This window comes from Acinonyx jubatus, chromosome C1 (genome assembly GCF_027475565.1).
Source record: "Acinonyx jubatus isolate Ajub_Pintada_27869175 chromosome C1, VMU_Ajub_asm_v1.0, whole genome shotgun sequence".
NCBI classification, from domain to species: domain Eukaryota; kingdom Metazoa; phylum Chordata; class Mammalia; order Carnivora; family Felidae; genus Acinonyx; species Acinonyx jubatus.
The window spans coordinates 215,181,413-215,323,002 of record NC_069381.1 but is presented as its reverse complement, the minus strand read 5'-3'; the positions used below and the strand labels follow the sequence as shown (position 1 = coordinate 215,323,002).

The 141,590-nt window shown below is 51.4% G+C and overlaps 3 protein-coding genes across 13 annotated transcripts in view; all 3 read right to left on the bottom strand.

The window, feature by feature from the left end:
• Nucleotides 1-20,259, bottom strand: part of ESPNL (espin like) — a 29,801-nt gene extending 9,542 nt beyond the window's left edge. The window contains exons 1-5 of the mRNA XM_053203856.1: nt 19,010-20,259; nt 17,582-17,772; nt 15,823-16,009; nt 13,377-13,559; nt 4,078-4,209 (exon numbers count right to left, since the gene is read on the bottom strand). Coding sequence (XP_053059831.1) covers nt 4,078-4,209; nt 13,377-13,559; nt 15,823-16,009; nt 17,582-17,772; nt 19,010-19,303 — 987 coding nt within the window. The 5' untranslated portion in view covers nt 19,304-20,259. The remainder of the gene's footprint in view (nt 1-4,077; nt 4,210-13,376; nt 13,560-15,822; nt 16,010-17,581; nt 17,773-19,009) is intronic.
• Nucleotides 20,260-20,384: 125 nt separating this feature from the next.
• On the bottom strand, nt 20,385-52,952 carry SCLY (selenocysteine lyase). 5 transcript variants are annotated; one of them, XM_027046395.2, is made up of 12 exons: nt 52,772-52,952; nt 50,142-50,254; nt 44,466-44,566; nt 41,343-41,496; nt 35,681-35,808; nt 35,310-35,474; nt 34,249-34,355; nt 27,770-27,806; nt 25,302-25,430; nt 24,673-24,775; nt 23,141-23,216; nt 20,385-21,521 (listed from the first exon to the last, which is right to left on the bottom strand). In XM_027046395.2, exons 1-12 carry the CDS (start codon nt 52,858-52,860, stop codon nt 21,350-21,352), a joined length of 1,374 nt encoding a protein of 457 aa, XP_026902196.1. In that variant the 5' UTR covers nt 52,861-52,952; the 3' UTR covers nt 20,385-21,349. The 5 variants fall into 5 exon arrangements, with proteins under 5 accessions (XP_026902196.1, XP_026902202.1, XP_053071996.1 ...); XM_027046401.2 differs by having other exon boundaries at nt 25,302-25,385; nt 52,772-52,951; XM_053216021.1 differs by lacking the exon at nt 52,772-52,952 and adding an exon at nt 48,132-48,282 and having other exon boundaries at nt 44,466-44,561; nt 50,142-50,256.
• A 12,103-nt stretch (nt 52,953-65,055) lies between these two features.
• UBE2F (ubiquitin conjugating enzyme E2 F (putative)) lies at nt 65,056-118,307 on the bottom strand. Of its 7 annotated transcripts, XR_003416238.2 has the most exons (11): nt 118,136-118,305; nt 113,453-113,586; nt 103,581-103,610; nt 98,951-99,016; nt 83,998-84,065; nt 82,543-82,582; nt 77,758-77,828; nt 73,937-73,994; nt 71,758-71,790; nt 69,155-69,217; nt 65,056-65,728 (listed from the first exon to the last, which is right to left on the bottom strand). XR_003416238.2 is itself a non-coding variant. In XM_027046425.2 (10 exons), the coding sequence occupies exons 2-10, from the start codon at nt 113,568-113,570 to the stop codon at nt 65,678-65,680; spliced, it is 558 nt and encodes a 185-aa protein (XP_026902226.1). In that variant the 5' UTR covers nt 113,571-113,586; nt 118,136-118,305; the 3' UTR covers nt 65,056-65,677. The 7 variants fall into 7 exon arrangements, 6 of the variants coding, with proteins under 6 accessions (XP_026902226.1, XP_053071993.1, XP_026902233.1 ...); XM_027046425.2 differs by lacking the exon at nt 82,543-82,582; XM_053216018.1 differs by lacking the exons at nt 82,543-82,582; nt 118,136-118,305 and adding an exon at nt 117,725-117,880.
• Between the last annotated feature and the right edge of the window lie 23,283 nt (nt 118,308-141,590).

Sequence of the window (141,590 nt, the reverse complement as noted above, 5' to 3'; positions counted from 1 at the left end):
AGTCCTTGCTCCGGGAGGCCCTCGGATCACTGCTCCTTTGGTCCAGGGGCATCAGCAGTAGAGGAGGAGGCAGATGGGTGGGCCTCGGGGGGCGGGGTGGGGGGGCTGGCACCGGCTGGGTCTCTCGCACTCCTTCCACGGATGCAAGTTCTGGCTGCATTTCTAGGGACAGACCCAGAGGAACCTTGTTGCCCCCAAATAAAATGGGGGTCCCCCAGGCTCCACCATCCTTCCCCCACCTCCTGTGTGCCCGGTAGCCATCTGGGCCCATATCACATCACGCTGGGACCCAATAAAACATGATGCTTGCTCTCTGCAAGGTGCATTGGACCCGGGACTCTTGTGCCGTCTTCCAGCATCCACGACACAGACATTTGCTGGCTCACGACCTTCAGGCAGGGTTGAGTCAGACCCCAGACCCTGTGGCACAGCTAGAGAGCCTGGCCCTGTGGTCTGACGGAGGACGGCTGAACCCCGGGGGCGCCCGCACCACAGGGTCCCCCTGCTGCCCCGCCAGGACTCCCCCTGCTTCCTGCCCCTGCCTGGGAGCCCTCGGCCCCTCCGCTCTCAGGGGTGGGGGGCACAAATCTCCCCACCCCCTGGAGGACTGCGGACTCAGCTCGGGCCACAGTGGCCTCTCAGGCAGGGGGAGACGAAAGAGGCCGGCAGTTGGTTTGAGGCCCAGGGAAATGGACTTGGGCCCCAGAGTGGCACCTACAGCCTGGGAGACCTCGGGGCTGAATCCTGCTCTACCCCTCACCAATGAGAAGCGCTGGGGAGCCACTCCCTGGGCCTCGGTTTCCTCGCCTGTAAGTCAGGAAGATGAGGAGTTTACGGGGGGCGCCTGGCAGGACCCGGCACCGGTAGGGCTTGGACCTGATCCCCGTGGTTACCCTGGAGAGGCGCTCACCCGGAGTTCTAACCGGGTCCGCTGTGCAGCTTCCCAGGTGGCGGGAAAACCGGCATCCTGACTGACCGAAGCTGCCCGGAGCCGAAGGAGCACAGATACTGGGTCCCGACCTCTGTGTCCTGCTGGCAGGACAAGACTGTCCCCGAACCGGGCAACTGGCCGGAGGCCGGCAGACATCTGGGCCTGGGCTGGCGCCCTTCCCGCAGCCTGCTGTCTTTTCCTGTTTTCGGTGAGATTTGAGCAATGCTGTGCCTGCCATGCATTATACATAGAGGACAGCTGTGGCGAGCAGGGTTACAGGCCTGTAATGCCACCCGGGCGGAGAAAATCATGACCCACAGATGGGTGCCGGACACCGGTCACCATGGCTGAGATTCGGTTACTGGCCGCACAGCCAGGCCCCACCTCTCCCTGGAGAGGAGGCTGTCCGAGGGAGTCCCTTGCCCTCTCTGGGCCTCAGTTTCCCCAGCTGAAAGGAGAGGGTCCTAGAGTCCTTCTAGACCTAGGGGAGGGACTTAGCCCCCACCGTGCATCTCCTCTGCCTTCACAAGGCTCTTCAACCCTGTTTTACAGATGGGAAAACTGAGGCTCAGAGATGCTCAGAACTCACCAGTGCTACCCAGCCAGAAGGAGCCACCCCAACCCCGGAGGGAGGGAGTACAAGGCTGGGGGTGAACAGGACAGTCCGGATGCTCTGGAAGGTGCTAGGGGGCTCACCCCTCCCCTCCTGGAGGGCCGTGCTCGCCACCTGAGGCCGATGTTCATCAGTGCCACCACCTGACCAGGACTTCACTCACACCCGGCCCTGCAGCTGCTGCCCCTGGAGCCCCTGCCCCACCCAGGTCAGAGAGGCCCAACCCCTCACTGTGCAGAGCGGTGCCTGAGAGCCAGGGGGCAGACAGACCTAGCCCAGGCTGAGGTGGGGCCTGGCCTCCCTGAGCCGTGGGCAGGGCCTGCCTCGCCCCCACCAGCCTGGTCTTGTCCCCCGGGCCACGTCTCTGGAGACCCACGACCTCCCCGGGGCCAGCGCAGGCTGTCCTGTGGTGCGGAAGACGACAGCTTTTGCCTCTCCTGAGCCCAGCACAGGAAGAGGCCGGCACGGCCACCTGTGGATATTGCGTTTCCATCAATATTGCATTAGGCGCACAGCCCCCACTCCCGGGCCCTGGGGCCCACAGCTGATACCCTGCCCTCCCGTGGGGCCAAGCCTGCGAGTGCGAGGCAGGCGGCCTGGGAAGGGGGACATGCCAGCCACAGGCGAGGGACTGGCCTGCTGCCCTGGGCGCTCAGCGAGGCAGAAGGGAGGCTCTGGTCCCCCCGAGTCCCACACAGGCTCCCCCAGCTCCCCGCAGACACAGCAGTGAGCCCGGGGTGGGGGGGCCACACAGTCGGCCCAGGCTGGTTGGGGGAGCCCCCAGAGACCAGAATTCTGTCTCGAATCCTATGGTGATACCTGGGAGATGGCCAGGGCAGCAAAACACCCCCAGCAGCTTGGGACGGGCTGGTTCTCCACGGCCCGGGGAGTCAGGAGACACCAGAACCCCCGGCCCCCAAAAGAGCTGAGCAAAGAGGCCAGGGGTCCTGGCAGGTGTGCTGGCACCTGGGGATGGAAAGCTGAGGTCAGGGTCGCTGCCCCGACAGGCTGGGGACGGGCCGGGGACCCCACCCTGAGGCCAGGCGGGACCTGCTCCCCGGCAGCCGAGCAGCGCCCACCCCACCTCCTGATCTCACCTTCCAGGTTGGCCCCAGGAACCACACAGGGACCACACAGGGGCTACGAGGGTCCCTGAGGGCCGGGACACTCCTGGCTTGTGGCCTGGGAAGCTCCGCCCACTACACCGGGAACCTGCCGAGCCCAACCAACTCCTCGAACCCGAGCCCAAAGGCAACATACATACATCATTCCGCAAGTAAATTACTTCAAGCAGTAAGTTCTCGTTTCTCAAACCACAACAGCAGGGCACTGACATGTGCCCCAGGGCACCCGAACCGCTGCCCCGAACCGCAGCGAGCCTGGGTGTGGGTTTCAGGTGGCGGTGACAAGAGGCTCCTGGCAGGGGCCGGGTGAGGACTGTCCCACGGGCCCAGGGCCAGGGAGGCCTGCAGCTCTGCCTCAGTTGGTCCCGGATGCTCCTGAGGGAAAAAGAGGCACAGCAGCAGTGCCACAGGGAGACCTGGCCTTGGGGGGTGGGGGCAGCTTCCCCGGTGGACCTCGGGCTCTCACCCAGAAATGGGGCCAGGTGGTCCCAGGGACACCTTCCGAAAGGGTGGCTGCTAAAGGAAAGTGGCAAAAGCTGTGGCAGCTGGGGACTAATCTGTCATAGCAACTGCCTTGGGCCTGGAAGGCGGGAGGGATGGGCGGGAGGGACCCGGGGTACCAGGCTCCGTGCGGACCACACCGCTGACTCCAAGCCACCTGTGTGCCCGGCCCCACCCACCCTTCATTCAGCGCGCGCTTGTGGTGGCCTGCCGTGTGCGGGGGGCTGGCCCAGCAGGATGCGTGGGATCCTTGTCCCACGGATGGGGAAATGGCTCGGCAGGGTGTGGAGCCAGGAGGGCCACGCCGAGATGGGGGCACGGGGCTGGAACCTGCTGCCTTCTGCCTTCAGGACGGCCACGGGGCTAGCACCTCACCAAGGACCCAGGGCCCTGCTCCTGCCCCCAGTCTGACAACGTCACCCCACAGGAGTCTCGGCCAAGGTCCAGCCACAAGCCCAGCCCTGGTCTCGGCCATAGCCCTGGCCCCTGTCCCGGCCCATCACAGCCCCGGTGGGAGCCCCAGTCATGGCCCCTGTCACAGCCCTGTCATGGCCTTTATCACGGCTCCTGTCACGGCCCCAGTCACAGCCCTGTCATGACCCCAGTCATGGTCCTTATCACAGCTCCTGTCACAGGCCCAGTCCCAGTCCCAGTCCCAACCTCTCTCGCGGCCCCTGCCATGATCCCTGCCATGGCCCATCACGGCCCCGTCACAGCCCTTGTGGCTGCCCGGCCCCGGCCCTGGCCCCCGGCCAGCTGACTTGCGGCGCTGGCTCGGTCCCAGCCAGGCCCCTTCTCCTGGGAACAGCATGGCGTCCGCAATGAGCTTTGTCTCTAACTCGGCCATCAGGGCGGCAGGAGTCCCGTCACCCCGGCCCCCGGGGACGGACGGGGACCGTGGAGCTTACCGGCCGGGCGGCCTCCTGCAGGAAGCGGGCGCAGTCCCGGTGTCCGTGGTAGTCGGCCAGGTCGGCTGCCGTGCACCCATCTTTGTCCCGCAGGGAGGGGTCCACGTGGTGGGAGACCAGCGTCTGGCAGCACTGCAGGGAGGGGGCACACGAGCCACCGCTGGGCTACCCGCCTGCGCCCACGGCGCTCACCAGGGGCGACGGAGAGAGGGCGCCGTGCCCGCCCCATCTCACAGGTGGGAAACCGAGGCCGCCGACAGCCGAGGGACTCGCCCAAGGCCCTGCCGCCATTCACTGCAAGGACAGGGCTTGAACCCCTGCACCCCACCAGGCAGTAGCACGCCCTCATCCCGGACAGAAACCGAGGCACCCGCAGTAAGGAACTGGCCAAGGGCTCAGCCGGTGAGCAGGCGGTACGGCCAGCATGGGGGCTCGGCCCTGCCCTCGTAGTCCGTGCCCCGGGCTCTAAATGCAGACCGATGTCTGTTTCCACAGCAGCGCTCAGAGGTGTGTATCATTCTCATGCTTAGAAACAGGAAAATGGAATGATGGCCGATTACTGCCAGATTCGTGAACAGGGGTGGGTGATTCCAGAATGACCGAGGTTTAAGTCTGCAAATCTGTGAGGTGGCTGTGCCAGCAGCGGAACAGGCGGGTGGATGGATCCCATCAGGGAGCAGAGAAACAAGTCCCCAAGGACAATGTAAAACATGGACTAAATGTAGAAGCCGCCTTCCTAAAGCATCACGTGGGTAACTAGGAACCAGGCAGGCTCAGGAGCCAGGGAATATCCGGAGGGATGAACCCACCACTCAGAGCTGTCTTTGCCCCTGGGCGCCTGGGGGGGCTCAGTCAGTTAAGCACGGACTCTTGTTTTGGCTCAGGTCATGATCTCACGGTCCGTGAGTTTGAGCCCTGCACTGGGCTCCATGCTGTCAGTGTGGAGCCTGCTTGGGATTCTCTCTCTCTCCCTCTCCCTCTGGCCCTCCTCCACTTGTACTCTCTCTCTCAAAACAAATAAGTAAACTTTAAAAATGAAAAAAGAAGAACTGTTTTTGCCCTAAGAGCATGCTGACACAGGAGAAACAGTTATCTTTGGCAGCCTCGTGGGACTAGGGAGACCAGCCAAAGCTCACAGTCTTCCAAAGATGAGGGCTTGACCCTCATAGAAGAGGTAAACCAGAAGTCAGCCAGCCCTCTGCTTCCCATCACTTGGTGGTCCAAGGAACCTTGAGCCTGGAATGTGGCCTGAGATCCTGGGCTTACAATTCCCATGTGTGTCCAACAGGCAGAGGGAAGTAAGATATCACCCAAGGCCTCACATGACTCCTACGAATTATTTTTCAAATATAAGTTCCAGCATACAGTCAGACAAGATCAGGAGCACAAAGAAATAAGACACCAGAACCAGAACTAGAAGATCCAACCAGCAAGGAGACCCACAAAGACCTGGGAACCCAATAGATAGAACACAACTGTGCTTCCTAATTTCAAGGGAATAAAAATCAAGCTTGAAAATGTAGGCATGGAATTATAAACTATGAAAAGTGACGTGGTAGATTTGAGAAATGAGTATCAGTAGGTCAGGAACATGGAAACAATAACCAAGTTAAAAATCAAAGCTGTAGGCTTAGTAAATAGAAAATTGGGCAGACACAGCACAGACAGACAAAAAGATGTGAACAAAAACACCAGCAGACATAAGAAGGCCTAAAATATGTGTGGGGCACCTGAGTGGCTCAGTTGGTCGAGCGTCTGACTCTTGGTTTTGGCTCAAGTCATGATCTCACAGTTTGTGACTTTGATCCCTGCAATGGCCTTCATGCTGACGGCATGAAGCCTGCTTGGGATTCTCTCCCCCCTCTCTCTGCCCTTCCCCTGCTCTCTCTCTCTCTCTCAAAATAAATAAATAAACCTTAAAATTTTTTAAACAAATAAAATATGTGTAATAATAATCCCAGAAAGAGATGAGAAAGAGAATGGGTGCACAAGTCACTGAAGCGATAATGGCTGGGAATTTTACAGGACTTCTGGAAGCACCAAAGCACAAATTCAAGATGCTCAAGCAATCCCAAGTGAGAGAAATAAAAAGCATTCCAACTCTGGTCATACTGAAATTGCAGAAAACCAAAGACAAAGTGAAAAACCTTAAAAGCGACAAGAGAAAGAATGATTATCTTCAAAACCATGGCCCCTCTCAGCTGACTTCTTTGTAGAAACCACAGGCAATGAATGAATGACATTTTCAAAGCAGTGAAAGAAATAAGCTGAAAAGATGAAGCTACAATTCTATACCCAGCAAAACTATTCTTCAATACTGACAATGGGATAAAGATGTTTCCAGGCAAACAAACAAAACAAAACAAAGAATTGGCCTGCAACAAACCCACACTAACAGAACATCTGAGGCATCGGCTTCAGACTGAGGGAAAGGGATCCTATATGGAAGGCTGGAGAAGCCAGAAAGAATGAAGATGACAAAATGGTAAATTTGTGGATAACTTTAAACCTTTATTCCTTGACTGAATGGAAAACAGTAACGTCAGACAGTTTTTTTTAAACTGCAGAAAGAGAACACATTAAAAATGGTGACCCCATTGCGTTCTAGCCTCATCGACACCCTGCAAACTTTCTTGCTCCCTTCCTTCTTGCTACTGGCCTCTAGGCTGTACCTTGAAAAGCTCAAGTCCATCCGTAGGGAGCTGGGGGTTGCCAGGGACCATCGTGCTCACCACATGGAGAAGGCTTTGCCCAAGAGATGGGGAGGCAAGTCCTTCCCACGTGCCTCATGGCACCAGGCACCATTCTGGAATGATATGTGGACCATTGATTCAGTCCCAATGTCATCCTGTGAAGTTTGTTACTGTGCCTGCCATTACACAAGAGGACATGAGGCACAGAGAAGGACAAGAAGCCTCCCCAAGGTCGTACAGCTGGATTCACAGTAATGGCACTAAGACCCCACGATCTTCATAGGCACCCTAGACAGAGGAGCATCACAGGACAGTGCAGGGCTGGAAGAGACCTCGAGGAGAAGTTAGCCCAGAGTCCCCCATGCCATCAGTCCCAATGCCCCCTTTTTATTACAAATATTTTCTGATACCCCATTCACTATTCTAACATGAACTCTAAATAGAATGCAATTTGCTTGCACGTGTAATAATTATTATACATTTTTGAAAATTTTTTAATGTTTATTTACTTTAGAGAGAGACAGCACAAGCAGGGAAGGGGCAGAGAGAGAGGGAGACACAGAAACTGAAGCAGGCTCCAGACTCTGAGCTGTCAGCACAGAGCCCAACGTGGGGCTGGAACCCATGAACCATGAGATCATGACCTGAGCCAAAGTTGGCTGCTCAACCGACTGAGCCACCCAGGCGCCCCTAATAATTACTATATTTATATTTTATAAGTATTTATTAATAATCATTAGTGACATTCTATTACTAATAATATATATTTAAAAAATTGCTACTACACTCTAATATACAGGAGAAAAGAAAAATAATTTATAATTTGAAAGACATGCATTTTGCTGTGTGAATGTTTGGGCACAAATGCACCAAAGACAAAGTCTGATGTCAGTATCGTGAAAAATTGAGAAAAGCATTGACATGGACAAAACAGATTACTGAGTGTCCTGCTTAGGACACTCTGGTGGTTATTTCTGCCTTTCATTCACTGCCTTAGAGCCAACTACTCTGCAAGCTGTAAAAAAAAAAAAAAAAAAAAAAAGTTCATATTATAAATGACTCTTGTCCAGAGAAAGGCAAAACACAAAATGTGTCCAGTGGAACGCAGCTGACTATTTCCCTGTCCACACTGACTGGTTTTGCATCTGTCTATTTGTAAATTCACTCCGTCATTCCTTACCTGTGAAACGTTTGTTTGTTACTGGCTGTATGATTTACTTGTTTTCTCATTAATTAACGAGTTAAGTACTCATGTTTGAAAGTCTCATTTTATAGTTGAATGAGCACCATGATTACAGGCATTTTAAAAACCATCCTCCGATGTACCCACATGTAGAATAACTGATCTTACAGTTACACTTCAAACTGCGGAGACTCAAACATCAGTGATGCCATGTTCCCAGACAGTGAGTAGTTCTTACTAAAGTGCTAAATAAGACAAAATACTATCTGCCCTCAACACACACAGTGGGACCATTCTTGGAAAGGTCTTATGTGTACTAAAACTATGAGAAATGTTGGGGTGTGTGTGTATTTAGATTCTGAGCTTAGATAATTACATATACTTGAGCTGGGTTCAAAGCCCAAGTAATTATAAACAGCTGTTCCACCTACATGCATGTCAGAGCCATTGGGGAATTGTGTGGGGCGTGAGACCTTCTGTCATTTTGTTCAGGACTGCCCAGTGAATAGCAGGTCCCCTAGTGTCCCCTCCACCACAATGCACCTCGATCACTGGACCAACCAAAACCAGCCCTGAAATTTCCAACACCCGCCACAGAGGGTGCTGCCCTGTGGTGCCCAATCAGGGAACCAAGTACTCCTTGGTCACGTGCTAAGCAGGTGCTCAATCACTATGTGTTGGATGAGCGAGTATCTGAATGAAGGAGAGCGAACGGGTACACATCAGAGGGTCTGACCAATTAGCCTCTCACAGGCGCAGGAAGTCGACCGAGGCGGTCATGCTCAGAATGCCTGTAGGGACTCCTGCAATACTCAGGAAGCTCCCTTCTTGAATTAGCAGCAACTCGACGTTAGGTAGAGAACTACCAGGGAGTTATAATCACTTTCCTAAACTTTGAGGGAACCTCATTTACACCTGTCTTCTGTGGTTTCCTGCTCAACCTTGACACCAAAGCCCCAGACCACACCCCCTCTTATGGCAACTTCCTGCAGTGTGCCCTCCTCTCGAGATCCCGATCCCGTAGCAGCCTCCTGATGCAGCGTGGAAACTGCAGAGAGGCTGCAAGGCCTGCCACGGGGACCGCTTGCTGCCAGCAGGAGCGCCTCCTCTCTGCTCCGTTCTAGCGGTCTGGCCACGTCTAGCCCTCTCCCTCGCCAGAAATCCCACTCCTTCCCATGCTCAAATCACCTCGGTGAGAAGCATCGTCTCTGTGAATTCTTCCTAGATGAGCTCAGCTAATGCTATTCGCACAGACAGTTCTTGAAATTGTGTATTAGAATCACCTGGGGTGTTTTAAAAAAGTCCTGATACTTGGAGGCTCCAACTAGAGCCAATTAAGCCGGGACGTCTGGGCGAGTGGAGCCCAGGTGTTAGGATATTCTACACCCGTCCTGGAGATTCCCAGGGTGCAGACAACTTTGAGAACCAGTGTGCCAGCACTGTACAAAATATTAGCAAATGAAATTCAGCTACATATAAGAGAGATAACGTATCATGATCAGGTGGAGTTTGCTCCAGGAATGCAAGGTTGGTTTAATATTGTTAAGGGTAATCAGAGTAGAAAGCAAGGTCTTGAAGAGCTATTTGCACACCCACTTCCGCTGCAGCATTGTTCACAATAGCCGAGAGGTAAAAGCAATCCAAGTGCCCACTGGTGGATGCACAAATAGAAGCGATGTGGTCCATCCACACACCGGACTATTAGTCTTAAAAGGGAAGGAAATTCTGTCTTGTGCTGCAACATGGGTGAAACTTGAGGACATTCTGCTGAGTCAAACAAGCCAGTCACAAAAGGATAAATACTGTATGATTCCACTCATATGACATTCCTAGAGTAGTCAGTCACGCTCCTAGGGACAGAAAGTAGCAAGGCAGGTGCCAGGGGCTGAGGGAGGGGGAGTGGAGAGACGTTCGATGTGGACGGAGTTTCAGTTTTGAGAGATCAGAACCCAGAGATCTGCCGTACAACGGTGTACATATAGTTTCCACCACCACACTTAGAGATGGTTAGGAGGGTAAGTTCTATATTTTTTACCTCAATTAAAAAAGTATGATTCGCACCATTCAAAGCATAAAGACCATGATATAGTAAGACAAAAAATATGCTAAACAATCATTGCTCTCCTTTGGAAGCTGCTAGGACACCAGCTCTTTATTCCGAGGTTTTATTTTTTGAATCGGTGGGGGTGGGGCACCTGGTTGCTCAGTCAAGTTAAGCATCCGACTCGTGATTTTAGCTCAGGTTGTGATCTCACAGGTGTGAGGTCAAGCCCCAAACTGGGCTCCTCGCTGGGAGTGGAGCCTGCTTAAGATTCTCTCCCTCTCTCTCTCTCTCTCTCTCAAAACAAACAAACAAAAAAACAGGGGAGGGGGGGACTGTCCCAGCTGAAGAACCTAAGGAGATATGAAGGCCAAATGTAGTGTGAGGGGACACCCGGGTGGCTCAGTCTGTTAAGCATCTGATTTCGGCTCAGGTCATGATCTCATGGTCCGTGGGTTCAAGCCTCAAGTTGGGCTCTGTGCTGACAGCTCGGAGCCTGGAGCCTGCTTCGGATTCTGTGTCTCCCCCGCTCATGCTCTCTCTCTTTCTCTCTCTCAAAAATAAACATTAAAAAAATTTTTTTTAATGTCGTGTGATATCTTGGAGGTAATTCTGGAGCAGAAAAAAGACATTAAGTAAAAAACTAAGGAGATCTGAATGAAGTATGGACTTTGTTTAGTAATACTGTATCAACTTTGGTTCATTAATTGTGACCAATACACCATGCGAATTAAGTTGCTAATGATAGGGGAAAACGGATGTGAGTCTGTGGGGATTCTCTGTATTCATGTTTCAATTGTTCTAGGAATCTAAAATCATTCTGAGCTATTATAAAATAAGCATTTATGGTAAAGTTTGGGGGAGATCAAGCATTATCCTAGATTTCCTGGACGGAGTATATTTCTGGCACTGTTTATGGATTAAGAGCCTCAAGAGGCAAACCTATAGTGCGTGGCCCTTGTTTAGCAATTACACTGTAGTCGGGGAAGGGGACGCGGGATGGCATCAGCAGGCTGGACGTGAGGTGACGGCAGGACCTTGCTATGAATTATTTTTAGTTGTGATGACGGTTTGAGGCTGTGATTAAAAAAACAAACAAACAAACAAAGGGAGTCCTCATCTCTTGGAGACGTTTGCTAAAGAATTTTTCTTTTTCTTTCTTTCTTTCTTTCTTTCTTTCTTTCTTTCTTTCTTTCTTTCTTTCTTTCCCTTTCCTTCCTTTTTCTTTCTTTCTTTCTTTCTTTCTTTCTTTCTTTCTTTCTTTCTTTCTTTCTTTTTCTTTCTTTCTTTCCCTTTCCTTTCCTTCCTTTTTCTTTCTTTCCTTCCTTCTTTCCCTTTCTTTCTTTCTTTCTTTCTTTCTTTCTTTCTTTCTTTCTTTCTGTCTTTCTCTTTCCTTTTCTTTATTATTTCTGAATAAAACAATGTGCTATCTCTGGTTTGTTCTTAAATAACCCAGTGGCAGGGGGAGGGGCTGAGGAAGGAACAGCGCCCAGACGGGTAAGTTTGGTTTTTTTTTTTTAATTTTTTTCTAACGTTTATTTATTTTTGAGACAGAGACAGAGCATGAACGGGGGAGGGTCAGAGAGAGAGGGAGACTCAGAATCTGAAGCAGGCTCCAGGCTCTGAGCTGTCACCACAGAGCCCGACACGGGGCTCGAACTCAAGGACCGCGAGATCATGACCTGAGCCGAAGTCAGACACTTAACTGACTGAGCCACCCAGGCGCCCCTAGACGGGCAAGTTCTGATCCCATGCTCTTTTGTGGGTTTAGAATTTCCAGAATGAAAAGATTGAAAGGAAATCTGTTCTCGGCTTTGCGGCCTGAGTTATTTTATGTTTGTATGAAGGAGGCTCGGACTCTTGGCTCATCTGGTCGACTTCTTGGGCTCGTGTAGAGCGTTTCATTTGAAGGAAGCCACCGCTGTGGCCGCCATTCTCAGCCGCACCGACTGGCTGGGCTCAGGGCTCCTCCGGTCCCTCTGAACTCGGGGTTCCCTCACCTCCTTGGACCCTTCTGTTGTCACGTAGCGGGACAAAAAGCAAGACCGACTCACCCTCTTCTCCCAGGCCTGCCGAGGACTGTCTGGCCCCACCTGAGGCTCGCCCTGCCCTCCGACCCGCTGTCGCCTCCCTGTCTAGGTAGGGGATGGAAACTGGGGGGCGAGCCTGGAGGGCCAAGTGGTGGCCTGGAGGAGGAGGGAGGGAGGATAGCTGGAGCAGAGCGAGGGGAGGAGCGGAGAGTCAGAGGAAGACAATTTCCAACGAGCGGCTGTGCGCTGGGATGGGGGCTCCTTCGCCTTCTTTGAAAGGAACGAGCGTCTTCCCGTGACTCTTGCTTGTGACGGTTGCTCTTCCTTGACGCCTCTGACACCAGGCCACCTGGGCCCCGGGGACACGTGGCTTCCAGCCGGGAGCAGCCGTCTCCAAGCATAGACCCCAAATGGGATACCTAGCTGCAGCCAATAAAGCCCTCCCTCTCGACTGGCCTGCCTGGCACCTTGCAGCAGGCTGGGCCCTGGGGGGCCGTGGGAGGCGGCCCCCCCCCCCTTTGGAGACCACTATATGGGGCTGGGGGTGGGGCAGGTGTGGTTTGCTCTTAGATATTCTCTGGTCCTGCCTTTACGTGAGGTCTCTGTGCTGGTGGTGCCCGTGCAGGGGCCAGGTGCTGAGGGCTGTGTCTGTTCTCAGTGTTGGGCCTTCCTTAAATATTTATTTTTTGATTTTTAAAGTTTATTTACTTATTTTGAGAGAGAAACACAGCATGTGAGCAGGGGAGGGGCAGAGAGAGAGGGAGACATATAGAGACAATCCCAAGCAGTGGGATTCAAACTCAGGAACCTCAAGACCATGATCTGAGCCGAGATCAAGAGCCGGACGCTTAACTGGCTGGGCCATACGGGCGTCCCTGGGCCTTAAATATTTAAACATCACCCCTTCCTACTCCAGGGTGTCTGCTTCCTGGAGACTGGGCCACGTGAGTCCCCAAGATTTACTGGATAAAGCAAAAGGGCTAATCCCGCACCCCTGCTCGGCCCGGCCCCCCAGTGCTCACAGCAGAGCGCAGCAGCCGAGGGCTGGCCTGGGAGGGCCCTCGTGGAGCCCAAACCCCGGGACGACACACACTGGGGGTCTCTGTGCAAAGCAGGAGTATGCACGGAGGGGAGAGTGTGGATTTTGCCCCCAGATAAATCAGAGTCTGGATCCTGGGCAGTGACTGCCCCTCTGAGCCTCACTTCACCATCTGTAAAAGGGAAATCAGGACACCTCTCCTACAGGGATGAATAACTTAGATAGGCAGCGTCTGGGCGTGGTGAGCTTTCTGAGGGTCCTGGGCTCTACTGCGCGGCCTCCCCCCCCCCCCCCCCCACCCGCTTCGCCTTACCTCCAACTGCCCGTTCTCTGCTGCATCGTGGAGAGGGGTCCCACCCCAGGAGTCTGTCATGACGGGGGCACCCATCAGCAGGAGCCGGTCTAGAATGGGTGTGTGGCCGCCTCGAGCTGCAAAGTGGAGGGCCGTGGCCCCCTCGTTATCCCGTGCCGCCAGGCCAATGTCGGTGAACGTGACCTGGGGGAGGTGAGGGACAGAGACCAGCTGAGCAGGTGACCACTCCCAGGCAGGGTGGTGTAGTCGGGAGGGAGCCCAGCACAGAAGAGGGAGGCCACCTTCCCCCGGAAGCCCTGGGGACAGCCATGTGACCCAGGCTGCTAGGGAAACGCGAGGGGCTCTTCTAGGCAAATTCTGCCTTCCTGGTGGAAGGGGCGGGGGGTGTGGTGTCTTTTTCTTTTCTCCCTCTTCCTGCCTTGCACGTGCCCGGCTTTCACCATAAAGGAAAGGCCAGAAGAGTAGGGATGCAGCCTGATGGGGCTGGGGGCTGATCCGAAGTCAGTGGCCTTTGCTGCTTCTATGTGGGAGGGACAGCAAGAAGGACATCTAGCCCAGCTGTGGCCTGCAGCCAAGAGCACTGCAGGAAGCCGACAGTGATCTGGGAACAGAGCCCACCCATCGGCCCCAAGGGAGGGGCTGCCCAGCCCTGGAGACAGTGAACCGGGTTAGAGGCTGCAGGCAGACGGGCCAGGAGGCCATCTGGAAAGACCTTTCTGGGCCTCAGGGCCCGTGGCCCCGGCTGCTCCTTCCCTGGGATGAGCCCCTGGTGCTCCCTGGGGCTCAGTGGACACTCTTCCCTCCTGCCCACCCTCCCCACCCCCGCTGCTGCCTCCAGCTGCTGCTTCTGCCCCAGCAAAGCCCCATGGCTCAGCTCCGTGAGCTCAGCGCCTGCTTGTGCGCGGCTCTATGGCCAGAGATGCCAGGACTCGGGTCAGGAATCCAGGTGCGGGGACAGGCACATTGGTGGCATCAGAACCGCAGGAGAGGGCATGTGAGGACAAGTCCACAGGGAGGCTAGGGCCGGGCTGCAGGGCTCTCTCCTGGGAGTGGAGCTGGCTGGAGCAGGAGTAGCTGTGGGAAGGCAGCCCCGCAGGGACACGGCCCGGGGACACGCCTGGGGATACGGCCTGCAGATGCGCCCCTGCTAGGTGCCTCGGGGGCCCAAGAGCCAGCCTAGGAGGCAGAGCGGCAAAGGGAGGCCGGAGGCAAATGCTGGCAGCCTCATAGGCCAAAGCGGGTGGCTGGACTTCATCCCGAGGCCGGGGGAAATCATTTCTTCCTCGTTCATTCATCTGCTAGATAAACATCTCCAGAGCCCTTACTATGGCCAGGAATGTGGTCCCTGCCTCCCAAAGGCAAATTTACAGTGTATCAGGTGTTGGTGCCATGGAGGAAAGACAGCAGGACAGCAGGACAGAGGGCTGCGTGGGTGGCGCCACGAACATGGGGGGACCAGGCAGACATGTGGAAGCTGCTCGGGGAGTGAGGCCAGCCTACTGGGGGAAGAGCCGGGAGCCGCGGCCCTGTGGGGAGCAAGGGCAGTTCTGAGCCAGGAAGGGCTCTGTCCTCTCCACCAGCCGCCAGCGCGACCTTCAGACCGGTCACGCCTGGCTCAGAGTCCCTCCGGGGCTCCCAGGTCCCTCAGGAAGGAGCCCCGGTCCTCTCGCTTTCCCCGCTCACTCTGCCCCACAAATCAGGCTCCCCCCAGCTTGGACTGAATGCCAGGCCCACCTCCTCCTCGCTCTGGGCGCCACCCCTTGCCCAGCCACCCCCGTTTTGGGCCTACCTCCTGCCCCTCCTCAGGGAGACCCCCCCCCGCCCCCAACACTCTGAGACTCCACTGGGCCTGTGCAATGAACCCTCGAGGATCCCAGAGACCTCTCCTGGTCTGGTTTCCTGAGGCGGGGGCACATCCTGGAAAAAGGCACCCCTGCCCCAACCTGGGCCACTCTGTTCTGGGGCTCCCGGCTTCCTTCTGGAAGCAGGCCTGAATCGCCCTTCCATGGGTCCAGAAGGGAAGAGACAGGGACTGGCCCAGGACAGTTGGGCCCAGCACACCCCAACAAGTGGCCTAACGGCAGGGCCAGGAACTGCCACCTCCTGGTGCTGGCTTCAGAGCACCTGGGTGTCCCCAACCCCGAGAGCCCCCAGGACTCCTGGGGAAGGGGCCACAGTCCTGCAGGGGACTGCCAGTCAGAGCTGGGGGCTCCAGGCGGCACTCCCTGAGTGCACACATGGGGGCCCAGAGCGATGGCCGGGCACATCTGACCCCCCAACAACCCTGTGTGTCCCCAGCTTTCCTGTGGGCAGACTGAGACCCAGAGAAGTGGAGCCCCCGGCCTGGCCAGGCCCTGCTTGCTTGGGGGTGACTCTGCGGCCAGGGAAGGAACGGGTGCCAGCCTTCGGGGACCCCCTCCCGACCACACCCCCGGCACCCCCTTACCAGCCAGACGACAAGCGAGTAGTGGCCACGGGCAGCAGCAGCGTGCAGCACGCTCATGCCGTCGAGGGCACGCAGGTGCACGTCGGCTCCGCAGTCCTTCACCAGGAACTGGGCCAGGTGCAGGTGGCCCTCCTGGCAGGCCAGGTAGAGCGGGGAGGCACCACTGCGTGTCCGCTGGTTCACGCCACTACGGGGGAAGGTGAGGTGAGAGGGTGTTTGGCGGGGCCTGCAGGAGGCAGGGGGCTGCCCCCAGCCAAAGGCCCAGATCAAGGGGAGGGGAGGCCCAGCACTTGACCAGCCTGTTTGCGCCCAGCCCCACCTTACTGGCCACCTGTAGGGTTGTACAGGCTGTGCACTGCTCAAGGACACCATGGCGCCCCTCCCCCCACCACTGGAATCCTGGAATCCAGCTGTGCGCACTCCCCATCAAGCTGTTAAGCTGTTCACGGTGCTGGGGATTGCTGGGAGGGGGGCACGTCTTAGGGGTGAATAGCCTAGTGGGGCCCGCAGCAGGCAGGTCATTGAACCTCCAGAGCCCAGGCCCTGCTCTGCAAGGCGTCCAGGGCCTGGCATCCAAATCCTGGGCCCTGGCATGGATTCTCCAATCCCACTCTGCCTCTGTGTGGCTGCAGGGCCCGATGAGTTCTTGGTCCCTAGTGAAATGCTACAGGGAGGGGCAGTCCCTTACCCAAGGCCACCCCATCCCCTGGTGACACAGACTTCACCTCTGGCTCCCGTGGCCAGTGCCAGGTGGGAATGTGGACCCTCGGGCGTGAGACATCACGTGCACACTTGTGTGTTTTGATGTGAAATCTCCAGGTTTTCAATGGTAGAAACTACTTTAAGAACGGTGAATCTAAGAGACACTGTGTGGCTGGCCAGGCCCCAGGTGCCCAGAGAGTGTCCGTAGAAGCAAGTCTCCAAGACCTTCCCCGAGGGGTTGGGATCAGAAGGCACAGATCAGCGTTCCACCGCTGAGCTGTGTCAGGCCTTGCAGTGGGACACGCGTGGGTCAGCCGAAGAGCCAGCCATCCCAACAAGAGGCCCCCGAGGAGACGGGCACGGCTGGAGGTAGGTGGCTTCTGGGGAGACAGGCTAGGTCAGGTGTGGGGTGGACATTAAGTCCCACACCCAGCCAGGACAGCAGCCCTGGAAACAGGCGGTGGGAAGGCCGTGTGCATGGGACCCCTAGATGGCCCGTCACCGTGCCCACGGCATCCTTTATGTGGGGCAAGGACTGGAGAGCACTCACAATGAGGATGGGGACTGTGCTGCCCCCTGCCACACCCAGCTCACCCACCCACCAACTCCGGGCAGCGGGCACAGGGCCACCAAGATGAGACGGGCCGTCCTGGAGGGGTTCCCAGGGTGAGAATGGGGCAATGCGGCAGGATAACCCTGACAGGGACCTCAGTACCCTCCTGAGCGCACTGTTGGGCCTCTGCTCCCTTCAGGTGAGCTGAGGGTCCCCACCTTCCCAGCTGGGGGAACCTAGGACCTGGGGTGGCCCCGAGGCAGAGCCGGGAGCCGCCTGAGCATCACAGGGAGCTTCCTGGCTGTCCCCACTGCCCCTCCACACAGCAAGAACGCGCCCCAGTCTGCCTGCCCCACCTGTCCTGGTACCTGCACTGCCCTCCGCCTGCAGGATCAACGTTCTTCCCTGCCGCCTGTCCCCCGAGCCTCCTCCGCCCCCACGGCACAGCCTCCTCAGAGGCCAGCACTCCCCAGTGGCCGCACTGGCGGCGCCCTGGGTCCTCACCTGCCGTGGGCGGCCGCCAGGAGCTTCAGGCAGGTCAGGTCCCCACTGACGGCCGCGTGGTGCAGCGGCAAGGCCCCCTCCAGAGTCTCCAGCGTGGCCGCGTGGCCCTCTCGGAGCAGCCACTGCACCAGCACGGGGTGTGCGAAGCGGGCGGCCAGGTGCAGCGGGGACACCCCCGAGTCGTCTTGGTCCTGCGGGGGCACAGAGGGGCCGTGAGCCGTGGCAGGTCCGGACCCACCCCTGCCGGGCGGCACCCTCCAGCGCCAGAGCCGGCCACTCAGCCCACACTGCCCGCCCGCCCGCCCGCCCGCCCGCAGCTCCCGCTCTCCCCCGCTGCTGGCTGGGCCAGCTGACCTGCTCGAGGGAGGAGGCAGGGTGTGGGCTCACGTCCAGGTCTCCCAGGTCCAAACCCGTGACCCCGCTGCACCCCGGCCTCTCTGTACTCGGCTCGCAGCCAGAAGGGCTTCTGCTGGCCCAACTGTGTCCATGTCAGGCTCTGCGGCCTGCTGGTCTGTCCCCTACCCCTGCCAGGCCCCCACCTGCCCCCCGGGGCCTCATGGCCAGAAGCATTCCCACCACAGGTGCCAGCACACCCGGTGTGCTGTGCCCCCTGGCACAGAAGTGGGGACCGCCCCTGCCCTGCTGCCCCTCGGGCCGTGGGGAGAGCTGATGGGGACGGCGGTACGGAGGCCGCCGCACACTCAGCTGGGACCAGTGAGACTTCCCTGCCCCAGGACCCAGCGTGACCCCCGGTAGGGTGTCCTCGTGCCCTCTCAGGGCTTGTTCACTGTCCTCCCCGTCCTCCGGCTGCACAAAGGGACACCGGGCGGGCAGGAAAAGGGAGAGGAGGCCTGGAGACCCTTCTTCTTACCATGAGGGCTCTCAGCCCACCGCCCCCCACCGCAGGGCTTCTGCTGTCACCCACCAAGGTCCCCAGTTGTACAAGCGGGTGCCCACAGCTCCTGAGCCCGTGTGCCCACCGCACTTCTCTACACACACCTTTCTAGACCCTGTGGGAAACAGGCCCCACGACCAGTCCTGAGGACACTGGCGAGCCCTCCACTGGCAAGGCCAGGCGCTCGGGTATGGAGGCCGGGTGCCCCTGTGTGGAGGCCAGGCTCGCTCATGTGGAGGCCACGTGCCCCAGGGTGGAGGCGGGCATGGGGAGAGAGTGCAGCCACTCCGTGCTGCTGGCCCCAGGGAACACGAGGTGGCTTAGGAGGTGGCCTTGGCTCACAAGGGCTTTGTGCTGGTTTGGGATGAGGCGGCCGTGGGGCAGGGACCGTGGGGATGGCACGGCGAGTCCCCGAAACAACCCAGGGCCGCGGTGCCCACGGGAGCCCAAAGCTCCAGACTCCCTGGCCCACGGCTCCCGCCTCCCCTGATCCACGCGGACACTGGCCCCAGCCCAGCCGCTGTCCCGCTCACCTGCAGGCCGCAGCCTCCGTCGCGCACCAGCCAGCGCAGCTCGGCCAGGCTGCCCGTGGCCGCAGCATCGTGCACCGGCGTGGCCCCGTTGTGGGCCCGCTGGCTGCCGGGCAGCTCGGCCTGCCGCACCAGGAACTTGACGCAGGCCAGGCGGCCGGCCCGGGCGGCGTGGTGCACCAAGCCGGCCCCCAGGGCGTCCACGATGCCCGGGCCCAGGGCACCGGCCTCCAGCAGCCGCTTCAGGGTGGCCAGGTCCCCGTCCTTGGCGGCCGCGAGCGCCCGCTGCCCCTCCATCCTCCGGCCCGGCCACCCGGTGGCTCTCGGCGGCTCGCGCACAGGCCGCGGCTTCCTGTTTCAGGCGTGGACGCAGCTCCCAGCTCCGGTTACCGATAAGCGGCACACAGGGCAGATGGGAGGCGGCAGGGGGGTGCGGGGAGGGGGGGCAGGCTGTGGGGACTACCCAAGCCACTCCCACGGTGCCCAGAGCTGCGGTGGGCGGAGGGCCCGGGGCCCAGGGGAAGGGTCCACACCGGGTCCGGGGGCTACCGTCCCACGGCTGGACGATGCCCGTTTGTCCCTTGGAACCAGCGCTAAGGAGCTGCGCACCGTCCCTCGTCCCGAGATGGACTTCCTGCGTCTGGTGTGTGTTCACAGTTACACGTGTCCCTCCAAGAAGGGGGGAGGCTCCCCAGCATCTGCTTCCTCGGGTCCGGGCAGCAGCCTGAGGCTGTGCTGGCCCAGGGGCGTGGGGGAGAGGCCGCCCGAGAGACTCCGCTCTTCACAGTGGGGCCCTCTCCGGGCCACTTACCAGCACGCGAGCTGGAGTCTGCACGTTCTGGCCACGTCTTCACCCAGGGAGCCGAGGGCGTTCAGCTGGCCTTAGACCTCGGAGGCTCCAGGAACCTCTGCGGTACAGCAGCTTTGCAGAGCCAGCAAGGGGCACAGGGCTCTGACACTGCACAGGAAGGCCTCCCAGGTGAGCAAGGGTCTCGGGGCCCCCGGCTCAGCCCAGTCCCCAGCCGCAGCGACCGAGTCTCTGGGGCTGCAGCTGGGGGTCCGCAGGGCAGTCTGAGCTGCCACGCGTCTTTCCCAGACTGCTCTCTTCACTGGGGCTGGACACCCTTCGTTTCTCGCTGGGCAAGTTGGGGTCACCGAGGCCTCTGCCCAGAGGCAGCAGGACGCTCAACTTTAGTGACCTGTTCCTAAGGGCCCCCAGACACACAACCTCAGGCTGAATTTCTTAAGCTGAAGCCTAATCATATGGTGAGAAATTGGGGTCACTGCCCAACCCTCCAACTCCGCCTCCACGGCCGGCTCAGACACGCTATGAACCCCAGAGAAAACACCTGCTAGAGAAACCACAAAACGCCTCACACAAGCACTGAAATATTTTATTAGTTCACCTAATTTCTGACAACTGTGGCCTCAATGTCATCACGTAGCTCTTTACACCTTAAAGCCACACGTGACAAGTGTTTATTCAATTAAAAAATCACTCTTGTGTTAAGTGTCTCCAGGAGCCTGAGCGCTGAGGCGTACCAGGACGCCACAGAGCACTTGTGACAATCAAAGAATCCTTCCGTGGATGAGATTACGACGTGGGCAGAGCCAGGGCCAGACTGACTCTCACTACTCAGGAATGACCCCAAGCCCAGTCGTGCCCATGTCCGAGCTGAAACCCTGAGTAATTGACCAAAAGGAAAAGACTGCGGGGCCTGAGGGCTGTGTGCAGGGAGGTGTGGGGGGGAGGTGCAGGGAGGGGCGCAGTGGCCGGAGGGCTGAGGGACAGGCGGGATGGGGAAGCAGGAGGACGCGGAGCAGGGAGTGGGGCCTGACCTTCGGGGGGCCCCCACCTGTCGAGCAAGGGCTTGCAGAGGGCCCTGGGCACGAGGGGAGGGCACACAGACGACTGCTGTGCAAACACGTAGGGGAGGCCGTGAGTGCAGCAAAAATCAGGTTTCCTATTCTCATGATACGACCGACAATCGCTTGTAGACACTAGGATCTGTCTTCTGGATAAAAACGGCTCATCCCACTTCCCACGGGGGAGCACGTGGCCGAAACGTCTCCACCTCAATCGAGGCCACTGGGCAGCAGTGACGGTGACAGTCCCGCACAGGCATCTGTGTCCTGGGCCTCTGAGCACCTGTGGCGTCTGCCTGACCCGAGGACAGGGGAGGAGGCCTGAGGCCTCACGCGCACGCATGCAGGTGCACACACACGCGCACACGCACACACACGCACGCACAGTCCAGTTGCTGTGTCAGACTCTCCGGGACAAAGTGAAGACTTGCACGGATTAAGATGGGAGCCGTCTGCATTGTGCCCACAAAGGGCTTCCTATGAGGCGCCCCTGGCGCCAGGCGGGCCCTCCAGCCGGGCCACGGCCTGCTTCAGGTCCTGCACGACGAGGTCCACCTCGGCCCTGGTGGTGCTGCGGCCCACGCTGAGCCGGAGCGCGTTCCTGGCCACGTCGAAGGGGATGCCGCAGCTCAGCAGCACTGGGGATGGCCTGGGGGTGGGGGTGGGGGTGGGGAGAGCTGGCGTCAGCCGCTGGAGGAGAGGCTCTCCTGTGCTCCTGGGGGCTCGGGGAGGGACCCTGCCTTCTGCTCCCGGCCGGCTCCCCGACTTGGGGCTGCATAGACCTGCTCCCCTCTCTGCCAAGCACCTCCAGGCCCACCGCTGGTGCTCGGGCTCCACACGGCCCATCGGCCCCAGGGTAGGCGGGCACCAAGACAGCCCAAGCACCTGGGACACAGGGCTTCTCATCCTCGAGGAGAGGGACAGGTCTCTGGGGAGACACGCGGCCGCACCGAGAGGCGAGAGCCGAGAGGCGGGGGTTGTGTTTTTCACAGCCCCCAGCGCCAGGCCCTGGCACACGGGGCCCCACCAGCGTTTTCAGAGTTTAGACACCACTTGAGGGCAGCTCCGGAGCCCTTCGCTCCGGAGGGTTCACTGTTCGGGGCCCATGGGCCTCCCACACGCACAGTCCCGGGAGTCCCTGTCACATACAGTGCCCTGAAAACCGTCCAGATGAACACCCCTCGTGCACAGGGCTATGTGGAAGGGGTGACTTCCATCGCCCCTGGTCACCAAGGGTCCATGCAGGTGAGAGGTGACACAGCTCACGGCTCTTGGCTCCTGGCCCTCCCCTGGCTGGGTGGCGTCACTTCCTGTTCCCGAAGGGCACGGCCAGGGGGCAGTGAGCAGCTGCCTCCACCCCTCCCCCTCCTACCCTCGCAGGGGCCACCCTGGACACATGTCCCTTACCTGCTGTGCTGTCGGCCCCTCCTCATCCTCCTCACTCCCCTCCCCCTCATCTTGGGGCTATCTCAGTTTCCTCATCTGGGGAATGGGCCGCTCAGATCCTTTCTTGAGGGCTGTGGGGAGCACCCTGAGCCACGACTATGGGAGCACTTGGTAAGGGGCAGCCCCCTGCGCCCCCCTTCTGCACTCCACACCGGCCGGCCTCACTGCTCCTGACATTCACTCTGGCTGCCACATGCCGGCCCCTGGCCCCACCTGCCCTCATGCAGTGCCCCCTGCAGGGCTCTGAGGCCCCCAGGAGGCCCTGTCATCCCCACGCAGCCCTCAGGAGAGCTCTGGCCTGCCGCGCTCAAGCTCACGTGCGTAGCCACAGACTCTGTGACACCCCGCTGCTGACCACGGCTCTGCTCTGTCTCTCCAGCACTGCGCCCGCCTCTGCGGCCCAACCCCCCACCCCCACTCACGGCAAGTGGGAAGCCGAACCCCTGCTCCTCCTCCACCGGGGTCCAGCCACTGCCGCCGATGCCCGGGCCCCACAGTTGTCCCCTTCTGCCTCAGCCATGCCTGCCTGGGCCTGCTGTCCTGTAATCCCCCTGCACCAGACAGGTGTCCACAGGCCTGTCTCAACCCTTCAGAAGACCCCCACTTTCTGAGGACGAAGGGAGCTCCTGCGGCCTGCCCTGCCCCTTCCCTCCCTCGCGACCTCCCTTAGGCTGCAGTTTCCCCTCCTCCCCTCGGCCCTGCGGCGTCTGGCCACTTTTTGTGTCCCCGTTGGCTGCGCAGCTCTAGAAACCCCAGGCCCAGTGGCCTGTCCTGGCTGCTGGATGCACCCTGGACACCGCGGCCCAGCACCGGAGCACTTACCGATCTACCTGGTCCGAGTGGCAGGCGGCCCCCACACTGGCCTGCAGCGTCCTGCACTGTGCCAACAGCACACGGCCTGCGGAGACATGGCACGCGGCTCTGAGGCGGATGGTGCAGGCGGGCCCCACCTGTCCACCTCTTCTCGGCCCTCCTGCCACGTTTTGAGGCCACCCCCCTCAGGCCACCTGGGGGGGCGGGGTGGTTCCAGGGCACAGGACCCTCTCATCCTAGGTGACCGGGCAGCAAAACCCAGAGAAAATGGCTCCTCTCGCACACGATGCTGCCTCATAAAACTGCCCTCGAAACGTTACTTCCGATCAAGTGCCCAGGAAGGATGCTCAGAATTCTCAGCAGCTGCCTTCCTTAATAGTAACACTTCCCGGTAGTAACACTTCAACGTAACATCTGTGTTTTCTGGAGGTGGAGCCACCCAGGGGGGTGGCTTTATTAAGGAAGGCACCTCCTTTTCTTTTGTAAGCACAGAGATTAAAATAATAAATCTACTGACTTAATTAAAAAAACAATCTCGGGCGCCTGGGGGGCTCAGTCGGTTGAGTGTCTGACTTCAGCTCAGGTCATGATCTTGCAATCTCTGAGTTTGAGCCCCGCATCAGGCTCTGCACTGACAGCTCAGAGCCTGGAGCCTGCTTCGGATTCTGTGTCTCCCCCTCTCTCTGCCCCTCCCCTGCTCATGCTCTGTCTCTCTCCGTCTCAAAAATAAACAACAACAAAAAAATCTGTCTCATTTAAATTAACATAGGTCATCACTGAATACAGTACATCTGCCCCCCAAAAATGGGGAAGGTGATAGGAACTTTCTTTCCCACAGCAAGGCGAGCCGGAGAGGCAGCCAACAGCCTAAGCTCCTTCGAAGCGAGAAAGCATCCAGCCCAGGTTCCCATCCGCTGGCTGTGCCCCCCGCCCCCCTACATAGTGCAGCCACCCCCCTACATGGTGCAGAAGGGCTGCACTCCTCCCTGCCCAGGGGGCAACCACCTCCTCCCTACACAGTCAGGACTGCTCTGCAGAGAGGCTCCCCTGTGCTGGGAAACAAGGCAGGTCAGCGCCCTGGAACTGGCCTCAGGGCACTGGGGGAGCCAGGCCTGATTTTCATCCCTGGGTTTCCAGCAGGAGAGACCTGTCATCGCAGGAACGAACGGACCCCACAGACGTGCATTTCGTCCGGACTCTGGGCCAAATTTTAAAGCTGACCCCTCTCCTCTCCCTTATCCTCCTAAGATATTGTGTCAAACCTGCTGACAGAACTGGACAAGCGGATCTAAAGCCTAGTCCCTGTCACCTCATTCCCCATCAGCTTGGGGCAGGCGCTTCGCCCGGGGTGCCACCTGCCCAGAGCAGTGAGCCCAGGCAGGGAGAGCAGGAAGCAGTGCACAGGGGCCCAGCCTCCTGGGGACAGCAAGGCTGCGCTGCTCCCGGTGCCCCGCACTGGCCGGGGCACCAAGTGCTCGGCGCAGCCCCGTCTGCTCCCACCGCCCCCACCACCCCACGCGGGACCTACAGACCCTGCTCACCTTGGAGCTGGGGTCCCCGGATGGAAAAGTTGCAGGTGTTGGGAAGTCGCTCAGTCCCTGGAAAGCGGCTGTTCAGATGGATTCTCTGCTTGTCAAATTCAGCCTGAAAAATCAACGGGGTGTTCAACGGCGGTTTCAAAGCCCCTCCCCCACCCCCATCAACGGTTTGACCTTGAGCCTTTTCTGGAAGACAAAATCCCAACCTCGTCACATAAAATAAGGATGTCATCAATAAGCAGCGACCCATAATAGTTACGGAAACTGGTAAGCAAAGTTAACAAGGTCAAAAATTCTGAATACGGTGGCTTTTCCCCGTGCAACCCCCAGATACACTAGTTCTGTGGCATTTCCCACACGCGGCGGCCGAGACCGGCCCACAGGCCTAGAGCCCATGCGGGGGGGGCGGGGGGGTGGGTTCGGACTCGGGCTTCTGTCCTCCAACCTCCCCCCGATTGTCCTCAAAGCCCCCTGACCCAGTCAACCCCTGCCCTGTCTGCTGCCTGGGTGGCACCGACCTCCACCCTCACGCTCAACCGGGGAAAGATGGGGCTGACCGCATGCCCCGCCCCCGCGGATCCCGGGCTCACAGCCCCGCCCCCCACCCCGTCCCCGCGGATCCCGGGGTTCACCAGCAGCCTCTCCTCCAGGTAGTCGCGAACGTCTCTCATGTGGGCCTCGTAAGCCTCCCAGTTCTTGGTCACCAGCTCCGCAGCCTGGGGACACAGGAACAGCAGAGGGAAAAAGTATGCTCCGTTGTCCTAGAACAAAGGAGAATAAAGCAGCCTTCAAGAGTGGAGGTGAGATTTACTGATAACAGAGAAGTGACATTTCCTCACAGTGCTCATTTTCTGCAATATCAGGAATAGATCATGTTTACTGAGTGCGACCGTGTGCCAGGGGCCAGGATACGTGCTTCGGAAGTTATCTTCACCTGTTCAACAGGAATTTACTTTATCAGGCCCTGCCTGACACCTCCCGGCACCAGAGATCCTGCGGGTTCCAGCAGCTCCGTTCCAGAGACGAGGACAGCATCATGCAGACGGGGGCAGGGGGGTGGGGGTGGTTGTGCACAGAGTGAGGGTGTTCACGGCCACGGCAGAGGGAGAGGGAGGGGCAGGTGTGTTCCCAGCACAGAGTGACGGAGGGGGACAAGGCCGGGCGCCCAGGACAGACAGGATCAGGAGCTAAGTGCAGACTACAGATGGGGATGACCCGGTCCAGACGGGTAGGCCCTGGAGACGCACAGGCCGCAGACCTCAGTATATTGTGGAGACAGGACGCAGGACTCACTGGCTGCTCATCAGGTGCAGGGGACGAGGACCAGGCAGGACAAGGCATCTCCTAGATTTCTCCAATGAGGTGCTGGATGGCGGCAGGCACCATGGAGAGGGAGGGGAGCCAGGGAGGAGACGCGTGTGCCCGCCCAGCGGGAATGCCAAGTAAGCAGTGGGGGATGTGGGTCTCTCAGGAGAAAGGTCAGGACCTGCCCTGAGATGCCACATTCAAAGCCCTGAGCACAGGCTGGTGGTGGAGCTGCAGGACAGGGGGAGAGCCCCGAGGGCGATGTTAGTTGTGGAGAGGAGGCTGGGGGGCATCAGGAGGTTGGCCGGCAGGCCGTATGGCGGTGGGAAGGCTGGGGAGGAGGCTGCAGGGCGGCCGGAAAGGCAGTCTGGAAAGCTGGGAACATTCTAGTGGAGAGGCACAGGAGGAGGTGCACGGAGGACACAGGCAGGAGGGGCGGTTCCTCGGGAAGCGCACAGTAAGGGAGGGAAGCTGGGAGGACACCCAGACCGGCCTGGGAGTCATCTCCAGGGAGTGGGGCCCGGGCCGGGAAAGGGGGGACAGTCAGAGAATGCGGGCGAAGGTGCAGCTGCAGCAGGGAGCTGAGGTGCCAGCATATGGGATCTCCTGCTGCAAACGCCACCCTGGAAGGACAACCAGGGGGGTGCCAGGGCGGCCCGGGGGCCCAGCAAACCTGTGGGCCTGACCGTTGGTCTCTGCTGTGAAGACATGACTGTATTTCTCATATCAGCAGAGGCTTGAGGAAAGAGCTTTTCGCTTTCAATGCTAAGCACGTGCAACCCACTCTACAGAACTCAAAAAGTATACTTCCGGGATGATGAATATAATTTGAGGCTTTTTCTAACATCAGTCCATTTATTGGGCTCACGAACATGATCTCTCCCAAAGTCCTGGGGAAACAGATCATGAGATGATGGAAAAAAATAGGTCTCAGTGCCTGGGTCCCGGCACAGGGCTCCTGAGACCCCTGTAATTTCCTAAGTGATAAGAGCTGGGAGCACCTCTTGTTCTAGTATTTAGACTTCGGTTCTCGACACAGTGTTCCTAAACCCCTCGGGATTTCCCAGGAGATACGAGTATCTTTTATTCTAACGTGGAGACTCCGGGTGGGCTCTGGGAGGGCACGGGTCACTGAATCATGATTAGAGGCTTGGAATTTTCACCCCGCTACCACATTCTCCGGAGGGAGTGGGGGGGGGGGGGCGCTAAACATGGAGTGAAGGACTGATCAGAGCCTCCACAAAAATCCCAACAGCGTGGGTCTAGAGAGCTTCCGGGTTGCTGAACACATGCAGGTGCTGCTGGGATAGCACCTCCCCCACACCTTGCCCTGCACGTCTCTTCCGTCCGGATGTCTGTCTCCTTTATCACATCCTTTCACACTCAACCAATAATCTAGTGAGCAAAGTGTTTCTGTAACTTCTGTGAGCCGTTCTGGCAAACTAACTGAACCCGAGGAGGGGGTCACGGGAACCTCAGATCTATAGCTGGCTGCTGGGACTGACAACTGGCGTGTGACGTGGGGCTGGTGGGGGCAGTCTTGGGGGCCTGAGCACTTGGCCTGCGGGGTCTGACGCCATCTCCAGGTGGACAGTGTTAGAGTTGAGTTAAACTGTAGGACACCCACCTGGTGCCCCAGAATTGTCCCCTGTGGAAGCCTCCCCCCCTGCACCACATCAGGTGTCGGGGTGTTGTGCATGGGGGAGTAAAGGGGACACCCCTGGAGCAAGACTCAGGTTTTCCTACACATGAGACAAAGCACCCGCTTCACCTGTCCAAGCTCAGCAAGGCTTACCTTCCCAAGGCCGGCAATCATTGGGGTGTTCTCTGTCCTGTAAGAGACAAGGGATTCATTCAATCCTATTTCCATGCAAAGCAACTAGCAAGTGTCCCAGGAAGGAATCCTGTCTGCAGAAGTCATGAATTAAAATAAAAACAAAATTACACCAACATTTTTCCTAGACATGTGCCATGTGGCTGCCTCAGTGGCAGCCGTAGGCCCCCAAACCCTCCATGTGGACACTCCCGGTCCAGTCCCAGTTGACACGGCCCATCTTGGGCAATATTATGTTGGGTGTTTGCAGTGACCATTCTGTCTGGATCCTCTTCCCACCCAGGAAAGACCCCTCCTCCAACTGCAGACCCCAGGGCCTGCCTCTTTGGGCCTCCCTGTCGAACCAGGCAGGGGTCCAAAGACCTCAGCTCAACACTGCTCCCTTCAGCTGAAGCTTCTCAACTATCATACGGGACGAATCCTTTGTTATTAGAGATTGTGTGTGTGCAGGAGAGGGACAGGAGGGCCCCTGCAGGTGGGTGGCTCTCGCTCAGATCTAACAAGCTAAAAGCAGAACTCTTCGCTCTATTTTCATTAACTTATTAATTTTCTTAATTTTAAGTTTTGGCTACACAAAGTTTTCGTAAACATTTGGGGCTGGCGGCTGCCCAAAAGATAAGGGGACAAGTGAACTCGAAGCGCAGGTAGTACAGGTAACGTGACCCTGCTGAGCTTCCTTTGACAAGTTTATTGGTCAGTCGTGTCCCCGGAGACGGGCTCTGACACCTGGGGAAGGTCCGGGACATTCCCTCTTTAGACCTCACCCCACTCACCTGTAGGGCAGCTCGTCCAGACCAAGAGCACCTCTCAGAGGCCTACCACCTGTGACTGCCTGGGCAGGGGCTGCCCACGTGGAAGAGTCAGGACCCCGTGTAGAACCTGGAGCCTTCCCTCCCTCGGGGCGTTCGGGTAGCCCTCTACCCTCCATCTAGAGCAACGCAAACCCTGCTTCCCCCTCCCTGTCCACCTACTGAGCTTCCAGAACACCTGACGTTCTGCCCTTTTTTTTTAAACTTTTTTTTTTTTTTAAGAGAATGTAGAGTCAGATGTGGTTATAAGAAATACTATAGAGGCATTCTGTCACTCAGCTTTGCCCTAATAACACTATAGCACAAGATCACAACCAGGATACAGATAAGATACAGAACGTTTCTGCCACAAAGGTCCCCCCGTTGGCCTTTTATAACCAGACCAGCCTCCCTGCAGCCCCACTGCTTCCTTAACTCCTGGCAACTGCTAATCTGTCCGCCACCTCTAATTTTGTCATTTTCAGAATGTTCTATAAATGGAATTAGAGAGCTATACCTTTGGGGCATTGGCTTTTTTCATACACCATAATTCGCCGGAGATTCTGGGCTGTCGTGTGTATCAAGAGTGAATTCTTTCTTGTTACTGGGTAGTGTCCACGGTACAGATGTGCCACAGCCTTTTAGGCCATTCACTCATTAATGGACATCTGGGCTGTTTGCACTTTGGGGCTATTATAAATAAAGCCGCTATACACACTCGTGTACAGATTTTTGTGTAAATACAAGTGTTCATTCTCTGGGATGAATGTCCAGGAGTGAAATTCCTAGGTTGTATGATGGGTGCATATTTAATTTTAAAAGAAACTGCCAGGCTGTTTTCCAGAGCGGGTGGACCACTTCAAACTCCCATCAGCCGTGTATGAGTGATGCCGTGTCTCTGTACTCTCAGCACTCGGTGTTGTCACAGGGTTTTGTTTTAGCCATGCTGATAGGTGTCGGATGATGCTCACTGAAGTTTTCTTTTGCATTTCCGTAATAGCTAACGATGCTGATTATCATTTCATGTGCTCCTTTGCTGTCTGTGTATCTTCTTTAGTGAAATGCCTGTTTATGTCTTTCGCCCATTTTTTGACTGAATTGTTTGGGATTTGGGGCTGTTGAATTTTGAGTGTTTTTTATATATACTAGATACTAATCCTTTGTTGAAGCCATCATTTGAGAACCTATTCTCCCAGTGCACAGCTTGTCTTTTCATCCTCTTAACAAAGTCTTTTGCAGGGTGAAAGTTTTAAATCTTGATGAAGTTCAGTTTATCCATTTTCCTTTTTATGGATATTTTTGGTATCAAGTCTAAGATCTCTTTGCTGAGCCCTAGAGCCTGAAGATGTTTTCCTGTTTTTGTTTTCTAAAAGTTTGATAGTTTTATGTTTCACATTAAGTTCATCATGTATCTTGAGTTAATATTTTATAAGATGTGAGACTTAGATGGAGGGTGGTTTCCTGACCAAGGATGTCTAATTGGTCTAGCACCATCTGTTGAAAGAGAATCTTTCCTCCACTGAATTACGTTTGTATCTTTGTCAAAAATCATTTCGGCATATTTCTGATTGTATCTATTCTGTTCCATTGGTTTACTTGCTGGGTTTTTGTCAGAGGCTGGACTAAACATTTACCAGTTTGGGGAGAATTGACATCTTTATATACTGAGTCTTTTGATCCAGGAACAGAGTATATCTCTCCACTTACCTAGATCTTTGCTCTCTTTTATCCACATCGTGTAGTTATTGGCTTACAAGTCCTGTACGCATTTTGTTAGCGTTCTATTTTTGAGTGATTATAAATGGTATTGTATTTTTTAATTTTGTTGTTCATATGTTCATTACCAATGTACAAAAATATAGTTGATTTTTGTATGTTTGTATTGTAACCTGTGATCTTGCTGGATTCACTTATCAGTCTTAGGCGTTTTCTTATATACTTCTTGGGATTTTCTACAGAGACTATAAATAGGGACAGTTTTACCTCTTCCTTTCCAATCTGTATCCCTCATATTTCCTTTTCTTGCCTTCTGCACTGACTAGAACTTCCAGAACTGTTGAAAAAGAGGTAAGCGTGGACATCCCCAGATTGTTCCTGATCATAGGGGTAAAACATTCAGGCTTTGACTACTGAGTATGATGTTAGCTGTAGATTTTCTTGTAAATGCCCTTTTCAAACTGAAGAAGTTCTCTGGTCATATCATTGTGAGACTTCTTAATGAATAAATGTTGAATTTTGTTAAATGCTTTTTCTACATTAAATGATGTTATTTTTCTTCTTTACTATGCTATATTGCATAGATTGATTTTTGAATACTGAACCAGCCTTGAATTCCTGGAACAAACTCCATTTTATCGTGGTGTGTGTATTATTTTTATATATTGCTGAATTCCATTTGCCAATAATTTGTTCAAGATTTCTGCATCTGAATTCATGAGGGATATCTGGTCCATAGTTTTATTTTTTTATACCACCTTTGTCTGGTTTGGGTATAAATTCATAAAACGAATTGGGGAAATGTTCCTTCCTCCACTTTTCTAGAAGAGACTGCATAGAAATGGTGTTAATTCATTAAATGTTTGGCAGAATTCTCTCATGAAACTATCTGGCCCTGGAGATTTATTTTTGGGGGGGTTTAAAGTTACAAAATGGGGGCGCCTGGGTGGCTCAGTTGGTTGAGCGTCCGACTTCAGCTCAGGTCATGATCTCACGGCTCGTGGGTTCAAGCCCCACATCAGGCTCTGCGCTGACAGCTCGAAGCCTGGAGCCTGCTTTGGATTCTGTGTCTCCCTCTCTCTCTGCCCCTAACCCACTTGCATTCTGTCTCTGTCTCTCTCAAAAATAAACATTAAAAAAAATTTTTTTTAATTACAAAATGAATCTCCTTTTCCTAATAATTATAAAGCTATTTAAATGATCTACTCTCATATTAAGTGAATTGTAGTAGTTTTTTTTTTTTAATTTTAAAAAATGTTTTATTTTTGGGAGACACAGCATGAGTGGGGGAGGGGCAGAGAGAGAGGGAGACACAGAATCCAAAGCAGGCTCCAGGCTCTGAGCCATCAGCACAGATGTGGGGCTCAAACTCAAGAACTGTGAGACCATGATCCAAGCCAAAGTCAGATGCTTAACTGACTGAACCACCAGGTGCCTCAGTTCTTCAAATTTATTGAGGTTTGTTTAATGGCACAGAACATAGTCTATCTTAGTATATATTCTATGGCACTTGTAAAGAATGTATATTTTGCTGCTGTTGGATGAAGTGTTCTAAACACTTCAATCGGTTGGTTGTTGGGTATGACTGAGTTCTTCCGTATCCTGGCTGACTTTTGTCTGGTTGTTGTATCCGTTGTTGACAGAAGGATGTTGACGTCTCCAAGTGCAATTGTGGGTTGACTATTTCTCTTTTCATTCAGTTCAATCTGTTTTTGCCTCACACTATTTTGCAGCTCTATCGTGCAGTGCATTGACATTTAGGATTGCTAGGCCTTCTTGGTGGACTAACTCTTTAATCATTATATAATGTTCCCTCTGTGTCTCTGGTAATTTTCTCTGCTCTAGAGTCTCCTTATCTAATGTTATATAGCCATTCCTGCTTTCCTTTGATTAAGGTTTGTCTGATACATATTTTTCCATTTTTTAATTTTCAGCCATCAGTATATGTGAAGTGAGTTTCTTAAAGATAGCATATATACTTGACCCTTGAACAACACAGGTTTGAACACTATGCGTCCACTTTTATGCAGGTTTTTTATAGTACTATAAATGTATTTTCTCCTCATAATTTTTGCCATATTTTCTTTTTGCTAGCATACTGTATTGTGGAGAATATACTGTATAATACGTGTGACATACAAAATATGCATTGACTGCTTATGTTGTCAGTAAGACTTCTAGTCAACAGTAGGCTATTAGCAGTTAAGTTTGGGGGGGAATTTAAAAAGTTACATGCAGATTTTCAACTGTGCAGGGGTTGGCACCACTAACCCCTGCGTTGTTTGTTCAAGGCTCAACTATAGTTAGGTCAATTTTTTAAAAAATTCACTCTGCCAAGCTCTGTCTTTTAATTGCTACATTTAGATCACTTACATTTAATGTAATTAATATGTTAGGGCTTAGGTCTGCTATTAAAATTTTTTTTCTGTTTATTCTGTTTTTTCTGTTTTCTTTTTCCTACCTCCCTGTGGGTTATTTTAACATTTTTGAGATGTTCCAGTGAGTAGAACCTTACTTCCATTTACATCCTTTTAGCCCTCCCCCATTTATAATTATCCTAAATATTTCTTCCACATATATCTTGAACCACATTAGACAGTGCTATCATTTTTGCTTCAGCCATCAAATATAATTAAGAAAACTCAAGAGGAAAGCCTATTTTATTTACCCATAACATGCTTCGTTCCCTTCCCTTCCCTTCCCTTTCCTCCCTTCCTTTCCGATGTTCCAAGTTTTCTTTTTTTTTTACTATTTCCTTTCTGTTTAAAGAACTCCCTTTTGTCATTTTTAGCACTGGTCTTGAGAGGACAAATTCCGCTAGCTTTCCTTTACTTGAGAATGTCTTGCTTTCCCCTTTGTTCCTGAAGGGTATTTCTGCGTGTATAGGATTCTGGCTTGACAGTGCTTTTGCAACATATTGCATCACTTCCTTCTGGCCCCCGGGGTTTCTGATGAGAAATACACTGCCATTTGAATTACTTTTACTCTATAGGAAAGGTGTCATTTTTTTTTCCTCTAGCTGCTTTCAAGATTTTTACTCTGGCTTTCATTTTCAGAAGTTTAACTATATGCCTTGGCATAGATTTCTTTTGGTTCATCCTGCTTGGGGTTTGTTCAGCTTCCTGAATCTGTAGGTATATGTCTCTTGCCAATTTGGGAAGTTTTCAGCCATTTTTTTTTTCCAAGTTCCTTCTCATCCCCACCCTTTCTCCTCTTGTTCTGGGACACCAATGAAATGAATGTTAGATTTTCTGTTATAGTCCCACAGGTCCTTGAGGCATGGTTTCAGTTTTTTCCAGTCTGTTGCCTCCCTGCTGTTTGGATTGGGTAACACTGTTGTTCTCTTTCGGTTCGCAGGCTCCTTCCTCTGGTGCCCCTATCCTGCTGGTGAGCCCATCCACGGAGCTTCGGACTTTGGTTGCTGTAGTTTTTAGCTCTAAAATTTCCATTTAGTTCTTCTTTACGTTTTCTTTTTCCTCGCTGACACTTCCATTGGTGTTTCTGGGTTGCAGGCTTCATCAGTTCTAAGTCAGGAGAAAGGACGCAAAAGAAAACCCAAGGAACCCACCACCATGTTCTGGTTTCTCCTTCTTATTAGCATTTCTGATAAAAGGCGTGGTCCTGGCTAAAGTACCACTGTGTGTCAGAAAGGAGCTGCCAGAAAGGAAACAAGTGCTTCTGTGCAGCCCCGCTCATCCCACGGTCATGAGAACAGCAGTACATCTCAGTAAGGAGGGCTCCCGTGTTGAATCATCCCCATAGAGACCGAAGATCTGGGAGTCCTAAGTGCAGAATCCATCAGTGGGGCAAATTCTGACTCAGTAGTGACAGAGAATGGGCTATTACAGTTCTTCCGAGAGACAAAGACAAGTTACTGCCCTACAGACCAAGAGTATCACCAGTAGGTCAGAAACTTCTATTAACCTTCTATCTTACCCTGGCCTGAAATTCCGTTCCTGTCCACCTCCAAACAGCATAGGGTGCAGAGGGGTAAGTTCACCGAGTCCGCGGACGTAAAGTGCTCCAATCCTGGGACCATAGAACTGGAAAGAAAGGTCGGTCATTTATTCAACAAGAACCTTCCGAGTTCCTACTCTGTACATATGCTGAGTGCTTAGAGGCACCCAGAGAAATCCTGTGTGCTGCGTAAGCCCCACAGCCGTGCTACCTGTCACCATTCTGGACGTGCCGGAGTCAAAATCGCCTTCGGGGTCCAGGGCGGAGCCTGCACTCCTGTTCCCAGCCCAGTGGCAACACAGCTTGACTGCACATCACAGAACAGAATTCATAAAAGGAGAGCGGCTGGAACTAGAGATTGCCAAGGGCTTTTCCTGGGTATGACTCCACGTTTTTGAATCATCATTTTGCAAAAATCAGTTAAGAGCCACGGCGTCAGGTCGGCACACATACTCCTTTGGAAACTAGCTGAGCACCATGCTTCAAAATAGAGGATTAAAACTACTTGAGGTTCCGGCCCACTGCCAGAAAGATGAGCAAAGCCTCAGAAGGGCGTTCCCTGCTCACGTTTCTCTCTTCCACCGTAAAGAGAAGAGCTGAACCTCTGCGTTCAGGAGCCGCGCTTTCAATCAAGTTAGAGAAGGCAACGTCTTGAACCCCACCTCTTCCGTCCCCGGGGCGGCGGAGGCGGGGGACACGAGGGCTGGCGAGGGGTCTGCAGGCACTCTCTGCCCACGGCAGAGAACACTCACTACCTGGCTAAAGCCACCTGCCTTATGTCTCACCTGAGCCCTCAGTACCCTCCCACAGCCCTGCCTGGCCGGCCCCTCCTGCCCCACTCTCCCCACTGTGCCACACATCAAACGGCACTCCAGCTGCTGCTGGCCCCCCTTCTTTAGCCCCCGCAGGCGGGGGCCGCAGGCTGCTGCACCATGTCCCCCGGGCGCCCTGGATGACAAACGGATGATCAGTGGCGCTGTGGGCCCTGCTCTAAGGTGAGCCTCGAGGTCACGGGGGGGAGGAGGCCTCTGTGGACGCACCTTGTGCCCCACGATGGTCAGGAAGTCCACGCCCAGAACCTCCACGTCCACGCGCCGTTTCCCCAAGGCCTGCGCGGCGTCCGTGTGCACCAGAATGACAGGCAGTCCGGAAGCTGCCCGCTTCCGGTTCAGGGCTTTGATTCGCTGACTGATTTCAGCAATGGGCTGAAGCAGGGAAAAAGAAACAGTTGAGGATGTTGCTTTGATTTCATGAAAACCCAGTGAAAGAAACACAGAGTCATGAAGGAGGACAGGCGACAAATAAGAAAAACGAGAGGAAGAGGCCCCAGGTGTGGTGCCTGAGAAAATCAAGCAGAGCGTGGGCTCCCTTCATCCCGCACTACGTTTTCTTAAAAGGATAAACAACTCACCATGATGACGCCAGTCTCATTATTGGCCAGCATGACCGTCACGAGGCACGTGGCCGGACGGACGGCGGCCAGGATGTCCTCAACCTCCACCTGCCCGCTCACCTTGGACACCGGCACAAAGGTGACCGCTGAGGAAAAGACCCAAGGACCGAGGTTAATCTTACGAAATAACCTCTGCTGAAAGTTCATTTAGATACAGCTTAACAAAAGTATTTGCACATTAAAAAGTAACCAATTGTAAAAGTTCCAAAACCAATCAAGAAGGAGTATAAGCCACCCGTTATCACAGTGCCCAGAAACAGCCAACCTGAAGCCTCCTCTCATGCCACTTCCGTCGCTGAGCATCCGTGGGACACACTCCCCATTTGGCTGTGGAGGGGCCCAAGAGGAGGTAATCTGGTCTTAGTTCATGAGAGCATCTTTTTTCTCTCCTATGTTTTTAAGTTTATGCATTTATTTTTGAGAGAGACAGAGAGGGAGAGGGAGAGAAGGTGAGAAAGAGACAGAGGAGGGACAGGGAGACAGGGAGAGAGAATCCCAAGCAGGCTCCGCACTGTCAGTGCAAAGCCTGATGTGGGGTTTCAATTCACGAACCATGACATCATGACCTGAGCAGAAGGCAACAGTCGGACGCTTAATCAACTGAGTCACCCAGGTGCCCCAAGGGCATCTTTGTTTAAAAAAAATTTATCTTAGGGGCACCTGGGTGGCTCAGTCGGTCGGTTCAGTGTCCGACTCTCAATTTCGGCTCAGGTCATGATCTCACGGTTCATGGGATTTAGCTCTGTACTGACAGAGCCTATTGGGATTCCCTCTCTCTTTCTCTCTCTGCCCCTCCCCTGCTCGCACATACATGCATGCTGTCTCTCAAAAAAAATTTTTTAAATTTTAATTCCACTATAACTAACCTACAGTGTTATACTGGTGGCAGGTGTACAATGTAGTGATTCAACAATTCTATACATTACTCCGTGCTCATGAATCCCCTTCACCTGTTTCACCCATCCCCCCACCCACCTGCCCACTGGGAACCACCAGTGTGTTCTCTATAGTTGAGAGTCTGTTTTTGGTTTGTCTTTTTGAATTTGTTTGTTTTCTTTCCTAAATTCCACGTATGAGTGAAAACATATGGTATTTGTCTTTCTCTGCGTAACTGGTTTCATTTAACATTATATTCTCTAGTTCTACCCATGTTGTTGCAAGTGGCAAGATTTCATTATTTTTTATGGCTGAGTAATATTCCATGGTGTATATATACATCTTTGCCATCCATCTATCAGTGGGCACTTGGGCTGCTTTCATATCTTGGCTATTGTAAATAACGCCATAATAAACATAGGAGTGCTTATACTTTTTCAAATTAGGGTTTGCACATTCTTTGGCTAAATACCCAGTAGTGTGATTACTGGATCATATGGTAATTCTATCTTAAATTTTTTGAGGAACCTCCATACCGTTTCCCACGGTAGCTACGCAGTTTGCATTCCCACCAACAGTGCATGAGTGTTCCTTTCTGTCCGCATCCTCGCCAACACTTGTTGCTTTTGTGATTTTTAATTTCAGCCATTCTGACAGGCGTGAGGCGACATCTCACTGAGGTTTTGATTTGCATTTCCCTGATTATTAGTGATATTGAGTATCTTTTCATGTGTCGGCCATCTGCAGATCTTGTATAGAGAAATGTCTGTCATGTCTTCTGCCCATTTTTTAATTGAATTATTTGATTTTTTGATGTTAAGTTGTATAAGTTCTTTATATGTTTTGAATACTGACCTTTTATTGGAAATATCATTTGCAAAATTTCCTCCCATTCAGCAGTTTTTCTTCTTCTTTTGTTGATTATTTCCTTCACTGTGCAGAAGTTTTTTTAATTTTGTTGTAGTCCCAGTAGTTTATTTTTGCTTTTGTTTCCCTTGCTTCAGAAACATATATTGAAAGAAGTTGCTACGGCTGGCATCAAAGAAATTACTGCCTGTGCTCTCTTCTAGGATTTTTATGGTTTCAGGTCTCACATTTAGGCCTTTAATCCGTTTTGAGTTTATTTTTGTGTTTGGTGTAAGAAAGTGGTCCAGTGTCGTTCTTTTGCATGTAGCTGTTCAGATTTCCCAACACCACTTGTTGAAGAGAATGTCTCTTTCACATGTCATGTTCTCTCCTACTTCTTCAAAGACTAATTGACCATATAATTGTGGGTTTATTTCTATTGTGGGTTTTCTATTCTAGCCCATTGACCTATGTGTCTATTTTGTACCAGCACCATACTGTTTTGATCACTACAGCTCTGTGCTATATTTTGAAAGCTGGGGTTGTATGACCTCTAGTTTTGTTCTAATTGTTCAAAACTGCTTTGGCTATTTGAGGCCTTTTTGATCCCATACAGATTTTAGGATTGTTTGTTCTAGTTCTTGAACAATGCTTTGGTATTTTGATAGGGACTGCATTAAATGTGTAGATTGCTTTGGGTAGTGTGGGCATTTTAAAAATATTTCTTTTCCCAACTCATGAGCATGGAGTATCTTTCCATCTTTGTCGTCTTTGATTTCTTTTCTCAGTGTTTTATGGTTTTCAGAGTATAGGTCTTCCATCTGTTTGCTTATTCCTAGGTATCTTACTGGTTTTGGTGCAATTGTAAATGAGACTGTTTTCTTAATTTCTCTTTCTACTACTTCATTATTAGCATATAGAAATGCTATGGGTTTCTGCATATTGGTTTTGTATCCTGTGACCTTACTGAATTCATTTATCATTTCTAGTAGGTTTTTGTGTGTGTGTGAAGTTCTTGGTGTTTTCTGTATAGAGTATTCCGTCAACTGCAAATAGTGAAAACTTTTACTTCTTCCTTACCAATTTGGATGCCTTTTATTTTTCTGATCTGAGTGCTGTGGCTAGGACTTCCAGTACTGTGTGGTGAGAGTGGATAGCCTTGTCTCATTTCTGATCTTATGGGGAAAGCTCTCAGTTTTTCACTGCTGAGTATGATGTTAGCTGCGGGTTTTTCACATTATGTTGAGGTATGTTCCCTCTGAACCTACTTTGTTGAGGTCATGTTTTATCATGAATGCATGTTGCGTTTTGTCAGATGCTTTTTCTGCATCTATTAAAATGATCATATGGTTTTTATCCTTTCTCTTGTTGAGGTGATATATCATGTTGATTTATTTGTGAATTTCAAACCACCCTTGCATCTCAGGAATAAATTCCACTTGATTGTGGTGAACGATTTTCTTAATTGTACTATTGGATTTGGTTTGCTAATATTTTGTTGAGAATTTTTGCATCTATGTTCATCGGATATATTGGCCTGTAGTTCTCTTTTTTTTGTAGTGTCTTTATCTGCTTTTGGTATCAGGGTAATCCTTCTTCTGTTTCTTGGAATAGTTTGAGAGGAATAGGTATTAACTCTTCTTTAAATGTTTGGTAGAATTCACCTGTGAAGCCATCTGGTCCTGAACTTTTGTTTGTTGGGAGTTTTTGATTACTGATTCAATTTCATTGCTGGTCACTGGTCTGTTCAAATCTTCTACTTCTTCCTGCTTCAGTTTTAGGAGGTTGTATGTTTCTGGGGACCTATCCATCTCTTTTAGGTTGTCCAATTTGTTGCCATACAATGGTTCATAATATTCTCTTATGATCTTTTGTATTTCTGTAGCGTTGGTTGTTATTTCTCCTCTTTTATTTGTGACTTTGTGCGGGGTTATTTTTTATTTTCATGAGTCTGGCTAAAGGTTTATCGATTTTGTTGATCTTTTCAAAGAACCGGCTCCTAGTTTCACTGATCTGGTTTTTGTTTTGTTTTGTTTTTAGTTTCTATTCCATTCATTTTTGCTCTAATCTTTATTATTTCCTTCCTTCTCCTGGTTATGTGTTTTGTTTTTCTTTTTCTAGCTCCTTTAGGTGTAAGGTAACATTGTTTATTTGAGATTTTTCCTTGCTTCTTGAGCTAGGCCTATATTGCTATAAATTTCCCTCTTTGAGCAGCTTTCGCTGCATCTCAAATTCTTTGGACTGTTTGTTGTGTTTCAGTTTCATTTGTCTCCATGTATTTTTTAATTTCTTTTCTGAAGTGGGTTGACCCACTCACTGGTTAGTAGCATGTTTTTTGTTCTCTTTCCAGAGTTTTCCTTGTGGTTGACTTCTAGTTTCATCGCATTGTGGCTGGAAAAGAGGCATGGTATGACTTCAGTCTTTCTTATTTGTTGAGACTTGTTTTGTGGCCTAACATGTGATCTTTTCTGAAGAATGCTCCATGTGCACTTGAAAAGAATGTGTAATCTGATGTTTCAGGATGGAATGTTCTGAATATATCTGTTAGATCTATCTGGTCCAATTTGTCATTCAAAGCCACAATTTCCTTATTGATTTTTTGTTTGGATAATCAATCCATTGATGTAAGTTGGTTGTTAGATCTCCCTACTATTATTGTATTACTATGGATTACTTCCTTTGTTGTTAGCGGCTTTAGGTATTTGGATGCTCCCACATTGTGTGCATAAATATTTACACACATTGTAAATGTGTAAATGTTGTATCTTATTAGATTGTTCCCTTTATGATTATTTAGCGTCCTTCTTTGTTTCTTGTTACAGTCTTTGTTTGAAAGTCCATTTTTTTCAGGGCACCTGGGTGGCTCATTAGGTTGAGTGTCTGACTCTTGATTTCAGCTCAGGTCATGATCCTAGGGTTGTGGGATTGAGCCCCATGTTGGGTTCTGCGCTGAGCATGAAGCCTGCTTGAGACTCTCAATCTCTCTCTCTCTCTCTCTCTCTCTCTCTCTGTCCCTCCCCCCCCCCACACACACACTCTCAAAAGTAAGTAAATAAACATTAAAAATAAAATAAAATAAAGTAGTAGTATGGTAAGACCATAAAGAGAAAAACTCTCCTACTAGTCCAACGGGAAAATCAACAAAAAGCCTTCATCGTCAAGTGGAGCTTCATGGCATTGTGTCCTTTATCATTATGACAAAAATACTTTCCCGTGGTTCACCTTCAGGTTTCCAGGCAGATGGAAGAAGGAGGCTGAGACGTCAGTCTGTTTAAAGGAAAGTGTTTACCCGGGCTGTCTTGAGGGAGCAAAAGGCTCTTAGTTTTCAAAAGTCCGCGGTCTGCACCTGGTGTCTCAAGACTTCGTATCACAGGGGAAGGGAAAGGTGCCCAGGGCTGCTGCTGGCCAAGCTCGCCCGACCCCGCGGCCTGCCTGGCTAGTCGCGCCCACTGTGTCGAGCTGACGTCGTGCAGCAGGAGCACGGTTATTCTTGTGTTTACCCCCGAAGCTGATATCTATTTGACCCTTGTTCTTCACAGAGAAAGGAGCCAAGATTTAATTAATATCCAAGTGAAGAGCCCTGCTTAGCACTGATAGGCATACGATTTCACTATGTGCATACCTGTTACGTACAAGAGTCTGAAGTATCATTCAGTAAATCAGATGACTAGTTCTACACGCTGATGACCCAGTTTGTGCCTAAGGGGGAAACTGGCAGCATTTACAGTTTACAGATTACCCCCACGTGGGAACAGGCCGTGTGGCCCCTGCACCTGAGGACCGCATGCAGGAGGGCACATGATTCCGCAGGTCCCGGGGGCGAGTTCCTCCTCTTGGAATCCGGTACTGGAGGTAAGCGGAGCTGCCCCGCAGGAATCCCGCCAGGCTGGTCACTCACCGGCCACCTGCTCTTTCGCCAGGTGCTCCAGGGGCAGGCGGATGGAGTCGTGTTCCACGGTGCAGGTGACGAGGTGGGGCACGGCCCCGTCCCCCTCTGCGCTGCGCGTGTGCTGGAAGTGCCGCACCACGGAATGGATTACTAAGTTGTTGGACTGCGGAGAGGCAGCAGAAAGAACATTTGTAAGACTTGCGCTCAGGGGAGGGCGACAGTGGCACTTTCTCTCACTTCATTGTCCTTGTGGCTAACGTTTAAAAAGGAGAAAAACAGTCCCAAAGACGTTCAACTTCTGTGCTGCACCTTTTGAATGCTCGGCGACAAAGGGTTGGGGTTTCAAACTTTCGATAACGTCAGAATTCATTTCCAGCTCGTTATGCCTGTCTGGTTAAGCAATGTTACGAATTTTTAAATTTTATAAACCTATCAAAAAAAGAATATTGGGCCCCAGTACCCACTGCTGATGGGAGTGTAATCTGACCATTTTATAACTATCAAATAAGCCCTCTGCCCCGGCACGTCTGCTTCTTGGACTTGACCCTGTTGCTATCGTTGCACAAAGCGAAATCATGTGCAGAGGTCTTTCCTGAGGGGGAACCCGGAAATAGCTCAACCTCAGAAAGGCTTCAGTGTCCACCAGTAAGAGAGCCTGGCAAATAACTCATGCAACAATGTTCACTGTGCACTGAGGCATAAACACGAAGGAAACCCTTTATGTGCAGATACCGAAGGATCTCACATACAAATACACTTGCTACGTGATAGTAATTTATGAAAAGGTCACAGACATTATATACAGTAACCTATCCAATTTCCATCAAAAGGAGGAAATACACACACATTTGTTTATATATGCAAAAATATGCTTCCAAAGGTGAAAAGAATATATAAATCCAGGGGCGCCGCCTGGGTGGCTCAGTTGGTCAAGCATCTGACTTCAGCTCAGACCATGATCTCACAGTTCGTGAGTTCGAGCCCTGCATCGGGCTCTGTGCTGAGAGCATGGAGCCCGCTTTGGATCCTCCATCTCCCTCTCCCTCTCAAAAATAAACATCTTTTTAAAAAGAATATATAGGGGCACCTGGGTGGCTCAGTCGGTTGAGCATCCGACTTCGGCTCAGATCATGATCTCGTGGCTCTTGAGTTTGAGCCCCGTGTGGGGCTCTGTGCTGATAGCTTAGAGCCTGGAGCCGGCTTCGGATTCTGTGTCTCCCTCTCTCTCTGCCCCTCCCCTGCTCGTGTGCACTCCCTCTCTCTCTCAAAAATAAATAAACATCTTTTAAAAAAGAATATATAAATCTACATACTTACTTTTAACGCACAGACTCTCCCTGGAAGACACTAGCAAACTAACAATATTGGTTTCTGTATCAAGAGAGGGTAAGTGAAGAGTTCAAAGTAGAAGACTTTAAAACCACAGAACAAAACAAAAAACTTATCTCAGAGAAATGTGTGTCAAATATAAATGTAAATGCAGGGGTGCCTGGGTGGCTCAGTCAGTTCAGTGTCCAACTCCTGATTTCAGCTCAGGTCCTGATCTCACCGGTTTGAGAGCTTGAGCCTCCCATCGGGCTCTGTGCAGACAGTGCAGAGCCTGGAGCCTGCTTGGGATTCTCTCTCCCTCTCTCTCTGCCCCTCCCCTGCTCGTGTTCTCTCTCTCTCAAAATACTTAAAAAAAAGATGTTTAAAAAAAAAGGTCTTACAAATTCTTTTTTATTAGGCTTATTTCCTAAGGATTTGCTATTTTCCATGCTCTGGTAAGCACCTGAAGCTGCTATAGAAACACAAAGATGGAAAATGAAGGTGGACACACTAATGCTCCAGCAAGGCTTGACTTTAAACTGAACCAATTTTCCTCTTCCTCATTCTTGAAGCCTCCTCCCCTCCACTTGTTTTTCTGCAGAATCCTTTATTCCAGGGACTCGGTATTGATTCTCAGTAATGAAGCTTGATAGTCGGCGCCATCGCTGGTCACAAGACCATCTTGAAGATGACGAACGCGGCTGGCATCCCGGTCCAGATTCCTACCGGCACTGCCTGGATCCTGTATTTTCCTATAAAACCCCTCAGCCTTTTACCCCGGGCCGGTCTGCAGTTTTGAAGGCACTAGCCTGCTGTGGCCTCCTTTGCCTGGCAAAATGATAAAACTATTGTCCCTCTTTGTCCCCAGACCGTCTCTGCGTGTTACATTTTGGCTCTGGAGCACAGAGGTTGATTTTCCACAACACACGTGCGTGTTGAGGGGACACAGAAACACAACCGGTTTTTGTATCTCATAACTGCTAAATGTTCTTATTAGCTCTGATAATCTAGCTGCAGATTCTCCTGGGCTTTCTTTTCTTTTGAAGTTTATTTATTTTGAAAGCGAGAGCGTGAGCAGGGGAGGGGCAGAGAGAGGGGGAGAGAGAGAATTCCAACGCTTAACCAACGCTTAACCCAGGTGGCCCTCTCCTGGGTTTTCTATGTGGACAGTCACATCACCTGTGGGAAGCAAGACAGTGACCATTACTAACTGAGAAGCCATCACACTGTCTCTGAGTTTTCCTATCAATTTAAAAGTACATGGGGCACCTGGGTCACTCAATCGGTTAAGCGTCCGACTTCGGCTCAGTCAAGACCTCACAGTTCGTGAGTTCGAGCCCCACATGGGACTCCGTGCCAACAGCTCAGAGCCTGGAGCCTGCTTCAGATTCTGTGTCTCTCTTTCTCTCTCTGCCCCTCCCCTGCTCACACTCTGTCTCTCTCTCTCTCTCTCTCTCTCAAATATCAATAAACATTTAAAAATTTTTTAAATAAAAATAAAAGTGCATCTGAAATGGCTCAAACCTCAAACTCTTAATAAGGCAACAATAAGGGATTTAAAAGACTAATTCCAGGGCAAAATAAAGGGCAAACTCTCTTCGTTGAAATGATGCAAAGCAAGTCAATGTACACACATCACAAACATCCTATCAGCCACCTGGAATTTATTTATAGGATATATATTGGCTAATTATATCAAGCTAATTTGCAAAACAGCAAGACTAAGTATCACTCTTCTTTTAAAAAAATACCAAGAGGGAATCACATTTTATTTTTTCATATGACTTACAACGAAAAGACGGTGAGCCTGTCTAGAGACTTTACCTCGGTGCCCCCGGAAGTGAAGATTATGTCCTGGGGTTTCCCACCTATCATCTTCGCAAGGTTGTCCCGAGCTGTGTCAATAATGTCCTTGGCCTTCTTACCTCGAGAGACCAAAACGGACACTCACTACCGTGGCTTTGCGGTTTCCCAACAAACACACGTTTAGAACAACAACCAGACGTGAAGGAACCGCTCTCGGTGGGCGATTCTGAGACGACCCGTGTCCCCTTGGCGTGAAAACAACAGGCCACAACCTAGGAATGAGCCAGCGCAGGGACCCTGAAGTCCCCGCAGATGTGCTCGTTGTCTCACCAGAGGCTACAGGACAGGGGAGCCGTGGCCATCTGCCCTGCCCCCCCCCCCCCATCAAGACAGGAGGGCCAAAGGATAGAATAATTTGCTTAAGATCATGCTGCACAACACCAGAAATAAGCTCAAGAGAGCTCGTGAGCCCTCAACACAAGGTCCAATGGTGCACGACACAGGCTACTGCCTCGGGGACAGATGCACGGTCACACGGAGGCCACGCAGCCAGTGTCACCGGCTGGTGGGAGAGAAGGACCCAAATTGTATGTGGTAGCGAAAGGAAGGGCAGGCAGGAGGGGAATTCTGAGGTGTCAGTGGCCCCTCTTCCTTAGTCTGTAGAGCAAAGTTGGGTGAGTATTCAGCCCTACTTGTAAAGAAAGGAGGGGGGTGGTAGCAGGCACCATGAAACCAGTCAATCATACATAAACAGAAATGTAAAATCACGTGGTAAAAATATACAAAGAAATTCACATAACCCTTAAAAGACTATTGTATAGATTTTTTTTTTCAATGTTTTATTTCTTTTTGAGAGAGAGCGTGAGCGGGGGTGGGGGGAGGGCGGAGAGAATCCCGAGCAAGAAGGCTCTGCACTGTCAGCACAGAGCTCCCTGTGGGGCTCGAACTCACGAACCGCGAGATCATGACCTGAGCTGAAGTCAGATGCTCAACCGACTGAGCCACCCGGGCGCCCAACTCTTGTATGGATTTGCCTTCTAAGTCGTGACGGTCTGTGGTGTTTGGTGGTGCTGCTGGATTGGAGCATGACCCCCCGCCTTTCCCAACGCACCTCGAGACCTTCACATAAGCGCTTCACGGCGATTTCTTTCCAAAGGTGGGTTTCCTAATTCACCTATTACTTTGCAAAAGTCGCCCTCTATTCACTTTTTGCACTTTTCCACAAGCCTCCGGGCGTTTCTGAGTAAGGGCTCCTGGGGCCACGTCCCCACCACTCTGTGGCCAGGAGAGCAGCTGAAGTGACGACTGACTGTTCCGAGTGCTCAGGAGGCCACGGAGGGACCGCCACGATGGGGACAGGACGTGCCACGGCCACGCTGGACACAGGACAGCAGTTCCTTAAGGAGCCACACGTGCCCCCGCCGTGCGATGCAGCCACCCCGTCCCTAGGCATTCACGGCAGTTACTCTTCACTGAGAGGAAAGCAAGCGACGTCCCTGGTGACGGTCCCAGCAGCGTCACTGCTGACAGCCAGAAGCTGGAAACCACTCATGTGTCCGGCAGGTGAAGGCGTGGAGACAGTGGTGCCTCCACGTGGAGGGGCGCTCTCCCCAGTGAAAGGACACGAGCCCCGGACACCCCGACAGCATGGATGCATCTGAAAACCGCTGTGCTCACTGCCACGTTCTCAGGTTTGACGACGGCACTGTGATGGGAGAAAGTCCCCTCTCTTATACACACACACAGGTGGGTCCTTGTGCCTGTAACTCAGGGGCTCATGGAAAACACATGTAAATTTAGAAAGAAAGGGATCCAGGGGACGCAGCAGCACTGCTGGGACCCAGTAGGTGGGAGACGCGTGGGTGTGCGTGTTCTCACTGTCAAACGTCAGCAACGTCTGCAGCTGTTAGTGTAGCTAAGTGTAAAGGTTGGTGCTTGTAACTGACGCCACAGGAGACTCCTCTCTGGGTGCAAGAGGGAGTAAGGGGCGTGTGGCTCCCGCGGTCCCTTAAAGCAGCCCTCCTTCACTGGGCTGCCCCTCACACCAGAGCCCCTCGACCTCCCCCAGCAATGGCCCGCTTCTTCTCTCCCTTGCCCATCTCCACCCGCCCTTCCGTTCCCTCTTGAACCCACGGCAATCAGGCTCCCAAATCTCCTCTGACCAAGGTCCCCGGGTGCCAAATCCAGGTCCTCACCTCCCCCCCACTGCCAGCAGCAGCTCGCAGGGTGGCTCCCTCCTCCAACGCGTCCCTCGCTGGGCCGGGGCTCCAATTCCAGACTCCAGATGGCCTTGCGCCCTGGCAGGTCCTCGGGTCCTCCCTCCCTGAGCAACTCAACACCGAACGCCAGCTCAGTGCCCAAGACTCTGCTCGCTCCACCGCGTTCCCGGTGGGCATCTGAAACTACACCTGCTCAAAGCTGAATGCAGCCTGTCTCCCCCCGACTTGTTCCTCGAAGCCCTTCCTAGCTCGGTAAACCCACAGCGACTCCATCCTTCCAGGGGCCAGGCCCAGTGAGCCTTCCCTCCTGCCTTTCCCTGTACGTCTCTGCCATCAAGAATAGCCGGAATCCGACCCCACGCACACACCGCCCAGCCACCGGCTGAGTCAAGGCTGCTGCTGACATACTCTCCTAGCCGACTCCCGCGTCCACGGACCCCACTGTGGCCCATTCTCCAAGCAGTGGCCACAGTAATACACTTCGTACCCTCACCAGAACGGTGCTCGGCCGCCGGTAGGTACCCAACCAATATTGCTTAAATCAGCTGTTCTCAAAGTGTGGTCTGGGGAACACAGGCTGGGGAGGGGGGGACCAGGCACTTTCAGGGGTCCACAAGGTCAAAACCGGTTTCAACTTAATACTAAGACATTATTTGTCTTTTTATTCTCATTTTCTCCAAAGCATATAGCGGAGCTTTCCAGAAGCCACATGATGTGAATATTGCAACAGACTCGATATAGAAGCAGGTACGGGAAAGCAACCTTCTCGTTTAGACAGACCCTAAAGAGGCTTTCACGGGTACAACAATGACACTCTTCTCACTAAATCTGTGCTCTTGGGAGAAGGCAGTTTCTTTTTCACGCAAAAAAGTTAACACGTAATGGATTCATCACTGTTTTGTTAGTGAACTCCTAAATATTTATTTCAGGTTCCCCAGTGTTGCTGTCTAGTGTGGCAAACATCTGTGCGTGTAGCGCACATAAACAAGAGCTCCCTGGAGTCCTGAATGCGCTCGAAGAGCATAAAGGGGCTGTGAGCCCAAAATGTTGCGAGCTGCTGGGATGGACCATGTCCCTGCTCCGCTCCGAGTCCTGCAGACACTGTGCATGACGTCAGAGGCAAGCTGGGCGCTCACAGTGGCCTCTACGGCCCTACGTGGCACTGTCCCCTGCAGCTCTTGAACCCCCGTGCCCACCCCACGAAAAGAGAAGTCCTCACAACCTCCCACAATCCCCTGCCCAAGACCAACGGTGGTACCAGCGTCAGGTGCGTGTCCTCTGGGCTCAGGCTGCTGGCTGTCCGCTCCGCCACCCTCCCTTCCTACGACCGCGACATCTCCAGCTGGCACGTGGCTGCATTACGGCCACATTTAGGTGAAGAAAATCTCAGATGAATGAAGAATGAAGACCTCATTTCCCAACTCCCACTGCAATTGGAATGCTAATGCACGGCCATGGGACCAACCTCTGGCAAGCGATTAGAAGCCAGAGCGATACATGCAACTTCCAGAAGTGTCGTTGAAGGACTCGGGCATCGCTTTCCCCTCCTCTTTCTTTCCTTCCTACGGGCTGGGCTGCGCACAAGATGGCCTGAGCAGGAGCAGCCGTCTTGACCACTGGGGGAATGAACAGGACACAAGTGGAGAGAATGGAAGGAACCGGGGTCGCTGGCCTTGGCCGTGTGACCACGTGGGCCCCGGACGGTCAGAGAAATGACCTTCCGCCTATATAAGCTGCTGTTCCTTGGGGGTTTCTGTCTCTCACAGCAAAATGATACATTTTCTACCCTGGCTCACACACAATTTTTCCTTAGGGGGTGGGTATGGGAAACAAAGAAACCTTCTTGTTTTATAACACACCCTTCCCACTTGAACAATATGCTGCTACTGTGCTTCTAGGTCATCGATATAGTCCACACCATGGCTTTGAAAGGGTCCAGAACTCCACTCGAGGGTTTCAGCATACTTTATGGAACAAGTCCTTGACTGATGGACGCTGAGGTTATCTCCAGCTTTGTACCATTATAAGCAAGGCTTTGACAAACATCTTGGGTATCTCAACTCTCCCTACGTGTCCTTAACATTTTCCCTAAAATAAATTCTCCCAAAGGAATTATTATCATTATTAAATCATAATTGTGAAACTAATCAAACCATTCTATCATAACGGTGATTTTCTTTTCTTTCCTTTCCTTCCCCCCCCACCCCATTTCTACCTGAGTATCAACAAGTGAATTGCAATGTAGACTTTAGTTATGGTTCTTAACAAAGAAACAAAGGCCATCAAAGGCAACCTGAAAGCCAGTGACAGGCTTCATCAGGTCAAGAAGGGGAATTTCTCCTTCAAGGTTGTTCTTTTTTCTTTTTTTAATGTTTATTTTTATTTTTGAGAAAGAGAGAGAGAGCGAGAGCGAGAGCAGGGGAGGGGCAGAGAGAGAGGGAAGTAGGCTCCAGGCTCTGAGCTGTCTGCAGAGCCCCACACACGGCTTGAAGTCGTGAACTGTGAGATCATGACCTGAGCCAAAGTCGGACTGTTGAACGACTGAGCTGCCCAGGAGCCCCCTTCAAGGTTACTCTTAAACTTCTTTATAATAAATGTTTTTTATTAGCATTTTATTGTCCTCCATATTCTCAAGTTTAATTCACCAGAAAATACAATTTTACTAGAGGAAAGATAAGATACAAGGCAACGTCCAAAAGATTAACTAGAATACACGTACCAAAGAAGTTAATGAATGACTAGTACCTGATTTTGAAAAAGCTTTTAGTTACCAAGCTGTGAAGCTTTTAGTAAACGAACACATGTGAAAACCCACAAAAGCCTGTAAAGTTGTATACAAATATTACTAAATCCTAGAGCTTGGCAACACTCTGTTGAAAGCTTTTAGTTCATCACAATCCATATTAAGATTATCTTAATTATCTGATAAGCATTAAATTAAAAAGGTACAACTTTAGATCACTATGTGAAAAACATAACACTCCCGACTTGAAGCAAATTATTTTCCAAACCACCAATTTAATGATCTACATTAAAACAAGAATAAATAAGAATATTTTTATTATAACAGACGTTAAGAATTTTAAAGTAAATTTCATTTAAAAAAAGGCCAGGATTATATGCAATCGTGATGATTTAAAGGTTTTGCAAATTCTGTAAGACTGAACTGAGACAGACAGATATGTGAAAGGGTTTCAATAGGTACTGTTATTACAAATAGCTCTTAATAAAACATCGTTTTCATCTGAGTAAGGGGGACGGTGTGTGTGTTCCAAATGAAAGATCATCAACCAGCTCAGTGTACAAGTTTGGACTTCTCTGGAAAAACAAACAAATAAAATCTACCAAAAATTACACCTGAGACTTGCAGTTAACAGAAAATCTCTCCACACCAAGTGACCACAAGTGGTGCACAATTTCTCTAAGAGTGCCCCGCCCTCCGTATCTCGGATCTGTGAGCACCCTCTAGGATTACCTGTGGGGTAAGGACTGCTGGGATTCCCCCAGGCTTCTCTCATGGCCTCGGTCACGACCTGGATAACCTCTGGCTCAAGCGGGGTGGTTGCGTTATAGTCCATGTAAACTTTCCTGCTGGAAAGAGAACAAAGATGTGTCTGTTAAGGAAAAGGAGACGGAACCCGGAGCACGGCTGCCCTGTGTCCGTCGCCTCCGCAGGAGCAAACAGCAAGGGCAGGGAGCTTCTCTGCATGACCACCACACAGGCTCCACCAGCTGCACTTGGCAATCCCGCAATCTTCATGAATTACGGAGAAGGTATGCCCGGTTTTCCAACAATCTAGTATTTGCTAGCGTCCTCTACAATCACTAGAAGAGCATCCATTTAGATCTGCAAAACCTCTTTCCAGCCCCTGGTAGGAGGATCAAGGGTCCTGGTTACAAGGACAGGTCTGTCTCCTGTCCTCCACGCAGAAGGAGGGGAACCAGGCACACCCAGTAGCCACACATTCCAGAAGTTTTTCTTTTTTCTCTGTAATTTCTGGTTTGGCCAGAGGCTCGGGTGATCTGGGTGCCCACTCCTCTCCACACCCTCCCCTTTGCTCCCTGACAGGAGCAGACCTGCTTCTCCTCCCTCCCCCCTTCACTTTCCTGTGCCTCCAGTGACCACGCCCCCCCACCCCACTTTCCTTTTTGGGTCTTTGCTCCATCTTGACCTTCTCGTGAAGCCCCCTACAGCAGCCAGTCCCCTTCCTCCCAGCACCCGGAGACCCCCCGCTCCTTCCTCTGTCCCCATGGCACTCGGCAGCCTCTGACACACTGCACTGGTTCCTTGTCAACTGTCTGCCTTGAGAGGCAGTAACAGAAGGTCAGGTGCAGAGGCCCATGGGCTTTGCCAGTTCTCTTCACTGCTCTGTCACCAACACTGAGAACAATGGCCAGCACACAGCAGGGGCCGGACTTGCAACAAAGTGTCACAGAAAAGCACATCCCCTGAAAGATCCCTCCTAAATAAATTTATCTGTATTTCTTTTTACCAGTATCAAAACCCTTCAGATACTTTCTTAATAGATACAATAGGTAATCCTGCCTAATACTATTATTTTACCTGATTTTAAAACCAGTAACAGTTTTTTAAATGTTTTATTCATTTTAGAGAGAGTGCACGCACTAATGGAGGAGGGGCGGGGGGGGGGGGGGGGACAGAGGATCCCAAGTGGGCTCTGTGCTGTTAGCAGTGAGCCCAATGTGGGGCTCCAACTCGGGAACAGAGACATCAAGACCCGAGCCAAAGTGGGCCCACTGACTGAGCTACCCAGGTGCCCCTAAAATCAATAACAATGTTTAATTAAACCAATCCACATGAAAATTCAAATACAATTACCAACTGTGGCTGTTAAAAGTCTGTTGTTGTTTTTTTAACCACAGTGTTTTAATGCAACATCTTGCTGTCCAAAGTCACCTGATTGGTTTGAAGCTTTGGCAAGTTTGACCCTTGGCCACTCCCACTTGGCAATGTGCTGATTCTGCTGTGACTGAAATCTGCAAGGGCCGCTAATTTTGCTGACACTTCCTACTAAGTATCCTAAGTTTCCTCAAGCTACTAGTGTCTGCTCAGCGACTGCAGCTTTTCAGTCTGCTGCTGGAGTGAGCTAATCCATGGCCTGAGTTTCAGATGAACATTTTATAGATAACTCTGCTCTATTATTGTCTTCTTCCTTAAGATGCTATCGTTATCGGATGCGAAAGCTAAACTCTGTTATGTCCATAACCAAAATGTAATAAAAAGGTACTGCGAGCCTCCTCTCCACCCGAGTCTCCCTGCAGGGCGTTCCCCTAGCCCCTTTGCTCAGTCTCCACCAAAGTAGACTGCCTAATGAAAAAGAGGGTCAGATTTCGGCCTGGACCGGAGTTTTAAAGACACAAACACTCCTCATATTCGGGTGCAGGGGCACAGTGGACCGGAAGGCCAACTGCTCAGGCCAGGGGCCCGGGAGGCACGCTCCGCAGACCCTCCTTCCTCTGCGCGGGTGCACCAGCCAGTCCTGCGGCTCCGTCTCTGAAGCCCCCCTTCGCCACCACTGCCACCACTCCGGTCCACACCACCTCCCTCTCCCAGATTTTTACAAGACTCCCAACGTTGCCCTGCTTCCTCCCCTGTCCCGCCACCCCCTCCCCCCGCGCCTGGAATACACGTCCCGAAGTCCTTCCTGAGCTCCGTGGCTCCGCTCGCTGACCGTCGCCCTGCCAAGCCCTCCGCTCCAGCCGCGCGCTCGGCTCAGCCCCGGGAGCAGCGGCTGCTCCCCCGCCCCGCGCGCTCTCCCCGGACTCGGGCGCTGACTCCCGGACGTCACTTGGCGCGGGAGCCCCGGCGCGGCGGTGCTTCCCACCTCGCACCCCGGGACGCGAGCCGCCCCGCCGACAGCGCGCCCGGCCGCAGGCCCGCGGGGACCGCCAGCTGGCGCCCCCCTCCGGGCGGGTCCCTCCCCCGGAGAGACCAGTGCCCGCCTCCGACCTCCCCAGGGAGGGGTACCCCTCCCTGGAGAGACCCCTGCCCACCGCTCCCCACCGGCCTCCCCGGGCGGGACCTCCCAACCCCGAGGGCTTCCCGGAGGAGGGAGCCGGCCGCTTCCCCCTCACGGCGCGCACCTCTCCGATGGGGTCTTCTCTCCACCGTCGCCGGGCTGACTCGCCGCGCGCCCGCGCGCATCCCCGGTGAGCGCCACGGCCGCCTCCATCGGGCCCCAGCACTACCCCAAACGGCCGACCGCGCGGGTCGCGCCCGGGAGCGTCTCCTGGAGGCCCGGCGGAGGGGGCGGGGCCGCGAGGCCCGGGCGGCGTCCGGATTGGCTGAGCTTTGCACTCCGGCCAATGTCTGGGGCCAGCACAGGTGAGATGCCGATTGGCTGAGGGAGGTCAGGTGACGGGTGTGCGTCACAGGGGGCGTGGTGACGGAGGCTAGGAGGCGGGAGTGAGCGCCTCTCTGGATTCCGCGCTGGTCCATACCCGCGGCAGCCGGGGCCGGGGCTGGCGCCGGGACCGGCCTGTCAAGGGGGCACTGTTGTCCCCATTTTATATATGGGGAAACTGAGGTACGGTATGGAAAAGCTCAGCACCTTGCCCAAGTTCACACGGGCAGTGAAGGACCCAGAATTTGAATTCGGGAATGCTTTGCCAAGAAGGTGAATTCTAACTGGCTTTTCGTAGACTTTCTCGGTTTGACCTGCTGTTGGGGTCCAGGCGTTGTCTCTTCCAGCTCTGCAAGCCTCTATATTTCTGGGTTCCTTATTTCCTTTCATTCTTGCTGGCAAAGTGAGCTCATTTCTTGCAACGTGCAGCCATAGCAAAGGACACAGCAAAATTTAAGAAGCAAGGAGACACCCAGGAGTTCAAGAACTATCAGCAGAGGGGGAAAAGAAAGGGAATTGGGAGAGCATGGTCAAGAGCAGATGAGAGTGTACAGTGCAGCGGAGAGGGCGTCCGCAAAGTGTCTACTGTATACAGTTAGGAGCACTGATGCATTTACTAAGGGAAGTTTGAGTACAGCAGTGCGGAGAGGGCAGAAAAGTGCGCAGAGTTGACGGATGAATGGGACATGAAAGAACTGAGAACGTGGCCAAGAGTTTCCTGAAGTTTGAAAGGAGAAGGAGCCACAAAAAGGGGTTACAAGATTAAGGGAAATATTTTAGAGACTGAACATGTTTATAAACTGCAGGGAGGTAGCTAACAAGAAAACTGAAGATGAGAGACAAGAGGCAGAGGCCTGGAGGAGATGGGAGGGCATGGGCTTAAGAGAGAGCAAGGGTGGGGCACCTGGGTGGCTCAGTCGGTTGAGCTCAGGTCATGATCTCACGGTCTGGTCCGTGAGTTCGAGCCCCGCTTGGGCTCTGTGCTGACAGCTCGGAGCCTGGAGCCTGCTTCGGACTCTGTGTCTGCCTTTCTTTGCCCTTCCCCCCACTCGTGCTCTGTCTCTCTCTCTCTCTCTCTCAAAAATAAACATTAAAAAAAAATTAAAAACACAAGAGATGAGCTGAATAGAATAGACACAATCAGCAAATTAGTAAGCTGAATGCCTGAGCATAGGAATTCTCTGATTATTGCCTAGAAGCATAAAGGGTTAAAAATTTTGAAACAAAAGAAAAAATCCATCCAATACGGTGATTTTCAACTGAGAGTGACTCTTCTCTCCAAGGGGTGTTTGACAATGCCCGGAGATAATTTTGGTTGTCATAATTGGGGGTAGGTCCTTCTGGGACCTAGTGAGTAGAAGCCTCTAATTTCCTACAACACGCAGGACCGCCCCCACAGCAACAAATAATCCGTCCCAAAATGGTGACAGTGCTGAGGCTGAGAAAGCCCGGTGTGGTTCCTCATTTCCATTTCGTACCATATTCCTTCTGTCTGAGGCCTTTGTTCAAAATTTTTTCTAAGGCTAGTGTGCTGATAGGACTTCTGTTTTTACATGCATGAGAAAAGTCCTTTTTTAAAGTTATTATTTATTTATTTTGGGAGAGAGAGAGAGGGAGCGAGAGAGGATTCCAAGCAGGCTTGGTGCTCAGTGCAGAGCCTGACATGGGGCTGGATCCCAAGAACCAAGAGATCAGGACGTGTGCTGAAATCAAGAGTCAGACGCTTATGCCACTGAGCCACCCGGGTGCCCCTGAGAAAAGTCTTTCTTTTGCCTCCATCTTTGATATTTTCTCTAGGTAAAGAATTTTAGCTGGAATTTTTTTCTTTTAGTACAGATGTTTCTCCACTGTTTTCTCACTTGCGTTGTTTCCAATGAGAAATCTGCTGTCACTTTGTTCCTCTACATACTATGTGTCTTTATTTCTTGCCTGCTTTTAATATTTTTGCTCTATTACTGACTTTTAAACATTTTTAGGTTTATTTGTTTTGAGAGAGAGAGTGGAGGAGGGGCAGAGAGAGAGGAGAGAGAGAAGCCCAGGAAGGCTCCGTGCCATCAGCATGGAAGGGCTGGAACTCACAAACCGTGAGATCATGACCTGAGCCAAAATGAAGAGTCGGATGTTTAACCGACCGAGCCACCCAGTGGCTCTTATTTCTTTAAATAAATTTCTCCTCCCTACTCCTCTGAAGGCCCCCCGTTACAAGTATATTGGGTGTGTGAAGTTGTCCCACAGCTCAGTGAAGTTCTTTTTTTTTTTTGCCCTAGTTCTGGTCCCACCTTTGTTTCATTCCGTATTGTTTTTACTGTCATATCTTCTTCAAGTTCATGAATATTTTCTTCTGCAGTACATCACCTGTTGTTAAGCCCATCTAGTATATTTTCTTCATCACAGGTATGTATTTTTCTTCTGGAAGTTGAATTTGTGTCTTTTGTATATTTTCCATATCTCGACATGAATGGTCTTCCCTCTACCTTCTTGAACTGTTTTAATTCTCTAGTCTACTAATTCTGTCATATTTCTCATTCTTGAGTCTGCTCCTTTTGACTGATTTTCCCCCTTGCCATGCGTCTTATTTTCTTCCTTGCATACCTGTGATTTTGTATGGGGTTGTAATTTTGTATTACAGTGGTAGGCACTGTAAATTTTACGTTGTTGGGTCCTGGAAATACGGTTTTATCTGACAATGTTGAGATCGTTGTAGATCTACATGCAGTTGTAATAAATGATAGGAGGTGCTTTTTCCAGGTTTTCACAAGTTGGTACATCTTCCAAAACTATAGTAATCCATTCTGCCAGCCTTTGGCTTCCAGTGGATTAGCTCATTTACATATATTTAATGTTGACTCTTAAAGGTACCATCTTACTGTTTTCTGTTTGTTTCATCTGGTTTTCAACACCGTTTCTCTTTACTTGCCTTCCTGTGGGTTATTCAAACATTTTTTTTAGTGTTCCTTCTTGATTTGTCAATAGCGTTTTAAAATAGTTTTAATTCACATACATTAAATTCACCCCTTTAAAGTGTACCTTTAATTTGGGGCACCTGGGTGGCTCAGTCAGTTAAGCGTCTGACTTTGGCTCAGGTCATGATCTCACGGTCTGTGAGTTTGAGCCCCACGTCGGGCTCTGTGCTGACAGTTCAGAGCCTGGAGCCTGCTTCGGGTTCCGTGTCTCCCTCTCTCTCTGCCTCTCCCCCACTAGCACTCTGTCTCTCTCTCTCTCGAAAATAAACATTAAAGAACATTTTAAGTGTACAATTTAGTATATTTACAAGGTTGTGCAGCCATCATCACTAATTCCAGAGCATTTTCGTCACCCCCCCAAAAGGAACACTGTACTCATTTAGCATTCAGTCTCCATTCCTTCCTCCCCACAGCCCCTAGCAACAACCATGCTACTTTCTGTATCTGTAGATTTGCCTTTTCTGGACATTTCATTTATGTGGAAGCATAGCTTCTTTCAGATGTGTTCATGTCTTTGAGGTCCATCCAGGTTGTAGCACGTTTCCATAATTCCTTTCTATTGATGATTACTATTCCTTTGCCTGGCTATACCACATCCTGTTTTCCAATTCATCGGTTGACAGACATTTGGGTTTCCAGCTTTAAACAATTAAGAATAATGCTTCTCTGAACATTTATGTACACATTTTTACATGGAGATATATTTTCAGTTCTCTGGGTTATATACCCAGGAGTGGAATTGCTGGGTAATATGGTAGCTTCGTGTTGTTATGTTCACTTTGTATTAACTTTTGATGAAATGTTCCGATAGGTGTTCCAAACTGGCTGCACACGGGCATCGCACCAGCAATGTAGAGGACTCCAATTTCCCAGCATCCCTAGCAACCCTCGTCACTGTCTTTTATTTTAGCCATCCTAGTAGGTGTGAAGTGGTCTTGATTTGCATTTCCCTAATGACTAATTGTGATATTGTGGAATATAATAAGAAATGTATGTCTGGTCTTTGTCCCTGTTTCCTGGCACAGAGCTCGTAAAACCCTTGGAATTTCTCGGTGAGACAGAAATACAGGTGAAAGGAACATCGTTTGTTATTTGTAGCAAGCCCTTTTCTGCCACACTCAAGCTTGGTGTCGGGGTGGGGGGGGACCAATCACTTGATTAGATAGAGGGTTGGAACTTTGAGCCCCCCTCCCACCCCCAGTCTCTGAGGAGGAGACGGGGGCTGGAGACCTAAGCATCAACGGTCAGTGATTTAATCAATCACCTCTGCATAATGAAGCCACTGTAAAAACCCCGGCTGGAGGAGTTTAGAGAGCGTCCTGGCGGGTGGACACGTGGGGTGCTGGGAGAGTGCACACGTGGAGAGGACACTCCTGGATCTGTGCGCACACAGATCTTCCGTGCCCTTCCCCCGACCTTGACTTAGGCAGCTCTTCTGTGCGACTGTTTTGAGTCGTCTCATTTTATAATGAGCCTGTAATCTAGTAGAGTTGTTGTCCTGAGGTCTGTGACATGTTCTAGCGAATTACTGAACCCATGGAGGGGGTCACCGGAAGCCTTGGTATGCAGCCAGTCAGAAGTGCCAGAGGCCAGGACTTGGGACTGGCATCTGAAGGGTGGGGGGCAGTCTTGTAGGACGGGGAGCTCTTAACCTGTGGGATCTGATGCTTCCGGCAAGTACAGGTGTCGGAACTAAACTGAATTGTAAGATACCCAGCTGGTGTCAGAGAACTGGTCTGTGCGGGGGGGAAAATCCCACACGTCTGGTGTCACAAGTGAGTAGTGAAGGGGCTCCTGGGTGGCTCGGTCCGTTAAACACCCGACTCTTGATTTTGGCTCAGGTCTTGATCTCACAGTTCATGGGACTGAGCCCCATGTCAGGCTCTGCACTGAGGGCACAGAGCCTGCTTAGGATTCTCTCTCCCCTCCTCTCTCTCTGCCCCTTCCCCCCCCCCCCAACCCACACACTCTTTCTCAAAATAAATCAACTTGAAACAAAGAATTAGGGAGTGAACGGGAAGTTTTCCTGCCACTAGTGACTTTGAGCATCTTTTCATGTGCCTGTTGGCCACCTGTATATCCTCCTTGGAGAAACGTCTATCCAGATCCTCCGTCCATTTTCATTTCAAGTAGGCTCCACGCCCCGCACTGAGCCCAATGTGGGGCTTGAACTCCTAACCCCGAGATCAAGGTCTGAGCTGAGACCAAGAGTCAGATGCTTAACTGACTGAGCCGCCCAGGCGCCCCTCCTCTGTCCGTTTTTAAGTTCGCTCATCCTGTACTTGCTCAGTTGTAAGCATTCTTTTTTTTTTTTTTTTTTTTTCCTGGATACCTTTATCAGATGTGATTAGCAAATGTTTCTTCCCGTTCTGTGGGCTGTCTTTTTACTGTCTTGGTGATTTCCTTTGAGGCATAAAGTTTCAGATTCTGACCAAATACAGATAGCGTTTAAGCGCTATCAGATTTGTTAAAGAATGACAGACTCCAGGAAGGAGGCTTTGAAGGAGTTGCAGCCCTGCTCCGCTCCCTCTGCAGTTACCAAATTACTGGTGTTCCTGGTTTTCACTGCAAATGTGGGCTGTTAGTTTTTAAGGCTACTGTGGATGGACTTAGAGTGGGAATTGGGGCCAGCGTAAGTTAACGTGGCACAAATCTGCTGTGCTTACGGAGATTTATCCTTAAGATCACTGAAGTAAATTCTGCTTACGATTACTGCCTTTGGTTATTAATTTCCAGAGTTCTGGAAAAGCTGGCTCTGAGAATTGTTGCCAATTTTCTTGTTGGTTTTATGGGGGAGAAAGTTTTCAGAAGTTCTTTGTCAATTTTGCTGATATCACTGCACTTCATACTGGTTTTTTTTGCTTTTGGCGTATTTTTCTTAGTGGCTGCTTTTTTAGTATATCCTACACGTGGGATTTATAAAGTCTACTGGAGTCAACATTTTACCATAGAGTAAGTGAGGAAACCCACCTGCATTTTGTTCCCTCGACCTTCTCTACTTTCAGATGTCATTGTCATGTATCAAACGGCATATTTTTAATGCAATCATCATATATGATTTATAAATATGCCCTTTTATCATTTCCATTTTGTTTGTAGAACTCCCCTTAGCTAACCTTCTTAAAAATCTTGTTTATTTTTGAGAGAGAGAGAGACACGTGGAGCATGGGCGGGGGAGGGGCAGAAAAGGAGGGAGACCCAGCATCTGAAGCGGGTAGAGGAGCACCCTCCGGGAGCAGGAGGGCCCGTGCGGTTATGGGGTGGGCTTGGTGCTGCCGGGGCTCCCGCTGGTGCCATCTGCGGAGAGGGCACTTGCCCAGGCTGGGCAGACCGCGCTCTCTCACGGGGGAAAGGGGAGCTCGGGTCTGCGGGGGTGAAGACGCTCGCGTGGCTGGGCCGTCGTGGTGGGGGGGGGCCCCAGTGGGCTCTGGACAGCCGCGGGCCCCCGGGGGCTGGGGGCTTCTGGGGCCGGGTGCGCATCGCGGGATTCCTTTTAAAAGCAGGTACCGCCTGGCCTCCCTGGTGCCTCTGGACCGGGGCCGGTAGTCTCGGGCTTACTGAGACAGAGGCTTCTGGGCCGGGCTGCTGGTGGCAGGCTCTGCATTTAAAACTTCCTATTTGTCTTTGTTCTGGGACACGGTTCCTTTGAAATGACTCGATCCCTCTAAGGCTCGCTCTGAAGATATCTGGCCAGGACCACGTGCAGCCTTTACTGTCGGTTTTCCTGTCACGGAGCTGGTGCCCTCCGCAGTGCACTGTGATCACAGGTGATCACACATCCACTCTGGCTCGTGGGAACGTGCACTATTCTTGTCTGGGCTCCCGGGGTCATTTTCTCTTCTTTCGGGTGGTGCTCCTCCCCACTCTCGGGGAGTTTTCTCAGGTGCGTGTGCTAGTCTGAGGGCCTGGCTGCAGGTCTCCAGAGCTCGCTCTGTGCTGCCCTCTCCCCTGGGAACCCTAGCTCCGGTGGCCTCCCCACATCCTTAGTCCCGTCTCAAGGTCAGTGCCTGCTGGATTCCACCTGCGTCTCCCCTGGCCTGGGCTGAGGCCGGGCAGGTCTCACTCAGGGAGCACCGCCCTGCTCCGCCTGCTGGCCGACGGCTGAAAACTGTAATTCTGTCTACACTGTCAGGATTTTGCTTGTTCAAATGAGACGGTTACCCCATCTTGGACTAGTGCAAGTGCCCTCTGTCCTTTCCACTATCTTCCCCATAATGCTTGTTCCCTTCTGCACTCTAGAACTGACCAAATTTGTCTCCAGATGATTGATCTGTTTTGCCAGCATCGACCCTGCCCTGTCCTGCTGCGGAGGTCTTACCGGTTATGGCTCCATCCTGTTGCCTTTTCATTTCAGCCTGTTGTCCCCTTGGGACTTGGATTCCGAGTCAAAAGTGCAATTCACTGCATTTCCCTAAACATGTGGTTTTCTCCCCTGAAAAAGTTCCTTTTAATCCTACACTCAAAGTGTCCCGTTCAGCCCGAATCTGCTCGGTATTATTTCTACTCTGCGGTATTTTCTCCAGTCCTACCTGCTCCAGCAAAGCAGACTGTTCAGACTCGGCACCGGCCAGCTCTCAGAGAAGGGTGGGTCACTCACCTGTGAGGCATCAGCCACTGCCTCCAGGCAGCACGCCGGGCTTGCAGTGAGGGGGCTGTCTTGAGCAGGCATTATGCATCTGCTGTGCTTGGACTCTGAAGGTCCTGCTAGATTTACTCAGCACCTAGTAACCCTATTGTAACAAGCGATTCCGTTTTCACGGGATGGCCAAGCCAAGGCCCCGTGCTCCACATGCTGCCTGACTCCGGACGGGCAGGAATACAAATGGAACCAGTTGTAGACCACACCCCCTGTGCTCCTGGAAGCCTGGGCAAGGTGAGGCTATCCCAGGAGCTGTCCACCTGCCTGTCAGGTAGGCCTCCCAGCAGTGGCACCATGCGAACTCAATCGAGGAAGGAGCCCCAAGAGGGAGGTGGACCTTGTCACAAGGCCTGAAGGTCATGACCCACTTTGAGGTCAGGCAGGGTCTTCAGGGCAGTGGCTGGCACCGTGGACAGGGGGCCAGTCACAATGGACTCATGTGCTAGGTGCAGGCGGGCTTCTTCTGGAGGGGATGGGAAGACTAGAAGTGCCCCCCCCCCCCCCGGCAGCAAGCTGGGGGGAATGTGGACAGGTCGTCCCACCGGTTTGTCCTGGTCTCACCGGGCTGTCAGCCAGGTCTTCCTGCATCAACTGTGGCCCTTGTCACACACCACGGGCTGGTCTGGTGAGGTGCACAGCAACCACAGTGGGATCCGTGCCCACTGGACTCCCCCCTTGCCCCGCTCCCATCGAGAACCACCCCAGGGAGTCAGGTCCTCTCAGACTCATTTGAGGCTGAACAGACAACACGGCTCTCTATGCCCGGTGCTGCGCCCACCTCAGGGTCCCTCGGCCTCACCCTGGTTGGGAGTGGGGGTGGGAGGGCAGGACATAGGTGAACAGGGCCGTTGAGGCCGCAATGCATTTTTAAAGAGACATCTGATAGGATCCACGGCTGGCGAGCACCAGGTGGGTCAATGAGGTCTGACACCGAGGTGGTAAAAGCCCAACAGGAGAAACTGCAACACAGAGGAGTCCGTTGTACGAGGCCAGAGACGGAGCAGGCTGCACACGGGCATCAGAGCAGGGAGAGCGCCGCTCGGTGGGAAGGCTCAGCAGGGAGACTGCACAAGGTGCCGTGCCGCCCGCGGCTGGTCCTTCCTGGCGCCTGGCCCCTGACAAGTATTTGCTCCATTCTGCGCAGCTGGGGCACTGTCCTGTCTCTCCTCCAGCACCAGGAACTCTTGGGCAAGCACGGTTTCTTCCAGCTGGCCCTGACATGAACTGAAAAGTGAATTTGTCAAAGAACCCTGGCTCAATGAACTGGGCAATGGAAATGAATGAGCCCTAAAATGATTTTTTTTTTTTAAAGAGTATAATTCAGTTCTTTATACAGCTTAACATGAATAGACATTCTTGACAAGGCCAGGTCCCCAAATGCCTTCATCACTGGGCTTTTGGAAGAACTTTTTTCAAACCACAGTTCTTTCACTCCATCAATTCTGGTAACCCATGGAAACCCAGGCCATGAGTGGGGACTTCAGTGGGCAACACGGACCCTTCCGGATTAGCCCCTCCAAGCTGTTGACTTGTTTGAGGCAGGACTTCAGGAGGAAAGAAGGGAGTGACAAGTGCTCTCATTTCCCAAGTTCTTTGGCAAAGTTAAAATACGTTATTTTGCTAAGACTGTCTATACATTAGCATTTTATTAGACACTTTGACGAGTAACAAACTTGTAGCAAACCTGACTTTCCAAGGTAAAACATATTTTTAAGTGAATGAAAGTGCAAACGATCCCGGGATAGCCTGCACGAGCTGAGAAGAGCCTCGTTAAAGACTGCGATTGGTGGCTCACTGTGACGTCTGGTTGGAATTTTACATTAATAAATATTCTGGTTGATTTTGATCATCCCGTCGGGAAGAAGTCTGACATAACAGGAATTTGTGATTGTCTTCACGGCGGTGGGGGGGGGGGGGGGGCGGTTACAGCAATCCCAGGAGACAGTGGGGCACATCCTCTGGGAGCACCACCACCTGGGAGTTGGAGTTTGCGCTCTGGGATTTTTGCGCGGCGCTCCAGAGCCCGGCCCAATCTCTGCTCCTGCTACCATAAGAGGCCTGCACGCCGGCTCAGCCACCAGGTGGCCTGAGACTCTGCTGGGACTGGTCCGGCTCTGGCCAAATCACGGGGACAGCGGCTGTTGCCTTCTGCACCCATGGGGGCGTTTCACAGAAGTGTGGGGGCCGGGGGACTGAGTGCAGAGGAAAATCTGCCTGGACATTTTGAAACATTTAAACTAGCAAACACTAAGGTACATGTTCCTTTTAAAGACTACACATTCAGACTATTTTAGCCACTGCAAATAGTCCGAACCAGCCCTTACAAAGCTTTCACGTGTATTTCTGTACCGCAGACTTCTCTAGCAGGTGCACAACCTGGCTTAATCTGTAGTTGGTAGAAACCATAAACAGCCCTGTAAGGCTTTTGGTGCTTATGGAGGACTGTAGATAAAGCAGGGTGTCTTGTTAACCATAACCCAAGACGCTGCTCCCTGGGCCAGCACTCTACAGCAAGCCAAATACAGAGGGCGGAAGTAACACAGCAAAGGATCAGTCCTTAACACCAGACTAACGCACTCGCCCTGGCTCCTGACAAAGACTTCAGAGGGAGTCTGTGTTTGAGAGGTGAGACACGTGAGCTTTGCCTTCCGACAGGTCTACCCTGGAACTGTTTCCTGCTGAGTGTGCTTGGGAAACGTGTTGCTGATATCCAAACGCTACGCCTCGGAGTCAGGGGGACCCCAGTGGACATCAGAGAAGCCCGGAGCTTCCTGTTCCCAGGGCCTGCTCCATGCCATCTGGCTCCAGGACTGGAAACCCTCCCCTGGCAGATCGGAAACCACCAATTATCATCCGCCTGGTGGAGCCCATGGACTGGAGTCAGAAATGTTACTTTGGCCCGAGGGGGGAGGAGACTCCCAAGAAACCAAAAGGCCTGCAAGTCAGGGTGCTGCAGCCGCCCAAAGATGCCCCGGGCCCCGCTGGCCACGTGCCCAGTGCAGTACTGTTTCCCCACCACGATGGGCTGGGCCAGGCTGGCTGTGTTCCTTACCAAGATGGGGGAAGGCAAGGCCTCGGAGGGATTTGCACGGGACAGAAAAGGATGATCTTGTCACGGGGAAAGGTCATTTCTGAGGAATTAATTGATCTCTGATAAGCAAAGTATTTTTCTATTGCGCAAATATTTTGAGGTCAGAATTAGCAGCCGTACCTTCCAGTCTCGTCCAGAAGGTACTCTTTTACTACGACGTGCAGATTTCCATTCAACCATGGGCTCTGGAGTCATTTCTTCCGCCTCCATCTGCACCACCAGCTGTGCAGCCTGGGAGCTGCTCGGACAGCCGTGAGATACGACGACTCAAGCCTGGGGTTGCCCAGGCACAGAACCATGTGGCCTGGATCACAGGGGCAGAACTCAGGCCACAGTGTGGGCAGGCCAGCTGCTGATCTGCCCTGTGTCCTGCTCCAATTAGTGTGTAAGCTTCAGTGCCTCTTCCAGGCTCCAGGATACAGGGTTACTGTTGCTCTCCTCACAGGCCCCAAGCCTCCCAGCTGCCACCATGCCCTCGATCCGGCCCCACTCTTCCTGCGCTGTGCACCAGAGGTGTGGCCGATCGGTCAGGGCCCCCTCAGTCTAACGGGCACAATTCCTGATTACAAATGGGAAGGAAGCATGGCCCACATTCCCTCCTTGCCCATCTCTAGGACACACTGATCTCATAATCAGATAGTGCATTATAAACTAGGAAAAACAAACCAGGCTGGGGAGATGGCAGAGAGGGGGGATCCAGAGGTCAGAGGAGGCTGTTAAACTTGACTATGCCAGGCAGGCAGCAGGTGAAAACCCTACAATTATTTACTTTGCATTTGATTTCACTGGGTCAGATATCTAACTGCTGGAGTAAATCCACCTGCCTCCTTGGTTTTCTTCCTCTGAAGTGCACTGGCCTGAGTCTGGCTGGATGCTGCTGCTGATTCCCAGCTCTGCAAGGCCCTAGGAGGCTCCCTGCAGATGGCCCGGAAACACAGCAAGCTCAGAAGGCCACAGGCACGGTCTCAGGGGCATGAGACATGGGTGGCTGATTCCCTCAGGACCCGAGGCCCCCTGGCACTGCTTACTGGCCCGCAACCACAAGGCCACTGTGGAGACACCAAGCCCCTGCCTGACCTGGGCTCTGGCCGGTTTCCTCGGGGCAGCAGGTGGGAAAGGGCTCCCTGCCTTTTGTTTTAAACCACCCAGATCTAGCTTCAGAAGGTTCCAAAAACTTCCTCGCCCCAACTGGACCCCAAAGAGTTGATTTTTAAAAGCCAAATTCTTGTTTCATTTGGACAGAAGGAATAACGTGTCTTTCATATTTTCTTTGTATTTCTCCCCAGCATCTTCCTGTCTGCTCTATCTATACAATGAAAATACAAACTAAATGAAGATAGAAAAAAATAATTAAAGCATTAAATTGTACAAATTACAAATCTGTTCCAAAATAGACTTACATTAAATAAAATACGCATTTCAGTAAGAGATCTACAGTGAATGACTATGCATTCTGGGAAGCTTCATGACATGTAGGCAGGACCAACGTCGGCGGGAAGGAGCTGAGAGAATCTGCATCCAATCACAGTGTGTAGCGGGCTTCTTACCGCCCACCTGCGAGCTACACTGAGCACATCACCAGCATCACGTGTGCGGGGAAGGGCTTGGGGAAAGGGGGACAAAGCAAGCGCTAGCCTCAACTCTGAGTTCATGACAACTGCTCAGGAATCTCATCCACAGCCTATACAGTACAGTTTCCAAAAAGTAAACATGTTAAGGTAAGCAGACAACTCTTTAGGACCCCAGACACATGTTCCTGCTGTATTTATGTGGGACTCTCCATCTACAATGGGCGGTCGTGCAGAGGCTCTTCCTCGGGACAGCGTGGTCACAGGATGCGGACGACCCGGGGGTCTGAGGGAGCGCGAGGGCTGGGGAGGAGGCTCCCTTTTGGTTGCGGTTGGGGACAAGCCTACAACACACAGTCCACAGCCCCACCGTCTCCTCCTCCTATCATCTGGCATAACGCTTAATGTAATCTTCCACTTTATTCCGGAAGTCCTCCTGTGGAGCGAGAGGGATCGGGGAGAAGGAACAAGAGGGAGCGAGTTAGCGAGGGAAGCACCACTTCCGGAACGCGTGGGACCCACCCGAGCCAAGGAGCCGCTGCGTGCTCTGGAGAGCGCCGGCAGGACTTGGCCCCACCGGCCCCCAGCTGCCACGGCCGCAGGACAACCAGAGGCCCGAGGAGCCGAGTGCCACTTCCCTGCTACTCCGGGTGTCCGCTGTGTGCGGGACGCCGTGCCAGGAGGGCTGGGGGTGGGGACGCAAACACAGAATCTCCGAGTGGAAGGGAGCCTAAGACCCTTGGTTTTGCAGATGGGGAGAGTGTGGCCCACAGTGTGGTCAAGGGGACAACGGAGGTCAGGACAGGGCTCCTGACCACAACTGGGGATGAGTCGCAGCTGCTGCTCTCCGAAGACCCACGTCCAGATCGGAATTCCTAGAACGACCCCCGCAGACCCTGCTGCCTACTGGAAACGTACCCACTTCTCACGGCACGAGTGCGGCCCGCCATCCGAGGGACGGCTGTGCCAAGGGGTGGGCCTGCGGCAGGGGCCCCTCCCCGGGCGCCAGGCAGAGCCCGACACGTCCGCTGAAGAGAGGCGGCGTGGCCCTCAGCACCTCCAGGCCGGCACGGGCAGGAAGCACCCCAGGTGTGTCCCTCAGGCCTGCTCTAAGCTTAGCGCCCGAGGTCCCGGGCCCGGGCGAGAGGCCCTGGGGCTACGCGCCCACCTCACAACACACGTGTTCAGCGTCTGGACGCTGTGATCGGACAGGCAGGCCTCACCGCTCTTAACTCCTACAACACAGCAAGGGGCGGCCCTGCAGCAGTGCCTTCCCGCCGCACGTCGTCGGGAGCACAGGGGCCCTGCGAGGACCGCACCCTCCCGAGGCCAGTCCCGGCCTGAGCAGCTCCTCCTCTGCCCACACTCCACTCACGTTGTGACCCTTTCAAGGTCGGCGGGTTCCTGGTTTAAGGGTCTGGAAATGGTTTGGTGACGCAAGTGGGGACCTCTGATGGCCCTCCGGGCGGCCCCGGCTGGCCATTCCCACAGCACCCAGAGGCCAGCAGTACCGTCAGCGCCTAAGGGGCCGCAACCAAAGCTCGCAGGATGTGAAGACTCCACGGGCACCCCCACCCCGTCTGGCCCTCGACACCAAACTGCCTCTGCTCTCTTAGCCCCTGTGCTCTCCCCTCACCCTGGACGAAGCGGAGCCCACGGCCTCTAGGAGGCCCTCGTGCATCCCACCTCCGCCCCTGCCTGAGGGCCCACTGAGCAAGGCCCACGTGCCTGGGTTCACATCTTGGGCTCTGCCCCTTCCCGGCAAGTCTCTTACCCCCTTGGTGGCTCTACTTCCCCAGCAGCAAATCAGGGATAACAAGAGTCCCTCCCTCCTGGAGATTAACAGGAGAGTGAACGGTCTTTGAGAAGTGTGTGGGACAGAGTCCGGAAAGGCCACTCAAGGTTGCTGCTGCTCTCTATGTCACGGCTGTCCTGCAACTCTGCTCTAAGTCTTCTCCGAACACCCCAGCACACTCCTGCCTCAGGGCCTTTGCGCTGCTGTCAACACTCCAGAATGCTCTTCCCTGATATCCATTTGGTTCACACCTGATCTCTACTCATCTTATCAGAAAGGCTTTCTCTGAGCACCCTACATACGACAGGGAACCCATCCCCGCCTCCCGCCCCACCAACGCCCACCCCCTCTGCTCACTAGCATGTGCACTCCCTGGGGACAGTGATTGTTCATCAACAGATCCTTGAGTGTTATTAGCCCCTCACCTGGCACTGAAGTGGCCACCATCAAACTTTAGAGGAACAATTGCCACAAAATAAAGTAACGAGAAAAGTTTAGTCACTGTCCTCATGACTCGGCATGAGGACGTGGGTGGGGCTGGGGCACTTCCTAGAATTCACGTGGAGGCATCACTGTTGGAGGACTTTAGGTCCAGCTCACTGGGGCTGACAGCTTATAAACGCAAGTTTTCCCCTTATTTCATCAGAAGAATGGAAAGCAACCTTCCAAGAGAAATAAACGGATAGGCCACGGGTAACAGGGCTTTCTCCACGTGGCCCTGGAAGTATTCCCTTTATCAGCCCTTTCTCCCCCTGACTAGGTTTCTATAAGACACAGTGTTGAGTGGGGAAGCCCTTGTCAGGGACAGTGACAAGTGGAATGACAATGTGAATGGGGCCCGGGGCACACCCGCAAGGGCTCGTCAGTGCAGCGGACAAACCAAGGCTTTGCCAAGCAGCACAAGCCGTGAGAGCAGCCGGGGGGTACCCCTGCCCGGGGCCTGCGCACCCCAGCTCCTCCTGAAGGCCTCTGCTGCTCCCAGCCTCCTCTGCCTGACTGGAAGCTCCCACTGGCCCCGCGGTCCCACTGCACACCTCACTGGCCCCTGCTGTGCCCGTCACATGGTCTCGTGAGCCTGTGTCAGATCCGTGCTGGGGGGCGCGGCTCTCGCGGGCACTCCTGCCCCCCTTTGGGGCCCTGCTGAGGCAGCACCTCTCTTCGCCCCTCTGCCCGAGGTTGTAGGTAACAGCACACACACGCAGCAGGCCTCACATACACAGAAGCACCCGCTCTTAAGCGCAGCATTTAGAACCTCACATGTTCAGGCTGGGTGTCGGTAACAGCGCTGGGTGGCTAACTTCTGGGGTGCGGAGGGTTCACCAGGGAGGAATCTGGTTCAGAAAATGCAACTCGAGGCTCTACGACTAAACCAAGTTAGCCCTGCAGCTGCGTCTGCTTAGGCCTTACTGGCTAGTTGGCTTGGCCCCAACTAAAGCCGATCAGTCTCTCACAGCCCCGTCTCAGTCACAGGGCCGTCACCCTGACTCCTGCTCCTACACTCTGTTCGTGTACTTTTAAGGATGTGCGTACAAGGGATATTTATTGCATCACTGTCATAGTTGGGGGGAAAAAGCATGGGAAAAACCTGAGTGCCCACAATGAAATGGTTGAAAAAAGTACAGTAGAGCCATTTTATGGACCATTAGTTCCTAAAATGAGTGAGTGATGGTTTATTCACAGACTTGGAGGAAAAAAGTTAAAAAAAAAAAAAAGGAATTGAAGATTAAGAGTAATAAACAGGATCCAATTATGCTGGAGCAAAACCAAACCGCAAAGCGAGCGTGTGAGCCTAAGTGCAACGGGAGGGCGGGCAGGGTGATGGTGATCGCTGGGCCCCACACGGTTCGTCAGGAAAACTGACAGTTACTGGCTTTAAATCCCGTGGATTGAATTCTACTCGGAAACCACATCTAATAAAAACCATTCTGTCTGACCTTGGGTCAGACATTACTTACCAACTGCTTGTCAATGGCTTTAAATTGCAGGCCAGACCCACCATTCTCAGCCTCGTGTTTATCTGCTCGAGAGACAGAAAGCCACCAACCCAGGGCGCTGCCGCGAGCTTACCTTGTCCCGCAGGTGATGTTCTGCAGCCTCAATATTCAGCGGATCATCAAAATTCAAAAGATCCTTAAAGAGAGAAAAACTCAAAGTAAACAATGGCAAGAACCTGTTCTTCCGCTGTCACGTGTGTTCACTTTATGAACCAGGAGACGGGAAGCTAATCAGCCACGGGACAAGCTAGAGAAACTCCATCACGGCTCACGGCTCTCGGGATGGAAGCGTGCCGAACGTGTGCGTGTCTTCTTCAAAATGTGGGCGAACGGCTGACTGAAGGACTGGGGATGTTTACATACAACTGTCCAAAGTTTGGTGAAAATGGAGGATGGTGACCGCATTAAGTTCTAATGCTACTTTTGATACAGAGCCACTCTCGTTAGCATTTCCGAATAAAAATCCCACTCTTTTGTCTTCAAAAACTCATTTCTTGCTTTACTTTGTGATGAACATCTCTGCCGCTGCAAGTCTGTGGCTTCCTTCCAGGCTGACCTTAACTGGATCTTCTCTTTATCCATTAACCCTCCTTCACAGCACAGCACTCATACCCAGCAGGAATGGCGTGTGGAGCCTAAGTGAGCGCCACAGTGCCAGGAGGCCCATCCCCCCAGACCTTTCTGCCTCAGAAAATCCTGGGGGGTTTCTGGGGGGGCTCAGTCAGTGGAGCACGTGACTCTTGATCTTGGGGTTGTGAGATCAGAGCCCCAGGTTGGGCGGAGACATTACTTAAAAAAAATAAAATCTTAAAAAAGAAAACTCTGGAATGGCTACTCCTCTCTCCTCGAAGATTTCAAATCAGAGGCTGTGCCTTATCTTTATATTGCCCGATACCTCTTCTTAAAAACCAAGGTAGTGACATTTGTCCTTCAGAGAAGTCACTGCTTTCCAGAGCCATCGTGGCCACTGTAAAGACGCCTGTACTTCTCTTCAGGAGAAATGTTAAGTTTGGGGACTGTATTTCTGACTTAGGAATAAATAACAGGGTATGACCAATATGTCACAAATATTGCAAGGAAAACACAGAGGCCTCTATGCTCTGTAAGAGATCAACGGTAAGTCCCAGACACTGGCAAAAATACAACGCACACACACGAGATACCTGATGCATATAAAGACCACGAAACACACAAAATTCTCTGTCTTCCTTACCATGTATCTGACCTAAAACGAGTACATTGGCTGGAATAACCATCGGGCTTCATCGGCAACTCTGGTTGGCTCCTCAGAATTGGGGAGGCCTGGAGCACTGGAGACGGGGGGCTGCACTAGATTAAGAGCTAAATCAAAGCAGCGGCAGCACGAGCAGCTGGGTGGATTTTCCCTCACGCCGCAGCCCTCACGGCTCAGAAGTAAACCATACACGGCAATGGAAAAGCCAAACCACAATCACAAGCAAATGACAGAGGCTCGGTGCCCCTGAGCGCTGCCTTCTCAGGGTTAGGTTAAGGGGGGGCCCGAAGCCAGAAGCTGCGGGGTTTGTGGCTGGTGCCGCAGGTGGTTACCGGGGACATCACAGGAGAAGGCAAAGGGAGGCGGGAGCTTGAGGGCCTAATTTCGAGGCTCCGTGGCTTTTTATTCTTGCTGAAGGCAAGAGCAGAGCACCGTGATCCCGGACGCTGCGTCACACTCCTGCCGTGGCACCAGGAAGCTGCCCCTCCAACACCCCGCCGTTCTGTGGGCTGACCAGGATGGGCTCATTTTCATGGACGTTGAGTTTAAAAGTATCACAGCTTTTTTTCCCCTCCGCAGAGACAGATCTCTGAAGCTTATCTCTTTAAAAAAATTCTTTTTAATGTTTACTTTTGAGAGCGAGAGACAGAGCCCAAGCAGGGGAGGGGCAGAGAGAGGGAGACACAGAATCTGAAGCAGGTTCCAGGTTCTGAGCTGCCAGCACAGAGCCCAACACGGGGTTTGAACCCAGGAACCGTGAGACCGTGACTTGAGCCAAAGTCGGACGCTCAACTGACTGAGCCACCCAAGCGCCCCTGAAGCTTATTTCTTTTAAAGAAAGCTCTTTTATGACCAAAATGTAAAAACTCAAAAGAATATTATATAAAAAGTTCAAATACGAGCTTTTAGCTTCTCCCCATGCCCCCTGCCTGCCCTCCAGCCCCTGCCTGTGACATGCTGTTTTCTGAGGATAGTAAACTTGGGCAGCTGGTCACTGAGGAGACAACAACTCTACGGATCTAGGTTTGTGAAAAGTCTAGAAGTCGTGTGACCACATACGCCTTCACCCAAACCAGGACACGTGGGAGGGAAGAGGGTTGCCGGTGAGGACACACATGAAGTGGGGCTGGGCCAGGTGCCCCCGTAGGAACGGCCGCCCACACAAAGCAGAATGGCACCAGCCCCCGCCCTGGCCCGAGGGCCGAGACAGCCACTCCAGCAGGGCTCCCAGGGTCCCCCCCTTCCCCATGTGCTACCCCAAAGCCCCCTCAGTTCCCATGTCACTGTTCCTCTAACTAGTAAGAATATGACAGAAACGAGGGGGTCAGCATGTTGCTCAGGGCACTGTGTTTTCAATCCCTCTGTGTGATCCTTAACTGGATGTTCAAAACCAGGAGGCAGGGTAATCAAGAAAAACTCAGGATTCTGGTCAATGTACTTACAGTAAACAAAGAGTTTAATCCCCAAACAACATCCTGGAATGAGAAAGAAAGAAGAAAACAAGTTTCAGGCTCTCGTGCACTAAGTCTTTCAAACACGCGACAAAGAGATCGGGATTGCACCATGTCAGAATTTATCCTCCGCGTGCTCCGTTTTTCCCAAGATGGAAACTTAGAAAAAAAAAAGACGACAACTTCTCTTCAGTGTGACAACAGGCTCTGGGAACGTGGAGGTGAGCAGTATGGGCAGGAAGCACAGAATCAAGGACCATGTGAAGTGCCCTCGGGTGAGGCCCAGCCCAAGACAGGTGCATCTGCTCAGGAGAAACCCACCGACACCACCTCGTCCTCGCCACCCTCTCATGTAGTCCAGACTTCTGGAGAGTCGTCTTTACAATAAAATTTGTTGTTTCTGCATCTGTGGCCTCTTGGGGACTGCAGGTAAGCTCATTACCCGTGGTCCCACGGGCCTCCTAACAATTTTGCTCTAATTATTTCAAAAATCAAGGAAGGCTAGTAACGTTTCCTAACATTCAAAGATCAGAAATGTCCATTAAAACAAAATGGAAAACCACTATGTTCGCTCTGGAGTGACTGGCCATCTGTGACTCAACCACAGATTCCCTTTCAGCCTTCCTTGCCGTCAGCTCCAGCCTTGTCTTTTTTCAGGCTGATTCTCAGCCCCAGTCGATACTCAGACCACACCTCGGGAGGATCCGCGGTCGGGCCTGTGGAAGTGCGCGGTGTCCTCCAGCCTCCGACTCCGGTACAGGGCCCCAAACTCCTTCCCTGGGCCCCTCCCCCAAAGGGCCTACTTGGTGCTGCCCCCTCCAGGTGTGGTCACGCACAGCATTAGACAGGGCCCCAGAGCCAGTGCAGTCAGTCACCTGTGGTCCACTGTGGCCCACGCACGCCTCTCTGGGCCTCAGTGTCCTCCACTAAGAGCAGGGGACGGGGGTGAGGATGGTCTCGATGAGATGAACCAGTAAGTAGGCATACAACGAATGAGGTCAGTTCATCCACAGCAGCTCTTTCCACAGGCAGGGCCCAGAGAGTTCGTGTGTGAAGGATGGTGGGGAGAGGGCCCTGCACACACGTGGCCCGGGCCTGCCCAGGGTCACCCTTGTGACCCAAGGGACAGCATCCCACGCAGCATCTCGCTTGCCAGCCATGCTTATCTTTTGTGGATTTGGCACAGACTTGGACTTACAAGTCGCTTTAGTTAGGACAGCTTTTGTAAGCCGTGCATGACTGAGCCAAAGTTAACACGTGTGGGAAAACACTGCTCTTGAGACATGGGAAGAGAAGGGGAGGGGACAGGGAGGAAGACGGCACAGTGCAACGTGCCCGCCAGTCTCAGAGCGTCCCAAGCACGCTGATGGGACGCCCACGACCCTTTCAGGTTGAGCTGGTATGACTGTCAGTGTCAGAGCAGGACACGGTCACCAAGGAAAACGGGCCTGGTCCAGATGACCGAGCCTCGGGCTGAGGGACGCGCAGGCTGGGAACCCAGCGCCAGGGCAAGGGCTCCGGCTGCGTGTTTCGTATCCCATCAGAAACGACGGCAGGAGTCAGGTGCACTACGGAGCGAACGCCGGCCGGTAGTTCTGACTGCTGCTGACGAAAAGATCAGGCGGCAAGTAAGGTGCAGGCGTCCTGCGGATGCCACGGCAGAACGGCCTCGAGGTGAAGCCACAGCCGGTGGTCTCACGGGGTGCCCATAACGCTCACCACCAGAACCAACTCAAGTCTACACCGAAGCAAGCTCCCCGTTCCCCTCCCTCAGGGCCCACCGCCTGTCCCAGCGAGCTCCCTGTAACTTGGAACAGAGGCCACATCCGTCCTTTTCCCTCCTTCCCCTCTACCCGCCCGGCTGCTCTCCTCCCCTCTCCTCTGAGAGTGAGGCACTTCACAAGACTGGGGACAGAGGAAGAGAAGAACAGTGAATGAGCTGAGGCACAAATGGTGCAGGGGAGAGGTGAGCGGAGAAAACGGGAACGCCCCACTGCCCCGGAGAGAACTGGGGGCAGAGGAACCGGCCGGGGCAGATGCTGGGCCGATCACCCCTGGCGGGCAGGCGGGCAGGGGGTGAGGAGGGAGTAGGCTGTGGACAGGACGGCAAGGAGACCGGTTCCCGGAGGGAGGGGCCTCCAGGCCCGCGGTCAAGAGCACTGCACTCTACCTTTAACGTCCTTGTGGGAGCCCAGCCGGTGCCGTCGATCGAATGTTCTCTCAGTAAACTGAAACGCAGAAGGGCGCGGTGGTCAGCGAGGGCAGCCTCCAGTCGCGTGAGCCGCCGATGTGCCGGACGCTGCCGCCACGCCCTGCCCGTGCCCCACGTCTCCCCCGTGGCCTCGCAGCCTCCGTCTCGCTGCCGAGGGCCTTCCCCACCTGTGAGGCCGTCCACCCACAAGTCCAACTCTCATGCCATCTTCGCTGCCTGTCCACGCAGGGTTCGAATCCTGGACGCACGCAGGAGCTTAAATTAAGACACCATGCGCACCTGTCAACCCAGCGGTCAGGGCCTCCTACGCGTGCGTCACAACGACCCTGACCTCACTTAATGCCTCCGCGACCCACAAGGGAGGCACGGCCACCTCTCCGTCGGATGGAGGAGAGAAGGCACAGCGCGCAGCAGCAACACGCCCAAGGGCATGGGCAATGATGGTCCTCCGCACCCGGGCAGCTCGCTGGGGGCTGCGGGTTGACCCTGACGACAGCTCCCAGCACACGTTTTCATACCCTGTTTGTTTTTGTCTTTAAAAAGCTCAAAAGGAGAAAATGAAGGATAAAGGTGGATTAACCCAAACCTCCAGATGGTCCTCGGCAGTGGGTGGGAGGACCATGTTCAGAGAAGGGGCACACGGCTCTGGAGGTACCGTGAGGCCCTATCTCTCAAGCTGGACCTCAGGGTCCTTTTCATCACGGTTCCACCAGCTATAAACGCCATTCGATACTCTCACATAAATGATTTTTCCATACTTTGAAAAACTACAATTCGTTGCCAAGTTCCTTTCTGGGGAAAACCTAGTTTGGCATTGCTGAGTTGTATCGCACCATTGCTCTGATCCGTACCTAACATTTCTTAAGGTCACATGTCGGTGTCAGGCTCTCAGTATCTGGCTGTCTGGGTCTTAACTGTTACTGTGAACAGAATTTTTGAATCGGAGTGTGTTCAAGTTCAGATAAATCAATTACAATCAGGAGAAAATATAAATATGCTGTAATCTTAATTGCCCAAGATTTGTTGGAATAAACAAAACCTTAAATTGACCACTACCACTTACTCTGAGCCTTAAAAAGAAGGCTCTGCCCTGCAGAGGCCTGTGCCTGACATGAAACCTGTACAGATCTGAGTAACTTTCTGGAAACCATCTGCCAGGTCCTGGTGTTTATACGATCCAGTGACAGATTTCTTCACTGAGGCAGGGAGAAGAATCCTTCCTGGCTGTTCTCATCCTTCTTTTATGGACCTTATCATATACTTGTTTACCTGTTTAACGCCTGTCTCCCACCAGCCGGCAAGCCCCATAAAGCAAGGACCACCACCACCAGCTGACAGGCGGAGGAAAGGAAGGAAGCCGGCTGAACTGGCTGACCAGTCAGAACCCTCGAGCTTCCCCGCCAACAGCACAGCCAGAGCAGGAGGGCTCTAAACCCGGAGGCCAGGTGCGCCCAGCAAGGGCAGTGACAGGGGCGGGAGTGGGGAGTGCCCATAATCGGGCAGGCGGCGCCCATGGTCGCAAGCCACGGGTCTGGGCAGAGTGACACTGTGGAGGGAGCACAGGATCACTGGAAGTTCTAGCCCAGCCTCGGCAGGTGGCAATCCTGCAGGAGCTCAGGTGACAGCCCATCAGCGAGGGCAGCAGCCAAGGGAGCAGACGGTGCCTCAGGGACTACGCTGGAAGCTTGGACCCCAGGACAAAAAGTCTCGAGTGCAACCACCGGAATCCAGGCCCGGGGCCCTCTAATCCCACAGACACGGCACCTCTCACCTCTGACCCTGAGCCAGGAGGAGGGCAGGGCCGCCGGTGGGAGCAGAGCAAGACTCACAGAGACAGGGAAGGACCGCTGTGTACCAGACAAGGCCCCCAGGGCAGCAGGCACCAGTCAGTGGTGCTGAGTGAGGGATCCAGGTAACTGGTGCCCGGCACTCACTATGGACCAGGAGGGCGTGGGCGCCAGGCTTGTCTTTCTCTTTATTCAGGAGACGCCACAAGTCAGCTGTGGACTAAGCCACTAGACCGCTGGACGAGGTCTAGTTTTTCACTAGATGAGGTCTTTATACTTAAATCTGGTACCTTACTTCCCACAAATAAATCCCTACAAGTGCAGCTGACGAGTCCAAGGGTAAATATAAGTTAAATGGAGACCTCAGATCTGAAGGACCAACAAAAGTACCCAGATAGAACTGCCCTCCCGTGATGGTGATGTGACAGCCTGCTCTCTCCCCCTCCCTCACATCCCACCGGATATCTGCTTTCGTACCAGACAGTCTGAGGAGTGGTGAGTGGCGCCTCGTCGTTTCCAGGCGCCTCGCTGGTTACCACGGAGACTAAACACCCCTCAGAGCCTTCCCACCCACCCACCTGCGACTCTCGTACGAGTCACTGCTTGTAGCTGGTGCTCGTTTTCCCTCGTGGCTGTGTCCACCTTTCTCGTACCGAGTGGTAAAGACCACGTCCATACGAAGGATGTAACACAGCTGACCTTTTGCCTCTCACTTCTGTGTTCTGTGTTCTTAATTTGAATGAGGCCAAATCTATCAATGATTTTCCTCTGAGGTTTCTGGAGTTTGTTGCTGGCGGCCATCTGCCGAGCTCTCCTGATACTTTGCTAGAATGTGATTTCTCAGAAGACGGCAAAAGTGACGAGAGGAATTCCCGCTCCGGCCTTAATTGCTACCGAGGAAGGGACAGGACAGAGAAGGAGTGCGCGGAGCCCCCGGAGAGCGAGCCCCTGCAAGGGCCTCGGGGGACAAGGCTGGAGTGGGTACCATGTACAACCTAACGCTGGAGAAGTCAGATTTTAGAAGTGTTGATACTCAAAGGACAGATTTGAAAAAGGGAGCCTCTTGTAAAATGCGTTTCTAACTGTCTATAAAAAAGGGGGCTGATATGCAAGAATGGGGTCACCACATGCGAGCTGACCTGGGAGCCGGTGCTGACCGTTGAGGGAGAAGGGGGACTGAATCGCAGGAGGGAAGCAGAGGAAATGCTAACGCCCCCTCTGCAGGCCGCGGCTGACGGTTACATAACCTGCCGAAGTCACACCGCGCTGTCGTGAGGCGGTCTGGCACCAGAGGCCCTGCACCGACACCGACACCGCCCCCCCCCCCCCCCGCTAGAGACTGGCAGGACGCACCAAGACAAAGCCCAAGTGCTAAACTTATTTACAAACAACAAACCACACGCCTTCCAGGTCTCTACATGAGCCTTAAGAGGTGGGGAATCGCGGATCCCTGATCATCCCCCACTGGGAGGGAGGGGCACACACAGGCCACAAGTGGCACGAAGTTCTGGGACGTCGTCCTGCTCATGCACATCAAGACTGTTTCGGTAAAGAGAGGGCATCTTAAGTACAAATGGCCAGGTCTTCTTAAACTGGACATCTACACTCCTTCCCCTCCCCTGGATTTTACTAACCACATGTTGCCTTCTTGGCTCAAATCAGCCACACGGAGGGACTGCAGCCTGTCGCTACCTCAGAAGGGGAAGAAAGGGCAAGGAGCCCCAGAGGGAGCATCCCGGACAGGCGACAGGCTGCACCGGGACCGGCAGCGGTCTTGGCCGCCAGAGGGCCCAGGAGGACGTGGGGCTGGAGGCAGAGGCAGGCTGGGGGTGGGGGGCCCTCCGGTCAGGAGAGTGCAACCCAAAGCCCTGAGGGCGGTTTCCCAAACCTCCCTGATCTTAGCCCAGCCTCAAAATCTTCTCTCAGCGGAGACAACATGTCCGAACGTCCAGTGCTCACAAACACAGAAGACGGGAAAGAAGAGAAACCCACCTTAGACATATGTCGCCCGTCTCTGTGATGTTGGGGTGCCAGATCCTGGTCAGGCATTTCACTTTGGGAGGCTGCAACACAGAGAGAAAGGAAGAGATCACGGGCTCTCCAAATCATGCCTGCTGCCACAGACCCCATCTAGCCCTCATTCCACTGTTTGCACGGCCAACCAGTCTTCAGCTCTGGACACCGGCTCGTGTCACCCGCGTGGGAGTGGTCTTCACGCCGCATCCACCCGTGCCAGTCTCCCTGACAAAGCCTGCCCGCACCCCTAACACAACCCTTCTACAAGTCCCGGGGCCCACGGGCGCGTGGTGCTGGTGGCTGGGCCTCGGCCCCCTCTCGCCCCCCCCTGCAGGAGCTGCGGACGAGCCCACGCTGTGCCACCGGCCCAGTTCACACGGGGGCCCTGCGTGCTAAGCTGCCGAGCTGTGGCTGCGGTCACCGCTCCTTCCGGTGGTAGCTAGGTCCCCGTGCAGGTGTTTCTGAAGATGCTACTGCACGTACACTGTCCCACACCCACGTCTTAGTCTGCTTTAGACTCACGGGAGGGAGAGAGAATGAAAACGAGTATGTGGGAATGAGGCACACGGACTTCGCTTATGAGGAGGCATGTTTGCAGAAAGCCGTTCTTTTAAAGTGACTCCATGATAAAAGCACTCTGGACTTGTTTGAGGAATAAAGCTACAAAAACACAGGGCAAGATCTTTCCTTTTGTGATATGTGATGATCCCACCCAGAAATAATCTGCATTCACATCTGATCTGCACCTCGAGCCTCTCTTCTAAGAGCTGTGTTCCGGCACATCCGTTTTTCTTTAGAGGCACAGGGGCTTGTGCGCTCTACTTTTTCACGTGCATCTCTCACCATTTCAGATGGTTTTGGGGTTCCTCGCCTGCCGTGGCACAGATACTTGCATTTCACGAGCCAGTTCCCGTGACTGGGCATTGACAGGCTGCCTCCCACCCGTCCCACAGGCTGGGCTCGACCAGCGCGTGTGTCCGCTCCCGTGCGTGAGACAGGTCCCCCGGGGACGGAGCTGGTCAGGCATGCAAGGGTCACCTCGCCAAGTCTCACAGACACATCATCTCACAGATACTCAAGTGGGAGCCCTTTGTCACAGGGGGCGACGTCTTCGTCTTCCCAGTGTATCACGTGCGGTTATGATGCTATTCTTTGGTAAAGTCTCCGTAATCAGATGTTTATCTGTTACTAACCTACAAAGTATTTCACCACCCAAAGGCTCTCCTGCGTTTTTCCAGTCCTTGAAGAGTTCCACCGTCTTGTCTGTACAAAACAGACATACTTTCCAGCACCCTCCTAAATCTTTCTACTGACACGAAAAATCATCACACCAAGAAACTCCCCAAGGGCTTAATCCAGGTCTGCAAATGTAGGTGTCCAAAGATTACAGGATTAGGTTCAGAGTGAGTTTCAACCAACTTAATATGCTCTAATTTGCTTTCCTGCAGGTAAACTGGAAGGCCTTTGACAGAAACTATGCCGTGGCTGTGCGTTTCCGGCGAGGCCTGCAGGCGGGGGCGGGGGCAGGCTGGCACTCCGGGCTGTATGAATCTGAGGGAACCCGAAGGCCCGCTCTCCCTCCCGTCTAGAGAGTCCCCGACACTCTTGTCACCTCGCCTAGTGTTCACTAGATCTCCAAGTATCTGACTGCAACTGCCCCCCCCCCTTTGTCCCTTTACACCCTCCACAGTTAGATGCCAGCACAGACAGACACCTCCCCTGTCCCCGTCGATGGTCGTCCTCTAAGCCTCGGTCCCCATAACAGAGAGCAAATCAGAACCCCAGACCCGGATTCTGACACACGCTTTCCAAACACAAATTGCTGCCTTGACCCCCCTAAGGCAAGACAGACAAGAAATACCCAGCTCCACCTGCTACCCGGCATTGCCCCCCCCGCCCCCGCCCCCGGTCACAGGCTGAGTTTGACATGTGACCGCTATTGCAGTGCAAACCAGTGGGGGAAAAAGGGATTCTTCTATCAGAATCCATCTGGCAAACTATCTGGAAAACCCCAGTCGGATCCCCACTTAAGACTCGTATTCCAGATGCATTAAACACAAATGACACAGAACTTTAGAAGAGTGCTGGAAGAGGGGCGCCTGGGTGGCTCAGTCAGTTGAGCGTCCAACTTCAGCTCAAGTCACGATCTCACGGTCTCTGGGTTCGAGCCCCGCATCGGGCTCTGGGGTGACAGCTAGGAGCCTGGAGCCTGCTTCGGACTCTGCGTCTCCCTCTCTCTCTGTCCCGCCCCCATTCGCACACGCGCGTGCGCGCACTTGCTCGCTCTGTCCCTCAAAAATAAACGCTAAAAACATTTTTTTTTGAGCACTGGAAGAAAAAGCTGACGAGTTACCTTGGTGAGTCTGAAGGCCTGTTTTAAGCATTTCATAACAAGAAAAACTTGTAAAACAAAAGTACATTTGAGGACAGTGGTGAAGCACAAAAACCTCAAACTTTTACAGAACAACATCAAAACACAAAGGAAAAACAAAAATCCTTACAGTACAACCAACAAAACTGGGGAAAAAAGTTTCATATAAATTCTAGCTAAGAACTCTTGTAAGAAAAACAAACATCCCAATGGAAAAAGGGGCTAAGGACATAATTACAGTTCATAAAGAACATAAAAAGCTCATAAATAGGAAAAGATATTTAGCACCCTACTTATTTGAGAAACAAAAACTCAAATGACAATTAGATACCGTTTATTTCCTCCCAAAATGGCAAAGATCAAAATAATCAAAACATTCCATCTTTGTGAGGAAAAAGGGAATTTCCAGGCAGTGACGGTGAGGAGGCTGCCGGCATGACCTCTGGGGGGGCGGATTTAATAGTGTTGACGAAGAGCTTCAAACCCGGTATCCGTTACTCCACGGTCTTAATTCTACGCCTACCGGCTTAGGCCATGGGCAGGGGCAGACGTACGGCAAGTGCTGTCTGGGACGCACGACAGAGCTGCTCACGCCAGGGGGGCAGCGAACCGCAGCCTGGTGAGCCGAGTGCAGGCGGGCCTGTCTCTGCATGGGATCTGAGTATGGTTTCTACGTTTTTAAAAGATCGTTTAAAAAAACCCCACATAGTTTGTGACGGAAAAAAAGAATGCGTGGTAGAGACCAAAAATGGTTCACAAAGCCTGAAATATTTACTATCTACAGAAAGTCTGGTTCGTACTGTCAACAACTGGTCAACTAGCGACCAACAATAAAGGACTGACTTAAAACCATGACGCGTATAGTGAAGTGTTCTAATGATGATGTAATTATGTTAATTGACATGAAAACGTACGTTAATCTTGTTATGATGGTAAAATAAAAAAAAGTTACCGCGTTAGGAGTGCCGTGTTAGGGGTGTTAGCAAAGTCCTTACAAAGAACATAAAAGCATAAGAACAAATGAGCGAGGCGGCTCCACGGGGCCCTCCCAGGCTGGCCGTCTCCTCATGCAGATGAAGCACGGGTCCCTGCTGTTTACTCTCACAATCTCTGCCCCAAATGCCCGTAACCTACGCATTTTCATATGCTGGTTTCATCTCCTGCACGCAGGTTCGTATGGGCGGAGCGCACCCCGCGGGAAAGTGCGCACCATGTGGCGGGCACTGGAAATACAGCGAAAGAAAGGTGCTCCAGACCCCGCTTCGGGGAGCCGCCAGTGTGGCCGAAAGGGACACCGAGGAGTTAGGTAAGCGAAGATTAATACAAAAAGAGTAAACACAAGTACCTCTGTATCAGCCACGCTCGGGTTCCCGGGGACGGTGTCACCTCCCCACCCCCTGCCCCAGGGACCACTGTACCATCTCAGCCTGGACGAGGCAGTGGGACAGGCAAAGGGGCCTGTGGTGGGGGAGAGGTCCTAACAGTGGCAGGGCCTGGGTCCACCCGGACAGGCTGGCCCCTCCGTGCCCCTTGCTTGAGGACACTGGTTTCATTCCTGATGAAATGAAACCAGCCGATCATTCAGAAATTTCCCAAAGGAGATAGAAACTAAATATAAAAATGTAAAATCATCATAAATCACTAATTAACATAAAAAAACACATCCTCAAGGCCCAGTGGTTTTCTATCTTGTTTATGCCGTGTCCCATTCTCTCCGTTTCTGGAAGAAGTCACACAGGGACAGGACAACATGACAAACATTTTCTCACTACAGAGTGGCCACCCGGTTTGGCGAGAAGGGCACACGCTAGGTAGCCAGGCAGCCCTGGGCAGGAATCCACTTCAGCACCTGATGGTTTATTCTGGCAAAGCTAACGAGGGAAGTTCCCAACTGTAGCCCTCTGGGCCCTAGCTTCCTGACGCATGAACATGAGCGTATTAACGTCCCCCAGGGAACTCCCGGGGAGGGACACAAGTGAGCAGGGGCACCTGGCACATGAAAGCTCTCAACAAAACTCGGTTCCTTCCTTGGCATCTTCTCATGCTCCGCCCTCTTCCGACACTCCGCTACTCAGTGGTGCCTCACGTACCCGCGACAGCGGGTCTCAGATCCTGCAAGGCTTGTTGGAAAAGTCTACCAGCTCATGCTAAGGCCCTCCCCAAGCCACCCCCCTCCCCAAACACTCACTGCCTCTCCAAAAAGACTGTCACAAACTTACCATCCTTTAATTTAACATTCTTTGGATGAGGAATCCTTAGAGTACGTCCAGATAATTGAAAAGTCTGGAATCTTAAGTACCGTATGCCTGGCTGTTTCCAGAAAACATCAAAATAGCCCCTGGAATTGTAAACATCTGTGCTGAAACCAAACCTTTCCAGCCACATCTCACCTGAGGGAGTACGGGGTTCTGTGGAGCCAGACTCCTCGGTCTGTGATTAGGGAAATATGCAAAGTCAGTAGGTAGCTGGATGGATGCGTGGACAAAGACCTGAAATGCCTATTTTCCTGTCTTTGCTTCAAAATATATTTTTTCCCTTACTGCCAACTCTACCCCATCCTCATAAGCTACGTTCAGAAAGAAATTTTAATGTCGTAGCCCCGTAAAGGTAAAGGTTTGGCTTCACACAAAAAAGTGTGACAGCCCCTGAACTGCACCCCATTGGTGGGGCCAGGGCCCAGGGCCCAGGGCTGGGGAGCCTAATCCCACTTGTCAGACAACACGGAGTCACTGCAGGTAAAGTGACTGGACACGTGGTGTCCCCAGTATCCGCAGCCTCAGGTTAACAAGGGGCTTAATTTTACCAGTGGATTTTTCTTTCCTATTTGATAAGCCTAGAGAGGGCTAGGAAGCATCAGGGGGATGTTTACACACATATATATAAATACAAAGTTGTGAAGATGTTCCCAACTGTCACTAGTTTCTCAGGCCAAAGTGAAAATGCTCAACAACCCTCAAATCTGAGTTTCTCATTCCTCCCCACTACTCCCCAACCCTGATTCTTCCTTCAGGTCGACTTGGTCAATCCACCGCACGCAGGCTGCTAATTCTCATTTCTGTACCTGTCAACACAGTTCCAGAAAGTTCGATGTCACCTCAACACCACCCTCCCCTGGTTATGGGCCAACCCAAGTCAGGACAAGTCCAATCCTGTTCCTCCTTAAAGCTCAAATGGCCCGACCACTTCCCAAAATGACCCTCTCCTTTCCTTCTCTGAATTCACGTAAATTAGTTTCCTGTCCCTGCTCAATAGCTCTGTTGTCTGCTATTCGCTGCTTTTCTCACGCTATGGTAACTTTCTACTTTGTCTCACCTTCCTAACTGATAAAGATAGAATGTGACAGTATTTGGTGTGAATATTACCTAGGGTGGGTCTTTGAGAGATTAACATGTAGCTATGGGTATAAATTATGGTTTAAACCTATAAGGCATTCTTCTTTTCTGAAATTCTTAAGTACATGTTTTCTACACTTCGAGGGTTTTGGTGCCATACCGTAAACAGAACTACGGTTTTAAATAAAATGCCTTCCTCTTCAGTGCTAGAATGTAACAGATAGGATTTACATGAACCATACAGGCAGCTCCCAGGGAAGGTGCCAGCCTAGGCAGAGCGGAGGTCCCAGTGCAGGCTGCCTGGCACACAGTAGTCCCAAGTACTTGTTGAGAAATGAATCTCCCTCCTAAGGCTCTAAATCCTGCTGACGAGTAACACCAACCAGAAATATTGGCCATTTTGTACTCAGTCCCAGGACTGGGGGGACCCAATGCAGTGGGGGTGTGCTGGGCCCCGGGACGGCCACCCAGCCACGCGAAGGGGAAACAACGGCTCAAACGCAGGCTACTCACCACCATGTTGTACGCATCAGGAACTTCAGTTTCAAACTGAAATTTTCCACCCTGGTAGTAACCCTCATCTATCAAAAACACAAAACAAAACAAAAAATCCTTTAAATTAAAAAAAAAAAAGTTAACAGAAAGCAAACACTATGTTAGGATACGGCAAAAACAGAGAATTAAGAGTTAAAAAACAAGACTGCAAGATTCCTTCCTCACGTCACCAAATCCTGCCCCTGCCCTGATGATGAACTTAAATCGGCTCCCCGCGACCCTGCCTGCTGTCCGTCTCCTCGCCGGCCATGTGCGCTCAGGGGAGGCGCTGGCATCCCTCAGTCGCCCAGAGCCGGCCCGGGTAGCCCTGTTCTCACCTCGGCCCCGTCCCACTCCGCATCACAGCACCGGTGTGCCCCCTTCAAACACATCTCATGACAGGTAACCATCCTGGGTAAGCTGCAAGGTCATCTCTTTGCGGCTGGCTGCCCCATGAGAGTGTCAGGTCCGAGGGGTGCTCCAGGCCCTGGGGACAGGCAGTGAACCACACAAGCCCCTGCCCCAGCGAGCGTGCACAGTCAACACTTGCGAGGCGACTGGCTGAGTGCTCGGTGCAGCCTTCTGAACAGAGCGTGCCCCCTGGAACGGGGCTGGAGGGCACCGGTGGGCATACAGGAGGACGTGTGGAGGCAGGGTGGCACCAGGTCACAGACCCCACAGCACAGTTGCAACTGTGCCAGCCGCCTCTGCTTCTGCTAAGAGTCCACCCACCCCAGGCGAGCCTGGCCTGCGGGTGAATTGTGGGCACTACTCGTGCTGCTGCCAGCAGAGGGCGCTCACGCCTGCGCTCCAAGCCGGAAATGCACCGGGGTTTTCAGTTACTCTGAACTTCACAATCTGGCAAAATTAACACCATCTTTAATATGAAAGTTCAACTTTCCCCTAAATATTTATCACTGTGAACAAATCAACAATACTACATATTATTGCTTCCCTCAGCTGCTTACATAAAATAAATATTTAACACAGAGTTGTTAGTGTCAAACAGATCATCACTACAACAATTTTCCGAGACTGTGTCAACATTTACAGACCCCAATGTTTTCATTCTTTGCCAGTGTGACAGAGGAGAAAGACCGTATTTCTGTTTTACATTCATCTGAAAAGCAGTGAGGCTGAAATTTATTTCATATTATGGGTCATTTTTAAAGCAAGAACCGAATGACTGATGTTCTTTAACTGTCCTTTTATCACCGAAGTATTCATCTTTTAACTACCAATATAGAAAAGCTCTTAGGAAGATCAACCTCTGCGTTTTGTATTTTTAGTGTTTCTTAGTCTGCTGGTTTATCACTGATTTTGTGGTTCAACTACTTCTCACCCTGAAGCCCGTCTTTCTGTGGTTTGTCTTTGGTCCTGTGCTTACAAAGATCTTTCCCAACCCAGATGACAGAAACATCTGATTTCCCTACTTTCTCACAGCGATCTTATGGTTTCATGTACTTTGCAGCCCACTCACTCACGGGAACGAGGCAGCATGTTCTTCCTCACTGCTAGCCTCGACCATCATACGGCCTAGATTATTCTACCCTTCCCCACTCATCTGATACGGCTATTTCTAGCCCTCCCTGGCACCCCTGGATCAGTGACTGACAGCACCGAGAGTCTTTAGAAAAGACTGTTTTGGGGGAAAAATTTTCCCTCCAGATACAAGCACTCTGCAAACAAGGGGCATCGCAGGTATGAAGTCATGAGAGTACAGCCATGCCCACCAGAGGCTCTGCAGCTGCGAGGCTCCTGTGTCACCGGGCGCCCGCCGCGGCAGGGGGATCTGGCGCTGGGCTCTGCACGCGGTGCGGCGGGCGCTGTGCGTGCTGTCGCCCCAGCTCCCGGTGCAGCGCCGCGTCTGCTCTCGTCTGTTCTCGCTCCTCCAGGCTGTGCTCCAGCCACCGCGTCCTGCCACACTGTGGTTTTTATCTAGTTGGCCTTCCACTTCACGATTATATAGTTTCAACAAGGCTGCCAACCAGTTCCAAAGAAACTGTGATTTGGTCTAATGCGGGTTTGATTTTACCATACTCCTCTGTCCTAGCCAAGCTCTCATTTAATAATTACTACAATTTATCATCTCTGAACTGGTTGAAGACACACAGGAAGCGGAGAGTTCTAATTTTTGTCTGTGTCAGGAGAATGATCTGCTGCTGAGGCAGCACTCCTTGTCTCGTCTAAGGACATACACAGCTTTGGGACCCGAGCCACTCTATTTATTTATTGAATTTGCCTAGAAACGCCATGTCCTACTTAAAAAGCAGCTGGGGAGCAAGCAGACTGTACGGAGAGGAAACACACTTAAGAGCACCTCTTATTTCCTGTGATTTTCTCAGCGAAGGCCCCAGTGAAGACTTCTTGCTGACCCACCTCGCGGGTCCGGCTCCCAAGCTGGCGCCTTGCAGGGTGGAGACTGAGAAAGGCCGCGCAGCTCTGGACCAGCAGGCACGGTGTTTGTGTACAGCGTCCGTAACCCAGCGTGTGCCACATCCAAGTCTGGGACGGCCCACTGCGTCACTGTGTTAGGCTGCCGCGACTGAAAACCTCCTGCTTCTCAGATAACTGGGACAACAGTTCGAGTACAACAGTGAAACGCAGCAGGAAAGTTCCTGGCATCCAGCTCACTGGGCCGGCCTATCCCCGCCCCTCAGGGTTACAAGGAGAGGAACCGTATGCCACTGACTTTCAGCCGGGTTAGGGGTATTCCTGGGAGGAGACTGGCCGAGGGGTATGTGGGCACAAACAGCTCCAGGAGAACCCACTTCTAGGGGCCAGTGTCCGGGTGCATTCCCTAAAAGAAAGCTGCCTGACAGTCTCACGAGGTCAGACTCCCACCGGCCACTCCTTCCCTCTCCCTTCTCATAGCTGTTCCCACTAGAAGCAGAAGGTTGACTTCTCAGCTCTCTTCTTACCATGATGCACTGCCCCAAGGCACAAACATCCCAGTGGACAAAGGTCACAGGAAATGGAGGCACGTGGCAGGATTGTGCTTTCCCCATCTGACACCCAGTTCTGTTAAGGGCAAAGTATGGTGTTATAAAGAAGACATCCCAGTTCATATTGGAATGTCTTGAATTCAGACATCTTGTGGAGTCTGATGGCAGCAAGGATTAAAATTTCACTTAGAGGCTTTGGGGCACCTGGGTGGCTCAGTCAGTTGGGTATCCAACTTCAGCTCAGGTCATGATCTCACGGTTCGTGACTTCGAGCCCCACTTCGGGCTCTGTGCTGACAGCTCAGAGCCTGGAGCCTGCTTGGGATTCTGTGTCTCCCTCTCTCTCTGCCCCTCTCCTGCTCACCCTCTGTCTCTCTCTCTCAAAAATAAATAAAAACAAAAAATTTAAAAAGTTTCATTTAGTGAATTCAATCCCTAGAGGACTGTAAAAGAACACATGATCACTGTGAGAAGCAAGCAAACAGGGAATCAATAAGCCACAGGCATATGGCACCTTCTTCTGCCCAGGTGACTGGGTCCAAGCCTCACCTAACTGCCAGCAATTAAACTCGGAAGTGAGGCGGCGGATGGCACATCCTAGAAATAAGTAACACTTCTCCCAAGAGAAAGTGAGTCTGACTGCTGACTGAGCTGACAATCAGAACTGGTTCTGCCTACTAAAGCATCGGAGAGATATTTCTTATTCATTGAATGAGCTAAACCTGCAGCTTCCAGCTTTTGAGGAAGTACAAAGCATTAAGTTTTTACATTGGTAAGGGTACAACAAAACCAATATCTCAAAGTTCTCAACTCTTCCTGAGAATCTCAGATAAAACAAGATGCTTCCAAGTGAAGACAGGTATGATTAATGGTCAGCTGACAGGTCTTGGGAAAGTGGCTTTTATGAACGCCTCAGAAACCGTGATGCTAAGGGGCTCTGATGTCTGTGTTCAGAAAGTCTTTTCCAAGTCAGACGGGTTCCAATTCTCTGCTTTCAGCGAAATGGAGGGAGGAACCTGATCTAACAGTCAGCAGAAAGATCAAGAAAATACAGGATTCTGAAGTCCAAGGATGGAATGTCACAGCTGTGACAAAACACCTCCCATGCCTCTCTCATCAGGCAGTCTTCAGTGTCTACATCTATAAAAACAAAATGAAGGAAGAAAACTGGCACTCTTTCTCTGTAGCATAAAGGGACAGTCATTTACAAATTCATCAACCAAATCAGAGAAAAATGCTAACGGTAACTCCATCATTCTCAGATCCATTTCAGATGAAACGCTGTTTTATGTTTAATAACCATCAAAGCTTATGACATCCTGTTTAAAGGCATTCATTCAGCAAATATCTGATGAGAGCTCATGATGTGCCAGACCTTGTTCTGGGCCCTGGTGACACATCAGCAAGAGACCTTCCCACCAGTACAAGCGCACATTCTGGCAGAAGAAGGTGAAGGAGCCAAGGGAGCAGGAGTTGAAATTTTACACAGGGTGGTCGGAGAGAGCAAAGGCCTGAAAACGGAGGCCATCGGGGTGAAGAACACTCCAGGCGGGGGAGCCGGGTGAGGCCCATGAAAACAGCGGGTATGTTCAGAGAGCACTCCAGCAGCCAGAGGCGAGGCAGGGGAGAGGAGGAGCGGAGGCCAAAGAGACCACAGTAAGAGTGCTGGCTTTTATGCAGAGCCAGGCGGGGAGCCCGGAGAGGGGTCTGAGCAGAGGAGGGCTAGGCTGCAGGCCCTGTGGAGGCGACCTGTTACAATAACCCTGGTGAGAGATCATGCTGGTTAGGACCTTGGAAATATTCCGATGGGAACACCACCAGGATCTGCTGACAGATGAGGGTGGGGAGTGGTGAAGAGAGGAGCTAAAGAAGAGCTAAGGTCTCTGACCCCGCAACGCAAAGGGCAGAGTTGCCATCGGGAAGATCAAAAGGCTGCAAGGGGCATCACCGCACCAAGTTCAACATCGGACACGTCGATATGAGATTTCCTGTCAACATTCAAACAGAGGCGTTGATCGCCAGCAGACGATTCTGGAGTGTGGGGGAGGTCGGGGCTGGATGAGGGCAGGGTGGGAGCCGTTCAGTATACGGAAGCACTCACATTTCATGAGCTATGAAGGTCCAAGGACGGGACAAAGCCTTAGGGGCCCCCACACCTAGAGGGGTCTGGGAGAAGAGACAGGAGGGGCAGCCAGCACCGAGGAGGAAAAGCAGGAACCAGGGGTTGGTAAAAACAATGACTAACAACCGTTCAGAACAAAATGCTTAAGACCGAAGAGTCTTCCGGTTAGAAAAACTTTTTAAATAACTTATACACATACATATAGATGTGTGTGTGTGCGCGCGCATGTATTTACAGAGTAGTAGGACAAGGTGACAAAGTACTTGGCAGAAAAAATGTTCACATTAGGATGCAATCCTATAGGACGAGTGGAAGAAAAATATGAGTGAGAGGAGAAAAGGCAGCAATGAGCATTTTCCAACCACTGAACTAGAGCTTATTCATATTTCTACAAAAATGCATGATGGTGGGCGTATCCATGCTATTTAGATTCTACTGGAAACATTTTAAAGAGCAATAAAATACTTTTATCTTTAAATGTCAATATTTACAACACACTGGAAATTATGTAAATTTCAAACTTAAAAGTCAGCAAAAACAGCGTCCTTGCCAAGATGAGCTTGTAGACTGGGGTCGGCAAACTCCTGTAAAAAGCCAGACGGTAAGTACGCTTCAGGCTTTGGGACACAGGTCTCTGTTGCATATGCTGTTTTGTTGGCTTTTTCACAGCCCTTCAAATACATAAAAGCCACTGTGAGCCGGAGGGCCGCGCGAACAGTGGCCCAGGGCGGGATCTGCCTCACGCCTTGGATGGCGCCCAGTGTGCTCAGGCCAACGCGGAAGTACCTGAAGACACATCCGCGGTCGGACCGTGAGACGCAGCGCGCGTGAAGCCGGCTCATCTCAGGGAAGGCTGCTGTGGGCTGGACTGTTCAGGGGAGGCTTGGGGGATGTGCCGTTAGGTACACCCTCAAAATCGGGATGACAACCACAACCTAAGCACACCGACACGCGGAGCACGCACCGCACACGGTCACCTGGGATCATACACGTATTCGCTCACCCTGTCTCCACCACTGCGGTGGGACAGGCACATCATCACCCCTTCAGAGAAGAAACTGAGGCCCGTGCAGTAAGAAACTGTCCTGGCCATAGCCCCACAGCTGGCGGGTGGCAGAGCCATTTCCGTCCAGGCTGTCTCCCTGGGATCTGAGGGCAGGTGGGGGCGGGGAAGACAAAGACGCAGTGTCCACGAGGAGGGCGGACTGGGCACAGAGCCGCAGCCAGGACTGCCACGAGCCCGCTGTGGGGCCAAGCCGGGGAGGTGGGCGGGTACTTGGCGGTGACATGGGGTCGGGAGCCACGCGGGAGCTGCAGACAAACACTAAGTCAGCTGCTAAAGAAGTGAGCACCCTGGGACCCGATGGAGGCTAATTTACGTGTGGAGGTAATATATATGTAAGAGATATTAATATAGACCATTGGGGTCCCAGGCAGGAGTTATAGAAAAAATATTTAAAGAAATGTTGGTCAAATTATTTGTGAGTTTGACAAAAACCAAAGCTACAGATCTAGAAAGCTCAGTAAGCCCAGGTAAGGTCAATAATCACATCAAAGAACATCACAGACAGACTGCTAAAAACGTGATAAAGAGACGGTCTTAAAAGCAACCAGAGACTAAAATGCACCCATAAAGCGGAACAAAGAATGAGCACTGACTACTTATAAGAAAGAATACAAGTCAGGAGGCAGCAGAATGAGATCTCTACAATAATGAACTCGTCACCGGGGGGCTGTACTACAGACAAATCCAGAACATCCAGGATGTTCTTCAGGCAGAAGGAAAAGTAACAGATGGAAATTCAGACCTAAGGAAGGAGTGGTGACTACGCTGGGAAACAGATAAAAGAAAACAGGATATGGAAGGCTGGTCACAGAGTACATAAAGGAGACAGGACAACTGTAAAAGGAAGGCTGGGTAGGGAAATGGAAATATCCTACTATCTGTCTAAGCCTCCACCTGAAGAACTGGGGGAAAAAAAGCCAAATTAAGCTGAAAACAAGCTGAAGGAAGGTAATAAAGATAGGATCAGAAAACAAAAAATGGTAGAGGAAAATCAATAAACCCAAAAGCTGGTTCTTTGCAGAGACTGATAAAATCGATAATCTTCTAGCTAGCCTGATCAAGAAAAAAAGAAAACACACTTTCACTAATAGGAGTTCAAGGAGACTCCACAGAACTTTATAAGACAAGATATTAAGAACAACATTATACCACTAAACCTGAAAATGTGGACAACCTTAAGAAAGACACCAATTACTCTATCTACTAGAGAAAGTGTATTCATCCTTAAAATGTTACCACAAAAACAAAACACAACCTTCCAGAGCTAGGTAGCTTCCCTGGCAGATTCTACCACTGAGTACAGAACCGATACTAACTCTTCATCCACAGTCCCAGGAAACAGAAGGGAGCACTTCCCCCTTCACTCTGGAGGGATGGCGGGGGGAGGGGAAACAAGATCCTTCTCTTGCCCCACATAAAAAAAGAACTAAGTCACAGACCAAATTGTGAAACGTAAAGCTAAAAAATACTTGGAAAAAAAAAACACGAGATCTTTGTATTTCTTCGATCTCTAGGACACAGAAAGCACAGCTATTTGTACTGGTTAGAATTGTTACTAGAATTCATCACCACGAGCTCAGTGGCTTAAACAACACAAATTTACTATCTTCGGTAGATCAGAAGTCCAAAACAGGCAGCGTGCGGCTACGATCAGACAGCGGGCAGGGCTGCTGCGTTCCTTTCTGGTGGCTCTTGCCCCATCTTCAAATTCAGTGATGGCCAGTGGAAATGATAATACACACAACCAAATGGATGCATTTCGAAAGCACTGTGCTAAATGAGAACACCCACAGACAAAATGCTCCATGCTGTTTTGGTCCATTTACATGGCATTCTGGAAAAGGCACAACGACAGGAACAATGACCGCCAGAGGCTGGGGGACCTTTTTGAGGTGACGGAAACATTCTCTATCTCGATTATACTGATGGTGACACACCGTCCAAATGCAGGGAACACCCCAGAACAGTGAACTGTCCGTCAATTAGACCTCACTAAACATGATTTCTGCAAAAGATAAAGAAAAAACCTATGCCACATAAAAGGCACTAAGCGGTGGGTCAGGAAACCAAGTGTGCCAGCAATTTTTACAATGCCAAAAAGTTCAGCACCTAAACAGCTTTATACACATTATATATGTTTTTACTACTGACCATCAGAATAGGTTTTAAGCATGGTAATGAGCAGTTTTAAAAACGGGAAATCAGATATTTAACTTCACAGTCACTCCAGCAAACTTGAGCGTCCCAGGAAGGAAATGTGCCTCGGAGTCATGTGAAAGGCAGGGGGCATAAGCTACTCTAAGAACAGAGTTTTATCAGACAAGTCCCTTACTCAGTGTGATGGTACGCAAGGAAGCATCATGTCAACAGAGCTCTTGGAAGGAGCCAAGAAAAGAGCAGCGAATGTTCTCCTAACAAAGATTAGCTGACGCCAGGACAGAAAACTGACAGTCTTAAGAGCGCCCATCACATTTCTCTTACATGTAAAGGGAAGAACTGCCACCTGTATTTCTAGGGTTACTGGAAAGAAAAGACTTCGCCAGGAAAAAGTCTGTTCCTCTTCCAATCTGCCCCTCCTAATGGTTATCTCCATATTAAAATTACAAATCAAACTAGAAAGAACCAGGGAGTACATGCTCCGGGTCTGAAACCTTGACATAGTAGCTGTGACCACCACCTGAAGTTCTGTAAGACTGCAGAGCGGGTCAGGCCAAGGCCTGCATCCGTGCTGTGCTCTACGTCCATATGTGTTTAAATCTCCGTGATTGCTGAAATGTTCCAAAATGTTCACGAGTGGAAACAAACCCATCTTTCAGGCTAACCAAACATATTTCTTTTTTCAGAAATTGGGATCTTACTTTATTTCACATTTAGAAACTTTTCTAAGTCCAAAGTTCTGAAACAAAGCTAAGAATGCACCACTAACCAGACATTAATACGGCTAACAGATATATCAGTTAAAATTTTATGACTTAATGTAAGCTACACTTTTATTGTCATGTACCAATTAGGGTGTTTTTATAAATTAAATGTTCAAATTAAGTAAACACGAATCTAACAATTAATACATTTAGAAACAAATTTAGGTGAACATACACAGTAATACACAAGATTTACAATGCAGCTATAGAATTCCCTAATCAGAATTTACATATATGTAACACTAATAAAAAAAATGTTATTATGTTAAAACCCCCCACGTATTTAATAAAGAACTTATATCCAGTTAGATAAACCTTACAACTCGATAATAGGACAAGCAACCCAATTTATAAATGGGAAAAATATTTGAGTAGACACTTCAACAAAGAAGATACACAAACAGCCAACAAACACAGGAAGAGATGCAAATAAAGGTCACAAGGAGACACACACCCACGATAATGGCTGAAATTGAAAAGACTGCCAAGATGTCCGCAAGACTGTGAGGGAACCGGAATTCTCATTCACTGCTAGCAGGACTGAAAAACAGGACTTACACTTTGGAAAACAAGATAGCAGTGTCTAATAAAGTAAATTTACTCTGAGCACATAACCCAGTAATTCCGTCACCAGGGGGAATAAAAACATGCTGGCAAAGACCTACATGAGAAGGTTTGACAGCAGCTTCACGCATAATAGGTCCGAAGTGGAAACGACACAAAGGCTTATCAACTGGTGAACAGATAAACTGGTATACACTCACAGGATAAAATACAACTCATCAAAAAAAGATACAATACTGATTAAAAACAACATGGCTGACACTCAAAAATATTAGGTTAAGAATGTAACCTACACCTCAACCAATATTGCGTAAAAAATTTTTTTAATCAACGATCTAAGTTTCCACCTTAGGCAGAAAAAGAAAAGCAAATTAAACTCACTATAAAAGGAAGGAAATAATAAAGATAAGAGCAGAAATCAATGAAACGGACAAACAACTGAGAAAAACAAAAATGAGTTCTTTGCAAAGATCAACTGGATAAACCTCAAGCTAACATGATCAAGGAAAAAAAAAAAAGAAGACCGAAATTACCAATATCAGGAATGAAAAAGGGGACATCAATACAGATCTTACATACAACAGTAGAGTAAGAGAATATTCTGAACAACTTTTAGATCAATAATTCTTTAGGTGAAAGAGACAAATTCCTTAGAAGGAAAAAAATCACTAAAGCTGACTTAAGAAACACAGTAGATGAATAACCCTGTGTCTATTTTTGAATTCATAAGTAAAAACTTTCCAGAAAGAAAACTCTAAGTCCAGACTACTTAAATGTGGAATTCTGTCAAATATTTAAGGAATAAATAATACCAATCCTATGCAAGCTCTCAGAAAACAAGAGGGAACACTTCTTCAGTTATTCTACTAGGCTAGCATTGCTGATGCCAAAACCAGACAAAAAATAAAAAATAAAAAAAAAAAATCACAAAAGAAAACTACAAACCAACATTCCTTATGAATATTGACATAAAATTCTGTATCAAAATATTAACAAATTTCATCCAGCAATGTAAAAAACAAACAAAAAACAGATAACATACAACGACCAAGTGGCATTTACCACAGGAATATAATGTTGGTTTAACATTCAAAAATCAGTAAGTGGAATTTACTATATTTACAAAATAAAGGAAAAAAATCATATGATCATCTCAAATGATGCAGAAAAAGCATTAGAAAGAATTCAACACACATGATAAAAACTCTCAGCAGACAGGAAAAAAAGGGAGCTCTTTAACCTGATAAAGGACAGATAAAATCATATTCAATGAATAATGAGCACTTTCCCTTAGGATCAGGAACAGGGCAAAGACATATGCTCTCACTACCTCTTTCAACACTGTACTGGAGGTTACAGCCAGTGCAATAAGAAAAAGAAATTGAAGGCATACACACTCGTAAAAAGAGAAGTAAAAACGTCCTTCTCACAGATGCAATGATCATGGGTGTAAAAATCCTAAGAATATATTAAGAAGCTACAGGAATTTAATAGGTGAATTTAGCAAGATAATAGGACACAGGATCAACATGTTAAAAAATCAATTGTATTTTCATATAATTAGTAACAAGTAAAATGGAAATTTTAAAAATACCATTTACAAAAGCTTAAAAAACATGAAATACTTGGTATTATATTTAAAAAAAAAAGTTTAAAAAATTCCACTTATAACAGCTTAAAAAACATGAAATACTTGGTATTATATTTAACAAAGTATTTGCAAGGCCTATACACTGAAAACTACCAAATACTGCTGAGAGAAAGTAAAGCAGATTTACACGACTCTGCTCAAGCTCGGGAAGACTCAACACTGCTAGGATGCCATTGCGTGCAAAACTGATCCATCTCAATCAAAATCCCAGCACTGGGGAAATGCAAATTAAAACCACAGTGAGATACTATTCATACTCAAATACTGATAAGTATGTAGAACAACTGGAACTTCTCAGTCATTGCTGGTCAGTATATAGCAGTACAACTCCTTCAGAAAATAAATTCTTAAAAAGTTGAGTACACATGTAAGATTCCATTTATATGAAATTCAAGAACTGGCAAAAGTCATTTACGGTAACAGAAATCAGAAAGGAACTTTGGATGGGTAGCCAGGGGCAAGGAGTTGACCGCAGAGGCAGAAGAGAATTTTGGAAATACTAGAAGTATCTTTACTGGGCTTGTGGTTATACAGGTATATACATTTTTTCAAAACTTAGTAAAGCTGAACAGTCCAAATTAGTACATTTTATTGTTCGTCATTTTATACCTCAGTAAAATTTCTTTATGAAGTAAAAACCGGGGCGCCTGGGTGGCTCAGTCAGTTAGTTTAAGTGTCTGACTCTTGGTTTTGGCTCAGGTCATGATCCCATAGTTCGTGAGTTCGAGCCCCACATCGGGTTCTGCGCTGAAAATGAAGCCTGCTTTGGGTTCTCTCTCTCTCTGTCTCTGTCCCTCCCGAGCTCTCTCTCTCAAAATCAATAAATAAACTTAAAAAAAAAAAAAGTAAAAACTGAACTTAAAAAAATTGTTATTTAAGTCCACGTTCCCCTCTGCCTAAAAGCTCCAGGTCACAGTGGAGCAGGCAGGCCGAGGGGACCCGTGCAAGTCAGTGGGGCAACTACGACCTGACCCAGTTTTTCAAACTGTGCCTCCAACTTCACAGAAGACTCCAGGGGGCATTTCGGCAAGTCTTTAGCGTTTGCTTTGTTTCGTCTCATTTCACTTACTAGCGTTTTTTCTTATTTTGTGAGTTGACGGACACCTTTCTCCCCCTTAAATTCAGTTTTCCTCTATCACCAAAATACGTTTCCGTCTTTCCTCAGGAGAGTACATTTACTCCCAAGCACGAGGGATGTTCGAAAAAACTACGAACATGTTACCTAGTATGAACAGAACTTTCTTGCCAGGAGCCGGAGAAAAGAGAGCTTTGAGCTTCACACGCAGACACAGTTCTCCCCCGCTGACCACCCAAACATCCAGACTTTCTGCCTTATTGCGTTTTCAGACTGCTGGCTGCCAATGAGGCGAGTTCAAGACCATGTGCTTCAAACACGGTTAAAACTTTCTCACTCAGGCATACTTATACAATTGCTTCCCAATACTAAGAGGAGCATGACTCCAAGAAATCGTTTTAAAACCATGATGTTAGACAAATTTTTAGGGCTGACAGATCTCTGCCATGTTTCTTAATAACAAAGGGCAGGAACCACGGCAGCTTTCGGACTCACTGACACCACAAAATAAGGGCACACAGACAGCATCTGAAGGGCATGCTGAGCACACAGCTCAGTGCGATAATCGTGTCCCTGATGTACACTTATGACAAATATAAATGCTAAGGTACTGGGGCGCCTGGGGGGCTCCGTCAGTGAAGCGGCCGACTTCGGCTCAGGTCACGATCTCGCGGTCCGTGAGTTCGAGCCCTGCGTCGGGCTCTGTGCTGACAGCTCAGAGCCTGGAGCCTGTTTCAGATTCTGTGTCTCCCTCTCTCTGACCCTCCCCCGTTCATGCTCTGTCTCTCTGTGTCTCAGAAATAAATAAACGTTAAAAAAAATTAAAAAAATAAAAAATAAAAATATAAATGCTAAGGTACTAAGCAGTTACAGGCATCAAAACACAAGTTACTCTTGAATCTGATGGAAAGGTGAAGACCAAACCGTAACAACTATTAACTGTGCTCCACTTCTGAGAACAGTAAGAACATCAAAGACAGTGTCACGTACACAATCTCGATAATCATAACATCCATGTGATTCCATTAAAAAAATGCAGTTAAAAAAAGACAAAGAAAAAAAGAGAAACTCTTATTCAGAGGCTGGACTTGACACAAACCCACTCGTGTCAGATGATGACAAGCCCGACAAACTCAACAAAGGTCTCTGAGCGGCCGGGGAGGACCACAGAGCCCACGCCTCGGTGGTGCGCAGAGCACAGATGCCTGCCAACCGCTGAAAATGCCCGACAAAGGCAGAGGCAAGAAAACGTTTTTATGACAAACACACGTCTGAGACTACTCAGTACACAGAACCAATCTTCATCCCCAGAAGAATTTCTGAAAACACTGCATTACTTAACAATGATAGAAAATGACTTCCGGAATGGTGACCTTGAGTCAACAGCCCTTGCTAAAAACAGCACAATGTGCAGTATGTGCTTTATGAAGGCAGCCAGAGTGGTTATAATTGTCATCGTTTCCTAGTTTCAAGTCCTGAGCTCCGGTTATCTCTCAATGTCAGGCATGTAGAAGCCTGTGCTCGGGTTATCACCCCTAGTGCTGTCTTAGAGGAAATGGTATCAGATAAGAGTTTACGTCCATGTCCAGCGATGTTTATAGAACCACCAAAGGGATTCAACGAATTTTTAAGTTTTCAAGCACGTTTTGAAAATGAGGTTTCCCGTTATTATAAAACATCTTCAACAGAAAATAATCCATCCTACCTGCAGGGAGATAACTGCCAGGTCTTATTTGTAGGGTCATTATCGCCCACTGAAATTCTGTATTTTCTTCGACTTTCTAATTGGCTAGTGACGCATCATTCTCAGTTTCTCACTCCCTTTCCATCCCCTAAATAAAAGAACACCTTCCATTTCCTCCACAACGCTCCCTTCCCCACCCACCCCGCAGGAGCACCGACTGGTCACAGCACAGCACCCGCTGCCCGACGTCAGCACTGGTGGGCTGTGCTGGGTTGGAATCTGCGATGCTTAGAGCCACACGGCAATGAGGAAACAAAGAGTCCTCCTTCTTATTGCGCAGTCTGACCAAGGAGGAGTACGTTACCATCCTGGAGCACCTGAAGCTTAGACTCTTATCAGCCCTAACACAGACAGCTGGTAATCTGCTCCCTCCCCTGAGCCAGACCCTGGGCTGGAACGCTTCACGCCCACTGTCTATTTCCATTTAACCCTCGTAACTGTCCCATGAGAGAAGTCCTCCTTGATGCTCACTTTCTAGCTGGGCAGGCTGGGGCAGAGAGGTGATTAAGCAACCCGAACCCTGATCACACAGCCACGAGACAGGAGCGCCAATCAGGATTTCAAAGCTCACAGTCTTCACAGTGCACCAACTGCCTCTGTGGCCTGCGCTCCGGCCGTCAGTCTGTACTTCACTTCTGGAGTTCCCACTGAATGCCACAGACTCCCTTTATCCTGCTTTATTTGACTACAAGGCACGTATCTTCTCTTCGTGCGGCATGAAGTCATTACTGTCTTAACTTTCAAAAAGTCAGAGGACAAATCAAGCCAAATATCATAGATCTGGGCAGCCTTGAAACTCTGCTGTTTGAAAATCACTGTGACACTTAAGTGTGGAAGAACATTACCTGGGGTTACAGTTAGCTGAAAGCAGTGGAGCTTGTTTGGATCAGGAAAATGCACTTTACACGTACCTGCAAAAGAAACAGCACATCAGGAAGGTCTGACAGCCGGCGGCAGCCCTACAGAGGCTGACCTTGAAACACGCGTGGCGTTGAAGGTGCTGGAGGCGTCTGTAGACCCCTCCTCGCTCTTGGCGTGTCACTAACTGTGCCACTATTGCTAACACTGCAAGCCGGTGGCTTTGCCATGGGTGTCCCTCCTCACAGTCCCGCCCTCTTTAATTCCAAACTGAGATGGCTGCTTTCAATCTTTTAATGATCACTGAAAACTGAGATCTTTCCATTAACTTTAAGAATAATGCTACTTTAGTTTGAAAAGAGAACACCACACTTCAAGGAGATTAATACGTGTGGGTAAGGCTAACTAAACATGGCAAAACCAGAAAAACGCAGGCCAAACTTCTGGGCTGTTCAACAACCACCACACTTATTCAGACCCATCACAGGAAATGGAAGCTCAAAAGGTGTCCTTGAGGGGCACCTGGGTGGCTGGCTCAGCCCGTTAAGCATCCGACTTTGGCTCAGGTTATGATCTCACAATTTGTGAGTTCAAGCCCCGCGTTGGGCTCTGTGCTGACAACTTGGAGCCTGGAACCTGGTTCAGATTCTGTGTCTCCCTCTCTCTGTCTGTCCTTCCCCTCCTCATTCTGTCTCTCCCTCTCTCAAAAATAAACATTTACAAAAAAAAAAAAAAAAAAAAAAGGCGTCCATGAGGTTAGCTAGCACCTAGTTTACCTGGCATTAAAAAAAAAAAAGTTTCACAACCCAAGTAGTAGCTCAGCTTGCTTTGTGGATGAAGGGATGCTCTGCTCAGATGGCAGTGCCCTATGCCCCCTGTGCCACACTGGAAGGGGGTCTGGTCAACCGGGACAAGGAGTTCCCATAGGAGAAGAGGGAATGGCTAGTGGTGCAGATAGAAGTTGGCCACATCCTACATCTGTTCCTTCAAACAAAGGGTATAGAAGAACAGTAAGTACACAAGGAATAAACACCCACTATACTGGGAAGGAATATGCAGAAACTGTCTATAAACTCAGAAAATACTACACTGAACTCCTTGGATCGCCAGCTGACTTTATTTCTTACAAGTCTCACTGCAAACGTTTTGCCTGGTTTTATAATGGTATGAAATTTCACCGAAAACAGGACAACTTCAATTTTGACTTGGAAATGGCCCTTAGAGATCATCTCGTCCAATATCCTCAAGCATGGGATGATACAAAGGTCCAGAGAGGCTCGGCAACCAGCCCAGAATCACACAGGTTATCAACAAAAGGTTTAGTTCCCAAATTAAAGACTAGTTCATGGCTCTTCTCCTCATACCACACCTCACCTCATGACTTCGGAAACAGGCTGGTGTGATACGTAAAAGCCATACAAAACTGTTAGCAGGGTTTCTTCCTTTATCAATCTCTGAGAAAATCATTGTAGAGTGAAAGGTAACTTAGTCTACAAGAGCAAGAAGGGGTCTTAGAGATTACACCGTCACATTCCTTATTTTATAAACAAAGAAACTGGGAGCCATGTGCCCAAACCACACGTGTGAACTGCACATGGAATAACTGGAATATGCTTCGTTCTTCCTAATCTTTCTTTTTAAAAATTTTTTAATGTTTATTCATTTTTGAGAGAAAGAGAGAGAGAGAGAGAGAGAGAGAGCTAGCATGAGTGGGGGAGGGGCAGACTGAGAGAGAGACACAGAATCCGAAGCAGACTCCAGGCTCTGAGCTGTCAGCACAGAGCCTGACGTGGGGCTCGAACCTACAAACTATGAGCTGATGTCAGACGCCCAACGGACTGAACCACCCCAGGCACCCCATTCTTCCTAATCTTAACTTGAAATGATAAATGCTATCTTTCCAGTGAGATGTATGTAACAAAAATGTACAAGGGCTTAGAAAATGTTCACGGATCAGCTGAAGTTGGCATCATTCATTTGTTTTTAATACTTGGCATTCTCCTTCATTTTGGTAAAGGTATAGATGTAGAAATCCATCCTTCTAGAACAAATTGGCCCACCAATAATAAATAAGTTACCAGGTAGATTAAAAAACAATAAAACTACCAAAAGAACCAAACATCTTAAAACTCAAAAAAAGCCTAACAACGACCACAAAAAGTGAAAAGTCAGGTTTTCGTTTTAGTTCAATGCAAGGGCTGTATGAAAACCCGGGACCCTAGCCTTTCCTCTGCCTGCAGGCACAGGCTAGCACGTTCATGCTTCTATCTACGTGAGAGGGAACGTGTGGTTTCGCCAACAGAGAGACCTCTATAAACTTGCCTGCACAGAGCTCCAAACTAGTTCTCAATGCGATGCGTACAAGCAGCACTCTCACATGGCAAGTTATTTCCTTTTCCTTCGTTAACACTTTAGAGAGATACTAAGGATTTATTCTCCGGTGGCTCCTTGTTTGCCCTGTGATGAGATCTGTACTTTTGGAAAGCATGGCTTACTTGTACAAACGAACTTAGACTTCCCTGACTCTGACGGGGCAGAGGGAAGGGAGAAAGTGAGAAAAGAGGCAGATAGCACATACTTTTTTTTATCTGATACCTGGGCCATCAAGGCTAGCAAGAGACCTTTTTCAGACCTAAGGTAGTAATTAAAATTCTGGCTTGAGAGCCAATTACACAGTTTTTATAATTTTTTTAAAGTAAGTTCCAGGCCCAACGTGGGGCTTGAACTCACGACCCTGACCTCAAGAGTCACATGCTCTACCGACTGAGCCAGTTTGTTTTTAAACCAAAATTTTAGATAAAGCTGAAGCTATCCTTCTCTACGGGCTAAAACCCAACAATCTCTGTCAGAGTCTTACTTAAGGACAAAATGAACCATGTGTAAGCGGTAACTTCTTATGGTCTTTGATTAAACATATGCATGTGTATATACACAAACCCTTTAAGAGAACCCCAAGACACTTCCTTCCAGTTCTGACTAGAAGAAAACTTTGAGGTCAAGCAATTCAGGGATTCTTTTTTTTTTTTTTTAATGTTTGTTTATTTTTAAAAGAGAGAGAGAGACAAGGTGTGAGCAGGGGAGGGCAGAGAGAGAGGGAGACACAGAATCCGAAGCAGGCTCCACGCTCCCAGCTGTCAGCACAGAGCTCGACTTGGGGCTTGATCTAACCTGAGCCGAAGTCGGGTGCTTAACCGACTGAGCCACCCAGGCGCCCCTAATTCAGGGATCTTTAAGACATTTTTGACTGAGACCCCCACTAAGAAGCCTATTTTATATCACAACCCACCACACTCATATGTAAATACCATACATTAAAAAGAATTTTTCAGGAAACTGTGTGTACTTACCCTTACAAATGATTCTGCAACCACTTCAGGCGCACCCACCACCGTACTTCTAACTTTAGTTGGTGGCGGGAACGGACCCTCTCTGACCTGTGTCAGGTGGGCCAGATACCAAGTTCTCTCGAGCATTCGCCCAGACCAGGAGACCAACGTACAAAATATTTCGCCTACACTGACAAACATCCTCAACCTCAGAACTGTTTTTGTTTTCTTTTTTTTTTTTTTTTTAACATTTATTTATTTTTGAGACAGAGACAGAGCATGAACAGGGGAGGGTCAGAGAAAGAGGGAGACACAGAATCTGAAACAGGCTCCAGGCTCTGAGCTGTCAGCACAGAGCCCGACACGGGGCTCGAACCCACGGACCGTGAGATCACGACCTGAGCCGAAGTCGGACACTTAACCGACTGAGCCATCCAGGCGCCCCAGAACTGTTTTTAACCAAGTGTGATGATAAAAAGTCCTAATTCAAAAAAATACTAAAATGGTCAAAGCTTTCGGCTTTAGTGGTCTTACACAATATGCTAAGTTTGGGAAGGGATTAGTAACCGGAAAAAACCGCACCTTTGACATATCACACAAATGAGCTGCCTGGGGAGTGAGCCTGCTCACAGGTGAAGACCACACCGTGGGTCTCTGTGCCTGGGCAGGAAGGACTGAGCACGGTGAAGACAGCTGGTGACATGGGGGTACATGGCCACCCCAGCCCATGCACAGAGATAAATTACAAGCAAGCACTTTGTGGACCAAAAAAGTGGTGCCGTCACTCACAAAAATAGGACTGTCTGTCATCGATTTATATCTTTTCACTCAAAGAGGACGTGGGACAGGGGCGCCTGGGTGGCTCATTCGGTTGAACATCCAACTCTTGATTTCGGCTCAGGTCATGATCTGACGGTTCGTGAGATCGAGCCCCGTGTCTCTCTCTCCCTCTCTCTCTGCCCCTCCCCAGCTCATGCACGTGCACTCTCTCAAAAAAAAGGACAAAAAGACGATGTGGGACAGAATGCTGTGGAAGAGACACAAAACCTAGCCAAAGCACCTCTGCCATAACAAGGAGAGAGACAGCACTGCTGTGCTGCTCTCAGAAAGATGGTAAATACCTCGCTCTTATCAGAGCCCTGAAAAACTTCCACCTGTTTGCACAAAATTAAAACTTATTCCTAACACACAAAACCAGGCTCTGGGCTCTGCAAGATTATTGCAACGTAAAAAGCTTCTCCGTGCAGTTACCCTGCAGCATTTCCGGTCTGAATGTGGACGCTGTACTTACACGGTAAATTAGCCTCAAGCTCTGCAACCTCTGTGGAAACAAAGAGACCGTCGTTAATATCCATCAACTCTGCACAGAACATCCCTGCTCTAACCTGGCAACTTCTTCCGGAACGCCGCGGAACAAAACAGACCGAAGTAACTGAAATCTACACTTGGTCTACTGTTTAAGACTTCAAGCCGTGGAATCGCTTTCAAATACACAAAGGGACTTGCGGGATGCCGGCAGATACGGTCACAGGCCCTTGAAAACGTACTTGGTATATATGAAAATACTTTAAAATTCACATAGAAATCCCCCATAGGTAAACGGTCACTGGAGTCTTTTTGAAAGTCTTGTTCCCCCACACACAGGAACTGCTGCCCTTGGAACGTGATTTATATACGCACCTGTGTCTCTTCTGGTTCTTTCAGACCTGTCTTCCCATGCAGGCTTGCCCCGTGTGTGCTGCAACTTTTCCAGCGAGAGAAAACTCTGCCTCCTGCCAGGGTCTGCTATCTGTTAACATCTTGCGACTGCCCAAGGAGCGGGGCTCGGTGCCGCAGTGAAGCCCGGCGCCCCTCTGCTGGGACAAAGCTGCAGACACCCCACTCCGAATGCTAAGAGCGGAGCTCTGGGGATACCCGGAAAGAAGCAGGCAGGCAAGTCATCGGTGCCTCAGACACAACAACGTGCTCTGGGGTCCTGGGGGCACAGAGGCCCCCCACCCACTGTGGAGACTAGAGGAAGGAGGTCTATGGGCCAGGCTTTCAAGAATAAGTAGAATTAAGTCCAGCAGAAGAGGAACGAAAAGGTTTGCCAAGGAGGTAAGTTAGTGACGGGCAAGAGCATGGAGCACAGACTAGCACAGGAAGGAGAAGGTGCGCAGGGCAGCCAGAGCGACGGGCACAAAACGGCAGAGCAATGAGAAACCAGGAGGGCTCTGCACACAGCCTGGAGTTCTCAACTTGAATCTGCAGAAATAGGGAGCAGAGGGTCATTTCTACCAAGTTTCCAAACTTTCCTCAAGAGGACAACTTCAGAAAGGGCAAAGTGGAGGTCTGGTGACCTATGACACGAGGCGGCCAGGGCCTAGCAAAGGCAGGGACAGTCAGAGAGCCTGAGAGCACAGGGTCTGCCCGCTGTGTGGGGCGGGGGGGGGTGGGGGGGGGGTGGTCCGAGATGGCACCGAGAGCTGAGCTGCTGGGGAAGTCCTGGGAGGAAGAAGCTGCAATCCGGGCGCACAGCCAGGGCCAAAGAGACCCCGTGGTGACGCCACCTGGACCTCATGAGACTGACAGGGGAGGCTGGCAAAAAGAATGAAGCTCGGCAGAGAGCACAGAGTCACTCAGGACAAACAGGAGAAAAACGAGGAGACACGTGGGGAACGTAAGTGATTCAAGAGACAGACTGGTCCCAGGGAAATGAGGCCCCGGTCGAAGCCACCGGATGCGGATCGGACCCCGCTGAGGGTCCTCAAAACGGCAGGAAGGCAGGTGGCAAGATGGAAACCAGATTCCAAAAAACTAAGAAGTAAATGGGGGGGCCAAAACACAGAAGCAGTGGGTAGGACAATTCGTTCAAGTGAAGTGTGGAACGGTGGGCAGGGAAGGGACGGGGGCGCCATGACCTTGGGAAGCTGAACACGGAGCGCGTCAGCGGGAAGACGGGCAGGCAGACGGGTCCACCCTGAGGCTGAGGGCTGGAGGCCCACAGGCCTTTAGTATCAGCTACTTGAGAATCTGGGTACAGACAGGCGGCCCGCTAAATGTGTCCACTCTGGGCTCCAGGTATCTGGAATGGGCATTCAGAAAAGTGGAGTGGGGCAGAGATGGGTGGAGTGAGGGAGCGGAAAGGTGCTCACGTGGTTCTACAGTGTTCTGTCCAGTGCCCTAACCGGGGAGAGTGTCCTCACTCCTGAGAAAAGGAGCAGATCTCTTCAGCGGAGCCGGGCATGGAGAGAGGAGTGACAGCTCATTATCGTCTTGCTGTGATTGGAAAAGGAACAGGTTCTGTGGTGAGGTGCAGGCCTGGGAAGTCTCTTTTCCTGGCCACCTGGCGTCATGGCACATTTTACATTTAAAATCCAGTCACTTGATAAAACGTAAGGATAATCCTATGAACATTCACTATCATTTTCTTCTAATGAGCACAGTGAACTTTGGTTTCGTCTTTCTGACTGGCCCGTTCTCACTGTCCTGGGGCCAGGGCACTCGCTAAAGAAAACCTCGAACAGCAAAGGCGGGCCGAGGCCCAAGTGCTACCCGCTCCGAGGACACCAATACCAGGCCCTCCGAGGCCCTCCCAGGGCCACACTCCGCTCTGGCGGCTCACACAGGGCATTCGTTTTATCAAAAAAGTGTACATTTTAACAAATGAGTCATTCATGTTAATCACTTCAAAATAAATGTTACCTGGGGGCGCCTGGGTGGCTCAGTCGATTAAGGGTGTTAAGCGTCTGACTCTTGGATTTCGGCTCAGGTCATTATCTTACTGTTTATGCGATAGAGCTCACATTAGTGAGCACAGAGCCTGCTTAGGATTCTCCCTCTCTCTCTCTCTCTCTCTGCCCCTCTCCTGCTCACACATGCAAGCTCTCTCTCTCAAAATAAACATTTAAAAGAATAAAATACCTACATAAAATGTATGTTTTTAAACTGTATTTACATATTTTATTACACTACCATTTAGCTTGTTGCTAAGAACTTACAAGAAACCGTCCTTGAGGGCCCTCATCTTGAGAGACTGAGGTCGGAACTGGCTTTCCCCGGCAAGCCTATCCCGTCTAGTTGTGAAACTCTGGTAGTCCAGTGTGCCCAGAGGATCTGAGGAGGAGGGGGCCACAAAACGGAAGCAAAATGTCTAAGGCGGCCGTCTGGTGCCAAGGGTTGGGGAAGAGCGAGGTCAGGACGCAGGAGGACAGCAAGGCACCGACCAGGGGCACGGTGGTGACCGAACAACAGAAGCGGACCCCTGCACCACCATGATGGGGTGTTGGGGCCAGAGGCCTGTGTCCAGAGGAAGCCCTACTGTAGAACAGGAATCCTCCGGCCTGGCTGCATATAGATCACTGGGGGAGTTTTCTGCTGTTCTGCCCACTTATCAAACAACAGCTTTGGTGAGGCACAATTTACAGGAAAACAGACCCACTCTAACTGTACGATTCAATAATTTTTAGTTAAAACCTGGAGTTGTGCATTCGTCACCATAACCTAGTACCTGCTCAGCTTTTACCACTCCTAGCCCTATGCGGACCCACTACACCAGGAGGTGTACGTGGGGCCCAGGCCTCTGAATGTTTTACCCTCCCCAGGTACAGGAAACCGCCACAGGCTACTTGGCCATGCTCAGATATTCGCATGCAGATGTTTACACAGATGGATTTGATAACTTCACGTTGTAGTCTAGAATTTCAGCTCCAAAGATGAGCGTTATGCTTCCATTTCTAGGTTCGGTGTCACTCAGTCAAGGAGAGTGGACAAGGGCTGGGAGAGCCCCACCATGGTCAGGGCCGCTGCGAGGTTTTGGTCCAAGCGCAGGCAGGGAGCGCAATCTTGGGAGCACGACAATTTCAATCAAGATGCTCAGCATTTTAGCTCAGCCTAGTGCAGTAGATAAAATAAGCCACACACTCCCATGGAGCTGTCACAAATGACACAGTTCGTCTACACTTCAAATGATGGCAAATAAGAATTTATTAACATCAGTAGTCATACCTTAGAATCTACGTACAAGAAGTCTACGGCCAAAGAAATGAGCGAATTGCTTTACACGTTCGAGAGGCCTCTTAGCAAAGCGGTGGCCCTTCCCTGCATGACCTCACTGCCTGCAGGACACTACCCCTACCTGTAAAATAGCAAGACACTCAGCTATTTTTAACCTGCTGAAGTCTCGCCTGTGCCAAGACGCTAACCCCTCTACACCTTACTGGCCCTACCTTTCATCTTGCACAATTCTGTGGCTGCACAACTTCCTCTGAAAACTTAGACTCTTCTCCTTTCTAACTAAAAAGCAAACCACAGAGCCCACTCGAAGCATGCCTGCACTGAAATATCAGATTACAAGATCCACCTCATGACCGCGGTGGCCCTCACACGGCACATACCCGCCCCTTTCTGCCACAGGCTGCTTGCAGCACAGCGCTCTTATTGTTTCCACACTGCCTGCCATTCAAATCTGCACACTCTTCATGGCAGGGCTGTACGGTGTGACCCAGCCCTGCAACCCTAGCACTCGGTCTGGGGCTTGGCACACACACGTCGCTCAGGAAATGCTTAACGGATAAGCACACTTGCCCGAAAGCTGGCGGTGCTCCTGGTGCGCATGTCCCGAGAGTGAGAAGCCCTTCTCCTCACGCAGTTAGGGACCAATGCATTCCCAAGGTGCTGTGGAAGTGTGTTCCCCCTGAGTTCCTATGTTGAAGCCCTAACCCTGTCCCCACATGTGATGGCATCAGGAGGTGGGCCCTTCAGGAGGCGATCAGAATTAGATGCGGTCATGAGGGTGGGGCCTTCACAATGGCATTAGTGCCCTTGGAAGAAGAGACACCAGGTGCCTGCGGGCCAGGAAGGGGGTCCTGACTGGAACCGAATACGCTGATGCCTGGATTGTGGACTTCCCAGCCTTTGAGCCACGAGAAATAAATGTGTGTTGCTGAAACCACCCAATCTATACTATTTGCTTACGGCAGCTTGAGCTAAGACAAAAGGTCAGTCACAGACGCACGTGGTTCTTGGCAAACGCCAGCTCCAAGCCCCATCAGGCAAGGCAGCTGGGCCGCCCCACCCAGTCACCCAGTCAGCGATGCAGCTACCTCCCAGAAGCCTCGATTACCTCCTTCGGCCTGAACCACTACCTCCGCGATTTCTTTGACCAGAACTTTCTCTCAGCTTCCCGCCTGTCTTCATGCACTGAGCACCCCTTCTGCGCTCTCAGCATCCACACGCAGTGCCCTTATCTGGGAGACACCCGAACTAAGGGCATCAGCTCTCCCAGAGACGGCACCACCCGCACCCAGGCCTGAGGACCCCACGGACCCTCACCTCTGCCCTTCCGCTCCGTCTAGGGCCCTTCGGCAGCACACTTCGGAGTGTGGGCCCAGAGCACCCACGGTCCCTTTCACACTCAGGCCGCAACCCGGAAAACCAGCACAGCTGCCGCAGCAGAGACTGGTATCGATGGGAATGGAGCCCAAGGCCCCCACCACCCCCACTCTCAACAGGAGTGGACAAGGGCAACTTGAAGCCTCATCCGCCTTCCACAACCCTCCCCGCCCCCCTGGGCTACCGGGCCCACCCACGTGGGGCCACCAACCTTGCTGGGCAGCTTCAATGGTATTCTCGGGGCCAGCTGCCTTAGCTCCATGTTAGCGGGACTCCTCCTTCTAGGCCACTGCTCTACTTCTTAAAATACATACTGTAGCGGGGCGCCTGGGTAGCTCAGTCGGTTAAGTGTCCGACTTCAGCTCAGGTCACGATCTCCACGGTCTGTAAGTTCGAGCCCCACGTCGGGCTCTGTGCTGACAGCTCGGAGCCTGGAGTCTGCTTCGGATTCTGTGTCTCCCTCTCTCTCTGTCCCTCCCCCCCCCCCCCCACTCAAAAATAAACGTTAAATAAATAAATAACACATACATACATACTGTAGTTCTGCTGAGTACTCTGCCAACATGGCAAGCCCAACCCCGAGCCCACCCCCAGACTCCTGGGCAGGGCCTGGCATGGCGACAGCAGCTCTGGAGAACAATGAACGGTTCTCTTTCCCCCACTCTTCCAGGAACTGCACTGGATCGGGCCTTCCTATCCCATCCCATGACCAGACTGCTCATGTGGACACAGCAGTTCACCTGAGGCCCCGCGTGGCACCCCGAGGACACATCTGCACCCTAGACCCTGGGGAACACATGCAGGTGGGTGGCCAGGCCTCTCTGCTCCAGGCCTGGAGCGTGGACAGCCACACAGCACAGCCCCAGAAGCAGAAACCACCTGGGGTGCGGGGGCTGATACGGATAAAGGTGCACACATTCATTCTGTCTTGTTCCCCTAATTCCAGGACTGACCCTGAACTCAGCTCAGTCCAAGTCTCCACACTGAACAAGGACTCACAGAGGTGAAAGGTTCCTGCTGGCATGCCTGGAGCCTCTTGGGGTCTTCGGGGGTCACTAACAGGCTGGCACACAGCTGGACTAAAATGTTTGTTGAGTGAAAAAAGGAAAGAACACAAAGACACATATGATCCCATTGTACAAAAGGGGCTAAGCTTCTGTCGGATGAGACTCTAGCTCAGTGGGCCCATAAAGGTCCACCAGGAACTTAGTCCCACCTGCCCTGTGGCTAAAAACACTGGCCATGGTTCCCCAGTTCGGCCCAGACCTGCACAGATCTGACACGCTCTCCACAGTGTCCCCAGGTCCTAGGATTCAGGGCAGACAGCAGCTCCCAGTCTTAGCCTGGAAATAATTGTTCTGCAGCCTCCAGGGGCTGCTGCTGCTGCTGCTATAAGCATCACCCCAGTTCCAGCCTGGAGGACGTCCCTGACAGTTACCCATGAGATGCGGATGAAAAGGTGGTATGACCAAGGTGCCAGCACAGGAGAGGCCCCCCCTGGCCGGCTGCTCCCAGGCAGGCTTTGGTTTTTCCAGGGAGAGGGACTCCGGCCTCCCAGAGGCAAGAACAGGAACAAGAGCCTCAGCTGTGCAGCCACAACTGGCCCTGCCAACCTCTGCTCTCTCCCACCCATCCGCTCCGCCCTACAGCCATCTGCACCAAGCCACATCCCAACCTCTGGGCGACAGGATTTACCCCCACCCAGCCTCCCCCCACCATACATGGCTGTCTGCACATGGCCTTCAGCTCTCAGTCCTTCTGAGAACTGGGTGGGCTGCACAGACTCCCTGACTCCAGGCCACAACCCTCTCGGGGCAGCCCCCGGTGGACAACTGATCAACACAGAGCAGGAAGACCTGACCGTCTCGTCTGACTGGGGACAGCTCCGAAGGCTGCACCTGCCGAAGCAGGGGCTGTCTGGGGCCTTCCCCAAAGCTCCATTTCTTATTCTGCCTAAGCCTGCCTCCTTCCTTTCCCTCCACAGGTATCAGTCCCAGCGACACTGCTTCCTAACGCTCCTGCTGACAAATTCCGCATTCCCAGGAACCCAGCCCATGGCACCGACTCGCAATACGCTTTTGTGTAACCTAACGATCCTCATGAGTAACATTCTCACGTGAGTCCAAGTCACAGCCCAGGACGACAGTCTTACTGAACTCGGACGCCCGACTTCTCTCAAAGTTCCCAGAGGGGGCCTCCCCGGCCTCCCCTAATCACCCCCCGAGTGCCCCAAAATGCTACGGACTCCTGGACTCCACACACCACTTCCACCATCAGAAACCTGCAGAATGAAAACCTCTGCCCCACCCGGCCAAGTAAAGGAGTGCCCTAGGTGCAGACCAGGCGATCAAGGACCATCAGAGCACCCTTTAGTACGCACTGGTTTTTCACAGCCCCCAGTCTCAGGTCAGGCCCACCCCTGCTCTCTACCCACCCTCCACCACAAGCCCAAACTGCTCACCCCTCAGCCAGCCCAGCTTGGGCCAACAGCCACCTAGGGCAGACAGAGGGCAGGCCACGTGAGGGGTGTTACTGAGCCCTGCTACCCACAACTACCCCAGAAACCTGATCATCACCAGTGTCGTAGGAGGATGGAAACAGGTGGCCTCATGAGGTGGTTCTTTCTGCACCTCTCTCTGATGAGTCTCACAAGGTCAAGGACCTTAGCAGGGCCCTGTAAACCCTGTCAAAGACATCTGTCATGGGAGGTGGAGCAGAATCCAGCTTTGTGGGCCTCAATGGGCCCCTCTGGGCTGCACTGGGTCCTAGAGCCATTTGAGAGCTGGCAGGTGAATCCCTGAGCAGGTGCAAGGTGTGCAGGAGCCTTTGCACCCCCCCGAATGCTCTTTTCAATGGACCTGCACTTCTGCTCATTCAGATCTTGCTTGCCGGGTCTGCTCCCCCAGCGCCTGCCCCACCCCAAAACGTGGGTCTGGCTCTCCTGCTACAATAATACAGTTGTAATCTGGGCAAGTTTTTTAACCTCTCTGAGTCTCAGTTCCTCAGCGACAAAATGAACCACCCACCTGGCAAGGCTTAGCAAAAGGTAAATGACAAGTGCCTTATAAAGTGTCCAACGGAGGGCCTGGCCCCATGTGCCCAGTGTAACAAAAGCTGTTATGAACCATGACAAGGGATACAGTGAAGCAGCCGGCACAGTCTACTCGTGGCTTCCCACCTGCTCCTCCTCAGCTAACATCTGGACCTTCCTCACTGTAACTCCCAGGCGCTAAAATACTCTCCACTTGAGGACAGCGTCAACACCGCTAACCCCTTCCTCGGTTTGCGTGGCTCCTGGCTTCCTCTGCAGATGGAACCCTTGAGCCAGCATCTTGGAAAGAGATTCAAGTCCTATCAGGCCCATCAGGTGAGGAGCCGCGTCCCGCATCCCACCTGACTCCCGCAGCGCCATCACAAATTCTGAATTCAATCTGACGGCATGGGTAGAGTATCAAAACGTAAAAAATGCTTTTTCCTCCATCGTTACCCCATCATCCATCTGGCCGGATAAACCCGAGCTAAGGCAAGGGGCGGGAAGAGTGAGGAGGAGGGCACCGCTGAAGACTCCCTGAACCTGACGCCTTCCTGGCCCCCACTCCCGCCCAAGGGCAGCGCTGATTCGCTTCTGAGAAGGACAACAGCGCGTTCACACATCCCAGCTCTCCTGCCATTAGGTCCGTTTCAGGACCTATGAATGCCAGTAACCTCACGGGGTCTGCCTGCTGCAGCGTGAAAACAGGCAGTCCTAACTGTGTGGCCCTTCTTTGCTTCCTAGCTCTACACACTTAAATGCAAACACATGCCATAAAGTAAAAAGTGCTGCAAATTCTAAGCTTTTAGGGCAGGAACTATTTCTTTCTTTTTTTTTTTTTTATATGTAATTTATTGTCAAACTGTTTATTTCCATACAACACCCAGTGCTCATCCCAAAAGGTGCCCTCCTCAATGCCCATCACCCGACCTCCCCTCCCTCCCACCCCCCATCAACCCTCAGTTTGTTATCAGCTTTTAAGAGTCTCTTATGCGTTGGCTCTCTCCCTCTCTAACCTCTTTTTTTTTTCTTCCCCACCCCCATGGACTTCTGCTAAGTTTCTCAGGATCCACATCTTCTGTAGTCTCACGACCCTCGGAAACTGTCTCTGCACCTGACAGCTATAAGTCTGTTCGAAGACTGAACGCAAAAGTTCCGTACCAACACGGGCATATTCACAGACACGCACACTCCTACACATTACACAAACCCTTCTCCAAAGACGAGAGTTCCAGGCCACTGTTATTAACTCTGTGAAGAGAACTACTTGGTACAAGGCTCTCCTCAGGCTGTGACTTGAATAAAGTACAGAAGGATGCTGAGAGATTACTGAATCCCACTCCCCCCCTGTACAGACCAGAAACTGGTGCCGAGGTGTGGGAGAGGGACCCTGGAGCTTCTTGTGATTGAGCACAAGAAAGGAAGGGACTCCCCGGCCCCACGCACACCAGCCAGACAGACGGCACCGGGACCAGTCCTGGGCCTGCTGGCCCCCCAGCACCGACATCCTTCCGCTAGCATGCCGGCAGCCCCTGCAGAGCACAACCCGAGTGCGTGAGACACGCCGTGCTTTCTTGCCGTCGGCGTTCCTGCAGTGTGTGCACAGTACAAAGTCCTTGGAAGTGACAAGCAAGCACATCCTTCAACACTTTCAAGTAAGTATTTCTATTCAGCAACAGGCCACATCGCATCCCAGAAGAGCCTCCAGTCAGACTTCATTTTGTTACAGGATAGAAAACAGCTCACATGGATGACATCACCTTTAACAAGCAGCCTGTCTCTCACAGACACCCTCCGAGTGGAGTCGGAGGCCGTGGCTGACGTCCGGGACCCTTTGAGACCGTCGTCCCGCTTCAGTTTGCTCGCAAGCGTCAGCATTACTGCCACCTTTCCCCTGAAAGACAGACCGAGGGCAGGGTTAAGGACACATCTCTAGACAAAGACTGGAAGCCGAAGACAATACAATAAGGCGGCTAACAGTTTCCTAGAACTTCGTTACAGAAAAACTCAGTATGTGAGGTGCGCTCCTAAGACTGGATTCCTTCATAATCAGTTTGGGAAATCTCTATGCTATCCTGTATAAGTCTGATTTCTTAAAGCATTAATGAAAATTTTAAAGAGAGAGCCACGGGGCACCTAAGCGGCTCAGCTGGTTGAGCGTCCAACTCTTGATTTTAGCTCAGGTCATGATCTCATGGTTTATGAGTTCAAGCCCCAAATCAAGCTCTGTGCCAACAGCTCCGAGCCTGCTTGGGATTCTCTCTTCCTCTCTCTCTGCCCCTCCCCTGCTCTCTCTCTCAAAATACATAACCTTAAAAAAAAAAAAGAACTTAAAAAGGAAGAGCCACGCATTTAACATTCACTGGACACCAGGCCTTGGGATGTACTGGTAACAGGGCTCCCCCTGAGCTGGTGGTCGAGCAGAGCCTCCACCAACGGGTTCCACGTGGGTTCACCACCACCCACCGGTTAAGTGTGCCCTTCCCCGCTGCACGGCCCGTGCACCTGTGGTGTGGCCCCACAGTGTCCGGCCCGCTGCAGACTTGCGGGGAGCATCAGCCCTGATGAGGGAGCCACGCAACGCTTTGTTTTCCTTCTTCCTCTAACAAAGGCGTGGCTGGAACCTTAAGAACCATCTCTGCACTTACTTATGATGTGTCTTATTTACATTTTTTAGGCAGTATCAACATGGATATTAAGTTATAATTAATGCACCAAACTGGATTCTCTTCACTGGCTGCTTCCAGCTCATCTGTGTTTCAGGCACCCCCACTGAAAGCTCACTGGGAAGGACAATAAAGATCAAACACAAAAATTGGTCACCAGCCCAATATTTCCATAATTTCCTTTGTTACTTTAATATTATTTCCTTTCAATACCACTCTGATTGTTTTCAAAAGAAAATTACCTAAAACTTCCAAATGAAAAACTTGACCCAAACACAAAACTTTTAGTTTCAGGCCAAGCTATTGAATGCCAAAATAAGAACCGCCCCCCCCCCCCCGCATTGGTATTTGTAACCATTAAAAAAAAAATTTTTTTTTTAATGTTTATTATTTTTGAGACAATACGAGACAGAGTGCAAGCAGCGGAGGGACAGACAGAGGGAGATACAGAATCCGAAGTGGGCTCCAGGCTCTCAGCTGTCAGCCCAGAACCCAGCGCAGGGATGGAAGTCACGAACTGTGAGATCATGACCTGAGCCGAAAGTCAGACGCTTAACCGACTGAGCCACTCAGGCGCCCCTATTTGTAACCATTTTTAACCCAGATTCCTAACATAGCTTTTCACACCATCTTCTGTGTACCTCCCCCTTCTCCAAAGACTGGTGGATTTTATTTTCCATTATTTGTACCATAAAAAAAAAAAAAAAAAAAAATACTGAATAAGATCTTCTGCATTGTATGTGACCTACACATAAACACACACCTAGCCCCTTTAAGAACCATTGGTCTAAATGCTTCAAAAGATGGTTCTATTACACACAGGGTTCACAAGCTCCTAACATTTCAAATCTGGAAAGGATTTCTCCCTCCAACCCCCAATTCCCACTCTTTTTTACTGATGTGGATCCTGTGACAATGGGGGCCCAGGAACGGCCTAGTGTGGGGCCACTCAGCTGCTAGGAGCACTCACGGAAGAAACGTTAGTTTCCCTCTTGGAGATGATGAGCACATTTCGGTCTTGAGTGTGGTGACGGCTTCAGGGCTGTACGTGTACGTCAAGACTGATCTAACTACATACTTTAAACGTGCAGTTTCACGTACTTCAATCATACCTCAATAAAGCTGACACAAACGCGAAAAGATACCAACACTGGTTTCTGCATTGCCACCTGACCACACCATCCCCGCAGGTGAACCTACACAGCAGCCTGGACCATAACCACCAAATGCACATCTTCTCGGCTTTACCCAGGGCAGGGAGGTATCCGTTCAGGGACCTCACAAGGAGGTGCCTGGCAGTGGGACAGAGTCAGAAACACCCATGGGGGCTCCCGCCTGCAGCACCACCTACAGCTGGGCTCTCTTGCTCAGTCCCCACCTGGCATGATCTGGTCGGGAATCCCTTCGGCAGATGTGGATCACAAAACAGTGTTTGCCTCCCCAGCCAAGCCCCACGCCACACACCCAGCCTTGAGCACATCAGTCCTACACGGTCAGGATTGCTGTAGACAAGACATGCACCTTCACGAAGTCTGCTCGGCTTGTACCCTCTAGCTGACCGTGCCAATACAAAGACGGCAACAGTAAAACAAGAGCCCGGCGTGCGTAAAGAGAGTTCTAGTCCTAGGAAAGTTATAACAAAGAGTCCGGAGGAGCAAGTGCCAGGGCAGGGCACACGCCTGGTCCACACCCAGCTCCCTGGGACCTGCACCGAAGGAGCCGCTCAGAGGGTCCTGGCAAGACTCGTTGACAAAGAAAGGCTCTCATCAAGACACTGTTCCGTGTCACTGCTCCTGAGGATTCGGCTTCTTTTATAAGCCTACTACCCCACACCGAAGTGGGCAGGATACGCCCCGAACTCAACCCCACCCGGAGTCGGATTCCTGGCTTCTTCGACAAATTTGTGGCCCTTAATAAATACACTGGGCACTGACTGCAAGGGATAAAGACAATGACACTCGTGTTTTGTTGTCCCTCGAAGGGAAGACTAAACTTACTTTCCTAGCATTCTAAGAAACCCAAGTGTATAATGACCACCTATCTCTCCATCTGTATCATTACCACAGGCCACTTCGGGGATGAACCTAAGGCCTGATTTGGAACGTTTCCATAGCTGTTAAGTTAATTCTCCACAAAGAGACTGGAACAAAAAGAATTATTCAAACTGTCAAGAAGTTTGCTGAACACCTGCCGTTGCTTCCGAATCCTCTTTGCCTTCTGTAATATGCTTCACCCACGGAAGACCTGGCTTAAAACTGGACGGTCCCTTTGCCGCAAGTTCCGCCCCGTTAAGGCAGCACTTTTGGGGACAGATCAGCCGTATCGAGTGGGGTCCACGGTCTCTAAATGCCACAAGCCCCAACTGGCCCATTCAAGTTTCTCCTCTGGGTGGGAGTTGCTCTGACTGTTCAAAAGAGATTCTGGCGTGCTATTTACTAGTCTCATGGTCAACGTTTACTCGGCATTGCGGCCTACGGCCGCAGGGTCAGGCCATGCCACCTGTGCAGGGACACCAGGGGCCAGTCAGCTCACGGGGTGAGGAAGTCATTTACAATCCTTCCTGCTGTGGAAAAATCCCAATCTTAGAGTAAAAGGTAGAACTGCAGGTCACTAGGGGACAACCAACTTCTCTAACCACAGTGGCCCAAGTCAGGGCACAAAAAAGTCCACGGACTCCCCTCCTCCTTCAGAATGCCGGCCCTGAAACCCCACCTGGGAGGGGAGTCCCCCTGCTTGGCTGACAGACCTTGGGAGCCCAACCCTTTATTTTCATCCGCAAACCCGCCCCCTCCTGCACTGCCTACTAGTAAACCGGGGTGGGGGTCCTCCAGCCGCACACCCCCACCCTGCTGTCCCCCACCACTCACCCTCATCCCCATACCCAGCCAGAAATCCTCCGGCAAGCTGGCCTCCAACCCCTGCTCCTCAACAACACCTTGCCCGTTTCTGGAAGCTTCTGTTCAGTCTGGTGCTGTCCAGGTCTGGAGTGCCCTCCGTCCCTTCCCACCTAATCCTACTCCTTCCTCAGGACAGCAGATTCCGACATCTCCTCCAGGAAACCTTCTCCGGCCACTCCCGATCCCTCCAGTCCCCGCTCCGGGGCTGGAGGGAATGCAGAGAGGGCAGGGCCCAGATCCCTCCTGTGACAGATGAGGAAACTGAGCCCAGGGCGCGGAGGGCCACACCCAAGATTACACACCAGCGGAACCAGGTCTGGCATCCGAGACCCAGTGGTACAGATGGTTCCAAGACGCCCTCCCCCTCGGCGCCCCCCTCGGTGCGGACGAACCCCTCCACCCAGCCGCGGCCGCCCCCACCGCGGGGCAGCTGCAGGCAGGAGGGCGAGGCGGGAGTCCCGCTCCTCACCCCCGCCGCTCTCCAGGCCCGGCCTGACTCCCGAGGCGGGGAGGAGCCGAGCGGCCTGCGTCCGGGTCCCGCTTCCCCCGGCCACGGCGGGCTGGTGACCTTGGGCTCCGTTGCCTTCTGGACAATGCGGCCGGCAGCTCCCCGGCGACGGCGGGCGCGAGCGAGGCCGTGCGAGCGCCGGCACAAGCAGGCGCTCACTGCGGGCTGCCCCTCGAGCCCGGCGGCGGCCGGCGCCCCGGCCTTTCCCGGCCAGGCCGCCCGGCCCCGCGTCCCCGGCCCCCGGCCGTGAGGAGCGCGCGGCCTGAGGCGGCCCCGGCGCCGCCCGCCCGCCCGCCAGCCCGCCCGCGGCACCGGCGTCGCCTGGAGGCCCGCGGCCGCCCCTCGCCCGCCGCGGGGCCGCGCGCTCCTCACCTGGGCACCCCGAGACAGGCGAGGCGGGCCCGGCACCCAACACCATGCCCGGCCAGCCGGCGGCGGCGGCGGCGGCGGCAGCAGCTGCGGCAGCGGCGAGACGCGGCCCCTCTTAGCCGCACCGGCTCGGGGCGGCGGGACCGGAAGTGGCGGGGCGGGGACTCGGCCGCTCTCGCCCGCGGCGGCCGCGACTGCAGCGGGCGCTTTAAAAAAAAAATTCAAAGCCCCGACGAACTTTATTTGGAGCCTGACACGCGAACAGCGGCGTGCGCCCGCCGGGGCTGGGCTCGGCGACTAGCCGCCCGGGCCTCGCTCATTGGCCGAGAGTGCGTCCGGGGGCGGGCGTGAACTCGCCGCCTCTGCTGATTGGAGAGTAGCGGCCAGGGGCGGGGTTTCCCAGGCTGTTCCGGGAGCCTGCGCACCCGAGTGTCCGGGGCTCGGAGCTGCGGTACCTACTTCCATTGATTTCGTCGTGTGCCGCGCCTTGATCTGCGGCCCAGGGGTGCTGGGCGCTGCCTGCGCTGGAGGAGTGGCTGGGCATCAGCTGACCGCCTCCGCACCGTGCCCAGGGTGCAAAGGACCGTCCGCCCCAGAGCCTGAGGCGGGGGGAGGGGGTGGGAGGGAAGTGGTCGGACGTGCAGCAGTCGCCAACCCCCGGGGTGCTAAGGCGCAGACTGCAGGAGTGCGTCGGCGCTTTCCTGATCTTATCTGAAAGGCTTTTATTCCCCCTTTCGTCTCCTACACATCAGTAAAGTACTTTATCTAGATTTCTAGCTTGTTGAGTACACATTCTCACGTCCGTGTCTGTCTCTGTGATTGAAATAGGCGCTGGGTTCGGGGGTGGGGGTGGAATCAGACAAGGGTCCTGGAGGAATGGCCATCTGAAAGATGAGGTTCACCACGTGGACTGGGAAGAAAGAGCCAAGGAGTTAGAATTTTGTTTCCAGAAGCCCCGTTGAATGGGGAGTGACTAAGTTTTCTTTCTGAAAGAAGCTTCTGGCTCTCAGTGAGCTGGTGGGCGAGGAGCCAGGCAGGGAGGAGACGGGAGTCAGGAAGACCAGTGAGGAACGCAACTCTTGGCTATTCCTTCTGTTTTGGAACACTCCCTCCTTTGCCTGGCTGACTCTTGTTTTCCTAAGCTCAGACACCACTTGTTCAGAGAGGCCCCAAAGTGTGGGCGGTACAGGTGTCCCTCTGTGACTACACTGGAGTCCTCTGCTTCTCCCTTCCCGGTCCCGGAGGCTTCTGCCACTGCCTGTTTCCCTAAGTTCAGCTCCTCAGTCCCTCCTGTGCCGTGTTCCCCATCCTCTCCTCCCTCCCCATCCTGTCACATAACAGATGGTCAGAACCCATCTGCTTGGGAGTATTGCATGAGCTGGTTGCAGAAGTCCTGGCAAGAGAAAAGAAGATCTTGAAACAAGGCAGCCGATGAAGGTACCACTGGAATGACTTGAGGGCCGGTCTCACTCTCTAAGGGGCCACTGTACAGTCAGGCTGCCCCGTACCCCCAATCTTAACCATTGTGGATAAATGCCGCCATTTCTAGCTCCCATTTCGTGAGGCTGCCTTGTCTTTTCACCTGATGTTTATGTCAGGCTTACTAAGTTGTAAACTCATGCAACCCTCACAACCACCTCAAGAATCAGGTATTTTGTTTATGGTAGTCCCCCCTCCCCCATCCACTGTTTTGCTTTCCCAGGTTTTAGTTACCCTCAGTTAACCGCAGCCAGGAAGCAGACGAGGATCCTCCTTCAGATGGATTGTCAGAAGGCCAGTAAAGACTAGCCTAATGCTATGACATTCACTTCCCTTCATCTCGCGAGAAGAGGAAGGGTGCGTACACCACAATAAGGCTCTGAGAGTGAGGGACCACGTTCACATAACTTTTATTACAATATCGTGCTGTAATTGTCCAGTTTTGTAATTAGTCGTTAATCCCTCACTGTGTCTAATTTATAAGTTAAACTTTATCATAGGTATGTATGTATAGGAAAACACAGTCTAAGGTTTGGTACTAACTGGTATCGGGGGTCTTGGAACACATCCCCTGCAGATAACGGGGTGGGCGGGGGGCGGGCTACTATATCCCCACTTCATAAATGCAGAAACTGAGGCACAAAAGCTAACTGGTGTCCCTGACGTGGCAGAGGGATTTGCCCTCACCCAGCGCACCATGCCCCTTAGCAGCTGGTGGTCCCAGCAGCCAGGGAAGGGGTCAAGTTAACCCTCCTGCTTCCCGGAGAATCAATTTGTCATCATCCGGGTCTTCTTCAGAAATGGAAGCTTACGCACAGAAGATTGAGAAGGCTGGAGTGCTCACAGAAGCCAAGGAGGTCAGCTCTGGGGATCTGGGGGGCAGCCTAAGGAGCCTGTCGTGGGCAGGCCTCTCGTTATCTGAGTCTTGGCCTCTGGAGCCTGGCCATATCCTCCCAGAGGCCTGCTTGGAGCTGGGGCCTGGCCTCGGACACACCTTTGCAACCCAGGCCATCAAGGGAGCTCCCCTCTTCCTCCCCATCTCCCATCCTCTGGGAGGACTGGCTGGGCTTGGATCACAACACCCACTGTGTGCACATATGGGAGGGAAGGGTAGAGGTTCAGTTGTGAGCCTCCCGGAGGGGGTTGGGTACTAGAGGAAGAGCCAGTCGAGACAATTCCACAGGTGTCCTTCCCACCTCCTCTACCCTTACGTCAAGGAGTTCAACCAGGACTTCCAGCTGGAGCACGGAGAGGGGAGGTCCTCTGTTTGCAGCTAGGCAGGAAGAGTGACCTCTGTCGGTAAAGCCCTGGAGGAGCGCGCCTTCCTTAGCCACCCACTCCACACCGCCCTCTTGCTTTCACTGTGGATGGAGCAGAGCTTTCCCACACCAGCGGCACCCCATCCGGGTAGGGTGTTTCGGTGAGAGGTAAAATCCGCAGTCTGGGTGAGTTGGCATCGGAGTCAGGCCCACGGGGTCTAACGCTCATGCCTTCCTGCCCCAGTGTCCTGTGGACTCCAAGCTTTCCCAGGGCAAGACCTTAGCGATGTTCCAAACCCAGTCCCTTGCATGGATTGGGAAATAGCCCTGGAGACACTAGATGTTGAGTAGATGTGGGTAGAAGGGTCCAGCCTGGCCCTCAGCTGGTACCTGCCCCAACCTATTCTGTGTTCCACGTTATTCCAGGCTACATCCTGCCCTCCAGCCAGGCCCAGCTTTCCCTGGGAGCAAGGCCCAGGGTACTGGAGAGAACACGTCTTGACACACACAGATCCTGTGTCCCTATGTGTCTTCTGAAATCTATTCCAACAAGACAAGAACTATATGATGAGTATCTGCCATGGGCTGAGAGCCAGAAAAGGACAGACCCTGGCCTCCAAAAGCACGAGCTCCCCAGGGAACCGGTAGTAGAGAATTTACCACTGGGATTTAGCACAGAGGGGAGGAGGGAAGTTTATAACTGTGGTTCCTGAGGTTTTCTCTGCATGGGGGAGACCTGTGTGTCCCACTGGAGTTTAGAGACTATGGAGGATGAGAAGGGCAGAACAGCTATGCTGACCAGAGCCCTCGTGTGAGAATCCAACTGGAGAGGCTGAAAACAAATGCACAAAACCCAAGGTCTTGCTGGTGCTTTCTGTTGCCTGAAGTGGAGACAGGGTGTTTGGAGATCGGTTCCTCGTTTCTAGGAAAAGCTTCATTGGGCCTTTCAGGGTGAAAGTGCCTGGGTCTAATCTGGAGGGGAGGATGAGGCACAGAGGAGAGCAGACAGAGTGGCCAGAAGTGGTTATGGGGACCTGGGTGAGTTGTCTTACATAAGACCCATTGGTAGTCTTGGTGACCCAGTTCTGGTGTCTACTGTGGCAGGAGGAAGGGGGCAGGCTCTGTGCAGTTGGGTCAGATGGGAGCTCGTGATGATGATGATGATGATGGTGGTGGTGGTGGTGGTGTGAGGGGCTATCCAGGCAGCAATTAGATTCCAGGTACTAGGACTTTAATTATATATCTGGTGTAATTAACTTTCGACCGCTCTTATAACTAGCTTCCAGGCGGGGCGCCTGGGTGGCTCGGTCGGTTAAGCGTCCGACTTCAGCTCAGGTCACGATCTCGCGGTCCGTGTGTTCAAGCCCCGCATCGGGCTCTGTGCTGACCGCTCAGAGCCTGGAGCCTGTTTCCGATCTGTGTCTCCCTCTCTCTCTGCCCCTCCCCTGTTCATGCTCTCTCTCTGTCTCCAAAATAAATAAACGTTAAAAAAATATATTAAAAAAAATAACTAGCTTCCAGGGAAAACATCAGTTTCCTTTTATTTGAAAGATAATAAAACAGGCTGTGACAACTGTCCTGGAAAGGGACTGAAACACAGTGGTGTTTTAAATATTACAGGACAGAGCTTTTCTTCCTTCACCCTAAAGCAACACTGTGCACATTTTAACAAGGTTCTTGCATTGTAACTGGAATGGAGACGTTTGTAAACGATCCCCTGTTCTCGCCGCCCCATCCTGCGGGCTGCACTTAACGTGATTCTTCCCCCTTCCAGGCTGCCCATCAGATCGGCCCCAATGCTGGCAAAGCTCTGAGCAAAGAGCAAAGCTGTCTTCCTCCAGAGCCCTTTGGTTTTACTTTCTTGCGGAAGCCTATTGAAATGCCGCCGGCCTTTGTCACACTCTCTCCTGTTTTGCATTTCACAGTCTTTTGTATTAGTCACTAACCGAGGTTGATTCATATTATCAGCTGTTTCTAGGCTGCTGCTGAAAACTGCTACCTTTTAAAGTTTAGCTCTGGTAGAGGACTAGGTAAATAGTAGGAAGGTGCACGCACGTGCATGTGTATGTGTGTGTGTATGTGTGTGCGTGTGTGTGTGTGTGTGCCCCTGTATGGTGGCCTAAATCATAGCCCCAAAAAGACGTTCTTGTCCTAATCTCTGGAACCTGTGAATTTGTTACTTTACATGGTGAAATGGACTTTGCAGATGTGGTCAAGGTGGGTACCATTGGCTCAGGGCTCATCATAGCACATTCACAGGAATCAGAATACTGAACCCACTCTTGCAGTGAAGTCTTGCTAAGTTGTTAGGTTATATATATATATAACCTATATATATATATAACCTATATATATATATATATATATATATATATATATATATATACATATATATATAACCTATATATATAATATATATTGTGTTTTAAATTATATATAATTTTATATATTTTTAAAATTATTTTGAGAGAGAGCGAGCGCAAGTCAGGGAGGGGCAGAGAGAGAGAGAGAGAGGGAGACACAGAATCTGAAGCAGGCTCCAGGCTCCGAGCTGTCAGCTCAGAGCCTGATGAGGAGCTTGAACTCACAGACCTGAGCCAAAGTCGGACGCTCCCACCCAGGCGCCCCAGTTTTTGTTACTTGAGATCGCTGCCGCTGTCCACTTGAGTGAGCACTATGGGCAAAATGCCACAAAACACTGTTTTCCCTTAAACATGGTTGAAAGTGTTTACTCATTGGAGTTGATAGAAACGCTTCAGTGAACAAGGCAGGCACGTGATCAGGAGCAGCCTTCCCATGTTCTGAGCATTTCTAACAGTCCAGGATGGTGTCCATGATTTTCATCGTGGGCTATAACCCCTAGGACCACACCAGGGTCACCCAAGGCAGTCCCACCTCTGTGTGGAGCCCCACCCACTGCGGCTACAGCTGCCTCTGGCTGGAGACTGGAGGGAAGAACCATCACAACTAAAACCTTACTCCAGAACTCTGGTGACAGCGATGCTGTGGCACCTATTTACGAAGAGAAGGAGCCGCCATGCAGAGTGGACCTGGGCCACCCTTGCTCTGCTGGCATCGGGGGACCCAGCACAGCCCCTTAGGAGGGCCATAGACGTCCTACAAGCCTCACCCCCTTTTGACGCAGTGATTCCACTGTAGGGATTGGCCTGAGGAAGTAATCCAAAAGCAGCAAGAGCCCTGGCAGAAAAATATTCACTGTGTGTGTAAATAAAACTTGGAAGCGACCTCATGCTCAGTATTAGGGAAATGGTTAAGTAAAGTACCATTCGGTTACTTATGGGAACGTAACACAGCGATGAAGCTTGATCACTCTGCAGATTACGTAGAACCGCGAGCGCATTTATTAAATAAATGAAGCAAACAATGCTCAAATTGTATTAACTCAACGACTGCAATTCTGAAAAAGATAAATAGACGGGCAGAGACAAGATGTAAATGAACAAAAAGGAATATAATTTTTGTGTCAGGGTAGCAGGACTTTGAATTTTCTGTTTTTTAAGCTTTCATTTATTTTGTGTATATATTGTCTTCATAGCAATACAAAGGTCTCCTTTAAACACGATCGATCCTTCACTTGGAGTACAGGTCTTATCAAATAAGTGGCTTTAAGGCTGCTACTGGCTACAGGAATAAATATGAAGAAACGTTAAGTTTTTCCCTGGACAGGGATCGAGCCGGTGTGCCTTGATTTGGGGCGCCTGGGTGGCTCCGTCTGTTGAGCATCTGACTCTTGATTTTAGCTCAGGTCACGATTTCATGGTTTGTGAGATCGAGCCCTGTGTTAGGCTGCATTGACAGTGCAGAGTCTGCTTGGGATTCTCTCTGTCTCTGTCTCTCTCTTCCTCGAAATAAATAAATAAAAGCTTAAAAAAACCCCAAAAACCCAAGCAATCCATACCATGCTTCCAGAGCCTTTCGGAATTCCCAGAAGACAGTCACTTTGAACTAAATGGCAACTGATGGTGATAACAGATTAGCCTCAGGTCAAATCCCTGTGCCCGTACAATTGTCCCCCCAGGTGCTGTCCATCCAGTGCATTCAGGTCCACTCATGGATTCTGAATAGACGTTTTCTACAGGAAAATGCGGTCTGCCTCACGGCAGGCCCCAATGCAGGGTGTGGGGGAAGCAGTCGCTACTCCATCCGAGGGGCTGGGAGCACAGCCCTTGGGAGCACTTTCACAGATTACCACGAGGACAGGATGGAGGGGCCACAGAGAGTGGGATGAAGAAAGATTCAAAGATACCCCCCCTCGCCGGTTTACCTGGTATTATTCTGGAAGTTCTGCCTGGCTGAATAAGGCAGACACCAGAAATAGAATGTTATTAGAAAGGAGGAGGCAACATGACCATTATATAACGAGACAATGCGATCAACTCCTGGGAACATCCAAGCTGGCCACTGAAAACTAAAAGGGAATAAATAATAAGGGAGATGAACACAGGGACCCTGCTAAAAAAAATCAACAGGTATGTTTTCCATACCAATAGCAACCGATTAGACGTTATCAAGCAACCCTTTTTATGTTTTATTTTTTTAATGTTTATTATTTTTTTGAGACAGTGAGAGAGAGAGGGAGACACAGAATCCGAAGCAGGCTCCAGGCTCCGAGCCGAGCCGTCAGCACAGAGCCCGACGTGGGGCTGGAACCTATGAATCATGAGATCATGACCTGAGCTGAAGTCAGACACTCAACCGCCTGAGCCACCCAGGTGCCCCAACAACCCTCTTTACAACGAGGGGGTGGAGGGTGGGGGAGAAAGACACGTAAACTCTTTAAATGACCTTAATGGCAAATGGGCATGATCTGGATACAGAAAACCACAAACCTTAGGCTTCTCAAAATGTACCTGGCAGAGTTAAAGGTGTAGGTGGCCGTTGTGCTAGCAGCTCATCCTGATGGAACCGGCCACGAATCCTCTAGCTCAGAGGAGGGAGACCTGAGCCCCAGGAAGGCCCAGCTGGCCTCTAGAGGACAGCCAGCCTCCACATGGGTGGCCGGTGGGAGATAGGTGGAAACATCACCCCATCACTGCCGTATTGTTTTCAGAGCAGCAGCCTGGAAGTCACCTAAGTCTCCACCCAGAGATTCCTGGGGAAAGAAAGGCAGGGGATGCAGGGAGTGCCTCTGAGCAGCTACTTACAAGAATGAGCAGATGCTGGGGCGCCTGGTAGCTCAGTCGGTTAAGCGTCCGACTTCGGCTCAGGTCACGATCTCGTGAGTCACGAGTTCGAGCCCCACGTCGGGCTCTGTGCTGACAGCTGGGAGCCTGGAGCCTGCTTCGGATTGTGTCTCCCCCCTCTCTGCCCCTCCCCAGCTTTCGCTCGGTCTCTCTCTCTCAAAAATAAAATAAAAAACAAAAAACATTAAAAAATTAAAAAAAAAAAGGAGCAGATGCACATCATGTATCATAAAAGGGAAAAGTTAGCGGCATGGTGGCATGAATAAGATAATGGCATTTCTGTAAAAACAGTGCGTTTAGACAGAGGTAAGTTTCCAAACTACTAGAAAATATTTACAAGCATATTGTATCTATTAGTTTGCTAGGGCTGCTGGAGGGAAGTGCTGTTCTAAGTGGAGTGGCTTAAACAAAAATGTGCTTCTCAGTCTGGACACGAGAAGCCCCAGATGAAGGTGCGGGCAGTTGGTCGGTTCTCTCTGAGGCTGCGCGGGAGACTCTGTTCCCGGCCACTCTCCTTAGCGAGTGGACCCCGTCCTCTCCCTGTGTGTATGCCTCTGCCTTCAGATCTCCTCTTTCTTGGGGCTCCTGGTGGCTCAGTCGGCTTAAGTCACGATCCCAGGGTCGTGGGGTTGAGCCCTGAGTCTGACTCCACACCAAGCGTGGAGCTTGCTTAAGATTCTCTCCCTCTCTCCCACTCTCTCTCCCTCTCTCCCTCCCTCTCTCTCTCTAAATAAAATTCCTCTTTCTTGCAAGGAGTCAGTCGGAGTGGATTAAGGCCACCCCATGACCTCAATTAAATTTTATCTCTGTAAAGACCCTGTCTCCAGTTAAAGCCACATTGTGAGGTGGGAGGGGCTAAGATTAAGATTTCAACATAGGAATTTGGGGAGGGACGGGATTCAACCCACAAACCTATCAGACAACTGTTAACAGCTGCCCTGGGGCAACAGGGTGGGGTGGGGGCGGGAACAGGGCTCTTTCTACTTCATACAACCCGGCACCAGTTTGATTTGTGTGGTGGGGGAGAGGAGGGAGGGAATCTAGGACCCGGTTCAAAATAGGGCAGTTCAAGGGCTGTCTGAGGGGCGGGAACTGCACTCTGCAAAGGACCTGGTGGGAGGGGGCTCTCTTCCTCACCTTCCAGATACGGAAGCCGGGTGCGGGCTGCAACGCTGCTAGGCTGGGGACCCCTGGGCCCCCCAAAATGTAGGGTCGCTGGCTGGAGAAGAGCCTCCAGTTTCTTATGGGCATCTCAGAGAGACTTCTGGAAATAACCTGGGATGCTAAGGGTCTGATACCAAGGATCTCCTGGGAGAAGCGGCCTCCCCCCAGCTCCTGCCAATTGACATCTGTCCACTCACAGGGGCCCCGTCCTGACCTCGGTCACCGATGAGGGAGGACAGCAAGGGAACGCCAGGTCAGGTCAGCCTCCTCCCCAGCCCCCTTCGGAGCTTCTGTGAACCAAGGGAGACCGGGGTGGGGGGGTGGGGGGGGCTTGGAGGAGGAAGGCGGGGGTAGGAGGATGGTTGGGGAGGAGGACGTGGGGGGTTCGGGGTAGGATGAGGTAGGGAGCTCGGAGGGGCAGGTGGGGGCTCGGAGGAGGAGGTGGGCAGCGTGCAGGCCAGGGCTTGGTCCACCTCGTTTCCAGACCTCCGCCTCAGGGGGAAGCCCCCGCCCACCCTTAGCTCCTCCGGGACCCGGGCCGCCCTAGGGCCACGTGGAGGCGCCGCGGGGGCGTGCCGGGGTCCTGGGCCGCCGCGTCTACGCGGGCGCCGAGGGGCGGCGGGTGGGCGCCGGGTGGCGTCCCCTCTCGGCACCGTCCCCGTCACCTCCGCCTCCTGCCCCCCCGCCCCCCAGTCCCTCGGCTAAGACCCGGCCTGGCGGCGCGCCCCGGCCCCTCGGGGGCCTCCCCCGGCACGGGCGCTCCTCGTTCCGCCCGAGCGGCCGCGGGGCGCGAGGACGCGGAGGGGGTCTAGGGGTAACAGCCGGCGGCCACGCGGGGATTGGCCCCGGCCCCGCAGTTCCCGCCCCGCCGCGCGTTCCGCCCGCGCCGGGTGGGGTGGCCCCCGACGGGCGGGCTGCGGGCTGCGGCTCCGGGGCCGGGCGGGCCCCGCGGGGCACACGCCCCGGCTCCCCCGGCCCCCGCCCAGGCCGGGGGCCGCGACCTGCGGGAAGCGGGAGGAGCTGGCCGCGGGGCCGGGGCGGCCTCGGGCCTTTCGTCCCGCTCTGTGCTGAGCCTGTTTGGAATTCTCTCTCTCTCTCCCTCCCTCTCTGCCTCTCCCTCACTCTCTTTCGAAAGAAAGAAGGAGAAGGAAAGGAAAGAAGGAAGGAAGGAAGAGAAAAAGGAAAGGGAAAGAAAGAAAAAGAAAGGGCAGGAAGAAAGAAAAAAGACAGGAAGAAAAAAAAGAAAAGGCAGAAAGAAAGAAAGCAACAAAAGCAAGAAAAGGCAGGAAGAAAAAAAGAAGGAAAGAAAGAAAAGGCAGGAATTCCCTAGGAAAAACCAGCTGGCATCCACATGGCAAAGGGCACCGAGAGTGGCACCTGCTCTCTAGTCATTAGGGAAAGGCAAGAAACCACCACGTGACGTCTCCACACGCATCAGAATCACTGATGAAAAGACCGGGAAATAGGAAGCACTCCCAGGATGCACAGCTGCCTTGATTCTCATGCACTAATGGGGTGAAATTGGCACTGGCTTTGGAGAACAGGTGGAATCTCCTAGTTTGGACCAATGCTCACAAACCAGCAACTCTGCTCTCAGGTACCTGTACGTTGATTCAGGGAACAAAGGTACTTGTCATCCCACAACCTGGTTTTTAAACTTCATCCTATGGTGTTGAAGTCTATTCGTATGGTTATATAGAGATCCACACCATTCACTTTAACAGGCACATGTGTTATTGCTTCCTAAGAATATTTCACAGTTGTTTATCCGGTTTCCTAGTGCTGAACATTTAGGTTGCTCCCAGTGATTTGCTATTGCAAACACTGCTGCAGTAAACAATCTGGAAACAGCAGCCCGCAGCACAGGGAAGGATCTTCTTGAGTCCTGTCCCCAGAAGTGAAATTGCCCGCTGGTGGAGTACGCGCATTTTCGACTTTGCTAAAATTGCCCAGTGGGTCTTCTAGGTGGTTGCACTACTTAAGATGCCCACCAGCAGTATATGACGGTTTGCATTTCCCTGTTCCTCCTGGCATTGGCAGACTCGTGTGGTGGGTATGAGATGGTCTCTCTCCTCAGTTTTAATTTGCTTGTCTCTGAATGGGGAGTTTGTGCTTCACCCCTCGTGTCCATTGGCCGTCTAGAGTTTTCCTTCTGGGAATGCGTCTTCATATCCTTTGCCAATTTTTCTACCAAGTTGTCTTTTCCTTACTAATTTGTAGAAGCTCTTCCACATTCCGGAACAAATCCTGCATCGCATACAGCAGATATATTACACACGGTGCAGTCTTCTCCTGATCAGTGGCTTGTTAGTGCTTTGTTATGGTTTCTTCGCCATTTAAGTGCGGACACTGCCAGATCCATCAGTCTTTTCCTGTATGAGCTTTTTCACGAAGAACTCCTCCTCCCCGAGATTATAAGCAAAATTCTATTTTTCTTCTAATAGTTTTACAGTTCCTAATATTTGAATGTTTAATCCTTCAATTCAGTTTACTTTGGGGAATGGTGATAGCAGGAATCCAATTGTATTTTGTTCTTCTATACAGAAAACCAGTTGCTTCCGTGCCATTGGATCGAGCTGTCACCTCTTTCCCGCCGAAGTGTGATGTCATGGCAACCATATGTCAAGTTCCCATATGTGTTCAGGCCTGTTTCTGGAGTCTGTTCCGTTCCATTGAGTTGTTTCTCTCTCCTTCCACCAACACACAGTTGCTTTCTCTTTCTCTTTCTTTCTTTCTTTCTTTCTTTCTTTCTTTCTTTCTTTCTTTCTTTCAAGTTTATTTATTTTGAGAGAGAGAGAACACAAGTGGGGGAGGAACAGAGAGAGGGAGAGAGAGAATCTCAAGCAGGCTCCCCAATGTCAGCACAGAGCCCAATGCGGAGCTTGAACTCACAAACAGTGAGATCATGACCTGAGCTGATGCTCAATGGACTGAGCCATCCAGGCACCCCCAACATGCACTGTTCTCATTTTTGTCCCTTGCTAATAGATCTTGAACTCAGGTGTTGAAAATCCCTTCAACCTCTTTTCCTCAGAAATACCTTAGCGGTTCTAAGATCTTTGCTTTTCCATAGGAATTTATAATCAGTTTCTCTAGTTCTTTTGGATTTTTATTGGATTTCCTTTGAACGACATAGCTGATCTTGACTTAATTAAGAAAAAAATTACATTCTCTTCAGAAAAAATGTTTTCCTGGACAGATCCAGGCTTTTAGGGTCTAAGTGTTGATGTACAAGATGGGGGCTCTCTTTAAGAAAGCCTATACTTGGGGCGCCTGGGTGGCCCAGTTGGTTAAGCGTCCGACTTCGGCTCAGGTCATGATCTAGCGGTTCGTGAGTTTGAACCCCACTTTGGGCTCTGTGGTTCGTGAGCTCAAGCCCCATGTAGGGCTCTGTGCTGACAGCTCAGAGCCTGGAGCCTGCTTCGGATTCTGAGTCTCCCTCTCTCTCTGCCCCTCCCCTACTCACAGTCTGTCTCTATCTCTCAATAATAAATGTTAAAAAAACCCCTCTATACTCAATTGTACAAAGTTAGTATACAAGGTATACTCAAAGAATACAATGTTAGAGGTGAAAGTGGATATTTTAAGTGGGAAAAGAAATAATAAATACTACAAATATGACAAAACCCAGAAAAATATGATCGCATAATATTTACATATAATACATAATATAAAATACAATTATAAGTATATATATGATTTATATCTATTTCTGTTCTGTCTTAAATTACAATTTTTTTAAGTTTCTTTATTTTGAGAGAGAGAGAGAGAGCACGAGTAGGGTATGGGCAGAGAGGGTGGGGAGAGAGAGAATCCCAAGCAGGCTCCACACTGTCAGCACAGAGCCTGACGAGGGGCTTGAACTCATGAACCATGAGATACTGACCTGAGCCAAAACCAAGAGTCAGAAGCTTAACTGACTGAGCCACCCAGGTGCCCCTTTCCCTGTTTTGTTTTTCATGTTTGTGGTATTTGCAATTTACTTTTGCATTCTAAATAATATTTACTTTCATCCCTAACTTTGTGGTCATAATTGAGTACATTTTTTATTTTTTAAAAATGTTTACTTTTTTGAGAGAGAGCACAAGCGGGGGAGGGGCACAGAGAGAGGGGGACAGAGGATCCCAAGGAGGCTCAGAGCTGTCAGCACAGAGCCCGATTCAGGGCTCCAACTCACAAACCACAAGATCATGACCTGAGTCAAATTCAGATGCTGAAAGGACTCAGCCACCCAGGCTCCTCTTGAGTATACTTTTAAAAGAGGCCCTCCCGGGGCACTGGGGCGCCTGGGTGGCTCAGTCTGTTGAGCGTCCGACTTCAGCTCAGGTCGTGATCTCACTGTTCGTGAGTTCAAGCCCCACATTGGGCTCTGTGCTGACAGCTCGGAGCCTGGAGCCTGCTTCAGATTCTGTGTCTTCCTCTCTCTCTGCTCCTCCCCTGCTTGTACTCTGTCTCTGCCTCTCTCAAAAATGAATAAATATAAATAAAAATTAAAAAAAAAAGTCTCTCCCAACTACATGACAAACCTCTCCGAAAGTTTCTATAGCCGTTGTGCTATACCTACCTACCCCCCATCCCCAAGATGTCCACATCCTAATCCTCAGAAACTGAATATGTTACTTCACGTGGCAAAAGGGACTTTGCAGATGTGATTAAGTGAGGGATTTTGAGATGGGGAGATGATCCTGCATTATCCAAGTGGGTCCTAATTGTAAATATAAGAGGAAGGCAGGAGGGTCAAAGTCTGAGTGAGTGAGCTGTGAGGGCAGACGCAGAGGTCAGAGACAGAGATTTGAATATGCTTTGCTGCTAGCTTTGAGGGTGTCGGAGGGGGCCACGAGCCCAGAGATACAGGCTCCCTCCAGAAGCTGAAAAGGGCAAGGAAACTGATTATCCCCTGAAGCCTCCAGAGAGAGCACAGCACCGTAGACACCTTGACGTTAGACTCCTCACCACCAGAACGGTAAGAGAATAAAGGTGGTTTTCCTACAGCACCCACAGCAAACGAATACAGCCTTGTATCCATATCTGCATCAGAACATTTCTCACATGAGCGGGATCGCATTTTACAGAAGCCCAGCGGCCGGCTTCCTTCCCTTTTCCCCAGGTAGCAACAGATCCTGAAGGTCTTTTCTGCACACACACACACACACACACACACACAGGCACTGCACTCATGGGCAGAGGGGGTGATGCTAACATTCCTCCCGCCCCCACAGGTCCCCACCCCTGCAGGGAGATGGGGTCCTATGTCCAGTGTGGCTCGTGGGCAGTGAGCACAAGGGGAGGGTTTAGTTCTGAGTTAGAAGGGAGAGGGACTGAGCCGCCCGGTTTAGTCTTTCGGGCGAAGACTCACCCTCGGGGTACTCTTCCCAGGGGGCATCTGAGGAACAGAGATAAGCAGAGGTGTGCAGAGCAGAGCCGGACAGGGGCGAGATTAGTCGCTACCCCAGCACCCAGCCTTCTCTTCCTTCTCAGTAATGAAGCCCCGACTTCTGGCCGGGCAGATCGCTTCCTCTCCCTTGACGCTACTGTGGTCCCGTGTCTGAGTTCGAGTGGAAGGCTCCTCACGTGGGGATGACTCAGGTGGGAGCGAGCCCCCTTTGTTTTCCTGCACAGCCTGGGTTCCTGGAAGGGGTTCGGAGAAGCAGGAGTCTGAGAGTCCAGAAGATTCTTTTTATCCATCACTTGGCCTAATCGAGGTGGTGGTGGGGAGGCCTCTCTCTCGGCAGCATTCCAAGTGCTTCCCTCGTACCAGAACCCTCCCCCCCAACCTCCCTCTAGGCTCCGCCGTGATGCCTGGTGGCCTAGCACACTGGTTGTGCACATGCTCAATTACTCCATAGCATTAGCGGTGGGAGAAGGGAGGGTGGAGTTTCTGGGGGCTCGGGGGTCTGGGCATGTGACTCCAAGGGCACACAACAGCGTGTGGACACCCACGCGGCTCCCCTCTGGACCGTGCCGAGAATCCACACCCCATTCCTGCCGCCGTGTCTTCGGTTCAGTCCACGTGGCTCTAGTCAAAATTCTTTGGTAGCAACACACAGAAACCCTCCCAAACATGCTCCAAATTTGGCCTCTCTTAACTGGGGACAGGTCGGGCAGCAAGTGTCAGGGTGTTAGAAGGCATTCACGAATGGAAGTTTCTGGGTGCCCGTGTGGTCTCCCGCCCCCCTGCCTCTCTCCATCACCCCTTTGCCATGGGGCTCCCTCTGCTTGCGTGAAGCCTGGAAACACTTCCCTACTCCCGTGACCGTCCGCGTGACTGGTGGGCACGGGGTCCTGAGAAAGAACGGGTCAGCCAGGAGGGGGTGTATCTGTCCACCCCGCCGATTAAGAACACGCCATGCGCCACACGTGGGTGCTCGGCTGGGCAGGTTTGCTGATGCAAAGACGAGGTTGGCTCTGCTCTTGTTGGAGGCATTGGGGGCAGGCAGTTTACGGTTTGATGGGCTCTGGGCAGCCCCAGCTGGGACTCACAGAGGACGAGAATATGTGCATGAAAATCCCTGGCTCAGAGGGAACTCGTTACCCACTATCACACGATTAGCCGGGAAAGCAGGAGTCAGCCGATAGGAAAGCAACTTCTGTCCCATTTAAAAACACACGTGGCAAGAGGCATGAGTGAAGTTTCGGTAAAGTACTCGGAAGTTCTGCCCCGTGGACAAAGCAACAAATAACTGGCCCAAACTGTCAAGGGTCAACCTGCTGGAACTCTAGAAACTAACCAACGATCTATAAGAACTCAGGAAGTGCTTATCAAAAAAAAAAAAAAAAAAGAAAAAGAAAAAAAAAAAGCAGCTCTGTCTTAGTATGAACAGCACGCCCCGCAGTGTCTTAACTTACTCTGGCCCCATCCCCGGCGCCCAGCCCAGCCGTGGCCTGAAAATGGGAGACCGAAGTGCAGACAGTGGCCAGACCACACATGAAAATGGAACTCTGGCCCACAGCCTGCAGCAGCCTGCCCAGGACCTAACCCCCTACGGACCATCCTCAACCCAGGAAGCCAGCCTCCTGTGAGTCGGGCTTGCAGGGACCCAGACGGCGATCACTAGGAACAATCCAGGATGCTGACACCTTCCCTAAGTTTTATCTCCACTTCCACTTTAGGACCAACCAGAGGGAGCCAAACATACGAACCAGTCACATGGGACCCCCTGCTTCTAGTTGGCTGCCCCCCAGTTTCCCTGGACCCACGGGCTCCTATCAGGGCACACCCGGAACCTTCCGTTTCTCCCACTCTGCCTGCTGGGGAGTCTCTGCTAAAACACAACGGACGGTGGCTGACTCCCTTCCCAGAGCAAGCTGTGAGAAAACAGCCTTTGCTTTTCTCATTTGCTTGTAGATTTCTACCAAAATAACGACCCACATTCCCGGCGGGGAGGAGAGCAGACCTCCTTCACGAAGAGTTGTCATTATTGGGTTTGTCTGGTAACCCCTCGAAAGGCCAGCTCCAAAGATCTGTCTTATTTAGCCTGACTTGGAGCTCATCCAGCGCACAGGGCCATTGTCAAAAATATGAACAAATGTGTTGGTTGCTGCTTCTAGAGGCAATAGACAAGAGTGGGGGGAGGGGGGCGAACACCAGTGTAACCGAAAAGCTTCATTTTTTAAATTTTTATCGGAGGGGGTATTAGAGACCAATGTCTGGGTGCTAAGCCTGCCCGTCGCGCCTGGGACGTCGCTTCGGTTACTCCGCTACATCAGGTGACAGAACGAGGAATCCGTGTGCTTACACCAGCCCGTGTCACATCTCACCTGTAACGCGCATCTGTAACTATTCCCCTCTGTAGCCCATCTGTATTTTCACGAAACTAAGCGTGAGTTCATAATGCCGCTTACTGGGTCACCATGGGGAGAATTCCAGCTTCTCTTGCTTCTGTGTAAACTCCTATTGCAACGGTGAGACCCTGTCGCCCCCTGACTTACGTGCTGGTTTCCAGAATCCACGTGCCCGTATGTGGTCCCTTTGCCTCTAGTCTCATGCCCACCGTTGCTCAGGTCAGCACCTTGTCCCCCGCCTTCTTGGGTGAGGCTGTTTCACGCCTTTGTGGTCAGTCTGCTTTCCCTCCCGGGGCCCCCGTGACAGCCCCTCCAGGAGAGCAAGGGCTTGTGGGTATTAACAGGCTTCTTGCAGTCTGGCTATAGGCACTCATTCCCAGAATCTTTTTGTCAATTCTTTGGAATGTTTACAAAAACAATCGTATTTTAAAGATATATATCTTTTGGGGTGCCTCAGTGTCTCAATCGGTTAAGTGCCTGGCTCTTGATTTTGGCTCAGGTCATGATCTCATGGTTCATGAGTGTGAGCCCCACGTTGGGCTCTGCTTGGGATTCTCTCTCTCCTTCTCTCTCTGCCCCTGCCCTGCTCACTCTGTCTCTCTCTCTCAAAATAGAAAAACAACAACAACAAAAGAGGGGCATCTGGGTGGCTCAGTCGGTTAAGCGTCCGACTTTGGCTCAGGTCATGATCTCACGGTTTGTGAGTTCAAGCCCCACATTGGGCTCTCTGTTGTCAGCACAGAGACTGTTTTGGAAACTCGTCCCCCTCTCCCTCTGCCCCTCCCCTCCTCCAGCGCATGTGCTCTCTCTCTCTCTCTCTCAAAAATAAACATTAAAAAATAATAAAAATAGGGACGCCTGGGTGGCTCAGTCGGTTAAGTGTCCGACTTCGGCTCAGGTCATGATCTCTTGGTTCGTGAGTTTGAGCCCCGCGTCGGGCTCTGTGCTGACAGCTCAGAACCTGGAGCCTGCTTCTGATTCTGTGTCTCCCTCTCTCTCTGCCCCTCCCCTGCTCGTGCTCTGTCTCGCTCTGTCTCAAAAATAATAAAAACATTAACAAAATTTTTTAAAAAGAATAAAAATTAAAAAATATATCTTTATATTATGATTACATAACTATATATTATATGTTATCGTATTATAACATAATGATATAACTAGTTTTATATGACATTATATTAATACAATATAGTATTACACTGTATATATATTTAATTTTTTTAATGTTTATTTTTGAGAGAGAGCGAGACAGAGCATGAGCAGGGGGAGACACAGAATCCAAAGCAGGCTCCAGGCTCCCAGCTGTCAGCACAGAGCCCGATGCGGGGCTCGAACTCACGAACCGCGAGATCATGACCTGAGTGGAAATTTCGCTTGGGAAACTGAGGCCCAGGTTTGGCTTGCTTTTTTCCTGAGCCCGTTCTCATTTCGCATCAAATATGCCCAAGAGAAGCAAGAGGCAGTAGAATGCCATCATGGGAGGAACAAAGCTGGCGCCGTTAATCCATGAAAGCGAAAGGCCTTCCCCGTCTGGCTTTCTACTCATTCATGGTGGGCTGTGCACAGGGACAAGTTCCCGTGGCTGACTTTCACTGCGTTGGAGAGACACAGGTTGAGCGGTGACATAGACGCCACAGAAAGTAGTGAAATCTAAGGGCGCCGCCGACTCAAGGTCCAGCTGAGGGATTCTCGCTCACACCTCATGGGTATCTGTGTCCCGCGGGTGAGAGCCAGGCTTCCGTGCCAGGCAGACCTTGCCAGCCCAGCTTGACCTTCGGTTGACAGGGGTCTAAGCTGCTCCGAGCCACGGTGGTTCATCGTTCCCTCTGTCATTGGGCGCCATAATTTAACGGTTGGAGGCATGTCCATAACATGTACCTGTGACACTGTAACTGAGATGTAGTGGGTGGGCCATCCCCACCGCGTGACAGCCGAGACAGCCCCTACTCTGGAGGGACCAGGGTCTCATGTGAGGCCCCAGCTGACTTGGATGCTGTTTCCAGAGCCCCGCCCAGCAGGGTGGGAAAACAAACAGCTCCCAGGAGCTGGGAATCTTGAACAGCCTGGGGTGAAAATGGTAGAAAGCTCCAGAGAAAATCTTTCAAGCATCCTGGATGTGTCTGAGGAATAGTAGAGTCGAGGAATAGCCAGGAAGGAGGGTGTAGTGTAAAGTCAACTCAGAAGAAGACTTTCATCCACAGGTGTGATTCAGAGCTGCTGTGGACAGTTGTGTGGATGTGCACTGCACAACTCAGGGCCACCATTAATGTCATACATAATCATACACGGGCAAATCTTTGGCTAAGGTGCAGCCTTTTGGCTTTACCATATCAGATGCCTTTGTCTTTGTGGGCCAGCCACTGGGAATCTGAGAGCCTGCCAGGACACAAACCCTGTAAGGCCCCCCTGATCCTGGCAATGTGGTACCCTACAACTCTTCCCCAAGGGCTCTGCCAGTGGCAGCTCCAAAATCTCATAGTGGGGTATGGCACACAGGCCCTAGGGTGTATGAACAGACCCTTGAGATATGATTCCAAGTTCATAACCTCATAATACATAATCCCCTCCCCCTGAGTGTGGGTGGGACCTGTGACTTTCTGATAATCAATAGGATATGGCAAAGGTAATGGGATGTCACTCCCATGACTACATCATATTATGAGAGACAGCGGGGGTGGGGGAGAGAGGGAGAGGGAGAGAGAGAGAGATCCATCTTACTAGCACACACTATTAACACACTAGAGAGTCTCCTTGCTGGCTTGATAAAACAAGCAGCCATGCCATGGGAGTTCACCTCGTAAGGAGCCTAGCAAGGACCTGAGGGGGGCTTCCAGGAGACGGTCAGCAAAATGCACGGCCCTTAGTCACTCAGCTGAAAGAAGATGAATTCTGACAGCAGCCCGAATGAGCTTGGAATCAGGTCCTTCCCCAACCAGGCCTCCGGATGAGAACACAGCCCAGCCGACTTCTGGATCACAGCCTTGCTCACAAGGACCCAGCAAGGCCACGCCTGGATTCCTGGGCAGAGAAGACGTGCGTGTTGTTCTAAACTGCTGGGTCATTTGTTACACAGCAGTAGATGGCTAGGACAGGGGGTCTTGGGAGCACAGTTCAGCTGGAAGGAGACATTGTCTTCAGGTGGTGAACATGCTATTTTGTGTTCACCTATGCGTTTATTTGGGGTGGCTTCGGGGTACAGACAGAATTACAGTAGGTAAAGTCCCTACAGGCCACCTTGGGATCCAGTGACTGGCCCGGGTGCCTGCAGGAGGAGGACGCAAGGCTAGAGCCCGGCTCGTGCAGGAGGAGATGTGTTTGGAATGCTATGGAACAGGTCACTGGTATGGGAAGGGTTCTTACTGTCATTTGAACTTTTTGACCCAGTTTGGTTAGGTTAGACATTAGAAATTATGACATAATACATGGCATGTGAGTACACAAAAATACAATACACAAGCAGAGTAAAAATCCAAACAGCTTAAGAGAGTACACAAGCTTCCTTCCTAACCCAGGCCTCAGCAACCTTCCCCCGAGGCAACCCCTGTTCAGTTTCTGGTTTGACCTTCTAGAAATTAACAGTGGACACGTGGGATCCTATTGTTACGTTCTTTCCACTCTGCAGAATGTTGTGGAGATCATTCCCTACGGGTATTTATGGGTCTGCCTGTTCTTCTTGGTGGCTACACGATTGTCTGGTACGTGTTTCCTGCCTCGCCCTGCCCGGGAACAACACTCAAATGATCCTCTGGAACAAGCCACAGGTCAGGGTCGACACAGCCAAGCCATCTAGCCTCACCTGGGAGAGGAGAGCAAGAAACCTCAGATGCAGCTCGGGCTGAGCCAGACCCAAGCTCACCCCATGCCCGGAACCTGTTAAGGCCCCTGCCTGTGATGCTAACGTCCCCGGTTTGCCCCAGGGAGAATTTCAGGAGCAGCTTTGAGGCTTTGTAACCAGTGGATTTCCCAAAGCACAGAAACAGGCTGCTGCAGAGCGCATTCTCTCCATCTCAGACAGAGGGAGATGGAAGGGGGCGGGGAGGGAGGGAGAGAGAGAAGGAGGGAGAGGGAGAGAGAGAGAGAGGCTTCTCCTTGCATCGGCTGGACCGCTATCCCTGCCCATCTCCCCCCACCGACACGCGCACAGAGGTCCAGTCCCTTCACCGTCCCAGGTGTGGGGTGCACTTGTAACCACGGGGGCTCCCTCCCTCCCCAGAGAGCCAGAGAAGGCCTTTATAGCATTCACAGTGGAGTCTTTGTCCTTCAAGTCGTGTCTGGCTGTGTATTTAGAGCCTGGAGCCATCCTTTAGCCATGGGGGGGTTGGAGCCCTGGTGTCCCTCCTACCGAGAGCCCAGGATGGTTTCAAGTGATCCAGCCTGCCAGGCTGTCACGGGCTGAGTTCCAGGAACCAGGACCCGTCATTTGCCTGGGGTTGGTGTCACCCCCTTTGCTCTTAGACCAAAGACTCTGTCAAGCACCCGCTGGGGTTTCGGCAGCCCTGAGGCGAGCCAGCTCGATGTGATGTCCTGCGCCGCGCGGTTGACTCGCCCAAGAAAGAAGACCAGTTTTGCAAAGCTACGTGATCGGTTTTCTGCAGCGTCTTTCTCAAACCTTGGCTGTTTCAATCGCCCCGCTTTGAACCGCCTCCACAATCATCTCTGCCATCGGATTTGAATTGCCGTGTTGGGTATTTTCATTTGACAGTCTCCGGGCACACTGACTCGCCAAGTCTGGTGGGAGACGGACAGCCGCTGTTTTCATCTTTTTAAAAGAAACGTTTTCAGTTTAGACTCGTTTTAGATTTACAGACCGGCCGCAAAGAGGGGTGGAGAGCTCCCACCCACCCCATGCTGTCAGCCACGCCCTTTGCAACCCACACACCATGCAGTGTGGGTGCTTACAATGAGTGATAGGACCGCGTGTCAGTCTTAACTAAAGTTTCTGCTCTCTTCATATTGCCTTAGTTCGCCCCTGATGTCCTTTCTGCATCCAGAGTCCCATCCAGGACACCCCGTGAGTTGTCGCGACTCCTGACAGCTCTCCTCGGCGGGACGGGGTTTCAGGCTTTCTTCGTCTTTTGTTTTGTTTTTTTTTCAACGTTTATTTATTTTTGAGACAGAGAGAGACAGAGCATGAACGGGGGAGGGGCAGAGAGAGAGGGAGACACAGAATCGGAAACAGGCTCCAGGCTCTGAGCCGTCAGCCCAGAGCCCGACGCGGGGCTCGAACTCCCGGACCGCGAGATCGTGACCTGAGCTGAAGTCGGACGCTTCACCGACTGAGCCACCGAGGTGCCCCAAGGCTTTCCTCGTTTTTGATGACCTAGACGGTTTTGAGGAGGACCAGTCATAGATTTTGCAGGCTGTCCCTCCATGTGGATTTGCTCGACGTGTTTCTCACCATTAGACAGGGGCTGTAGTTTTGGGGGAGGAGGACCAGAGAGGTGCAGCGTCATTCTCCGCACGTCACGGTGACGATACGTGATCAACACGACTTACCGCTGACGTTAACTGTGACCGCCCGGCAGAGCTGGTGTTTGCCAGATTTCTCTACTGCAAAGTGACTTTGATTTTACCACCAGGTGTCTGTTTTTGTTTTTGTTTTTGCAATTTTGAAAACGGGAGATATAATCCACTGGACATAAAACCCACCGTTTTAAAGTATCCAATTCAATTTCTTTTAGTATATTCCCAATATGGTGCAGCCACCGCCACTATCTAACTCTAGAACGTTCACATTATCACCCCAAAAAGAAAGCCACACCTGCTAGCGGTCACTCCCCCACCTCCTCTTCCCCCAGCCCCTGGCAACCACTGATCCACTTTCTGTCTCTGTGGACTGGCCTCTTCTGGAGACTGCATGTCAATGAAATCGCTTAATATGTGGCCTTGTGTGTCTGACTTCTTTCTCTTAGCATGTCTTTAAGATTCACCTATGTTGTAGCATGTATCAGTACGCCATTCCTTTTTATGGATGAATGACGTTCACGGTATGGGTGGATACGCCACATTTGTTCATCCATTCATCACCTGATGAACATTCGGTTGTTTCCACTTCTAGGCTATTACGAATAATGCTGTCATAATAATTCACGCACAGACGTTTAATGGACATATGTTTTCAGTCCTCCTGAAAAGCGTATATATCTTAGAGCGGAATGGCTGCGTTATATGGTAAATCGAAAAATCTAATAGGTTCTCCCCAAAGCCTATAATTATTCATATCTCCATTAATACTGTCACACTAGATTTTATAACTCTTCACATTTTGCCAACATGCGGTGCCTAAAAATGGCATCTCATTATCGCTTTAATCTGCATTTCCCTGATCACCTTGAGGAAGGACGTCTTTTGTATACTTGTGTCCGTCACATATCTTTCATATCTGTGTTCGTATATCACCATTCTCCTCCTCTGCACGCCTCATGCTCTTATAAACCGCTCCAGGGCATAGAACAAGATGGAAGTTTTCCAGTTCATTTTACAAAGGTAACAGTAACCTGATAGCTCTAAATCTGGTAAGGGTTTTCCCCAGAGGAAAACCACAGACTCCTTTATGAATATCTATTCACA

Coding starts and splice junctions, on each gene's coding strand:
- UBE2F (XM_027046425.2), bottom strand. CDS start 113,570: ATGCTGACGCTTGCGAGCAAACTGAAGCGGGACGACGGTCTCAAAGGG. Junction 77,829..83,997: donor CTGATGCGTACAACATGGTG/GTGAGTAGCCTG, acceptor TCTGTGTTGCAG/CCTCCCAAAGTGAAATGCCT. Junction 65,729..69,154: donor AACATCACCTGCGGGACAAG/GTAAGCTCGCGG, acceptor CTCGCTCCACAG/GAGGACTTCCGGAATAAAGT.
- SCLY (XM_027046395.2), bottom strand. CDS start 52,860: ATGGAGGCGGCCGTGGCGCTCACCGGGGATGCGCGCGGGCGCGCGGCG. Junction 25,431..27,769: donor TGATTGCCGGCCTTGGGAAG/GTAAGCCTTGCT, acceptor CCTTTGTTCTAG/GACAACGGAGCATACTTTTT. Junction 21,522..23,140: donor CACTCGGACCAGGTAGATCG/GTAAGTGCTCCG, acceptor CCCCACCCCCAG/GCCATCCCCAGTGCTGCTGA.